The sequence below is a fragment of the Nelumbo nucifera genome, chromosome 1 (assembly GCF_055504915.1).
Source record: "Nelumbo nucifera cultivar China Antique chromosome 1, China Antique-T2T, whole genome shotgun sequence".
Lineage (NCBI taxonomy): Eukaryota > Viridiplantae > Streptophyta > Magnoliopsida > Proteales > Nelumbonaceae > Nelumbo > Nelumbo nucifera.
The window spans coordinates 61,206,890-61,351,068 of record NC_142649.1 but is presented as its reverse complement, the minus strand read 5'-3'; the positions used below and the strand labels follow the sequence as shown (position 1 = coordinate 61,351,068).

General features: G+C 37.9%; 5 protein-coding genes across 11 annotated transcripts in view; 2 read left to right on the top strand and 3 right to left on the bottom strand.

The window, feature by feature from the left end:
• Positions 1-1,215, bottom strand: part of LOC104594350 (Sec14p-like phosphatidylinositol transfer family protein) — a 9,543-nt gene extending 8,328 nt beyond the window's left edge. The window contains exons 1-2 of one of the 3 annotated variants that reach the window (XM_010254608.3): positions 853-1,215; positions 1-74 (exon numbers count right to left, since the gene is read on the bottom strand). The exon at positions 1-74 is cut by the window's left edge and continues 33 nt beyond it. The gene's annotated coding sequence lies outside the window, so the exon portion shown is untranslated. The remainder of the gene's footprint in view (positions 75-852) is intronic. The other 2 variants (XM_010254609.3, XM_010254610.3) reach the window with 2 other exon arrangements.
• Positions 1,216-35,715: 34,500 nt separating this feature from the next.
• On the bottom strand, positions 35,716-77,009 carry LOC104594351 (translation elongation factor Ts (EF-Ts)). 3 transcript variants are annotated; one of them, XM_010254613.3, is made up of 9 exons: positions 76,807-77,009; positions 75,730-76,079; positions 75,460-75,632; positions 74,944-75,033; positions 48,918-49,092; positions 48,593-48,777; positions 43,429-43,554; positions 42,440-42,528; positions 35,716-36,327 (listed from the first exon to the last, which is right to left on the bottom strand). In XM_010254613.3, the coding sequence occupies exons 2-9, from the start codon at positions 76,046-76,048 to the stop codon at positions 36,318-36,320; spliced, it is 1,167 nt and encodes a 388-aa protein (XP_010252915.1). In that variant the 5' UTR covers positions 76,049-76,079; positions 76,807-77,009; the 3' UTR covers positions 35,716-36,317. The 3 variants fall into 3 exon arrangements, with proteins under 3 accessions (XP_010252915.1, XP_010252913.1, XP_010252914.1); XM_010254611.3 differs by having other exon boundaries at positions 35,716-36,236; XM_010254612.3 differs by lacking the exon at positions 76,807-77,009 and adding an exon at positions 76,651-76,804 and having other exon boundaries at positions 35,716-36,236.
• Positions 77,010-90,315: 13,306 nt separating this feature from the next.
• On the top strand, positions 90,316-96,216 carry LOC104594352 (pentatricopeptide repeat-containing protein At2g27610-like). 3 transcript variants are annotated; one of them, XM_019197175.2, is made up of 5 exons: positions 90,316-93,158; positions 93,575-93,831; positions 95,045-95,107; positions 95,431-95,533; positions 96,004-96,216. In XM_019197175.2, the coding sequence occupies exon 1, from the start codon at positions 90,555-90,557 to the stop codon at positions 92,919-92,921; it is 2,367 nt and encodes a 788-aa protein (XP_019052720.1). In that variant the 5' UTR covers positions 90,316-90,554; the 3' UTR covers positions 92,922-93,158; positions 93,575-93,831; positions 95,045-95,107; positions 95,431-95,533; positions 96,004-96,216. The 3 variants fall into 3 exon arrangements, with proteins under 3 accessions (XP_019052720.1, XP_010252917.1, XP_010252916.1); XM_010254615.3 differs by lacking the exon at positions 95,431-95,533 and having other exon boundaries at positions 93,581-93,831; XM_010254614.3 differs by lacking the exon at positions 95,431-95,533.
• Positions 96,217-108,955: 12,739 nt separating this feature from the next.
• LOC104594354 (Endomembrane protein 70 protein family) lies at positions 108,956-112,234 on the top strand. Its single transcript, XM_010254617.3, has 2 exons — positions 108,956-109,146; positions 109,655-112,234. Exon 2 carries the CDS (start codon positions 109,989-109,991, stop codon positions 111,972-111,974), a length of 1,986 nt encoding a protein of 661 aa, XP_010252919.1. The 5' UTR covers positions 108,956-109,146; positions 109,655-109,988; the 3' UTR covers positions 111,975-112,234.
• A 4,765-nt stretch (positions 112,235-116,999) lies between these two features.
• On the bottom strand, positions 117,000-124,096 carry LOC104594355 (ubiquitin-conjugating enzyme E2 28-like). The gene is made up of 5 exons (XM_010254618.3): positions 123,957-124,096; positions 121,636-121,740; positions 118,809-118,936; positions 118,325-118,429; positions 117,000-117,429 (listed from the first exon to the last, which is right to left on the bottom strand). Exons 2-5 carry the CDS (start codon positions 121,703-121,705, stop codon positions 117,286-117,288), a joined length of 447 nt encoding a protein of 148 aa, XP_010252920.1. The 5' UTR covers positions 121,706-121,740; positions 123,957-124,096; the 3' UTR covers positions 117,000-117,285.
• Positions 124,097-144,179: the final 20,083 nt, after the last annotated feature.

Below are 144,179 nucleotides of genomic sequence, written 5' to 3'. Positions count from 1 at the left end.
AAATTGGACTTCAGCCTCAAGCTTTAAAGAACAACCTCTGATTGATGGCAAACCATTGGAAAGCCATGTTGATTCTACAGCAACAGAATGAAAAGAGATTACAAAGTAAGAATAAATCGCAGAATGCAAATGATATTGAAATACGATATTGAAATACGATAAAAGCAACTTATTTCGAGGGGGGGACATCTTCTCAAGTTCAACATTGACATGGAAAAAGAAGGCTACAAATTGAAGTCTGAAAAAAGAATCTAATTTCTTTTCATTTTCGTGATGGAAGGAAAACAAATCAGACGTTGCTAGATGTAAAACTGAAAATCCAACAAAATACGGGAAATATTTTCAAGCCTTTACAGAGAATGAGAAGCTACGAACATATATTATTGAAAAAAAAACAATTAGTATTGCTTTATGATGGAAGAAAAAAAAAAACTTAAAGCAGTTGCTAATAGAAAACAAACCACACTTATTCCTCATACTGGATTTCCAATTTTTTCTTTAAAAATAAAAGAACCTTCAGATATATCAAAAACAGGAACTCGTGTTCAGCTAAAGATTCAAGACAAAAATGGAATCCTGCTCAAAACAACCAACAATCCAGAATGCAAAGAAAAGAATAGAAAATCAACAAAGAAAAACCACCAAACCACTCAAAATCTTTGTACACCAAAGCGTAAGCTACAGAGTCATTCACGAAAGTAAAACCGTCCAAAATCGCGGTATATCCAACAATTACACAAATTCATTGAACAACAAATCTGGAGATACCAAAGCTTGATCAAATCCCAATAATGCCGGTAACCAACCATGGAAACTCAAACAAGAACCTTTAGAAAAACAAACCAAGCGTACCCTCCTCAAAACAAAATAATGGAAATCCAAGCGTACCCTCCTCAAAACCCTAAGTTGAGATTGAGACCTGAAAAATCTCAACTTAGTCGCAACTGATCTCTTTCTCCCAGTGAAATCCACGAGAGTCGGAGTGGTTTTCACTTTTCAGACCACTCAAATAACAGAGAAAAAACCCATAAAATTAGGGTTTCTCCTCTCTTTTTCTCTTTACAATGACAGGCTTGGAAAATGTGGGAAGAAGATGTTTTCTAAAATTTTCCCGGAAACAAAAAAGATGGAAGAAAGACACAAGAAAAATAGAAGGTCCGAGCGCTTCTTTCACTCAAGACTCAGCATCCTCTTTTTGAGCTCCCTGCATCTTCTAATTTTATATACGTGTCCTTATATTAATAATTTTTATTTTCGTTCGCGTGAATTATTAAAATAAAAAAAGGAAAAAGAAACAAAAACTTCACTTTCGGCAAATCGTACCGACGCTGACAAGGATCGCCGAGTTGCGCCAAAAGCTACGTTGGTTAAAACTGTAAATAACAGAGAATGAAATGTCTTGTTTGCACTCGTTCACACAGAGACCTCGTTAAAAGTTAAAAAGTAGTCAGAGAGAGAGAGAGTATAATAAATAAATTAGAAAATAATGTAAACGTAAAAAGGAAGATCAAAAATTGTATTTTGAGCCCTAAAAAAATCCATCTTTGTATTGTATTATGGAATTGAATTGATTAGCTTCCTAGATTCTTGTTCGAGGGTGCGGATTTCATCCAGATTGCAGTGTGTTGTCTCACGACTAGGCGTAGAGAAAAAAGGTAAAAGAAAAGACAATAGATTATCGAGGAAATCAGTGTTTTCAAAATCGAACCTGACCGTATGGTCGGACCAGAAAAACCAGTCCGTTTCACTCAAAATTGTCTTTAGGCCAAAAATCGTTGATTTGATCAGCATGACCTGAGCAGTAGAATCATTGAACCATCAATCCAGAGGATAGTTTTTGGCTATTTTTTCTTTTATTTTTTTATCACAGCGGGCCATCTGTTCGACCCGAGTGTCTGATTCGATTTTAAAAACCTTAGAAAAAATAACAAACCAAATTGGAGCTTGATTGGCCCATTTTGCTTTGGGGTGGGCCATGTCTTTTAGTTTTGATCCAAGTATTAAAATATCGATGATAAGTGGCGTATTATATTCGGGTATTAATGTAGCTTATTACACTTGAATACATTATTCATATACAAAATTTAATAGGTTCCGTCTGGGAAAAATGTAAATAGAGTCTAAATACAAACGTGGAATGCATTCTGGTACTTGTAAATGTAACGTTGGTTTACTTTGTATTTATAAATTTATTTTTTTGCCAAACACTTTTTTACTTGTAATAGTCATGAGACTAGAATATGCCTTTTTTAAGATTGATCAATTTTGAGTGCAAAAGTTTGTATCAATTATTGGATATAAACTTTGCTCTCATTTTGAATGCAAATATGTCTTAGAATCTACATTTTTTGTCATTGTCAATACACTAATGCATTCTTGCCAATTACTATGGTTCAGTTTGGAAAAAGTACAAATGTGAATATATAAAGCGTAAATACATACAAAATATAAGATTTTGCACTCTACATATTTGCATTTGTACTCCTTCCAAACTCGGCCTATAGCAAAAGTGAACCAGAGTACATATTTGCATTCAGCCAACGTTTGCATTTTTTCCAATGGAGCCTAAACATTTCAAACATTTTAGCCCTCTTCCCCAATTCCATGTTTAAGTATGGAGAATATTCATATTTTGATCCTTAATTGGCAATTTTTTGCACTGTACTTTAGGCTGTGCTTTGTTGCAATGCAAACAAATTTGTATTGATGCAAAACTATGGCAGTGCAAATGATTTGAATGTAAATTCTGAACTATTTTTTGTTTCAAATTTTAGCTTATTTTATTTGATTGCAATACAAATGCAGTAAATTAAGACACAAAGCAAAAATAGAGTAAAATCCAAAACAAAATTAAGCAAAATTAAGACACAATGCAAAACTTTTTTCATTTGCATTCTCATGTACAGTCAATTCAGATTCATTTGCTTGTTGGCCCCTAATTAGCTGAACTTGATTGCTGTATAACCAATAATAATGTGTCACATCTATGAAGTGAGAGATCGAGTGGTGGTGGATCACATACAACTTATGGCTAACGTGGAACATTGCTATTGGATACACAGCCCCTAATACAGCCATCATGCTAAGCTAAACTGAATTCTAGCTAAAATCTCTTAGAATCAGAATCGGAATAATTTATTCCCATAGTCGGTTTGGTTCAGACAGGAATTGGAATCAGCTAGAATGAAATTTCATTCCCAATAAATGAGAAGAAATAAAAATGAGATTCCAATCAAATAGTTGAAATCAAAATGGCCTATTTTGATTCTAATAATAGAGTCCTATTCAGACGAACCAAACGGGCCCTATATTCCTTACTTGCAATTATAAAGCCTATTTAGGAGGGTTTATGTATTGATTGAGCTGCGTTAACTGAATAGCTTCGGAGAAGCTACCAAAACTAGGTTCTAGGTTCAAGTTTGCAATTCAATGACGCTATTTTTCAGCTTTCCAGGATTTTCATCAAACACGACTTCCTTGCATTCTGTGCGGGACCTACCTACAACGCCGGAAGCCACTGCAGGAAAACCCTCTCAAACGGGCACATAGTGTCTTGTGGTTAGCATGTGGGCTGTGGCCCAGATCCGCCTTAATCGGGTACAAACCCAAATGAAATGGTCATTCAACAATAACTCTCAATTTTCAAATTTACAAATATATATAGAGTTACTCTCCTAATGGTAAGTAGAATGGCTGTGTCTACAAAACAGGAGATTTAGCCAATGGATGAATCCATTTCCAGGTGCTCAACTTCCCCTAATAATAAATAATAAAGTTTAATATTATGCAAAGACAGATAGTCTATGCATGTTCTGTCCAAAAGTAACCTGCTTCCAGTAAAGCAAAAGTTTAATGCAAATAAAGTACAAATTAAAGTTTTTCTTTGTCTATAAGCATAATTCATTAAAAGGGCAAACTGTAATTAAAGATCCAATTACAATTAGAATATGTAATAAAGCTGAATGTGATTTGCCAAAAAAGCAAGGCGTTTGAATTTATTTGATGGTGCTCAGATTTGAGAATAAAGGCCAAACCTTTAAGTTTGCTCCTTGTATAAGACTCTTATTCCTTATAAGATAAAATAAACTAACCATCTACTATTTTATTCCTATGAAGACTAAACCAGGAATCCTCTCCAACAAAGTGGTTTGCCGTTGGACCCACCAACCTGAATTGACTACAATCTTCTCTGTATGTGCATGTGTGTGTGATGAGAGTCTCTGCCTCTCCCTTCTTTTCCACTGAGTACCATTTGATAACTTTAATTACTTTATTAAATTCCCTTGCCTCAGAGCCCCCACAATGATGCCTAATCCCATGTGGCAATGGCAATGGTCATCCCTCAATCTTCATGGTTTTAACTTGTTGTAAGCATGTACATCTCTCACATATACCAAACATTGAATTTCAACTAATATAACTTGGAATGTTAGAGAATGCATACTTTAACTAACTAAGGGTCTATTTAGTTTGCATGAATAGAGTTTAGAATTGGAATTGGAATAGGGGTGCAAGTCGGATTGGTCCAAATTAACAATTTATACTATTTTGGGTTTGGGTTTTGATTTAGATTCATTAAAATTTGACAAAATCCCAACTCTAACCTGTAAAAGTTGCACCCCTAAATCAGAATGACTTATTCCGGTTTCAGCCATTTGATTGGGGAAATGAAATTTTAATTTTTATTATTGGTGGAAGGGAATTCCCTCATTTGAGGGCTCGCCATTTTGGCCTCTCCATTCAGGGCTTTGGATCTACTATCGACATCCTTACTCCTTACCAATGAGACATTATAGCTATGCATTGGGAATATATCCCCTGTCATTCGTAAGTAGGAGTGTCAACGGTATTTGAAAATTCGGTTTTAAATTCAATATTCAATATAATTAAATCAAATTCGAATAATTCGAATATCTAACCGGTCGAATTTGGATATCCTATTCATATCGAATAGTTAATTGAATTGGAGTTCGGATGTAACCTAATTTGATTTGATAAATATCCGAATTCGACTAATTATTTAATTCATATATATATATAATATGAAATACTTAAATGTTTTATATAATTTATATATATATATAATTTAATTAATTAAATAAATAACTTAATTATTATATATTTTATATAAATAAAATATTTATATACTTATTAATTACCTAAAATAATTAATTGGTCGAATTCAAACCAAATCGAATATTCAGATATTTAATCAAATTCAAATTCAAATATTAATTTTCAATATCCGTTGAATATCGAATCAAATTTGAATATCAAATTTTTTAATTGAATTTGAATTTGAATATTGCCTAATTTGATTCAAATTCAATCTATTTACACCCTTATTCGCAATGAGATGTTCCCGTATTCTGTGGGATACGTGAGAATAGTTTGTTGATAGTATATCTAGAATGCTCTTTTGGGAATGAGAATTTCATTCCAATTTCCAAATGGTTGAAATAAAAAAGCAAATGACTTAAAAAACCCTAAAAGTTCAAACTTTATTTCTCTTTACTTGGCACAAACCCCCGTTGGGAATTACATGTATTTTATAAAATCAGATTTGAATTCTCATTTGAGCCAAATAAGCAAGGGAATAGATTATTCTGATTTCAATTACAAAGGATTTTGATTCTGATTGCATGCCAAATAGATCCTAAATCACTAATTGCTTTGATAAGGTCAGTTACCTCACTAATTGTTATACCTTTTTAACTTTTTTATGGGTTGCCCTTGTTTTATGCGCCACTTTTATTCAAATCTCACCGCACATCCTCTACGCGCAATAATGCCCAATGCTTCAAGAATATGATACATGAAATTGACAAAGAACCTCATTAATGAAGTACAATCTACAGACACATGGCACATTTTTCACCTAAGAAGTGGAGTTGCATTTATGGAGATCATCGGATATTTCTTCCTTCCCTGCAACTATTAAATAGGCTCAAAGCATTTAGTACAGCCTACATAGTGTTGAAGGCTCAAAATTAATACCAATACTGTGACTCCTCGTTTGTAAGGTTCCTCTCTTTGTTGGAATTAATTGTAAGTTCATAGTGAACAAACTATGCTGACCGACAACAAAGATATGAACTGTTCATCCAAACCATGACTCAGCTTTACGGGTGTGATGGAGCCGTGTCCCGACCTGTTCTACATGCCACGTGGATGATGACGTGGCTCGGGAACTATGCCACGCTCATGTGTCAAAACCCATACTTGTGCTGTCGAACAAGAACCCTGGATGAAGTGGGGCACGTGATGAACGATGAGCCGATTACAGCCACTCACACATAGAGGTGTTCACGGTTGGTTAATCGATCCATGACACATTTTTATAAACCGAACCGGTGGTATTGGTTTTTTTAATTCTCTAAACCGAAACAGAACCGGTACCACCAATTAATCGGTCTGTCGGTTTCGGTTTTTGACCGATCTGGTTCTTTAATTTTTTGGTTTTTTATATTTATAATATATATTATACAAATATATGTATAATGTTATATAATATATTATAAATATTTGAAAAATATATAATATATTCATAAATAGACCATTATAAATATATATAATGAATATATATTTATATATAATACATAAAAAATATGTAACATATATAAAAATATATACCGATCGGTTCGGTTAACCACATTTTGCGGTTTGATTTTCTCGATTCGGTTCAGTTTTTTGGTTTTTTATGGACATCCATACTCACGCCAAGTGTGAGAATTACCTAAAAACCTTGACCATCAATTACCTAAGATCAAATCAGCCCCCACAAGATTGCCCCTCACAAACGTCCCATAGCACATCCGTGTTGTGTATTAGAAACATCTCCGATAATGATATCATCATTTCTGACATTATCATGTTTTTAATACACTGCAGGAATATGCTGTGGGACGTTGTAGGGGACAATCTTGTGAGTGCTGATTTGAACATGTATTTAAGGGTATGATTCATGAGGTATTTCTATCTCTATCTTCATCACTCTAGCCTTTTTCTTGCTCTCTTGCTTTTCAATTATATTTGATTAAGAGCAACTCGACCTAACCGATTTGTTTGCTTTATTGATTTGAGGGTCGGAGTATTAGAGAACTTAATTGGGGCTTCTAACATTGTTTTTTGAATGCTCTTCTGTTCCTCTTGCCCAGCCCGTCTAGCACACCACGTCCATCGCAACATCCAGCTTAATAGGATTTATTTGTTGTTTGTCTACTTCTGCGCGGACTCCATTAGGGCCGAGTCGAATAAAATTTTATAAAAAAAAAATCATACATATAAAAATTAAAATATTACTATATAATTAAGTCCAATAAAACTCGAATTGAGTTTTTCAAGCTGGAGTAACTTATGAAAAACTTTCCAACAACAGATTTTAATATGTAATTTTCAAGGTGTTTTCTTTTTTGTCATTGTAGTACGGATGCATTTGAGTATGATTTAGCATTGTACTTCTGTATCGGTGTGGAAAAGCAAAATTTTGGTGTATTTGGATATTTAGAGTATAAATATTTTTAAAAATTTTAATTAAAAATATTTAATGCAGTTAAAATATGACAACTCAAAAAAGTGAAATATTTCCTCAGTTTTCAATGTGCCATATCATAAGGGGAGGGTGGGTGCAGTCATCCCAAAACACTCAATTTAATAATGCTAAGGATCGGGTTTGGTATAAAACAGAACCGATTGTTTAAAATTCTAAATGACTCGCGTGACAATGGTCTGAATATTAATAATGATTCAAACGATTCAATAGGTCGGATCAATAATAAATAAAAATCAGTCAACAAATGGATTAATTGGGCCGGAATGAGCCGCCAGGGTCGATGTTTGGCCTGGGTTTACAACAGAAACGGGAAACCCATATTTCGGCCTCGAGAAACGAAGCGCGGGGATGGGATGGGATGGGATGAGACAGAGGGCGGAGGGCGGGAAGGCAACGTCGTCAGTAGAGAAGTCACTGTCGAGTGGATGGATGGGTCGTGCAACGTCGTATGGTTATCGGTGGTTGCTCAACGCCTCAAGCCCCCCGTTCCATCACTTTCGTGTGAAGGCGCAGCGGCTTGTGACTTGTCTTGACGAGTCTCGTCGGCAACTGCCATCGACATTCCGACGGCGAACAAAGCGACAAAGGACAAATCGGTTAGGCTTTAGGTCTGCGTCTGACATTTCCTCACTCCCCGTGATTCTCTTTTTACGACGGGCTCCGTTTCGGCTTTTACGCTACGCGGGACGCGTAAGCCTGCCTGGTGGCGTTAAAAGCGCTGAGCTGAGTTTAATTATGATAATAAATTAATAATACCAACAAACCATGGACAAATTGGAAATTCGAAATCATTCCCACACTCTTCTCCCTGGTCCCTCCCCTCTTTTGACGCTCGGTTTTCGGGAGGCATCAGGTGGGGGGGACGTCAAAAACAATTCCGAAATCATTCATCGAACTATCGGAGGTTCCGCTGACATGACAAATTGTGTCCTTGACAAATGTGACAATGGCAGCCATATCCCACCTCTACGCTCCAACGCTGCAACGTCATTCATATTCCTTTCATACGACAACACGTCTTTCGGTCTTCAGTTGTTCACTGTTGAGGGAGGGCGCCTTCGTTTTTCGGTAAAGGTAGATCCCGCAGTAAAAGTTTTTATCGGAAAAAAAAATGCTAGAAATAACTTTAAATTGTATATTATTTAAGTAAGTTACATAGAGAAAACCGCATTTACTTGGATAAATAATTTATGATAAAAATAACTTAATTTCGAAGCAAAAGATGGATGGATGGGGCCGTTCTGGAGCACTTGAGGTTCAGTCTTCAGCTTTGAGCCATTGATTGAGCTGAGCTGTATTGACTGAACAGAACAGTTTTGAAGAATCTATCAAAACTAGTTGCATGAAAGTTTGATTTTCTCCATTCATAAGTGTTTTCCAGGTTCTTCACTAGATATAGCTTCACATTGTGGGGCCTTATCTTTCAAGTTGCAATATCAGAAACTGCTGCGTGAAAGTCCTTCTGGAGGAGGCACTAGAGAGTAAAGTGTTGGCCAATTTAGGGGCAAAATGGTAATTTTGATATATAATATATATATATATATATATATATATTTAATATATAATATATGTTAAATATATATAATGAAGGTCAGGGGAAGCAGGGTAGCCAGACGGGAAGATTGCCGTTCCTATTTAGAGGATCCTTTTATCTAGCAGATAATTTTAATCTATCCACGTGGTAAAAACAAAAGTATGGCGTGTTATTATTGTCTAGTGGATATTTTGAATCTAAATAGCAATGGAGCCTAATTACCTTAATTCACTATCAATGAGATGATGAATGAGTTAGCAAGCCAGTCCGTAGTGAGTCCGGATCTTCTGCCCACACAAACTCTGCTCACATTTATCACAGTCATAGATGAAGAATATCTCATCTTCTACATAGTATTATGTAAGGGGAGATATTCTCAATTCACGGAGGATAATGTGTTGTGGGTAGATGTGGACAAAGTTCTCGTGGGCAGGAGATCCAAAGTCATCCGTAGCTTGATTAGCCTCTCAAAAGATGCAGTTAGGTAAGAAGTTAAGAAATATTTTGAATATCCGCTAAGAAATATATCTAAAAAACCTAAACCTAACATTTTAAAAGCAAAACACTTTTAAGCAGAACAAAGCCTAAGGACCTGTTTGCGAGGATTGATAATTTTGTTGATTTCCTTTGGTTGAGACTTGAGATGCTATGAGAAGCCATTAAAAGAAGCTTCATGGAAAAGGCTTTTTGTTTTATTTTCTCTCAGGAATGAAGCTGATTTAGGCATTCTATGTTTTTCACCAAACATTGCCTATATAGGTTGTCTTGGTAAAGCCTACTTCACAGTGTCAAAAGCTAATGCATGAAAGGACTCTGAATCTCTTGCCCACGTTTACCCACAACACACTATCCCTGTAAATCAGGAACATCTCTCCGTGCATAATATTATGTAGGAGGTGCTAAAATTGTGACTTTGTATGCCTTTGCACTTTAAAAGCACAAATTTTTAAATTTATGCTTGTGATTCATGACTTCGGCCTAAGGTAGCAAAAGTGAAATCTAAAACCATGGTAGCTATAGAAGATTCATGCATGAAAGGTTTAGATTTATTAACTAAGGTTCAGTTATGTATGGTACAAAATCCTATATTTTATATGTATTTGCAGTGTACATATTTATATTTGTATTTCTTCCAAATTGAGCCTAAACGATTCAACTAGCAACCCTATTCTTACTGCTGTTAATGTTGTCATCCATCATGAACTTCTCCAGCCACGTTGTGAGTTTAATTGCCTTGTGGGAATCTCTGTCATGGCTCAAGAGAATTTGCCACATGTACAAAGTAGTTTTATTTTTGTTGAAAGTCATTGAATCGAAGGAGAAAACTCTTAGAAATCATGGGTTATAACTTATAAGAGTGTTGTGGACTAGGGATGTGAATAATTTAGGGGGCATTCGCCAAACAACACTATTTCATCGCTGTGTATTGGAAATATCTTTTCATGAATGATAAAAGAGATGTTCTTAATGTAAAGCTTTGATGTCTGGAGTTGTGGGAACAACTTGTGGGCAGCAAATCTGAACCCCCCTAAATGCGAATACATCAGCTTTTGAAATAAGGATTTTTGGACTACAATCCCCCCAAAAATCTGAATTGCAGTCCCTTCTAATTTACTAGAAGCATTTATTGATTGCAAATGATGGCATATTCTTTTTAAGTGCAAATTTTGTGTTTAGGGGTGACAATGAAGAGAGCCTTGTCAATGGGTCAAAGGTCAACCAATACTATCTTTACAAACTTTGACCTCTCTAAAGTTGAAATTATAAGTAAAAAGAGAGTTGTCATGACCTCGTGCAAAGCTTTATTACCCATTTGGAGTAGCCACTGGATCGCCAATCATACTTCTACCTGGACCATTCTAAACCATTTTACATTAAACTAAGCTTAAACCTTGGATGACCCCAGGGTTAGGAATGGGGGGGGGGGGTCAAGATGGGTAGGGACCATATTCTCAATCTTTAAAAGTTCTTTTAAAAGCTCAAGACCTTAAAAGTAGGTAGATCTTTGAAGACTAAAGACCGTTTGATTGTAATTTGGTAAGCATATTTGTCACCGGTCCTTCCTACATACATGTGAAGTGTATGTATGGGACCCAATAACACATTCAAACCTGTCAAATATAGTTCCTGTGGGTCCCACTCGCACATTTACTTTCACAAAATATTAAAGTGAACCCCACTCATGCATTTCCTTATACAAAATATCTGTTAATCTCCGTTTACACATTGACATACAATTATCACTTATGCTTCATTCATACGTCCACTTATACAAAAAAAAAAATTCAATGTGGGCCCCACATGGTTCATCACATAACAAGTAACCTTCCATGGATAAAGACTATGCTACCAAGTAGATAATTCCTAGTAGGGGTGCTCACGGGTCGGGTTGGGTCGGTTTCTTGGGATTTTTCCAACCGACCTGACCTGGTCGGTTTGAGTCGGTTTGGGTCGGTTTCGATTTTGCTCCTGCACAAAACCAAATAAAATCTGAATTAGTTGATAATTTGATATTCAAGAGTCCAAGATAAATCTAAATTTAATTCAGGTAAAGAATAAAATCAATAAATTCTTCATGTAAAAACAAGTGTCAATAATGGGCCTTCTAGAGTAAAAAACTAGGTAAATCTAGGTAGGTAAATCAATAAAATAAAAATTTAGAAACCTTCTAAATTCTAATCTAGGTAAAAAACTAAAAAATGACACCTAATTGAATTCTAATTGTAATTGCCTAATAGGCCTTCTAGAGTTCTAGTTCTAGTAGAAGTCTAAAAATAGAAAACTATTAGGAATTAGGAAACAAATCAAACTAGGAAGTAAGAACTACCAAACTAGTAGAATACTAGTTCGGTTCGGATCGAGTTGGTTTCGGTTTTCACGCAAGAAAACTAAAACCGACCCGAGATTTCGGTTTATGTATGTGCCCAACCCGAAACCGACCGGTATGAATGAAAACCCGGCCGACTCGAGTTGGGTCGGTCCAGGTTGGTCGGTTTGGTCGAGTTGGGCATTCTTATAAACAGCCCTAATTCCTAGTGTGCTAACCCTCCGTATAAACGGGTGGTCGAACTTGTTCCTTTAATTGGTAAAGATGTTGCATGCAACGGTTAAATTAAAACAAGCTTTGATAAACAACCTATGTAATAACAAATAATATAATAGCATACCCACCATTTGAAATCAACAACCCAACTGGGGGCATATAGATCTCAGAATTAGTGGCACACAACAAGGCGATTGCACATGAAATCTATAGCCTGAATTGTAGAAAATAGTTATGGTTTAATTAGGGTTGTTGCACAAAATACACAGCTTAGGGTCCGTTTGGTTTGTAGTTGGAATTGGAATTGGAATTAGAATCAAAATCCTTCGGAATTGAAATTGGAATGATTCATTCTTATAGTCTGATTGATTTAGATAGAAATGAAAATGGAAATTAAAATCAACAAGAATGAGATTTCATTCCCAATGGAAGGGTAGGTGATGAGGGTGGATTTGGCCCTCCAGTGACATTGTGACACCTGACACCTCATGCCAACTAAGTGCAGCCTCTTGACAACTAGGCAGCTCGCCACAAGCAGCTAACCCTCATGTAGTCTGGCACCTCAGAACAACTAGGTGACACCCGGGACCACTTTGGCAACAACTTGCCTTTGCTAAGTTGATGGTGTTCCACTGGGCGTATCTTGGCACAGGCACGGCCTGGCACAGAAGCAGCTTGGCACAGGCGCGACCTAGCACAAGTGCGGCCTGGTAGCCTAGCCCTGGCACGAGCTGGCAGCCTGGCCTTGGCATGAGTTGGCAGCCTGACCCTAGCGCGACCTAGCCTTGGCACAAGCTGGCAGCCTAGCCTTGGCAGGAGCTAGCAGCCTGGCCCTGACACGAGCTGGAAGTCTGGCCTTGGCACGAGCTGGCAGCTTGGCCTTGGCACGAGCTGGCAACCTGGCCCTGACACGAGCTGGCAGCCTGGCCTTGGCACGAGTTGGCAGCTTGGCCTTGGCACGAGATGGCAGCCTGGCCCTGACACAAGCTGGCAGCCTGGCCTTGGCACGAGCTAGCAGCTTGGCCTTGGCACGAGCTGGCAGCCTGACCTTGGCGTGACCTGGCGGCCTGGCCTTGGCACGAGCTAGCAGCCTGGCCCTGGCGCGAGCTGGCGGCCTGGGCCACGTGCCAACCTGACAACCCCGAGGAGCTCACCACCGTACCCCACATTTTACGGAATTGTGACTTGTAACGGCTATGTTAGCTCACCCACTCCCCGACTTAGGCGGAAATGGGCAACCTTACCAGTTATTGGCTTTATCCCCACCTAACACAAAAACAGGTCACATCACAGCGGGAATCCAAGAACTGCTCCACCTAACCCACGAAGACTCCAGTATATAAAGACCTCACCCCCCTGGGGCAAAGGTAATGCGTGATCTCTGCTCTCTAGCTCTCATTCTCTTATATCATTTTCAGCTCGCTACTGTGCTGACTTAGCCATCGGAGTGACCTCACCGGGTAAACACCCCCGGGTTCTCTGATTCAGTTCTTGCAGGTCCCTCAGCTCCCGCTGCCTACAAAGATGAGCAGATCATCGCCAACAGGGAGTAACTAGTTCAGTTCCCGTCATTGCTGGCAGCCAGATCATCTCCTGCAGGGAGCAGCTGGATTGCGCTACGCTAGGGAGCTCCACTTCAGCTCCTAAGTCACAGGCCACTTGGGAGCAGACGAGCTGATGAGATACTTAGCCAAAAAATTGATATGTGACCAGAAACCGTTACATCAGTACGGAATGACCATTCCCTCAAATGGGAGAATGTCAGAATGAGAATGGGATTCTGATTCTGCCCAACCATACAGTTGGAATCGAAATAGCCCATTCCGATTCCGATTCCAGACCCCTATTCCTGCAAACCAAATGGGGCCTTAGATATACAATTGGATTAAACCGAACTGCTCTAATCTTAGCTCCTTGTCTGATCTGGTTTATTCAATATTGATTGCCAATATTGTAGGCAAAAGGAAAACAAACAAATAACATACTAATCTGATGTTGCTTATGTGTGGTGGTGCAATTAGAATATGGAACTATTTGCTATGAAAAACATTTTTCAAGTAGCCTTCAGATCAATGCCTCATGCAGGTTTCTGTAGCAACAAAGCCAAGAGATAACAAAGGGCTGAATCAACAGAAGATAACACAACGATAAACAAGGCTACAAGCACAAGAGTGAGGGTTGCAGTTTTCAGCTGCAAATAATAAAAAGAACCCAATTAGAATACAAGTTTTCATGTTTCATTTTGTTGCGCAATTTGAAACCACTTTCTACTCAAAACGTTACAGAAACAGTATAGTATTGTCAGTGATGCCCAATTATCACATAAGCTTTTATTGAACTCCGATCATATCTGAACATCTGAAACTTTACAAAAAAACATCTGAATATCTGGAAATCTGAAACCCACCAAAACACTATTTATATTGATTTTGAGGGGTTGAAATTGCACAGCCTTGTGAGTAAAAAGATTCAACCCACCAGACAAATTAATACTCATTACAGTACAGTTCTAGTGGAACCGTGCAGTAATGCAAAATCCAAATCAATATAAAATAGTAATAAAAATGAACGTAAATCAAAAAAAAAATCCCTTTCAAATTTTAAGCCTTCACATATCTTTCCTTTATCTAAATCATTTATGGTCTGAGAGACTGAGAGAGGGAGATCATGATTCTGTTACTTTAACGCTCAGTTTATGTTCACAAATTGTCCCGGGATCAGTAAAGAATTTGCCCACATCTTGCACTTCAACAATGAACAAGTATGGTAAGTACATATCTTCTAATTGCATTTCTTTTTCTGGTGTTTTTTATTATTTTTTGAAACTCATATTTCAACAATATCTCCTTAGTTTAATTTTCTGATGCATCTGAACAAAACTACAGTGTTTTTTCCCACTGAGGCTAGGGGAACCAAGGGGTTGTTTGTCTTGTTGGTGTCAATGATCCAAGTGTCTGGATAAAATGGATCAACCTACGATGCATAAATTCCTGATATTCTATATTTATATGTCATACAAAACAAGCATAATAAATAAGAAATATAAAAAAGAAGAAATATTTTTGTTGATGATAGAATACAAAATTTAAATCCACCAATACGCCACGTCTCTATTACTTAGTTCATGAAATTGATCAAGATATTATTTGATATTATCACGTGCAATACACGTACACTTTTACTAAAAAAACCCAAATATTACAATTAAACTGTTTGACTCAACTAGAAACCAGGGATGGAACTCAATTGACGTCATGGTTAGGTTCATTCAGACATCAAATGGGAAATTTTTTATGTTGTGGTAAAAGGAATATAGTTCAAAGCTTCAAACTATTTTCTCATCAAATTTTTACAAATAAATTTGCCAAACTAGATAGGGCTGTTAATAGGTTATAAAGAAGATGCAGTACAACTGAACCCAATTGACTCAATTACATAGGCCCTGGGCATGCATTATAGGACTGAACCCAATAGTAAATTCATAGGCTTACTGCAAAATTATGGGTTAAAAAATAGACCTATCAATTATAAGCACATCCCTCTATATTGGACTGTCAATTACGAGAATGGTTTTCTTCTTAGGTGGATCCAACAAATAGCACAGAAACCATGAGACAAATAATAAATATAGAGTGCATCAAAATAAGGAAAATATACAATTGAAAAATCTTGAGAATACAACTGCATTTTGTTCTTCTGTTGCATTTGTTAAAATGTAGCATGATTATGTAGAAACTAATAATCCAAAATATTTAGTAATACGAAACTCAATTTCACAATCACATCCCAAACCATTATTCCCAAATCAAAGCATCAAAACTAATCATAATCCCATCTAAACAATCAAATCTCAAATACCCTAGTCCAATTAGCAATGGCACCACATCAGCGCCGTTGGCATCGTTGCCGTTTTCAGGAGCAACGGTGCCACATTAGTGTCACATCGGAAAAAATAGTGCTCCAGGAGACGGGTATTAGTTTATAATCATTTTTCCATAAAAAAATGGTGCTCCAAAACATGCCTCAGAAATCGGGAAGCCATGGCTTCGAGCAATGTCAAATTTAGTGTTTCCTAGAGCTGTAGCTCGTTGCTGCCAACAGGGCAATGATGTGGCACTAGATAATGGGTATCAGTGTTGAAAACGTTTCCTGGAGCAATGATACCAAACAGAAAAAGTTGTTGTTCTAGGAAACGTCCTACCTAATAGCAACGATTCCAAACAAAAATAAAGGCACTGCTTTCTGAGAAAACAGTGTTTCCAACCACACATCAGCAAAGAAAACGGTGCTGCATCTGCAGCATCGATGCCAAACATATACTAAATAAACCAAAACAACAATAGACCCTAACGAGTGAAAACTTGAATCTATAAGTAAACCAATAAACATGAGCCTTGGAATGTAGATTGTACCTGAGAAATATAAGAATGAAAAAGATTTTAGATCCCTACAAAAAAATGACTGATTATTCATCTACAGAGAGAAGGTTGAAGAAGAAGAAGAAGAAGAAGAAGAAGAAGACACAAAGGAAGAAAAAGGAAAATAAAATGAAGATAGAAGAAGAAGAGAAATGGTAGAACACAAGGTTTTTAAAGTCAGACCAGAAAACAAACCGATTAGGGGTCTAATTTTTGGGTCAAACGGTCTGACCGTTTGAACCAAATGGATGGCGTTCTAACAAAAAAAATAAAAAATGGTCAAAACCGTTGGATGGTTCAAACAGTTTAACTGCCTGAATCAGTGGTTTTCTGACCAAATCAATAATTTTTTGGCAAAATAACAGTTTTGAAGTAAGACAGAACCGATCCGATCGTCTAGTTCGATCTGGTTTTGAAAACCATGGTGGTTAACGTATAACTGATGCGGATGGTTTTTCCCTTGTGAGGTTCTCTACTTTCATTCAGTGTGAGGTGAGAAATGGGGGTAATCTCTCAAACCCATCGAAATTTGGGTGTTTTTTGGTGCATGTATTTGGAAGCTTTGGGCGGTCTCAAAAACCATAAGCTTCGTTTGAAGCTTCCCGGTTTTGGCCTATTTTGGGATTCCATGATCTTTTCGAGGCCTATGTCTTTTGAGCTTCATATCTTTCATATTCCATATACGAAAAGCGCATGGATTGGCTTGCCAAACCGGCCTTAGTGTCCATCCTTGGTCCCCAATGGAGATGGATTCCCTATGAGGGAACCAAATCCACGAACTTTTTTTATTAAATATTTGCTTTTGGAAAAAAAAGATTTATGTAAGATAAAGGAAAATTAAAATATAAATAATATTTTAAATAAATTTTGATATTTAATATCACACACATATACATATACATATACATCCTATAAATCCCCATTTGTTCCCAAGATAACCAAGAGGGGGGGTTGAATTTAGGTACTTACAAGATTTTCCCCCAATTAATGCCTTTTAAAGTTGATAAATACAGAATTAATAGATTGGAAGGCTGTGTGTGTACGCGCATACACAGTATGCAAAGTGATGCAAGTAACAAAAATATATAAACAAGTAAACAATCGCAAGAAAGTAAAACATACAAAGGTTGAGGGATTGAAATTTTTTAAAAAACAATTGGAATTCTATGTGCCAATAAAACCTTACAACTAGTAAGACTTCCAAGTGTCTATAAGAACTAACTGGTTGAATTTTCGGGTGCCAACCAAACTTGATCAGAAACCATTACATTAATTGGCGCAGTACGTGGGAAATATTACAAAAAGCTAAGTTTTCATCATACAAAAAGCTAAGTCCTCTTCTCCTACAAAGTTAAGTCCTCACTTTTTAGAAACTGAAGCTCTCGCTTTATAGTTCCCATTTTTTATGAGCTCAAACACTATGTAGGGAGCTAACAGACTAAGTAGCTCTTAAGGCGCCCACTCGGTGGCCTAGCGCGACTTGACGCGGCTTGGCAGACTCGCACATGCGCCGACCTGGCGCAAACTGACGAACTGATAAAAGACTTCCTCATCACTTGAGACCTAGCCGCCTCTTCGGCATGAGTGAGCTAGCCCTAGTCGCCTCCTTGGCATGGCCACTTAAGATCCAGTCGCCTCTTCGGCATGGGTGAGCTAGTCCCAGTCACCTCTTCGGCATGGGCGCTTAAAATCCAGTCGCCTCTTTGACATGGGCAAGCTAAGTCCCAGTCGCCTCTTCAGCATGGGAACCTAAGTCCCAGTCGCCTCTTCGGCATGGGAACCTAAGTCCCAGTCGCCTCTTCGGCATGGGCACCTAAGTCCCAGTCACCTCTTCGGCATGGGCAAGCTAAGTCCCAGTCACCTCTTCAGCATGCGCACCTAAGTCCCAATCGCCTCTTCGGCATGGGTGAGCTAAGTCCCAGTCGCCTCTTTGGCATGGACACTTAAGACCCAATCGCCTCTTCGGCATGGGTGAGCTAGTCCCAGTTGCCTCCTTGGCATGGACACTTAAGACCCAGTCGCCTCTTCGGCATGGGCGAGCTAGTCCTAGTTGCCTCCTTGGCATGGGCACTTAAGACACAATCGCCTCTTCGGCATGGACAAAATCAACAAGAGTGGATTATAAGTCGCTCCCAGAGCCTAAGGGCTAAAGTATCGAACTGGCAGAGACCTCGGCACCACATAAGTCCCAGTCGCCTCTTCGGCATGGGCAAAATTCAGGAGTGGATTGCGAGTCGCTCCCAGAGCCTAAGGAACTGAATCAGCACTTACGAGCCCATCGAATTCCGAGCCAAAAAGAGAAATCTACTTCCTTCGCCAAGTTACTCTCAGCTCAAGAGTGGGGGGCAAATGATGAGGGCGGATTTGGCCCTCCAATGACATTGTGACACCTGGCACTTCCAGACAGCTCGCCACTTACAGGCAGCTCGCCACCATGCAGCACTCACAGGCAGTTCGCCACTAGGCAGCTTGCCACCATGCAGCACTTACAGGCAGCTCGCCACTCATAGGCAACTCGCCACCCAAACAGCTCGGCACTTCACAGGCAGCTCGCCACTCATAGGCAACTTGCCACCGTACCCTGCATTTTACGGGATTGTGACTTGTAACGGCTATATTAGCTCACCCACTCCCCGATTTAGGTGGAAATGGGCCACCTTACCAGTTGGTGGCTTTATCCCCACCTAACACGAAAATAGGTCCCATCACAGCGGGAATCCAAGAACTGCTCCACCAAACCCGCAAGGACTCCAGTATATAAAGGCCTCACCCCCCAGGGGCGGAAAAAGAGGAAAAATGATGGAAAATGAAGGGTGATCTCTACTCTCTAGCTCTCTCATTTCTCTAATATCATCTTCAAGCTCTCCACTATTAAGTGCTGACTTAGCCATCGGAGTGTCCCCATCGGGTAAGCCACCCCGAGTTCTCTAATTCAATTCTTGCAGGCAACCAGTTCCTGCCGTCTACAAAGATGAGCCAATCATCTCCTGCATGGAGCAACCGGATTGCACTACACTAGGGAGCTCCACTTCAACCTCTAAATCATCGGCCACCTGGGAACAGACGGGATGATGAGGTACTTAACCAAAAAAAAAATAATACGTGACCAGAAACCGTTACATCAAATATAATTGATATAACAACAACCGATTGTCATTGGAAATGGACCATAATTAACCCATATTTGCAATCTTCAGTTTATTAGCCCATCCTCCATAAATTTATATAAAATGTAATGTAATAACCAAACCTCTTTCTAGTAAATTGACGAGAATTATATTATATAAATTAATGGTATTCCTTCATATAAGTGTTGGTTGATAAAAAATTGAGAATGTCGCCACTTTGTCACCAAAACCCTCACGTAGAGGTAACGCATTAATGGACCAGATTTTGATTGAAAGTTGTTCCAATCAAAATCAATTTCAACAGATTTAACAGGCCAATAATGTATATTGAATTAGACCAGTCCACACTCAATGGTGGTGCAAAATATTTACTGGATTAGATTGGACCTAATCCATCTGTAATGGATTTATGTTGACTGTGTTGGCTTGAGCCAATATCCTGTTCATTAACATAAGATAAGAGTATGGGTGTCAATGAATCAGGTTTTAGTTGGACTCAATTTATTTTACAATCAATTTGAACAATTTTGACCAGTCCCAAATGGTACAGAATAAATTGGATTAAACCTAATCCATCTGTAATGGATCCATACGAGACCGGATTGGATTGGACCAATATCATGTCCATTGACATCCCTATCGTCATGTGCACCCTAAAAGTTCCAACGTGAACAGAACAAAAACCCATAATCAAGTCTAGTATCGGTAGTGGTAGGCACACTCTGAGTGAAAAGTGAAAACACAATTAGTGATGCCCTGCAATTATGCCTCACAGCCCACCCGTGCAATGACTGACTTAAGTACAACACTTGAGGAGGAGAGGTGTTTTGTTTACTCAATGTGCTCATCAGAGTAGAATGTGTGTACAAGATTCCAACTCTAAGATATCATAATGAAAGTCTTGACCACGTCACTCCTGCAGCAGTGCACCACCACCGTCCTCAATCAATCAACATTGGTCATTACTCCTTGTGCATTTGGACCACATTAGGTCGGTAGGTCCTTAACGCAGCACATTTCCTGCAACCAGCGTTGCAGGACAAACCCAAATTTTAAATACGACAACATTTTAATCAAATATAAGTTGGATGTGATATTTTGTCTTTCTCTTAAAATATCGGCGTGTCTGGGGTCTCAGGTTTGTCCTGCAACCACTGCCACATGAAACGTAATCTCGACCTTAACGGTTAGGTCATCTAATTAGAGGTGATTTTTTTCACTTCTCATTTTGCCATCATTAGCCTGTAAAGGGTCGAAAATACGAATCAGAATCCGAGATTCGGTATAATTGAATCAGTTCAAATCGCATATTCGATTGAATTTGAATTTGGATATGCATTCATCCAATTCGATAAATATTCGAACCGATTATATATATATATTATTATATTATTATATAATATAAAGATTAAAAAAAGAAAATAAAAAATAACTAATGACCGTAAAATCCCAAAACCTATTCTTCAAGCATAAAAAACTGCCCCAACAGGATGGGTACCCATCGAGTAGGGCAGAAATTGTCATCCCTAACGATGCACCCAACCTAGCCTATTCTTTTTGGGGTTGGACATGATTTTAGGTAGGGATGCTTACAGTTCGGTTAACCAAACCGTGGGCCTATTTTTGAAACTGAACCGGTATCACCGTTTTTTGGAAAATCGGTAACCAAAATCGAACCGAACCTGATCAGTTAACCGGTTGATCGGTTCGATTAATCATTGGTTCGATTCATTAGTTTTTCAATTTGTTTATATTTATAATATATATATATAATAAAAACTATAAATATATATATATATATATATAAAATACTATATTTTAAATAATATATTATATATTATAAATATATATTTATATATAATGCATATTTATTAATTTATAATACATAGAAAATAAAAATATATATAATATATAGAAATGAATGTATAAGTATACTGGTCAGTTCAATTAACTGACGGTTTTCTATGTTGGTTAATCGAAACCGAACTGATATGTTCGATTTTTTTAAAATATTGAACCAAAACCAAACTGACCGATTCGGTTAACTAGATTTTTGGTTCAATTTCAGTCGGTTTTTTGGTGTGGTTTGGTTTTTCAATTTTTCTTGCTCACCCCTAACTTTAGGCCTATGGGCTTGCGACCAAAACACTATCCCAATTTTCAAGCTGGGTTCAATCTTTCTTAGAAAATTCCAGCTTGATAATATTTTAAATAGTGAAAAATATATTATATAATTTTTCTTTATTCTTATTCTTTTATTTTCACAAAAAAGTGAGACCTTTCAGTATTTTTTGGGTTTTGAGGTCATTTAATATAAATAAATCAATTTAGTTATTGAGTAAAAAAATCTTCTTGCCTAATTTCTAGTCTAAGCATTGAGCTCAAGCCCAAGCTTAAGACTTTATATGAGGGCCAAGCTTAGGCTCAAGATCTAGGCCCGATGGTCGGGCTAGGCTAGAGCCTAAGAGTATTCTATTTGTAGAGGCAAAGCCCAACTCGGTTTGCCACAATTAGGGGTGAGCACTATTCGGTTAAAATTTAATTTCGATTTTGATTTTTTTCGTTCGGTCTTTTTGGTTTTTGGTTAAATCAATTTGATTAATTCGGTTTTTGACAAGTTCGATTAACCAAACTTTCTATTATTATATATAATATATTATATATTTATATATTAATATATAATATAATAAAATTTGATTTCATAATATATAATATATATTATATGTTATAATATATAATAAAGTATATATTATTAAAATTCAGTTTTAACCGAACTAACCGAAAACTGAACCAAAAATTTTGGTTTTGGTTATTTCGTTTTTTCTATAATTCGGTTTTAGATTTTTTAGTTTGGTTTTTAAAATTTTGGTTTATTCGGTTTGGTTTTTAACTGAATAAACCGAATGCTCACCCCTAGCCACAGTTACAAGTTTTTAACCGAATAAACTGAATTAGAGGTATATTCAAATCCAATTTGACAATACAAATCCTAGATCCGATTTGATTGGATCTCACAAATGGTGATCCAAACCTAAATCTGTTAAAGATGTCAAATATCTAAATCTGATTTAATTTCTAAAAAAAATAATAAATTATTTAAAAGTAACAAATTATATAAAGGAAAACATAAAATACAAGTATTTTTTCAACTATTCATATATATATATATATATATATACATGTATGTGTGTGTAGTCAGATTGGATTGGATAAGGAGTGATCTGCATCTGAACTGATTTCAATCAAATTCTATTTATTCAATATCTGACAGGGGGTTATCCAAGTCCAATAAAAATAATGTCAAATTCAAATTGGAACGGATCATGATCAGGTCCATTTACACCCCTACGCTTAGCCTTAAGGGAAGGGGTTTTTATGTTAATTTTATGCACCCAAATAGATAGGCATATAAACTTATTGACTTGGTATAAATATTTTTTTACCTCCTATGCCATATTAGTGATGGTAGGTGTGGGCATGGATGGGTTTGGTTTGGTCCAAAGGAAAAACTTGAGCCCATCCTATAGGGGAAATGGGATTAATTGAATGCAATAGTTGTTCAACAAGCCATGAAACCAATGATAACACCCAATACCACTCATAAAATATATGGGGCCACAACCATTCAACCTCTCACTGTGAACCTAGTATTTTATGACTAGTTTGGGGTGTCATCCTTGGTTCCACATCATCACAGTCAACTAATTTGAATTATTGTAGAGGTTGGTTCCAAAATTTTAGAATTAGAAGATGATTCTGGCCTTGAAGGTCCCAAAGTTGGTTCTAGGGTCTATGTTTTCCTTTTCAAAACTTTGGCCTTGGACTAAAATCTATCAACAAGGAGGCCAATTATTCGGATTGGTTCAAGTAGGGCAAACCTCTATAACCTAGAACCAACCTAGGCGGGGGTTAGTTTCAAGAATTTAAAACAAAATTCTAGTCTACAACGAATTGACTAGTTTGAGGTCAGTAGGGATCTGCTACCAACCCTATCCCAACCACACATAGTGGGTGCATTGGAGGCCGAACCATGACCATTGACATTTTAAGTCAATCCAATGGTCAAAACTTGATCAGATGTGATCAAAAGACACTCTGTGAACAGTCATAGAATTTGAATTTGTGATTGTACAAAGAGCCTCTTCAACAAATACACCTGCTTTCAAGATAACTCTCTAGAATCTAGAAAAGGATGTTAGTCAAAATGGTTGAGAATACAAGTCTTACAGAAGGTTTCTTTGAAGATTCTTTAACTTTGCCAGTTGCAATTTCTCACCCAAGACTATTGTATTTCGAAAATGAATATACCAGCAACCCAACAACAAACTTAGTCAATTGAGTGGGGTAAATAACATTCACATTGAAAATTGGTTTTAAAATTCCCACCAAAACTCTTGTTTTTCTACCTTTAAACCTTGTCCTACATTGGAAAATTACTAAACTTGACTTAATCTTTTAAATAGGAGTTTGTTTACACTCCTTAGAAGTACAGAGACTTGCTATTGTGCAATATGCACGCATGTGTGTATATTCGTGTGTGACACAATGAGGCACTTTAGAGTTACACACATGTGTGCGTGCATTGCGCAGTAGCAAGTCTATATTTCTAAGGGATGTAAACAAACTGTTATTTAAAAGCCCAAGTCAAGTTTGGTAATTTTCCACTATAGGACAAGGCTTAGAGAAAAGAAAATAAGATAAAAACAAGAATTTTGGTTGAAGTTTCAAAACCATTTTCAATGTGTATGTATAGATGTGCTCTATTATGCAATTAATCAGTCACGCCCATTGGATTTAATCTCTATTGAGATTAAAATCCAACATGTTTGAGGTTGGTAGGGATCTGCTACCAACCTTATCCCAACAAACCATTGTAGTCTCACCAAGAACATCTCCCTTGTCATTCATGAGGAGATGTCCCAAATTTACAGCTATAATGGTTGGTTGGGACGTTGTTGGCACCATGTATTGGTAGCTGATCCAAACTTGGTTTAAAGTAGAAATGACTGATTTGCTCGCCCCTAATGGTTGGTGTGGTATCAAATATAAGCTTTTCGGGATAATGGCCATGCAAGAAAGGTATAGGCCTCCCCTAAACCCTATCATCCCCAACCCAAGTGAAGGCGAGACTTTATCCTAGGTCTCTACTACAATAGGGGTGGATTCGAGCTGAGTCAAGCTGAATACATGGCTATTCAAGCTCGTCTTGCCAAAACAATGCCAAGCTCCATATAAAGAATACAAATTATGCATATAATTTTTTTTTTATTTTACATACAAAAAATTACCAAAATTATTTATTACTATACATAAAAAATAAAAATATTATATATCTATGTATGTAATAAAAATTATTTATTATATATATATATTAGGCTCAATTAGACTCACAAGCCTCACCAACCAAGGTTTACTGGATGCAAACTTGGCTTAAAACTCGATTTAAACCAACCAAAATTAAACTTTTCACGAACCAAACTCAAATAACTCATGAAAAGCTCGATTCATTTCCACCACTAATTACAATTAGCTACCTTCCAAATATAAACAAACTTCTGTTACCAAATAGCGCATCACACAGGGTCATGCAAGTGATGTAACGTAGGAATCTGAGTTTTCAGTTTTTAGTTGGAGAGGGAGAACAGATCAAGTATATCACGGACCACAAGCATCTCCTTTCCTTGCATGTTATCTCCCTTCAAACATGGAAAGGTCTAGTAGAGCTTTAAAGCATCGGACCTTTCAAGTTTCAACCATAGATATTGCTAATAAGAGCCTTTAATCCAACGGTATCAGCTTGCGGAGCTGAATGTAATGAGGAATACATGTGCACTCCACCCAAAGGGGCCCCACGGTATCAACAGTCTGTACAGATAAAGCATCACCAGACCCCTTTGTTTTTGCCACGTGTAAGTAGTGGGGACCATACTTGATACTAGATAGTAGATACTGCCCAAACCCAAAGGATGCAGAAAGAGAGCGTCAAGTGGAGTCTCTGTATCTCATCACTCATCAGATCAGACTGAAAAAGGGAAAGGGCAAGCCATCGTCTCTCCCTCTCTCCTGTATCTGTCGTCGCTCACCTCCTCCTCCGAGAGGCCCCAGCTCGTGCTTGTCCCCAAAATGTTTAACAAGAAGCAGAATCCCCAGGGTGGTATAAAAAAGGGGGAATTGGGCAGAAGAACCAACCCCAGTACCCACTACCGACAGCTTGCTTTGCCTAGTCCTATATAGTGCTTTTGACTGCTTTTTTCAATCTCCCCGGGCCCTATTCCTTACTTTTACCCATGTAAGTGTTTATCTGGTTTGAATGTGATGAAGCGGAAATCGCTTAAATATGGAAAAATAAACAGAAAGAGGGAGTCAAAGCAGAGAGTGAGTGGTACTTCGGTTGGGGGCCTCAGGAACAGAAACAGACGTCTCGTGAAGTAGTTCCTTCTGCCCCCAAGGCCCCAAGTCCCCGTTTCAAAGCTAAAATTATTATTTAAAAGAGCTCGCTTCGTTTCCTTCGCCGCTGCTGTGCAAAAAATAAAAAATAGACCCCACCTTCCTTCGTCCTTGTCCTCTCTGTCCCTGTCCGGTCCCTGTCCCGTCTTTGAGAGAAGAGAGAGAGAAGAGCAGTGCCAGTGGGTAAACAGAACAGGGCAGAGGAGAGAGAGAGATTTGATTGGGAGAAGTAGGAAAATTTTAATTTCATATGTGGGCCCATCACACACATTCTTGAGGATAAATCGGTTATTCCAGTTGTACTCTCACCATCACATAATGAGAGTGTTGGGTTCCATTTACGTTTATTCACACTTTTATCGACGGTGCTACATAGGCGCCACTTCAACATTTTCTCTATCTTACTCTTTTGCATGCTTAGAAAATGTAAAAAGTCAATTTTGATTTTTGTGCATATCAAGCGTTTGTAGAAGTTAATTTTTAAAGATTTTATAAATGGTTAGGCGTTTTTTCAACATCACACTGATGTGGAGCCTAGTGGCACCTATTTGTCATAAATAGTTATAATTATTGCATTTCTCGGTTTTACTAGCAAATAAAGCATAAACGTTTATTCAATGTTTGTTTGGAACTGTTGTTGTTGCTCCAGAAAACGGCACCACATCAGCACCATGTAGGAAAAAACGATGCTCTAGGAAACAACCTTCTGTTTGAAACCGTTTTTCTATAGAAAATGGTGCTCTAAGCCACACCTTAGAAATCGGGAAGGCATGGCTTGGAGCAATGCCAAATTTGGCGTTTCCTAGAGCTGCAGCTCATTACTACCAACAGGGCAGTGATGTGGCAGTAGATAATGGGTAACAGTGCATAAAACGTTTCCTAAAACATTGGTACCAAACAGAAAAAGTTGTTGCTCCAAGAAACGTCCTATCTGGCAGCAACGATTCCAAACAAAAAAAGGCACCATTTTCTCATCCAAGCCACACATCAGTAGTAAGAAACGGTGCTACAACTACAGCATCAATGCCAAACATATACTCAATAAACATAAACGGAATCAAATACATACGATGTGTGACCCAACACCTCACCATAATACGAGTCCGAATCTCATGCCCACGAAAACTCTGCCTACATTTATCGCAACCACATATGGAGAACATCTCATCCCCTACATAATATTATGCAGGGGGAGATATTCCCAATTCACGGGGGTAATCTATTGTGGATAGGCGTGGACAGAGTTCTCATAGACAGAAGATCTGAAATCCCATATTACAACAACCTACCATGGAGTTCGGATCACCTTCCAACAGAAGACATACATTCCAATACTCTCCCAATATGATCCGATACCACACATTTCACCATGAGACTTGGATCCACCATAATAAAAATGGGACCCACCATGTCCGCACTGTATGGATATAATTGTTGTTAGCAATCTAGGTTTTGGATACATGTCCCATGCATTACTATGGCTCACGGTATGGTCACTTCAATACATCAAGTGACATGATTCTCGATTTTAGCCCAAGGTTACTCCTGTTTGGTTTAAAGGAAAATGCAGGAAAAGGTAAGAAAACCTTTACATTTCCCTTCCTTTCCCTATCCTTCAAATCAAACATAGCCTAAGGGAATGGCTGATTTTTGAAGTACATTGTTAGTGGTTTGGCGTGGGCTTTGCTTGCACACAATCTTTAACACATGGCGAATTGGCCATGGCTGAGCTCGGATTAGCTCACCACAATACATTCACTCAAAGACACTACATTGGGGATATCTATGATATAAAGTACAAGGTTTGTGAGTGCTTGCTTGTCATACACAAATGCATCCATTCAGAGAGAAAAAGTGGATTTTCTGATAGCTTTGTGTCATGAAGAGAATGCATTTATGTATCCATTTATTAGACACAAAATTGTGCTCTTTGAAAATCGAAATAACCAGGCTTATTGATTGTCTCAATCAAGCAAGAGGAGAGACGCCATTCCTGGGCGTTTTGCCAACGATAATTTCTTGTCTTCATCTTTGATCACTATGTGGTCATCATTGTCCATCCTCTCTCTCAAGTCATATCGACACCACGTGTGACGGAAAAGCACGACTAAGGAGTGTCCAATATAGACAAGGAAGTAGACTCTGTCGGGGAAGAGGAAACCTCCCGAAGACCTCGGTGGACAACCTCATCCCAACAACCTTGGGAGCCCTATTCATTTGGAACATGGACACCCAACTATAAATAGGTATTCCCCGCTTGGGGTAAGGGACCTTTTGGTAGAATGTTCTTTGAATATCTATATGCACTATCTCTTTGGCCTAAACCAGCGTTATTTCAACCCATTTGGCCTAGCCACCTCTTTCTCTACCCAACTAACTTGAGCGTCGGATTACCTACCCAGGGAATAACTCCTTAGGCCTTTGACCTTTCTCATAGTTGCAAATCTCAGTGTGCGGCCTTGGCCTCGTCTAGTTGCCAAGATTATCTAATTGTGTCTTCGATTCGGAACACCTCAAATTGAACAACATCACAACCATTGATTTTTTTCGAATCATTTGCTTTTACAGATCTCATCCGCTCATTTAATATGGTGATACTCTTTTGCTTTTGCAGATATATCGCCTGTTTCGCTGTGCTCTCCGGCAGGGGCACAATCCATCTTCTTCTATAGATCGACCATTCACTACTCCCATATTCGACCTCCATCGAAGGTAACAACAAATCTATACACATTATTTAATTTTCCAACTTTTATTTTATTTTATTCCTCTAGAAGACATTGTAGATCTGTGTTTGCCGATACATATATATCTGCAAACCAAATGCATTCCTCCATACATCTATACATCCTCCCATTTCTCGACACAGAACCCAAAATGGCTGCATTGGCTGTCCATTTTTCTGTTTTTTTCTTCTGATTTGGACATTGTGCGTGAAGGTGCAGAATTGTGTTTCCACACTAGTTTTCCCTTGTTTTTCTTCATCTGGAACTCAAACATACGACGTCAACCTAAACCATCTGCAATCGTTCATGTATTTGGCATGTTTGACCAAAATTTGTATGCGTATTTACATCAATTGAAATAAACAGCAAGAGTACAAAATCAGTGAACCCAGATTGCATTCATGAACGGGAAAGAGTGCATTTATGCACTCTAAATGTTTGCATTTGCATTGCAAACAAACAAAGCCTTAGAATCAAACCGAAATGGTCATTCTTCTCTTCACTTGTTTGCTTCAAAATGGAATTGAAATCGAAATAAAAATAAAAATTGATTGGAATGAATTTTCATTCACAAGGGAGGAGAATGAGATGCCCATTTTGTCAAATGGGATAATCAATGTCATTCCACTAGGAATAAGAATGGAATTCCGAGACTGCTTAATCAATTAATTGGAATTGAAATCACCAATTCCAAATCCCCACGAACCAAACGGACCCCAAGATATGTTCCCAACATATGTACGACTGGATAAACGTAATCATCAATGTATTGTGACCAGGAGATCCGAACTCGCCGTGGCCACCGAGCGAGAAGCCGAAAAATGCTCGCACACTCAAAAGATTCGAACACTCCGAAATAATTTCCTCGGCGCGTAATTGGCGCGCTCTCTTTTACTTTTATTTTCATTCTTGTTTTTTATTTTTTTTTTGCTTCATTTATTTTCATTGTTGTTGTTGTCGTTGTTATTGACTTAATTGTTAATTTGTTGGTGTTACAATAAATATACTAATAATGGCCCAATTATATGTAATGTACGTCAGTTTTAAACCGGTTTTGACGGACGAGTTGACCCAGGTCGAGTTATGATGCCACCGACAAACAACTAAATAGATGCCTATGCGGCTCAAGATCAGATAGCCACGTGTCACATGGACCATGTTGTATTCTCAAATCAAATCGCATTTATTGAGGAGCATTTGTGATTTGGGAATTGGGAGCGACCGGGGCCCTCATCTCAATACTCACCATCCCTAGTCATGGCCCACTCTCTCTGTAATAAATTACACATACGGTGGGCCATGCCGCCATGATCAGAGTGATTAACGAGGTGTTGTGGTTCAGTGGTCATCCCACGGTTGTACTTTGTACACCGAATCAGTGATATTGCAAACACCCCCCTCGATTTGTTGTTTACTTTTGATACAATACAATGCTAGAGCTTACTAATGGTAACGCGGCGGGTTTGGAAAATTTTCAAATTTTTCCAATTTTAAAACAAACATCTAAAAATATATCTAATTAAGGGTATTTTATAAAATGGGTTCATGGGTTTTTAGGGTTTTAGGAATTTAGAGAAAATACAGAATATTTTAATTATTTACTGTTATATTTGGGGAATTTTATGTAAACCCCAATTTAAAGAATTTCTTTTTTTCTTTCCCTCGCCTCGCTCGTCTCTATTTAGGGTGGGGTGTCCAATTTTATTGGGAAAAATTGTCATTCCTAATAGGGATGGAGGCATATTGGGTTGAATCAGGTGAATATAAATTCGAATCTTATTCATTAGTTTTAGATTCAGGTATTGATCATTGAATATGTTTAATAGATTAAACAAAAAATAAATAAATTTGATATATCATAAAATAGAATGACCACAGGAAACATGAACCTATGACATTTTAGTACAACGACAAATGTAAATAAAATAAACAGAAAAGATCAGATTGAGGTGGATCGCCCTAATGAAATTGGATTTGGACAAATGGACACACATTTTCAGAGATTTTTTTTTCTTAAAAATTAATAACTAAGAGAATGAGCCACATCATTCTTCTCATACGACTGACCAGACAGAGCAGGAGAAAGTCATCTAAAGGACAACCCTATGTACATGTATACCAGTTAGGAAACATTTTCTCATTCTCACTCTCAATTGATCTGATAGAAGCTATTAATTTATAGAACAACTCTTTACTTTTCTCTTTCTTTTAATCCTACAATACAAACTACAGGAAACACAGAGAGATTCTAAATCATTAGAATGTCTACATGGGCTAATATACTATTGAATAACAGCAACGCTGGTTCTTGGCAAATTATGGAATCACATGCACAGGCCGCAGAATAATTGTGTATACACAATGGGTCCTACTTGACAGATTGGCCAATCCAGAAATCAACAGGGCGGATTCGGGGAGGGTTTTGTAAATTGTAGATTCTATTCATCTTCCTAAATCACCTAACCCTTACCCGGTCCAAAACCCACACATAAAAATGCAAAATCCTCCCGCATTCAAGGGTAGGATAGGTTGGGTTAGAATCCATCTCGAATTTAACACCTAATACATAAACTATCAATTATCCCTTACATAAAATTCAAAATATTATTAAATTTAACATCTAATACATAAAGTTCATATATTTTTCAACAAAATATTAATTGGGGAAGATCGGGTTTAACCTAATGTCATACCGGTATGCGTGGTAGAATCCCAAAACCTAACCCCTCCCTAAAATCTGTCCTACCCTGAGGAAAGAGGTACCCACCAGATAGGGTAAAAAATTGTCTTTCACTAATAATGATTTAGAAGTAGCAGAAGCTCCCATTGCCATTGGCTGGCTCTGCTTAATAGGGTTCATTGTTTAATGGTTTCCATTCTCAACCAAATACACAGATTACGCCTCCCGACTCTCCTGCTCACATGCTTCTTTCTCATGTCCTACCCATTTACATTTATTTATTGATTCATTCATCCTTTCACTGCTTGTCACACTTTACACCTATGCCCTTTTTAATTACTAGTAATTCATGCACGCCACTCCCTTGCTCCATGTGGCCACTTGCAAGGGAGTCCCAGTCATAGAGAAATGGAACCCTGGGTCTAACAATAGGACTCGGACATTATAAAGCTAATCCAACTCATCCCATCTTTCTTTTTTTTTTTTTATGGATATTTCCTCTCATGACTCATGAGAGAGAGATTAAAATGTGGCAAAGTGTATAATGTTGTGCAACTCTTTGAAACTTTATCCCATGTGGAAGTTGACATGGCAGCGAACAATCGCATGTTCGCTTTTCAGTAAACTATGGGTCTCACGGTATACTTTTGTTTTATCTTTGGTATAATTTATCTGGAATTATACCTATCTTCCGAGTGGATAATTAATTGGGAATATTGCGACAATTTAGTACCCGAACTTTTAAAACGTGTCAATCCAGTACCTGTCGTTAATCAGTGTTAATCTGCCGTTAAGTGACATTTGAAAAAGACACAAGTGCCCTTTGAGTGTCATCTAATTTTCTTGATCTACCATCCAAATGCTGACAAAAAATTAACAGTCCCTAATCCTTGCCTCTTCTATTCAAGAAAGTTGGGATTTGTTAATTTTTTGTCAACATTCTTGAATAGAAAAGGCAAGGATTTGGGACTGTTAATTTTTTTGTCAACATTTGGATGGTTGATAAAGAAAATTAGATGACACTTGAAGGGCATTTGTGTCTTTTTCAAATGTCACTTAACGGCAGATTAACACTGATTAACGACAGGTACTGGATTGACACGTTTTAAAAGTTCGGGTACTAAATTGTCGCACTTTAAAGTTCGGGAACCAAAATGGCAATAGGCCCTAAGCACAGGGTACTAATCAGGAATTTTTCCTAATTAATTTTCCCACCAAGGAGAGAAATTGCCAAAACATTATGAAACAAATTTGTCCATTTATAATGATATTTTATGGGTAGAGATAGCAAATGCTTAACTTACCTAGAAAACACTTTTGATCAAAAAAAAGCATAGATAAATACACTTACCTAAATAAATGGCTTCCTGAAAAATGAACTGGACTAGGACAGCCGGTTGTAAAATGCCATCGTCATCAAATGTTTTTATTTTGTTGTTATCGATTTTCTTTTTCAATTTTTTTTAAACCAAACAAGGTTGGAGAACATGAACATGATTGTTTTTGCAAAGTGATAAAATACTTTAGTCTAAACTATGCCAATGTAGGAAGGTTATGTGGCTGCAACAGAACAGGGCCCCCCAGCAATAGCATTTCAAAGTTGGGAAGCAAGCATTTCTCTACCACTTGCACCAAATATGAGACTTGTATTGAGCTTTAAGCAAAGTATATGTACAATTAGATAATTTCACCAAGCAAACATAATTTATATTAATCAAATGACCAGTGGAAGCGTGAAACAACAATGATGTGAAGAAGCAATGAGAGACAATGACTTAAACTTGAAGATGCGTTGGTCAAGGTCTCCAGCATATGGGATGTTGAAGAGAAACGATACATGTTTTCTCTGGGGTCGCCAAAGAGTAGGTTGCAATCATAATTTAATCACTATTCTATATTTCTTTTATTCTCTTCAGTCAAGCATCTAAAACCGTATGGGACAAGGGTGTTTGTTTCCATAGGTACATGTCAATCCATTAAGATTGAAGGCAAATGCCTGGGTTTGGGACAACAAAGACCCAAGAATCAGTTGGGCTCCGTAATCCTAAATGCAGAAGATCGAATCATCGAGCACATCCTGTGTTTTGTTTTTTGTGCTTTTTTACTGGTTTATGTGCAAAAAGTTCTGTTGCAGCTCTTAACAACTATCGAAGAGGACAATTAGATCAGATGGTTTAAAGCCATTAGATAATTCTGACGGCTTCTGTCGACATACTCCTTGGGCCACAGATTCATGGCATCCTGTTTGGATTGATAGAAGGCAAGAGAAAACCAGAAAGTTTAGGGGAAATTGCTTAAGGAATTTCATAAAAATCCTTGAGAACTTCAACTTTCTGCTTGTCTTACCTTCTATGAAACGATATACAGCCTAAATGTTGGGTCTTTTATAGTCAGGCTCATAGCTACAGGACGGACCCAACAAAGTTGCTAATGTAACACGTCCCTAATGTAACAAAGTTGCTAATGCTACAGAAGCATGATTTCAACTCTAGTTTTTGCTATAAACATGTGTACGATCAAGGTTTCAAAAACCAACCTTAAAATGAAATCACTTTTGCCACCAGTTTTTGGATAAGTGGTTCAACTGTCCAGGTCAAATAGGTCAAAACAGTTGAGGCTAATATTTACTTGTTTGTTGTATCTTGACTGTTGGATTAACATATCAGGTCAGGTATGAAGGATCATATAAATACCTTGGATTAGAGAAGAGAATGAAAAATGACATAAGAAACGGGAAAAACTTTAGCTGTTGGGGGGACCAACAGCCTATGCTGTTGAGAGAATTTCTGAAAATGCCAGGTTGCCATGAGAATGGGTAAATTAGTAATTACATCTTGTTTTTTTTTATTAAAAGCCAAAGCATGGGCATGAATAGGTGAACCACCCAAAACGTGCCCAACCTAGAAACTGTCTCAACAGCTTATGCTGTTGGGCCCCAACAGCCAAAGTTAACCCTAAGAAATGAGGGGGAGGTGGCGGCAGCAAAGTCCAGTTGTCCACCATGGTTGCAGTCATCATTTCCATTTGCCGGTTGCTGCAGCAGAGAGAATGAATGAGGAAGGAACCATTGACGTTCTCATTTCTTTGCGAATGAGATTTGGATACCATAGAGATTGATCTTCTGACAAAACATTCTTGTTATGTTGAGAAATGTATTCATATTCCTGCAGTATTAGCGGTTGATTGCTTGTAATCCATTTCTGTACTGAAAATATGCGATTACTGGTAACTGTTCTGGGGGGGACTCATCGTTGCCAGTTCCTGTTTGTTAAGGAAGAAGGCAATGAACAGTATCTTCTAACATTCTAATGTATTTTTTTATATTAAACATTTAAACCCACAAACTGCTACCCAGGTTGAACAGTTCAACCATTCGGGTAAGTGGGCTTTTTTGACTCTTCAACATTTTCAAAAAATAACGATTCAGGGCAAAAAATAGAACCGGTGACCTTTCTGGTTTCCAGGCATAACGGCTCAACCGTCCGTATCAACGATGGTTTTACAACCTTTTGTGATGGAAGGAAGGCGGGTGCAAAACTTCAAATGTAATTCTTAACAAGGTCCAAACCACACCGTCAAAGTCATCTCATCATCTCATCATTCTTTTTTTTTTTTCCAATTTTTACTTGGTAAAAAAATCCAAAAAGCCAAGAGGCCTGTGGTGCAAAACTTCAAATGTAATTCTTAACAAGGTCCAAACCACACCGTCAAAGTCATCTCATCATTCTTTTTTTTTTTTCCAAATTTTACTTGGTAAAAAAATCCAAAAAGCCAAGAGGCCTGTGGGCTGGGCCCGTGCCAGGCTCCCTTCTTGGATTCATGCCAGGCAGGGTCCGAAAAAGTGGGCCGTGCATCATTACAGCTCTGGCCACAAGACCCAATGGGAATTGGGAACATCTCTTCATACTTTATGTTGCAAGGGGAAGATGTTCACGATGTGCTTCTTTAGCTTTCTTATGCACAGGATGTGGCCAGCAGAGTAGATCTGAACTCTTATCTCATGTCACATATTCAATATGTGGCAACTGGCAGTGGCAAGTGGCAAGTCATGGAGCCCTGTGTAAACGAGCCGTGGGAGGCTAAGACTCCATCTTAGTCCTTTCAACTAAGAATCTATCAAAAACTTCTCAACCGGTTAGTAAACCAATAACCGTGACCAAATAGCATAAAGCTTGTGGACCAATAGGTAGAAACAAAACAAAAACAGTGTTTGAAATATACAAATATAAGGTATGATCCTATATTTCCTGTCGGAGATCTATAGATAATAAGGTCTGCTAACCCAGAAAAAGAGTGCAAAATTTATGCTCCTGGTAGAAAGGAGACTACTATCTGGTACAACGAAGCTCAACAGTATTCAAAAGGAAACAAGGAAGAAATAAAGAATAAATGATTGGAGGATATAAGTTTATAGTGAGCTCTTGCATGCCTGAAACCAAGATCAATCCCAACAACTTGATTTTTGCTAGACCTGCTTAATCGTTCATGACAAAAAATAAAGGGAAAAACTGGTAAAAAGTATCAAACAAGGTCTGAGCATAGCTAATGCCCTTCTTACCCTTGCAACAGAAAACGCCAAAATTATTGTTGGGCACTTGGGCTGTCAGCAACTTTCTCTGAGGGCAGGCATATGTCTTCTACACAAGGACATGAAATCACTTCAACTTAAGCAGTCTGAGCCACTTCACATGTACTGGGCATTTCTAGCCTGCAGAATATTACAATCTTCAGTTTCAAGTGAAGGATGGGGATGGGTGGAGTACATGCAGTGAGGCCAAAACGCTTGAGGCTATGCGCACCTTACCAGGAAAAAAGAAACAGGAAGAATGAAAGAATATCACATGACAAATAATCACATTCTCTGTATTCCTTGAAAAACATATATGGCAACACATTTGAACTCCAAACAGCATGTCAACATAGACAAACACATAACTAAACTTACATTTTTATAATGAATTTCATAGCAATGAATATGCTGTCACCCAGCTAGAGTAAATGCAACCAAGGTATTTTTATTCAATTTCTTTTGAACTGATTTCAGGAAAAAAAATGGTGCTTTATGAAACATGTGTTGCAGTCAAAAGGTTTTAGCAAGCCAGGTCAGAATCATTATGCCATTAACAAAACTAAGGAAAATAACTTGCTATGAATAGCTAAATGACTAAGCAAAAACAGTACTCAGTACATGGTGGCATATGTGCCTATGTGGCATCAAGATGGGAACGACAACTGCAGTTGAGGTCAAAGTAGGTGATACAAAAGCAAGATTGTAGATCATCAGTGTTCGGATCCAGTTCAAGTAAGGAAAAAATTCAAGAGCAAAGAAAATTCAGAGGCATTCTTTGCTTCAGGTGGTACTATATTACTACAAGCATTTTCTTTTGGATCAGTAACCAGATTCTTTATGTATGAAAAATACAGCGTACGCCAATTATATATATATAAAAAAAAAAAGTGAATGCCAAGCACCCTTCCCTACTGAATTATAGGCTAGCCCTAGCTACCTATACCCTTTTAACACCATTTGTCTTTAAATATGACCCTCATGGGGATGCTCCCCCACCACCCACCCAAATACAGAACTCTTCTATCTACCTTTTTGTCCAGATAGTGATCTTTGGGTCCATGTAAAGTGTGAACAGAATTCAGATCTAGAAGCAACCAGATCTAGGGGTGTCAAGAATAGTTGACCCCCACCCCAAAGAGCCTCCTTTATATTAAAGAGATAAAAAGTATGTACAGATACAAGAATGCCCTTACAGGGCTGAAAGATAAAAAGAACAAATAAAACAATAACTATGATACTGTACAACAAGGACTACTCTAATAATGGACATCAAAATATATCTTCACTCCCCCTCAAACTGATGTGTAGACATCAGCATCAGTTTGCACACAAGAATGAGATGTCGACTCTTAGTCATGGCTTCGGTGAAGATGTCGGCAACCTGCATGTGAGAAGCAACATGAGGAAGAGATATAGAGCCTGCAACAAGGAGGTTTCTAATAAAGTGACAATCCACCTCGATATGTTTAGTCCTCTCATGAAAGACTGGATTAGATGCGATCTTGATAGCACTGGTGTTGTCGGCATATAGAGGGATAGGAGTAGGAAGAGAAATCCCAAGATCAATGAAAAGTGACTTCAGCCAAACAATCTCGCTACATGTAGAAGACACAGCTCCATACTCAGCTTCAATGGAAGACTTAGAGACAATTTGATGTTTCTTGCACTTCCAGAAGATGAGAGAGTCACCCATAAAGACGCACCACTCAGTAGTGGATCAACGAGTGTCAGGGCAACCAGCCCAATCAACATCAGCATAAACCCTCAACTGTATGGATGATGAGGAAGAGAAAAACAGTCCCTGAGAGGTGTCTCAAACATAATGGATGATGCGGTGAACTGTAGTCATATGAGGTTGTCTCGGGGCAAAGACAATTTGACTGACAACCTGAAAAGCATGTGAAATATCAGGCCTGGTCATAGTAAGATAGATCAAAGAGCCAACAAGCTGACGGTACAGGGTGGCATCAGGAAAGATGAGACCTTCGGATTTGGATAGCATGACATTCAACTCCAAGGGGGTATCAACATGTTTCTTATCAGTGATTCCAGCTAGTTTGACGAGATCAGAGGCATACTTTTTTTGACAAATAAAATATCCTCAACTGCTACGATGAACCTCCAAACCCAAGAAGTTAGAGGACCTAGGTCCTTCATATGAAATGAGTTATGAAGAGGGAGTATGTCATCATGGTCATCATGGTCATCATGGTCATCCCCCGTTAGGAGCATGTCATCAACATATAATAGAAGAATAGTAATACCCAGGGGTCTTCTCTTAACAAAGAGGGAGTAGTCAGAGGAACTCTGATTATACCCAGTTGCAACAACAACATCCCGGAAGCACTCGAACCAAGCCCAAGCCCTGGGTGCTTGCTTCAGGCCATATAAAGCATTCTTCAGGCAACAGACACGTGAAGGATCACTGCAATATCCAGGCGAAGGTTTCATGTAGACTATCTCCTTTCGCCATGAAGGAATGCATTCTTCACATCTAATTGATAAATAGTCCAAGAATAAATAGCAGAAATGGCTATAAGAGTCCGAACTGTGGTGATCTTAGTGACCGGGGGAAATGTTTCTTCATAATCAATCCCATATTCCTGACTGTATCCTTAGGCAACTAACCAGGCCTTATATCAATCAAGAGAGCCATCTGATTTCAGTTTGATCATATAGACCCAACGGCTTCCAACAATAGAAGCATCTAGAGGAGCTAGCACAAGATCCCAAGTGTCATTCTCATGGAGGGCTTGAATTCCGGCATCAATAACTTCTTTCTACTGAGAACTTCTAATGGCTTGCTGATAAATTCTAGGGATATCTGTGGAAGAAAGTACAACAGAAAATGAACTATGGTTTGAAAGAAAACCATAGCGGTCAGGAGGTCTAGAGATACGGGTAGAACGACGAAGTGGAATAACTGAACTACTATCTAAAATAGGAGGATCTTGGGTCAAGGTATCACTTATAGAGGATATCTGAGATGAATGCTCTGGATCGGGTGGAAGGGGGGTTGTGGGCACAGGAGTCGAGACACGTAGCCGCTTGCAGGTGAAGACAAGAATATCTCTCTCGGTTGAGGAAGTAGTAGTTCATTTGAATCAAAGTCCTGCAAAGCAGAGATGCAAGGAGCAAACAATCTAACATCCCCAGCAAAGGAGGAGATATGTTCAAGAAACACAACATTCCGAGAAATCCGAATACGACGAATAGTAGGATCATATTACAAAAATCCTTTGTGGTCAGGACTATATCCCATAAAGGCACACATAATAGACTGAGCAGTTAATTTAGATCGTTCACGAATAGGAAGATGAACAAAACAAAGATCCAAAAACATGAAGGCTAGAGAAATCTAGGGGATAAACAAAAAGTTTTTGGAAGAGAGAGGTGTTGCCTAGAACAAAGGATGGAAGAAAATTGATAAAAAACACGGTTATACTGGCTGCTTCTACCAAAAACGAAGTTGGAGTATGAAACTCTTGTAGTAATGTCTGCACAACACCGAGAATGTGTTCGTTCTTCCGTTTAGCTACACCATTATGTTGTGGAGTTTCTGGGCAGCTGCGCTGAGACTGAATTCCATGACTCATCAAATATGCCAAGAAGTCTCCATCTCTATATTCTCCCCCTGAATCTGAGCGGAGGATAGTCACACTGCACTTGAATCAATTTTGCACCATAGTATGAAACAACTTAAATGCACCAAAGACTTCTGATTTGTGTCGCAAAAAATAAATCCAAGTATATCTGGTACAATCATCTATAAATAATACAAAATATATGTACCCCAATCGTGAAGTAATAGAAGCAGACCAAACATCACTATGTATTATCTCAAAAGATTTAGTGGCATGTTCAGATTTATGAAAAAATGGTAAAACATGACTTTTACTCAAAACAACACGTAGTGCAAGAAACATCAAAAGTATCAACAGGGGAAATTTTATTCTTAATCAATCCAGAGTCAAACAAAAACTTTAATTTTGGGGAATATGGATAACCCAATCGTTTATGCCATAAATCCCAAACATTATTTCTATAACTCAACATAGAATCAGAAAAAGAAGAACTAAGTAAAGCTAAAGATGCCCTTAGTTGAGACTTCTCGAACCCCAGTGCAGATAGATGGCCCAGCCTATACCCCTTCCCTTTTCACCTTCCCAGTGTATCGGTCCTGTATCAAGCTACCATCATGAGAAAAGGTGAAAACATTACCTTCATCAACAAGTTGACCAACAAAAATCAGATTAGTAGTAAGGTTGGGTATTAAGAGGATTTTGGAGAGAGGAAAGGATCTGGTTGGTGACAATTGACAGGACAGGTCATTACTACCAATGATGTCTAACTTTTCACCATTAGCAGTAATAATATGTTTATGGTGAGTTTTAGTGGAAGGGATTGGGTGGTTGAGGTAGGCTCCTGTCATATGGTTGGTGGCACCTGAATCTATAATCCAAGAATGTAAAGGGGAAGAACAATATGTAGAGAACTTACCAGACAAGCCAATAGCAGAGAAAGCAGAGGAAATAGCAGAAAATACCAATTGTCGAACCCTTTCTTCATCCATGACACCTGTTGATTCACCTTTCACTGAAGACTCGCCCTTCGTAGATACAGTGTTTGTTGCGGGTCCATCTGTTACTTAATAGGCCTGGGGCTGAGTCTTTTTCTAAGAGCCTTTAGCTGGTCGAACCGGACAGTCCGGAATGATGTGACCATGTTGCTTGCAATAGGTACACACATTCTTCTTACAGTGAGATGCAATATGTCCAAAACCCTTACACTCGTAGCACTAGGTTTTGGAGAGGTCCTTGGAGGTTGGCTTCTTACCCCCATGAGCAATAAAGGTTGTTTCAGCCCCAACTTCAGCCATCTTCTCATCGAACCCGGCTACAGTGAGAAGTCTAGTCTTTTCCCTCAGAAGTTCCCCTAAAACATAATCCATATCTGGAAGTGTTCCCTTATTCAGAATGTTGGACTTGATTATCTCATATTCAGGTCCAAGTCTCATCAAAAACTGAGTCACCTTTCTCTTCTCAAAGTGCTTCTGGAGATATTTCACACACTCCACTAGATCTGAGGGTTCAATGTGAACAATCTCATATTCAACCCATAAATCAAGAAAACTAGAATAATACTCCTGTATCCTCCTATCTCCTTGGTTGTAAGATAATATTTCTGATTCTATCTAATATTGCTTAGATACGTTGGACTGTTGATAAACTTTTTTTAGATACACGTACATCTCATATGCTGTTTTCATTCTCCTCATAAGTACAGATATATGATAGTCAATAGAACTCAGAATCCAAGAAACAAGTTTACCATTGTCCAACTTCCATTGCTGTAAAGCTTTGGCCTCGGCCTCAACTGGTTTGGTGACCGTTTCGTTTAGATACCCTTCTAAACCCTTTCCCTCAACATAAAAGTCGAAGTGGAACTTCCACATCCCATAGTTCTATCCATTCATCTTTACAGGGATGATATCACCTCTGTCTGAAGCCATTACAGCAAGACAATAGCACAAATAGGGTTCAACTGAAGTTTGAAGAAACTAATCTGAAGTAAAACTTGATCCAAAGACAAGTGAAATAGGTTGTAATCAATCCAAGAGAATCAAAAAACTGAGATAGAAACCCCTTACTTTCACCAGAGATTGTTCAAGATCCAAAACAAGGAAAAGCTAAATACACAGTCCAGAAAAGGAAAGTCTAGGCGCAGTAGCCAAGAAGAAGAGTCCAGATCTCTCTCAAAACTTCACGGATCTCCGTAAAAATTTCAGAATATGTTGAGAAGGGCTAGGCGACAATTCCTTTCAATTCTTGCTGCAAACGGAGGTCAAACAAGAGAGGTCCAATAAAATCTCTCTCTGGGTGCGCAGAAAACAGAAGAGTGCCTAGATATATCAAAACAGTCCAGGACCACTCGACAGAGCTGTAGGCTTTCAGTAGATCACGAAGACAAGATGGATCAGAGAGAAGGAAGATCAAAGAGCAACACGCTTTGATACCATGTGAACAAAACTCAGATCTAGAAGAAACCAGATCTAGAGGTGTCAAGAATAGTCGACCCCCACCCCAAAGAGCCTCCTTTATATTAAAGAGATAAAAAGTATGTACAGTTAAAAGAATGCCCTTACAGGGCTGAAAGATAAAAAGAACAAATAAAATAGTAAAAACTATGATACTGTACAACAAGGACTACTCTAATAATGTACATCAAGATATATCTTCACATAAAGTTGCCTGCAATTCCCTAGATTTCTTATATATACAAGTCATACATGCACACACACAGAAACAAGTAAAAACATGTCAGTAAGTACAAGAGATTACCTCTGAATTCCTTCTCCAACTTCCACTCTGACAAATTTACCTATCTTCACAGGTGAGCCCACTTCCTTTGATAGATCATTTAGTAGTGACTGGCAGAGTTGCACAAAAATAATCAGTATGCTTTTCTACCGAAAAAGCAAAAATAATCAGTATGCATACATAAAGATAGCCAGTAGAGATTCCATATGCAGAGCACAAGATAATAAATAAGAAAAAACGTTGTCAATGGCCACTCTAGAAAAGCCAATGGCTCATTGGCTAAAGTCATGTTGATTTCATGATCCTAAATGATGGCCCAGCTATCCAGAGTGTCTTAAGGAGATGCAGACCAGATACAGACCTAACATTTGGCTCCTTTCTTTCTTCTTCCCTTTTTTTCCTCGCAAAGTGGGCACATTCAAACTTGAACCACATTTTCAGATATGTCAGCCTGATCCTAAACCCATGACCTGCCCAGATTTCAAAGTTGTAGCTTTACCTTAGGATGTCATGGCCAGGCAATTTTTCTTGCATGATTCACAGTTCCAAATTGGCATATCAGTTTGTAGTTAAAAAGTTTTGTAAAATCTAATAACAGATTAATTTGCTAAATTTGTCTATTCTGCCCTTAATTCAATCAAAGGTTTGGATAAGTATACTTTGTACAGATGAGTCAGGCATCACTATCATGTGTTTCCACCACATAAAGACCCCTTGGAATATTTATGGACCTGTCACTTGAAACGACTAAGAAAAATAAAGTAGCATATGGTTCATGGTAACTGATCCAAGTTACAGGAGCAAAGAGTAACACATAATCCACTAGCACATAGCAATCAAAAAAGGTAGATCTAAGTGCACAAAATCACATTCATGATAGATTCATCGTGCAGGTGAAGAAACAAAATGAATTCTGATCATGTAGGAATTGTCCACACACCTTACATATATTGTGTCATAAAGAAACAAATATCAAATTATGAATCCTAATAACGAGCAAACAACAGTACCTTGACATTAATTGTGTCATTCACAACAAACTTCTGCTCCAAAAGAACTACTTCCTCAAAGTACTTCCGCAGACGACCTTCCACCATTTTTTCTATGGCCATCTGAGATTTTGCTGTTGCCTCTGCCTGATGTAGGAAACCAGATGAACATTAAAGAATTTCATGGCAGCAGTATGAACTCAAAGCTGCTTCTTGTGAAAAAACATGAGGACTATACAAGCATAAATTTAACCATATCTTGAACAATGTCAGAGACAATATAAACACATTAAAATTCAAAATAACGATTTTTATTTATTTGAAACAGGTAAGGTATTATATTTCTGTGGAACATACATGTATTGATAAATATTCTTATCAATATGTGTTGATTGGACAAAATTTTGAGTTATTCCATGCTTATTAGTTCAGGTTTTGAAGTCTGAGGGTTTAAGATAGCATACATCTTGATTGAACCCTAACAAATAAGAACAATAATAAAAAGAAACTAGTATTTTAACTCCAGCTGAATAATTTAGTTTAATAATGTATGTTTTATTTTATTATAATCTCAGAAAGTTAAGAATATAAAAGTATCCAACAGCACCATGTAAAAAATATCTTGGTGATTAAGAGAGACGACCCTCCTCCATGAGTGTCTCATCACCTAGGCGTCACTCTACCAGTGTTTTAAAAGCGCAAGGGCCAATTTGTGCCCGAGGCACAACACACAAGGCGAGGCATGCAGCTTTATGAAGCAAGGCACAGAAATACAAAAAAAAAAGCTAAAAAATAAAAAATGTCAGAAAATTCAAAAAATGCAAAAAAAAATTCAAAAAATGCAAAAATATTCAAAAATATTAAGCATAATATTAATAAGAAATATAAACTTAATTTTTAAGATTAATGTTTTAAAAAACCTATTATCTAAAATTAAATTACATAAACATAACATGTAAAGCATATTCAAATGAAAACTTAAAGATAATCAAACATATAAAACATTTTCAAGCATGTAAAGCCCACAATCTCTTTTTTTTCCTCAATTGCATTACTTCAAGTAGCTAATGTGATGTAAAACATATTACATTCCTGATTCTACGATTCGCCTTTGTGCCATGCCCCTCGAGGCAAGCCTAAACAAGTCCATGTTAGGGTCTTAAATTCTTGATTCTCACACAAAAAAAATAATGATTTTATAAATTTAATTGCCTTTTAAGAAGATATTTTATTAAAATGAATGAATGAACAACATTAGTAAATAGGGGGTTCTCGGAGCGTAAAATTTTTAAAAGGCGCACGCCTAGGCCAAAGGCGCATCAGGCGTGCGCCTTTTGAAAGTGTTGCGCCTAGGACCTGAGCAAGGTGCCTACCCTAAAATGCGCCTCGCCTGTGCGCCTAGGCATGCCTTTTAAATCATTGCACTCTACATGTTAAGCTATTTTGGTATTACATGATTATCATAATTAGATAGTATATCCTAGAGGAAGTCTCTATTTTATATGATAGTGGTTTTTGTTCTCCCTGCATTTCCTAGGCACACCAAATCTTTCTCCCATTTTCTTAAAAGCTTCCCTTCACATTCCTCCCCACTGATAAAAAAACAAGACCAAAGATTTGCTCACCTCCACCTTTGTATTTACCACTTTCTCCAGGTCAATTGTTCCTTCAACTTCATGTTTTTCATCAACAATAACCTCATCCTTCAAAGATTCACTCAACAAATTGCTTCAAAGCGTTGGGACCTCTTTCTTCCCTGACCACTCGGATTGGTTTGGAAATAGAAATTGTGATGACATTAAATAAAATCAAATGAAAATAAGGATGCAGGGAGACAGTACTGATACAAGATGGAACAAAGCTTTTCGCCAGCAAGGAGTTGGAGGAGTTTCATCAAGGTGGAAATGAAGGAGTTTCTGATGGAGGAGATGTATCATCAAAAGGAGACTACAGTCAAGGTTCGACAGGGCAGGAAAGACAGTTCTTCTAGTGAGGGAGGCGGTTTTCTGATTTCAAAGCTTTCTGGATGGTGCTGTGAATGTAAGTTGGAGAGTGGAATGGAAAGACACCTTCAGATACCTGATTAAGGAATACTGCACAGCAAAGAGGAACTCAAAAGGCTGGTCTGTGTCATTAGAAGAAAGATTCAAGAAAGGGAATAAGCAAATGTTCATAATCCCAGAAGGCAAAAACCTAGAAGGGGGATAATCAAAAGCTGTATGAGAAAGAAGAACAGCTCAGCGAAAGAAGCAGAAGCAGTAGAAGTCTTATCCCTTCGATTGAAAAGGATCCTACATTCAATCATTTCACAATGCCAATGAATGTGTTGAGGATTTTAAAAAGTCGGGAAGGGTAATGTGTGTAAATTGGACTTGGAGAAGGCTTTGAAATCATGGATAAATGGAGTTTTGGTGTACAGTGGTGTAAATAGATAAAAGGATGCTGGCAGACTTTCCATTTTTCAGTTTTGGTGAATGGAAGAGTGAAGGACTTCTTTGGTGCCCTAAGGGGAGTGAGGCAAGGGGACCCACTTTACCCTTTCCTGTTCACTCTCATCATTGAAGTATTCAGCAAATTGATTTTGAAAGTGGATGAGAGAGGTTTAATTAAGGGGTGGAGAATAGGATGACCCATCTACAATTGCAAATGACACCATAATCCTTTGTGAAGGTGGAGGAGAGCCAGATGCAAGAAATTTAAGGCTCTTAGAGAGTTTCTTTGAGAAAGTGGCAAATTTAAAGGTGAATCTTAGTAAAAGTATGGTTATTGGAGTCAATTTGAGTCAAACGATGATCGAAAATTGGAGAAGGGAGTTAGGGAGTACTCAAATGGCTGGCCATTGAAATATTTAGGGCTCCCTCTAGAACCCGATTGTGGAAATATTTGAAAGGAAATTGGCGGGATAGAAGAGAAATTATTTTTCTTTGGGAGGTAAGATAACACTCATTAAATCCACTTTAGCTAATCTTCCAATTTATTATCTTTCAGTGCTTTGCATGCCTCAGGCTACCAGGAAAAAAATTGAGAAAATTATGAGGGACTTTCTTTGGGAGCCGGGGAGGAGAAGAAATATCACTTAATTAGATGGGAGGTTGTGTGTAAAAGGAGTGTGGTGGACTAGGGTTGGGGAGATTGAACAAAAAGAATTGGACACTTTTAAGGAAATGTCTGGAAATTTCCTAGGGAAACGGACAAACTATGGCATAGAGTGGTAGTTAGCATTCATGAACTTTCAGAGAACATTTGGGATGGATGCAATATCTGACAGGGCTTGAAGTGCTTCTCCTTGGAATGCTATCCAGAAGATTCTTCCACTTTTTCTGACTCATACCAGGTTTGGTATCAATTTGGGAAATAAAATCAAATTTTGGGAGGACCTATGGCTAGGAGAAAAGAGAAAATTAAAAAATAACACATTAAAGAGGGCATAGGAGCAGCCCCAATTGATGGCTAGGAGGGTAAGTTCACTAAGATGGTTTGGTTTTTGCATTGGCAACCAATGCCTGCACCAGTGAGGAGTTACTTAGTAGAAGTAAGAAGATCTTAAAAGAAAAAGGAAAGACCAAAGAAAATATCAGATAAAGTGATAAGAAATGATCCAAGGACTTGGAATATGACAGAAACTATGGCTCCTGACAAAGCACAATAATGGGAAAGGATTCATGTAGGTAACTCAAAATAGATGGGATTAATGCTAACTTGAGTTCAATATATATAATTTTTTTATGTATTATGGGAGGTCAGCCTCCTACATTTCTGTTTATATGTTTGACTTTTTTCTTTTGATTGGAAATGGTAACCTTCATTAATGGATCAAATAAAAGAGTACAACTGTCAACCACCACACAGCAAGGGTGTTGACCCCACAATTTATCTAAAAATGTTAACAGCCCAAAACAAATTGTCCCCAAGGGTCCCTTGATTTGCCAAAGTATCAGCTAATCCATTTACTGATCTTCTAGCCCACTTGAACAATGCTCCAACCTCCCTTGCTATGCAATTTATTTCCCTCACAAGCTGTCTATGGTCCAGACCCCCATGATATTTGGCTGCAGCCAACCTATTAGTAGCTTAGACTTAGAGTCCCCTTCCACCTCAATTTGGTGAAAGCCCCATTGCTTAGCCAACCTCAAACCTTGAAGTACAGTCATAACCTCATCTCTAAATGAGCCACCCATTACTATTGGTCCAGAATACAAAGCAATCAGTCTGCCCTCCCCATCTCTGAGTACTCCCCCCAACTCCAGAGAGACGTACGTTGCCTATAGAACTTCCATCAAAATTCAACTAATGAATCTACAAACATTATTGATAAAGCATACAACACAACTAGTATGAAGCAACAAAAATGTAGCAGATGATAATGATGGGGAAAGTAATACTTGCTTTCTGATAAATTGCCTATTCAATTTCTACCAGGTATAAGGGATGATACCGCCAATTAAAACCATCCATCAGTTAAGGACCCTTTGCGATTATTGCCCATTAGTTCAATGATATCCCTTGACACCCTTCAGAAATACATTTTTTCTTATAAAGTAGGCCAACTAATAATAGTTAGGGAGGAAAGACATTTCATTATTCACAAGTGAAAAATTGTATTTTAGAGAAGAGAAACTTTTTCAGAAAGTTAACTTCTCATGCAGCCTCCCTTGTGCCTCTAGTAAGGCATTCTTCTTTAAATATAACAATGTTTTGTTAGAAGTGTTGAATTCTTTTGTCCTTGGGCCAATCCCTTCTCGCCTTGGCATCCCTAAGGGGAAACTTAAGTGGAGCCTGCCTGGACCCTGATACAGACATTAACCAGGCAAAGCAATCACCTAGACAAAAGTTTAATAAAACTGACTACGTAGCACATGAAGATCTAAAAAATATTCATATAAAAAGGTCTAAAACATTAGATTTATCAAGGCTGACTTATTTTTCTCAGAAAAATGGAGGTGGCATAACAATCACATTAAAACTAAGAACAAGCAAGAAAATAACTGACTTTGCAACCTTCCTGTAACCAGAACACATCACAATTTAATCTAATTGAATCCGCTAATAAAAATCTAAAACGGAATCAGATCATGAGGGCCTAATTAATAATTTCCATTTTCTTATTTGTGTCTAGCCATGATGACTCAGATTCATAGTTTACAGGTCCCAACCAGTAGTGCAAAACTGATGTGTCATAAATTACCTGAGACTTCAGTATTTCACGTTCACTCTCTATTGCTTCAGAAGAAACAGACTCCCTTGATAAGAATAATGGTTTTGCTGCCACTATATGCATTGCCAATTGTGAACCAATTCCCTGGAGAGCATCCAACCGAACACTATCATCCTCTACTTCCAGAGTCAGAATTCCCGCAATACGACCCAAACCTGCACCATATCAATACAAGGATGTAGTATCATATATTTTCTTGCAGTGATTATCATGTACCAATTCTTTTCCAGAATGAAAACCCACTAATCTTCCCAAAAAGCCACAAACATGAGAAAGCTGTTTGGAGTTACAGTACCTGGTTGGGGACAAGTATGGAGGTAGGAAGAGACAACACCATGTGCAGATGTAGACACTGATAACCCCCTTCTAAGTTTTACATTCTCCCCCACCATTGCAGCCACTTCTGTAATTGCACTTTGCACAGTTGTTTCTCCACTTAGTTTTGGATGATCCAGACTGATCTTCAAGTCCTATAGAGAGAAGACATGTTTTATCAAGTGAATCAGCAAACTTTGGTCCTATTAGAACAGGTGAAAGCATTCTTCTCACCAACAAATAAAAGTGGGAAAATCATGGGGATATGCTCCATAATGTAGAATCTAGCAAGAAAGGAGCAGCATGGTCTTTGGGGATGCAAAACACCTCTTTTCTATGGATTAGGATAAGCATTGGGGCAATGTTGTGTCTAGGGCACTACCTAGGGTAACTTCTGATCACTGGCCTATTACACTTTATAAAGAGGAGCTTCTTGGTGGAGGTCATGCCCCCCTTTAGGTTTGAAAACATGTGGCTATGTCATCCGGGGTTTGTTGAGAAAGTAAAGGAATGATGGGAAGGAAGCAGACCTAGAATTAATGGAAAGGAATGACGTTTCACAGGAAATTGCAAGAATTAAAAGATAAAATCAAAGTGTGGAATTTAGAGCATTTTGGGAGATTGGGAACAAAAAAGAGGAGCTGGTTCAACAAATTGAAGTGTTGGATGTTAAGGAATCTCAGGGTACTCTGGAAGAAAGGGATAAAGAATTAAGATGGTCATTGAAGAAGCAATTTGAGGACATTTTGTTTAAAGAGGAGATTAGTTGGAGGCAAAAATCTAGGTCAAAATGGATTCAAGAGGATGATAGAAACACTAAGTTCCTTCATGCAAATGGCTATTGGTAGAAGAACGAAGAATTTTGTTTCTAAATTGGAAATAGGAGAGAGGTTATCACTCAACATGGGGAGATTGCTAGGGCATTTGCAGAACATTTTAGATCAATCCATAGAAAACCTTTAAATGAAAGAATTTGAGTTGAAGGTCTGGATTGGCCTAGTTTATCTGAAGAGTCAAAAAAAACTGGCTGGGAAGAAGATTTGAGTTGGAAGAAATCAAGGATACTGTTTTTAACATAGATAGATCCAAAGCTCTAGGCCCAAATGGATTCTCTATGGCTTTCTATCAAGATTGTTGGGATATTTTGTAGAATGGTTTCGTAGCAGTGTTCAGTGAATTTTTTGAGAGGAGTGTGATTAACCCGGGGTTGAATGCCACATTCCTTGATTTGATCCCAAAAACAGAAAGAGGTGGTTTACCCTAAAGATTTTAGACCCATAAGTTTGGTGAACAGACTCTATAAAATAATAACCAAGATCTTGTTTGTAAGAATTAGTTAAGTCCTCCCCTCCATTATTTTGTCAAATCAAGGGGCTTTTGTGCAAAATAGACAAATTATTAGTCAAATTCTAATTGCAAATGAATGCTTTGAAGAAATGAAAAGGTCAGCAAAAAAAATGTGTGCTATGCAAATTGGACCTAGAGAAAACCTATAATTTGATGGATTGGACTTTTTTTATAGAAGTCTTATCTCACTATGGTTTTGGAGAGAGATGATGTAAAAGGATCTAGGGTTGTTTGAACTTTGAATACTTGCGGGAACTCGGTATTAATGAATGGCACAATGGTGGACTTTTTTTTTCCTGCTAGGCATGAAATTAGGCAGGGGTAAGGGTGTCAATCAACCGGTTTTGGATCAGATCCAATCCGATCCAAACCTTATCAAATCGGACTTGGACGGTCCATTATAATCATTGGATTGGGCCAATCCAAAATAAATTGGTCCTTATTCTTATTAGTTTGAATTGGACCTAAACCAAATTTCCAATAATCAGATCATGAGGCCAAAACCTTGTCCAATTTAAAACCAATCAAAACTGAAGCTGTCATAAAATCACTTTTATGAAAGTACTTTTACAAAAGCACTTTTATAAAAACACTTTTACAAAAGCACTTCTATAAAAATACTTTTACGAAAGCATTTTACAAAAGTACTTTTATGAAAACACCTTTACAGAAGCAGTTTTATAAAAGTACTTTTACAAAAGAACTTTTATAGAAATACCTACACGAAAGCACTTTTATGAAATCACTTTTACAGTACTTTTAACGGAAGTACTTATATAAAAGTACTTTTACAAAAAGCACTTTTATGGAAGTGCTTTTACAAAAGCACTTTTATGGAAGTACTTTTTATAGAAGCACTTTTATGAAAGCACTTTTATGAAAGAACTTTTACAAAAGCACTTTTAAGAAAGTACTTTTACAAAGCACTTCTATGGAAGTACTTTTGTAAAAGTACTTTTACGAAGTACTTTCATTAAAGTGCTTTTGTAAAAGCACTTTTATGAAAGTACTTTTATCAAAGCACTTTTATAGATGTGCTTTTACAAAGCCAAAAGGGTATATTTTGTAATTTTCAGAATTTCTTCATTTTAATATATTTTTGCACTTTTTTATATGTTCTTTTTTATATAAGTTTTGATATTTCATTCAGTTTGGATTGGATCCAATCCAGTCCATTTACATTTTAATGGATTGGATTGAATTGGATTTGGTTTGTATTGGATTTGGATTGGATTGGGTCCAGTCCATTTGTATTGTTTTATTTAAGTGGACTCACAATGGACTGGATTGGGTTGGACCAAATCCAGTCCAATTGACACCTCTAGGCAGGGGGTACCCTCTCTCCCTTTCTTGTCTACACTTGTAGTGGATGCCCTCAGTAGACTTATCTAAAGGGCTTACTTGAGACAATTGATGAAAGGTTAGATAATTGGGAAAGACAAGGTGCCATTCACTCATTTACAGTTTGCATATGACAATTCTTTTTTGTGAAGGAATTTTTTTATTTGAGAAAAGGTAAAGTATCATTATATTAGTATTTAGTATGAACAAATACAACAAGATGATGTACTCAGGAACCAAGAAAAGTTGTTCCCTATAACCTTGACCCCCACCCTGCTTTACAAAAAGATTATTGTTTCAAAACCTACACCCTTAAACAACCTGTGACCAGCCAACCAAGAGAACATCTTTCCCAAAATTTTCTGATAAATAGAATCAGCAGAACTTATCTTACTCTTGAAGACCCATGCATTTCTTTCTTGCCAAAGGCACCAGAAAATGACTACTACAGTTACATTCCAGATTAATTTCCCTCTCTTACTCAGCCCTTCCACCCTCCAACCCTTTACAAAGTCCTCTATTGATCCTGGGCAGCAACGTTGTACTTCAAACAAGTGTGAAATTCTGTTCCAAATCTGAAAGGAGAAGCTGCAGTGCAGTAAAAGGTGATCCACTGTTTCCAGCTGTCCTTCACATAGTACACAACTATGTGAAGGAACATTTTTACACCAGATGATATGAGCTGGGACTGGATATCCTTCTGCAATGTCAAAAGCCTTATAAAAGGATTTAATTGTGAATCTTCCGGTCTTCTCCCACTTCCAGACTCTTCTGTCAGACTTGGCAAACTCCACCTATGTACCATATAAAAGTTGCAGTAGCTCTATCCATTCATCCACTTCCTAACCATTTAGATTCCTCCTGAACTGTGGGATCCAGACCATGCTACCATCTTGAATTTGCATACAGTCAGTAATCTTGATTTCTTTGTTCACTGCCACTTCAAACAAAGCAGGGGAGCTCTCAGACAAGGACCTCTCCCCACACCAAACATCCTTCAAAAATTTGACCCACTCCCCACTTCCTACTTTGAACTTTACACCTGCTGCAAACGAAATATCGGGCTTTTCAATTCCTTTTCAAACCAAACACCCATAGGACTGATTTGAAGCTCCTGGGTCCCACCCAAAATTCCTATCTCCATATTTGGCCTGTACCACTCTTTTCCACAGCCCTCTTTGACTCTCCCCAAACCTCCAAAACCACTTCCCTAGCAAAGCAATATTGATATTCTTCACCCTTTTAACACCCAGCCCCACTTGAGATTTTGGCTTGCAAACTTTGTTCCAGTTTACTAGGTGGAACTTCTCTTTCCAGCCTCTCAAGAGGAAATCCCTCCTTTTCATTTTAATGATAGCTTCCATTCCTGCCAAGATTGGGTACATAGCCCCTTGAGATTTGGGCTTGCAAACTTTGTTCCAGTTTACTAGGTGGAACTTCTCTTTCCAGCCTCTCCAGAGGAAATCCCTCCTTTTCTTTTTAATGATAGCTTCCATTCCTGTCAAGATTGGGTACATAGTCCAGGAAGGAGTACCAACACTTCGCAAGTACATAGTCCAGGAAACCACTCTCCCCTTTCCTTTTCCAGCCTCTCATTCACCCTGCTAAGTACATAGTCCAGGAAACTCCATTTCCCATGATTATATGCCTTCTCCAAATCTACTTTGCAAAGCAAACCACCCCTTCCACTTCTCAACCTCGAGTCAATCAATTCATTTACTACTAGGACCCCGTCCACCATCAACCTTCGACAAAAGCCCCCTCGCACTCCAAGATGATGCATCCTGCCAATCAGACTAATGGGCCTATAATCTTTTATGTCTTCAGCCCCTTCTTTGGAATAAGGGTGATGAAAGTTGAGTTTAGACTCTTTTCCAATGCTGCCGTTACATGGAATTCCTCCAATGATGTTTAGAATATCCACCCAACAATGTTTATAAAAAGTCAAGGCAAAGCCATCCGGTCCCAGGGCATTTTTTTTTATTAGTAATAGTGAATTTTTATTAACTAAGAAACTGATTTAAAATTGTAATTTCATACAGCATCCCAGGAAGAGGCACAAGCTGCAGCCTCTCCCAATAGCTAACAAGTAAACTAGGAATAAATTACAGAAATCACAGCTGAGCCCAAAACAATTCTTCCCTATTTACCCCTTGCTTGGGTAGCACATCAGCCAAAGCATTTGCTGATTTCCCCACCCTGACTGTATAGAAACCAACATATTCCTTGTCAACCAATTTGAGTTTCTTAATTTCGTTCTTGTAGCACCATATAGTATCCTCGGGGTTTTTCAACCAGCCCACCACCAACTTGGAATCCCCTTCAATGATTAAATGTTCTACCCAAATTGGTTTGCAAATTGCAAATTGCTAATAGCTCTGCCCTAACACAATCTCTGAATCCTAAAGGACCCCATTCCAGATAACCCTGGATTACCCAAGCTACTTCCAACAAAATTCAGCTTCAATGAGCCTTCAGACGGAGGAAACCACCTTGTAACTATCTTATTCTTAATGGAAAAACACCTCACTACTGTTGACTAGTTTCCCCAAAAATCATTATATGAGAATTGATGAAAATTTTCCAAAGTCTTCAGCCAAAGTATTGCCCTATTCAACACGGCCCTTCAGTTCCTGGCTGCTCCTTTCCTTCTCTTGAAATATTCTAGCATTCCTTTCTTCCAATAAATTCCAAATCCGGTCCCGGGGCTTTGTCCCCTTCCATGTCCACAATTGCCTCTCTCACCTCCTCTTCTTGGAAATCCCTCCCATCTCCCTTGCTTGCTCATTCATGAACCCATCAAAATTTAGCCCATCAAATTTGGGCATGTATTTCCAATTCTCCTTGTATAAATTCTTATAAAAATCAACTATACAAGTTTTGATTCTCTCTTCCTCTTCCACTACTTCCCAATTCACCACCAGCCTTTTGATGGAGTTTTCCCTTCTCCTAGTTGTAGACATCTTATGAAAAAAAAAAAAAAAAAATTGTATTGGTGTCTCCTTTTAACCACAAGCACTTGGCTCTTTATCTCTACTTCACCTTTTCCTAATATGCTACCTTGTCAAACTCTGCCTTAGAATTTAATCTTCTTCTCTTATCTCCTTGAGAAATTTGGCCCTCCTCTTCAGCTCTGTCTACTTCTTGTATTACCTCCAGCTTCCAGGCTTTTTTTTTGTTTTTTTTGCTCCAACCCCTTAAACACCTTGTTACTCAAATCTTTATTTTCTCCTTTAAAGCCTTTAGCTTTTTGCTAAAAATGTGACTCTCTGCCCCAACCACCTGCTCTTCTTCCCACCAGCCCCTTAATTCCTCCACAAAACCTTCTTCTTGTAGCCAAAGGTTTTCAAACCTGAAGAGAGGGGTTCTATTTTGAACACCTTTACAGTCAAAACAAATTGGTGCATGATCTAATAAAGGTCTAGGTAAGGCCTCAAGACAGATTTGGGAACTTCTCTTTCCATTCTGTGGAGATCACAAAGCGATCCAATTTCACTAAGATTGCTTCATCTTGATCCAAGTATATTTAGCACCCAGAAAAGGCAAATCCACCAACTCCCATCTTTCCATTAGGGTAGCAAAACCTCTCACCTTTCTTCTCATAAGTAAAGCAGACTTTATTGAAGTCACCCCCTACCACACAAGGTATGTCCCATCTTTCTTTCACACCATCAAGTTCTACCCCGAAATCTTCCCTCAGCCTGTTGTCACTTGGACCATACACTGAGGTGAGTACAAATTCCTAATCATCTTCTAAAGAGTTACACCAAATAGAGATCGAAAATTGTCCCATTTCTGTACCATTTACTTCCACTGTGTTTATGTCCCAAATTACTACCAAACCTAGTAGAACCTTCAGCCAGCAACATGACTCAATCACAACTACAATCTCCCCAAATGCTTCTGATAACTTGAGCTTCCACCAAAACCATTTTAGTTTCATGCAAGAACAAAACATCTGCCTTCCAAGTCTTTACATAAAACCTGCCACCATTCTCCTAAGGCCAGAATTCAACCCCGAATATTCCACAAGGCTATCTTCATGGTTGGTTCCTCTAGTCAAAATCCCCTAGGACCCCTGCCCTTACGATGAGTTTCTTCCCCTCCTTCCATCCTTACCATCCTTTGCCACCAAGCCTGCATTTTCATTCAAGCCCCATGCTAGCCTAAAGACTTCCATCTAAGTCCTCCCCTTTTTCCCTTTCTCCTCAAAAGTTTTCTTATCCACCCCCATTCAACGTTTCCTCTTTCATTCCTTTCAATGATACTCCCAGGAAAGCACCAAATTCCAAGAACTTTGATAGCACCCACGTTGAAGGTTCTGTAATCGATCCCCCACATGTGAGTGTCACTTCCACCTTGTGACTTGTTCTTAGTACAGTTCACTGACGCCTCCCCAACTGCCGACCATCTATAGGGATCAAAGCAAGAGGGCTTACCTCCAACACTTCCAAGTTGAAACCCAAATCTTCCAAGCCTCCTCCTCCTACCACAACTGCCCTATCTTATTCACCTTGTTCTTCCCCTAGCGGCTTCTGCATTGTGTTCATCATCTCCATCTCTTGCAACTGATGATTGAACCTCTCTTCACCAAAGGAGGTGTTACTTCTCTCTGGTGGCACTGGGAAAGAAGACCATCACCCTAAAATCTGCTGTCGTTGCAATCCACAAGCTGTTCATGTGCCTCCCTTGACTGAAAGGCTCGACAAGGAAAAAAATGAGACTGAGAAGTCTCATTAGGAATAAAAGGGAGCGGGGGTTACGGTTTGGTTTGTCCCTGACTCAAACCAGTGTTTAGACTAGTTGGACTAACCATCACTTGAGACAGTTCAGAAAACCCATTTGAAATGTTGTGGTCCACCTCCATAATAGTAGGGCTTCATTCCATACTATTGCCCTCAACCAAACCTTCTTTGGCTTGTCCCTCTTCTCCTGAATAATCCAATTGTTTAACCGGTGTGATGGATCCCCTCTGATCAAACTCTCTATCCTCCGTAGGATTGTCCCTGATCCCCTGGCCTAGCCCCATTCCAACTAAGATCTCGATACATCGGGCTGCCACCCTTTCCACAAGGTGGCCGTCATTTGAAACTTGAGCACCACCAGACAAATACTGCTCATCCTGCAGCCCACGTGGCTCAGCATCAGCACTCTCTACATATATGTCAATCGCCCATAACCAGATTCTGTCACATCGGCTCTAGGCTCATTCAACCAAGTTCCTAAATCCCAAACACGCAGATTTCGATTTCTCTGTTGTACCTCCTCCCTCTTCTCCAACAGCGATCACCCGCCCTGCTTCCTCCTACACCCAGACCTCATTCCCCTTTAATCTTCCCGCCACTTCTGCAGAAATGTCCAACCCCACCAAAACTCTATAAACCCACTCTAGTTCAGCTAGCACCGATTAACTCCAAGTTGTCTGACTCTCAACATGATCAAGTAGGATCTCCAGCCAGACTCTTAACTCTATCAGTGAATCGTTGTCCTTTACTCTAATGGTAGTTGGAGGGTAACCTTGCCATTTTACTCTAATCCTAATCCACTCTACCATTTCTTTGGCTTGGATAGAATTATGCATCTCTAGTAAGCTCTGCACAAATCTCCAATTTCTCCACTAATTTGGTACTCCAAAGGTGGATTGGGAATCCAATAACTCTAACCCAGAAAGCTTTCCTCACCCCTGTGTTCCAAAATAACTTCCACATGTCCCAAGGAACGAGTTGTAGCAACTCCCCATCGATATTCCTGTCTCCCATGTACCACGTCTTCTTGGCTTCTTCCTCATTCACGAAGATGAAGAGCAGCTTGCAGTCCAACAGTTTTTGAATCCTCAATCCCCCCCACTTCAACTTCCATCTTTGGGCAGCCCAAAGCTCAATCTTCTCCACTGATCGTGTGGTGTTCACTACACCAACTAAGCAAGATTCCAGCTCATTCTCCAGACCCTCTGTTATAATGAACAAGTCATCTTTGTCCACCCTAATCTTTGCAGAACCTTCTTTTGTCCACAAAGAGATACTAACTGCTTTTGCATGTCTCAGCTTCTCCCCATTTGACCACTTTATTGGTTCTTGCCTCCCCTAAATCCCCCCATTTTTCTCTCCTACTTCCTTACCACCCACTTTTCTAGCCATCACCTACTTTTGTTGTCCTTTGGCTTCCACCGTCTCTGGCTGAAGGCTCCTACTAGTCTACCTCATCGTCCGTTCATTTCCTACCGCCTGAGAACTCATGGTTGGAGATAACTTGGAAACCGAAGTGCTTTACATTGGTTAGAAATTTGAAGTTAACAGTGCAAATCTTTGAAAGAATGTCAAACTTGAAGATTAATTTTGATAAGAGTTGTCTGGTAGGGATTAATTTGGATGATAGGGAACTTGAGGCTTGTACAACTATACTAGGTTGTGACATTTCATCTTGGCCCCCAGCGTACTTAGATCTACCCCTAGGAGCCAACTAGAAAGAAGCTAATTTCTAGAGTCTAGTAATAGAAAGAATTTGAATAAGCTTGATAGTTGGAAAAAAGGGTACTACTTGGGAGGTAGAATCACTCTAATCCAATCAATCTTAGCTAATCTGCCAATGTATTACCTATAAGCTTTTAAGGTCCCGGTGAGCATGTGCAGAAAGATTGAGAAATTGATGAGAGACTTTGTGGGAGCCAGGGGAAGAGAAAAGGGATCATAGAGTTAGTTGGGAAGTGGTACGTACGTAGGAGTAAGGAGGTAGGTGGTTTAGGTTTAGGTTGTTTACAAAGAAGAAACCTAGTTCTATCAAGGAAGTGGCTTTGGAGATTCCCTCAAGAAACTAGGGTGGTTTTGAATATACATGAGCTCTCATCCAAATGGATGAGTCGTTGGAGCATTGGATCAGGCAACCTGAGCTTCGCCATGGAAGGCCATCAATGGTATCTTACCTTCTTTCCTTCCTTTGGTCAAGTATAATCTTTGTAGTGGGGACCGAATTAAATTCTGGGCACATGGGCAGTTGGGTCCTTCCCCTTTAAAAGATCAATTTCCATCTCTTTCTTTGGAGATAAATAAAGAAAAAATTTATTGCCAAAAAGGAAAATAGTACAAACATAACTAGGTGACACGATGTCACCACCACCAGAAAAACAAAAGACTCATTACAACATCACTTCAAAACAAAAGGAACTATATCTCTATAGGGGGTAGAGTAACTTTATTGAGAGCCACCCTAGCAAACCTACCAGTCTATTTTTTATCCATCTTTAGGATTCCTAATAGAGGGGCTAAGAAGCTGGAGAGATTAATGAGAACTTTTCTTTGGGAGCCAGGGGAGGAAAAGAAAGATCATCTAATCAATTGGGAAATAGTTTGTAGGAGCAAAGAGGAAGGTGGACTGGGGTTAGGAAGGTTAACTCTCAAGAATAAAGCCCTATTAGCAAAATGGTTGTGGAGGTGGCCTAGAGAAAGGGAGAGGTTGTGGCATGAAGTGATAGCTAGTATACATGGCAGATTGGAAAATGGATGGGATGCGGGTGTATCACGTCGAGCAACGTCGGCATCTCCTTGGAAAGCAATCCAGAGTATCCTCCCTCAATTCCTCAACTTTGTCAGGTATGACGTCAATTCTGGTAATTCTGCTTTGTTTTGGGAAGACACTTGAGTGGGTATTGTTGCTCTTAAGGACCAATTCCCATCTCTTTATTCTATTTCCCTCTACAAGGAAAAAGCTCTCTCTCATTTCCTCCCATCTCCTATTTCACCCTCGTCCTTAAGTTGGGATTTTGGCTTTTGGAGAGGTTTGAGGGATGATGAACTTAGCAGTGTTTCAAATCCGTTGTCTCTTCTTGGCAATGTCTTTTTGGACCCCCTTAGTGTGGATGTGAGATTATGGTCCCCTCATCCAAAAGGTCAATTTTCTTGTGCTTCCTTCTTTAAGTCCCTTTGCTCTTCCCTGAGGCGGTGGGGTTTTCCAACCAAGGAGATTTGGTCTAAACCTATTCCACCTAAATTTGTTATTTTCTGCTAGGAGGTGTTTCATAGTAAGATTAATAACTTGAATTGCTTGCAGAAGAAAAGGCCTTTCATGTGTTTGTCCCCTAACTGGTGTGTACTTTGCAGGGCTAGTGGTGAGGATTGTTCCCACCTACTTGTATCTTGTTCCTTTTCTAGTGCTATTTGGAATTGGATTTTTTCTTTGTTTGGGTGCAGGTGGAATCTGTTCTGTCCACAGACTTAAGTCAGCTATTCGATCCTTCCTTTTTTTGTGTGGCCTACAAAAAAAGGAAAGTTGATGTGGAGATGTATTAGAGCAGCTGCATTGTGGACAATCTGGGAAGAAAGGAATTCAAGAATATTCAAGAAAAAGGAAAGAAGCATTCAGGCTGTTGAGGATTGTATATTGACTAGGACCATTCATTGGTTGAGAACTATGGACTTCTTTCATACCTATTCCTTTGATGATATATGGAGAAATTGGATAGTGGTGGCTAATAGCCATACAAGGAAGGACAAGGAATCTGCAGTGTGGATCCCCCCGCCCGAAGGATGGATAAAGCTGAACTTTGATGGCAGCAGCCAAGGAAACCCAGGCCCTTCAGGGATTGGAGGGGGTGCTAAGAGATACGGAGAGCAACATCTTAGCCTTGTTTTCAGGCCCCGTGGGAATAGGAGACTCTAATAGAGCTGAAATTTTAGCGGCGGTACAAGGTATACAGATTGCAGAACAATTATGAGTTCAGCACCTAGTAGTGGAAGGAGACTCTCAAATTGTTGTGGGATGGCTGACAGACCCAGCTTCAGCCATGTGGCAACACAGAGATTTATTGAGGAAAGTCAACTGGCTTACGAGAAACATGACTGTTACCTCTCTTTGGGTGGGAAGATCAGCAAACACCTTAGCGGATGGGTTAGCTAAGCATGGGACCACAAGGGAAAATTTATTTTGGGCTGCTCTGTAATTCTACTTCTGGCTATTTTTGTTTTAATTTGATGTAATAGTTTTTTGAAGAGGTAACAGCTCGTGCCTCTTCTTGGGTTTCCTGTACTGCCTTTATCTGAGCATCACTTCAAAACAAAACAACCAGTTCAAGACAAACAGAACATCAGCATTCTTTATGCATTCAAAGAAATCCAGAAATCAGCACCAAAATCTTCCTTCCTCAATGCTTGAAACTCTGGAAGCAGCAACACCCAACCAATAACTGTCGAGCTGATAACAGCCACCATCTCTTCCATACTTCTCTTTTTCTCCTCAAAAGAGTCTTCAGTTTCTTTCTCCTCAATTTTCATCTCTTTTTCCTTGAGTCGTTTAAAAAATGAGCCTATTTCCAAATTCCTTGTTCCTTCTAGTTCTACTAATGGCATCTGTTGGGATTTGGGTTTCCAAAGGGGTTTAAGGGATTCAGAAACACCTCACGTCTTTAACCTATTGCAACTATTAGAAGAGGTCTTCATTGATCCTTTCAAACCTGATGGCCAAATTTGGACATGTTCCACCTCTGGTTCCTTTACTTGTGCCTCCTTTTTCAAGGCTGTCTCAAATCAATAATAACTTTCTGCAACTTTTTCCAGTAAAGGAGGTTTGGTGTAAGCCTATTCCACCCAAGGTTTGTGCTTTTTGTTGGGAAGTTGCAAGGTTCAAAGTATTGGAATTCAAGGTGTATCGGAAAGGTAATTTTAAGAGATGTATCGAGATACGCTTTGGAAATGTATAGATACAGACGGAAAATCAAGATACGCAATGATTATAACAACAATAAAACTGAGTTTTATGTGATTATAACTAATTTATTTAAACATAAAAACCACACTTTAATGATTTATATATAGTATCGGGACATAATTAGTAACCATTGAAAAATAATAGAAGAACTAAAATGCATGTGTGTATATATACTAATATTTATTAGTTAATACTTTTTTAAGTCATTCATTAGTTAATATTTATTATATATAGATTTATATAATATTTATTATGTATATAAGTTAATATATACCTTAATTTTTAATAAATAAATATAACTTGTATTAATCTTATTATTATATAAATTTTAATAATCAATTTTTAGCATTTATTGAGAAACATCCACCAAGAAAGAAAAATTACTTTAAGAATAAAAATCCATGCTATTAAGATGAGCAATTTAAGTTGGCATAATGGTTAATTAGTTGTTGTCCTAAATAAATGACTAGGATTCGAAACTTCTTACTTTCAACTTATGATTTTAACAAGTTATTTGACTTAATTAGCATTTAATGACGTCTTGAATGCCTTAATTAAAGATTAACTCAAGTGAGCATTTAATTAAATAATATTACCATTTAATGACTTCTCAAATTTAAAGGCTTACTTAAAAGTGATATAAATGAGAGAGAAGGGATAAATTAAATTTGAATTTGAATTTAAAAAGTAGAAAGAGAGGGAAATTAAATTCGGCTGATACAGAATGTGTATCGGTCTATTTCGGGATTGTATCGGCTGATACATACCCAAAACGACCCGATACGAGACCTTTATGAAATTATTGAATTATGTATGTTCCGTGTATCGAATCTGTCACGAAACGATACATATGTACATGAAAAGATTGAAACATGTGATTTACTTCAATAGAAGAGTCCATAGTGATGTTTATCCCCTCATAGATGTTTATTGTATAAGGCCAATGGTTAGAACTACTATCACTTGCTAATTTCCTATCTTTTACTACTTGTATTTGGGAATGGTTTCTCTCTTTATTTGGGTGCAGGTGGACTCCTCTGGCTAACGCTCAAAGCCTATTTGGCTCAACATTCTTTGCATGGCCAAATAAATGGGGTAGGATTATGTGGAAATGCAGAAGGACAGCAATTTTATGGACACTATGGGAAAAAAGGAATTTAAGGTTATTCCAATACAAGAAAGATCTAAGGAGGTTATTATTGAAATTGTTTTGATAAGAGTGGCATATTGGTTAAAATCCATGGACACCTTCTTTCATGTCTCAATGGATGATTTACCCAGGAGCTGGAAGGCAGTGGCCGCATTGACTTCTAGTAGGTTAATAACTAATCCAATGGGTAAAGCGTTGTGCTAACTCTATGTAAGATAGCTTAGCCAAGCAAGGGGTGGAGAGGGAAACTTTGTTCTGGGCACAGTTGTAAAACAAGAAGCTTGTTGGGCAGAGAAAAGAGTTTTTGCCTCTCAATGACTTTGTGTGTATTTTATACCTTTTGTATCTATCTCTTCTTTTAACTTTAATTTAAATCCTGCAGTTATTGATCAAAAAAAAACACCATTAGAGTGTCTTGATGGAACAATGGAACTACATGAGGGACAAGTTTGGAGTGTTCAGCCCTTTGACATAGGAACTAGAATGCTATAGCATCCATGTCAGCTAAGACTAATAGTGATCTTCTGATTCAGCAATGGTACCCACCCCCTCCAATCAAATTGAACTTTGAATGATATTCGTTAGGTAATACGAACTCATTAGGTATAGTAGGTGCCTTCAAATATCATGCTGGAACCACAATTCAGCAAGATCTGGGTTGGTTGGCCCATAAGGCTCTGTTTGGTTTGTGGGAAGATTTGGGTGGGATGGGATGGGAAAGTGTAAAAATTTACCCTTCCATTGTTTGGTTTTATATATGGGAAAATAATAGGAAAAGAACTGTCACGAGCTGGTTCTTTGCCGGATTCATGTAAGATGAAGAAGAGAGCTCCATGACTGCAGCGGCGATCAGAGAGAGAGAGGGAATGAGAGAGAGATAGGAGTGCTGACAAAGCAGATCACCAGAAAGGGAGGAAGACGGGAAGAATAGGAAGAAGGTGAGGGAGAAGAGAGAAGAGGAAGATGGAGGGAGAGACAGAGAACTCCATGACTGAAGCTCCGAAGAGGTCCTCCGACACCGATAGTCCCCCCTCCTCTGTCGGTGCTTAATTGACCACCGCACAGTGGTCCCACCATTTTTATCACTCTAAATATGCTTCTTCGCACTTTCTCTGTAACAGAGGATGAACTTGGGATTTGAAGCAAAGCAAGTAGAGTTGAGAAAGCGGTGGCGATCAGAGAGAGAAGGAAAATGAGGGAATGAGAGAGATAGGAGTGCTGAGAAAGCAGATCGCCAGAAAGGGAGGAAGACGAGAAGAATAGGAAGAAGAAGGTGAGGGAGAAGAGAGATCGTTGAGAAAGGGAGGAAGACGGAAAGCAGATCGCCAGAAAGCAGATCGCCAGTATCTAATGAAGAAGAAGGCCAGTAACAGTGGTTCTTTGAAAGTTCGATGGTAACAGTAGTTCGATCATAACAGGGAAGGCACTGGTTCTCTCCCTCCTCTGTTTGTCATCGCTGGTTCGTTTTTCTGAGCCATCCCCCCTCTGTTCGTCGTCGATGGTAACAGTGGTTTCTCGAGTTCCACTTCCTTAAACACTTTTTCAATGATTTCCCACACTTTTTCACTCCTAAACCTTCCTTCCCTCACCTTCCCACTTTCCTTCATCCCCTTCTCCCCCTCCTCGGAGAGCCCGCCTTCTAGCACGGCTGCATATTCATGGGCTACAAGACATGGAACAGAAACGGAATCTGGAACCAAGGACACAAGAAACACATTAGTAGCACAAACCGAATTCACTGGGTTACCTGGGATTGGTGGACAGGCTAGAAAAGGATTGCTCCCGGCCTCCCTCTCATGTTCCAGAGGTTGGTAAACATCTGTCTCCCTTAGTTGGTTGGAAAGTATTTCTGTCCTTTGGCCAACCTGGTAATCTTTCCCCCCTACCCCTAGTTCACCCCTAGATGGTGTGTTCCTGCTCAGCTTCCTGTTCTCCCGGTTTACCCCTTCTGATACTCCTTGCACACTCTGTAGACTTGGAAATGAGTTGACCCGATTGCAACCTACACCCTGAAATAAGCTAGCAATATTCCACCCATCCACGTCACCACCAACACAACTACCTTCGTCGTTTACACTGCCCACACTAGTACCATCAGCAGAAAGGTCCTCCGCTTCTTCATCTCCTTCACTGCACTGCGCCCATCCTTTATCCTTCTCTTCCCTCTCCTCAGTTTTGTCCCTATCGAATCTTGGATTCGGCCTTTCTGAGGAGCGTCGCAGTTGGCTATGCTCCTCCAAACATCGTCGGGAAACCCACTGCAACACCGGTTTCTTCTCCATCTTCCGCCGCTGCACACAAGCCCCCCCCCCTTTCTCATGACTTGGGACGATGATAGACCATTAGCACTGCCTATCAGCGCCCCAAGAGAAGCCCCTTTGCCCCGACCCACGTGACGACTTAAGTTATCACGTGTGTCCTTCAACCGGATCCCCCTTTCAGTGTTACGCCCACCCGACCCGCCCACGTGACCTTTTAAGTTGTCATGTAGGCCCTTCCAATTCTGTCCCGGCTCAACCCTCACCCCGCCCGACCCACCCGCCACCTTCAACGGCTCAGACCAACCCTTTCGGCTCCCCAACCCACCCTGCCCTTTCGCCATGTCAGCAAAGAGAATCCTGCCATTAAGTTGCTTAATTCAAACCCATTTGAAAATTTTTCCTTAATGGGATTTCTTGTCATTTGGTTTTGCCCAACCGGCTCAGTAACCCCAAAAAAACCTTGCGTCTGCTCCACCTTTTTGACTCCCAACAAACGCCCTCCACGTGTCCACCACCCCGCCAGCTCATCATCTTCTACCTTAGGAACACCTCCCCCCCACGACCATTCAAATTCAGAGGCCACCCACACCTTGTACCAGGCATCATCCGAGCATATTTCAATGACCCTCGGCAAGTTCTTGTGCCTTACACCAGCAACCTGTAACTCCACAGCACCCAGAAATCGTTTATCAGCTTTCATCAAGAGGGGAGGGGCTAGTGGAGAGGAGGGAAAGGTTTGAGGGTAGAGATGGAGGGAAAGGAACAGGGAAGGAGGGAAGTAATAGGAGAGGGAGGTTGGATGGAGAGGAAAGAACAAAGGTGGGACCAGGGGAGAGGAAGAACGGGCAGATGGGCAGAGATGGAGGGGTTTCTGTAGGAAGGGTAGGGGTGGAGGACTCGGTGAGAGAAGACTTGCTAGCTGAATTTATAGAGAAGTTGGGTTGTAGGTTGGAAGATTTGAATGTATTGAAAGAAAGTTTACAGAAGAGGAAGAAGGAGATCATAACAAAGAAGAGGAGATTGAGTGAAGTTGAGAGATTGAAGAGAGATGTAGGAGACAACAATCTCGGGGTAAAAGGAGATAGGAGGAAAGGGGGAAGTAGTGGAAGGTGGCAAGGGGTTTAAATAAGAAGTGGAATGAAGATACTCAGTTGGAATGTGAGGGGAATTGGGAGTGCAAGGAAGAGAGCGACAATAAAAGAGGTAATAAAACGGTTTGACCCAAACATTGTGCTGTTGCAAGAATCTAAGAGAATGGAGTTTAATAGCAATTGGGCACAGAGTGTTTGGAAAGCCAGGGGGGTCAGTTGGGTGGCTGCTCCCTCTTGGGGTGCATCCGGGGAAATTGTAACAATGTGGAAGAGGGATGTGGTTGAAGGCCTGGAGGAGTTGATCGGAAAGTTCTCGGTTTCCGTGAAGTTTAAGTAGCTTGAGGGTGATTTTACGTGGGTTCTCACAAATGTTTACGGACCGAATGACTACAGAAAGAGAAAGGAGTTGTGGGAGGAATTGGCGGATGTTAGAGGGTTGTGGGATGGGCCCTGGTGCTTGGGTGGGGACTTTAATGTGATTAGATTCTCGGAGGAATCCAACAAGGTTAACCAGAGAGTGACAAAAAGCATGAGGAAGTTTAATAGCTTTGTGGAGGACTTTGAGCTTAAAGAGATCCCCTTAGCTCATAAGACATTTTCTTGGTCAAATCCCCAATCTAGACCTATTTGCTCTAAATTGGATAGATTCCTGTTCTCTCTGGATTGGGAAGTCCATTGGGGAATCTTGGCTTCTAGAGCTCTTCCAAGGGTGACCTCCGATCATTGGCCCATAGTGTTATGTAAGGAGGAAAGAAGGCGTGGAGGTCCTACCCCCTTTAGATTTGAAAATATGTGGTTACTTCACCCAGGGTTTAACAACAAAGTGAGGGAGTGGTGGTTTGAGTGTAACCCATTGGTGGAATGGGAGGGGATGAAATTCCATAAGAAACTTCAATTTTTGAAAGCAAAAATCAAGGAGTGGAATTTGGTGGAGTTTGGGAGGATAGAAAAAAGAAAAGGAGATCTGTTGGATAAGATTGAAAGCCTTTACTCTAAAGAAGAAAGGGGAGAAGTTGGAGAGGAAGACATTGAGCTCAGGAGAGATTTAAGAAGACAGTTAGAGGATTGCCTGCACAAGGAGGAAATTAGCTAGAGGCAAAAATCTCGGTGTAAATGGGTGCAAGAGGGGGACAGAAACACTAGGTTTTTCCACTCTCTACCAGAAGGCAGGAGAAGGAAGAACCTGATCTCCAAATTGGTAGTAGATGGAGTTGAGCTAGTGCATCAAGAGGAGATTGTCGGGGCTTGTGTGGAGCACTTCAAATCTATCCTAAGAAGGCCTGTGTAGAAGGGTGTGGGTAGAAGGTTTGGACTGGCCAGATGTAGGGGTGGAGAACAGGAGAAGGTTGGAGAGAAGCTTTAGTTTAGAAGAGATCAAGGAGGCTGTTTTTTCTATGGATAGAACAAAAGCCCCAGGGCCGGATGGGTTCACAATGGGTTTTTATCAGGACTGTTGGGACATTTTGAAAGATGATCTTTTGCAGGTATTTGAGGAGTTTTACAGGAGAGGAATTGTCAATCCGGGTGTGAATTCCACATTTATAGCCTTAATTCCAAAAAAGAAAGATGCTTCCCACCCGAAGGATTTTAAGCCAATTAGCTTGGTTAATAGCTTGTATAAGATCATTGGAAAAGTGTTGTCTTTGAGGCTGAAGAAGGTTTTGCCAGATATCATTGCACACTACCAAGGAGCTTTTGTGAATGGAAGACAAATCACTGATCAGATTTTAATTGCTAATGAGAGTGTGGGAAACTTTAAGAGGGATAAGAAGAAGGAAGTGGTTTGTAAGTTGGACTTGGAAAAGGCTTGTGACTTAGTAGACTGGGAATTTTTGAGGAAAGTTTTGACTAAATTTGGGTTCGGGGCTAGATGGTGTAAGTGGATCATGGGTTGTGTCCGGAATTGTCATTACTCAGTGCTAGTGAATGGGACAGTGGTAGACTTCTTTCCAGCCAGTAGGGGTATAAGACAAGGAGACCCCCTTTCTCCTTTCTTGTTCATTCTAATTGCGGAGGTTTTGGGGAAATTGATACACAGAGCAGATTCTAGGGGGCTCATTAGAGGCTGGAGAGTTGGGAGGGCGGAAACCCCTCTTACTCACTTGCAGTTTGCTGACGACACGATTCTTTTTTGTGAAGGCAGTAATGTGAGCTTTATTAGGAATTTGAAGTCGATGATACAACTGTTTTAGCAAATATCCAACTTGAAAGTTAACCTTGAGAAAAGTTGTGTTGTGGGGGTGAATTTGGAGGAGGGAGAGATCAGGGAGAGTGCTGAAGTATTGGGGTGTGAAGTCTCGGGCTGGCCTTTGAACTACTTAGGGTTGCCTTTAGGGGATAATCCCATGAGAGAGAGCTTTTGGAAACCGGTGATGTAAAGGTTCGAAAAAAGACTAGTGTCATGGAAAAAGAACTACCTCTCTCTTGGTGGGAGAATTACTCTTATTAAGGCCAAGCTTGCTAATTTACCTATCTTTTTCCTGTCGGTGTTTAAAATCCCAGTGAAGGTTGCTAATAGATTGGAGAAGTTAATGAGAGATTTCCTGTGGGAACCGGGAGAAGAAAAGAGGGATCATAGAGTGAGCTGGGAGATAGTTTGTAGGAGTAAGACTTGTGCTGGCTTGGGGCTTGGGAATATTAGGAGAAGGAATATGACTCTGTTGGGAAAGTGGTTGTGGAGATTCCCATTGGAGAAGGAGAAGCTTTGGGCTAGAATAGTAGCAAGTATTCATGGGCTGGAGCATAATGGATGGGACGTTGGAATCAGAGCTAGGACTACAAGCAATTCTCCTTGGAAAGCCATTCATGACCTACTACCAGTTTTCTCCCCTAATATCAGGTATGATTTGAATTCCGGTAACTCCATAAAATTTTGGGAACAAACCTGGGTGGGGAGTGCCCCTCTAAAGGAACAGTTTCCTTCTTTGTTTGCTCTTTCTAATTTGAAAAATGAGCCAATCTCGTCTTTTACCACCTCGTCCTCTTCCATTTCTGGGATTGGGTGGAACTTGGGTCTAAGAAGGGATTTGAGGGACTCAGACTTTGACATTATTTTGAGCCCTATTGCAATTCTTGATATCGTTGTCTTAGACCCCACTAGAGTGGACTCTAGAATTTGGACACCTTCTCCCAATGGCATTTTTACTTGTTCTTCTTTCTTCAAAGTCTTAATTCAGTCCACCAGTCCTACCTCCCCTCCTTTTCCTGTTGATGAGGTTTGGTGCAGAGCAATACCTCCTAAGGTTGGTAGTTTTTGTTGGGAAGCCTATCTGGAAAGAATCAACACTGGTGCTTTACTCTAAAAAAAGAGACCCAATACCTGTTTGTCACCTAGTGGTGTATTCTTTGTAAAGTGGATGGGGAGACTGGTTTTCACCTACTGGTGTCTTGTCATTTTGCGAGGTCAATTTGGGAATGGGCTTTGTCCCTATTTGGTTATTGTTGGAACCCCCCATCAAACTTGCAAGGCCTTTTTCCCCCTTCTTTTTTTAGGTGGCGGATAAAAAGGGGAAGGACAATGTGGAGAGGACTAAGGGCTACGGTATGTTGGACACTTTGGGAAGAAAAAAATTCCAGGATATTCATAGAAGCTCAGAGAGGAGCAGCAGATCTGAGGGCTATCATTCATATTAGGGCGGTACAGTGGCTGAAATCTTTGGAGCTTTTCACAAATTACACTGTGGATGACATGTTGAGGAAGTGGGGTGAAATTGCAAGTTTCACACAAACTAAGTCAGTAATGAGTGTGGCTTGGACCCCTCCACCTAGTGGATTCGTGAAATTAAACTTTGATGGGTGTAGCAGGGGAAATCCGGGACAATCGGGGATTGGGGGTGTTTTTAGGGATGAAAATGGGGTCATTTCTGCCATGCTCTCAGACCCAATTGGAGTGGGTGACTCCCTTAGAACTGAGATCTTTGCAGTTATGGAAGGAGTCCAAAAAGCTAAGGAGTTGAACATCAGGAAACTCTTAATTGAAGGGGATTCAGAGGTGGTGATAGGGTGGCTGCTTAAAGATCACAATGGCTTATGGAAGTACAATAATGAGAGGAGGAAATTCAAGTGGCTGGTGCGGGAGATGGAGGTTAAGATACGTTGGGTTAAAAGATCGGCTAATTCCCTAGCTGACGGTTTAGCTAAACAAGGGGCAGAAAAGGATTCACTTTTTTGGGCCAAGCTGTAACTTTAGTGTGTTTTATTTCTTTTCTCTTTCTTTTTTCCTTTTCTTGAGATTCTTTGTTGCTCTTGGAAGATAAGCGTGTTTGTCTTCCTTTTGTAAATCTTCTTTGATGAATTAATGAAAGTGTTATTGATCAAAAAAAAATTGTGGTTTCTCGAGTTTTTCCACCAGGGTCGCACTGTTTTGGTGCGACCCTGATTCCACGATTTTGGGATCTAGCATCCCACATTTTTCTCATCCCATCCCTCTATTTCCCTCAAAACAAATAAGAGAAAAAGGAATATTTTTGGAATATTCCCTTTTTCTCATCCCCATCCCACAAACCAAACGGAGCCTAAGGGTAGACTATTGTGCAGCCATCAATTTGTGATACTGACCTATTCATCAATTGAGAGTTGGAAAGAGATCCCAAGTTGTGATCAGATGGATAGGGAATGAAGACAACATTGATCTCTTTGGCATGCTATAAGAGAAGCTAGATTTTTTACAAGAACTAATAACTCATTCAAGTTCATTAATGAATTAGCTAATTTAGTTGTGGGTTCTCTAGCTAAGGAGACAATGGTGATGACAGACCCTTTTTTGTGGCATGAGGAACAAGAAAAGCAGGAAGCTCAGGAAAAGAAAAGAAAAATAAGTAATTTACATTTAATGGAAAGTTAGAGATCAACAGCCAATATAGTTGCTAGAGGAAAATGAGAACACTAACAATCTAACATATGTCATATATCCCTTGGGCACATGGATACAACATATGGGAGGCAAGGCAAGGGCATTGGGCCATTGGTGCTAGGATGACCATGTCCCAACTAAACCCCCTTCCCCTTAGCCTTTAATTTAACCTATGACTCACCATCCAACTTTAATCCCTCCTATGCTATGAACAAACTCACATCCCTCCCCTTACCAATGTATGCATATATGCATGTGTAGGAAGGATTAAAAGTTGGATATGTACATGCATATGAATTTTTTTGAAGGTAATATGCATACATATGAATAGATATATGTTGTATATGTATGTACATATACAAAATTATTGGTCATGTATATGTATACATAAGCATATATACAAATGCATGTATTTGTGTATATACGCTTACATATGCAGTAGGTTATGTCTTAAAACATCGTGCCAAAGATGAAAACACAGGGTAAATATCATTGCTGACTCTCATTTCTCATATTGAAGAGTTGGACAATGTTGAAATTGAGAGAAACCTCCATGTGGAAGAGAGAGAATTGAGATGGAAATCAAAGAATGAGTTAGAGGTCCTTAAGAGAGAGGAAATATCCTAGACACAAAAGTCAAGACATAAATAAATAGAAGAAGGGGATTGGAATACAAAATTCTTTCATGCGATGTAGTAGCTTCCTGAAACCAAGCAGCATTATCTCATTATCTCATAGGATGGGAATACAAAGCTCCAAGAACCCCTATTTGCTAATGTTGTTCATTCATTCATTGCAATAAAATATCTTCTTAAAAGGCAATAAAAGTTATAAAATCATAACTTTTTATGTGAGAAATAAGAACTTCAGACCCTAACATAGACTTGTTCGGGCTTGCCTCGAGGGCGTGGTACAAAGGCGACTCATAGAATCAAGAATGCAATATGTTTTACATCACATTAGCTACTTGAGCAATGCAATTAAGGAAAAAATGAGATCGTGGGTTTTACATGCTTCAAAATGTTTTATATGTTTGATTTTATTTTTAAATTTCCATTTGAATATGCTTTACATGTTATGTTTATGTATTTTAATTTTAGATAATAGGTTTTTTAAACCATTAATTTTAAAATTTAAGTTTATATTTCTTATTAATAGTTTTTTTTTGCATTTTTTTGAATTTTCTAACATTTTTTTTATTTTTTTTAGCAATTTTTTGTATTTTCGTGCCTTGCTTCAAAAAGGCGCACGCCTCGCCTTACACTTCTCGCCTCAAGCGCAAATTGGCCCTTGTGCCTTGCGCTTCTAAAACACTGGCATAACAGGGATTAACATGGAGGAGAATGTCCTAAATAGGGTAGTGGAATGCTTAGAATGTCATATCACCCCTTGGCCTTTGACCTACCTAGGGCATCCTCTAGGTGCAAACCCCAAGGAAAGCAGTTTTTGGAACCCAGTTATAGAAAGGTGTAAAAAGAGATTTTTTTTATCAATAACAGGAAGCATTTCATTAATAAAAGAGATTAAAATACAAAGGAGGGGAGATAAAATATCTTAGTTCCCCTAGGGATCAAAATAAGCAATTGAGAGAAAAACCAGTTACAAATGAGCCCAAAAAATAGAATCCCTATGCACCCCTTGCCTAACTAAACCATCAGCGAAGGAGTTGGCACTTCTCTTTACCCAAATACATTTTACATCAATGTCCTTAATCAACCACTTAAACTTCCTCTTCTCATTGTTGTAGTTCTAGAGCCCAATCTTGTCTTCCTTTAACCAGCCCGCTACTATCTTAGAATCACCTTCTATGACCAGCTTATTGATATTCAGGTCCCTTGCTCGTTTTACCCCTTCCATGACCGCCATTACCTCAGCCCTAAGGGAATCTCCCACTCCAATTGGACTAGAAAACATGGTTATTATATTCCCTTGTTCATTCCTTAGAACTCCCCCAATGCCAAAAGGCCCTGGGTTTCCCAAACAGCTACCGTCGAAATTCAATTTGATGAAGCCATGAGGGGGAGTATTCCATGATGGACTTGAAGTCATTTTAGATGGGACTAACTTCGCAATTTCCTTACAATTTCGTAGCAGATCATCCACTAAGAACTCTGTGAACAGCTCCAATGGTTTCAGCCAATGTATTGCCCTCATGTGGATCACTTCCATGACAAAAGAGATTGGCTGCTTGGAAGAGATGTTACATCTCTTTGGGAGGTAGGATTACTCTGATAAGATCAACTTTGGCTAACCTACCCATCTATTTCCTCTCTGTTTTTAGGATTCCACCAAGAGAAGAAAAGAAATTAGAAAAAATTATGAGGGATTTCCTTTGGCAGCTGGGAGAGACTAGAAAGGACCACTTAATAAACTAGGAGATTGTGTGTAAAAGAAAGGAAGAGTGCGGTTTAGGTCTAGGGAATGTAAGAAAGAAGAATACAGCTCTTTTAGGGAAATGATTATGGAGATGGCCTCTTGAGAGGGAAAATTTGTAGGTTGAGGTAGTGGCAAGCACACATGGTAGATTGGAGAACAGCTAGGATGCTGGTGTATCACATAGAGCTACCTTGGCAGCACCTTGGAAAGCAATTCATAGCCTCTTCCAGTTTCTCAGGTATATTAGGTATGATGTTTGCTCAGGGAATTTAATTTGATTGTGGGAAGACACTTGGTTTGGTGACAGGACTTTAAAGGGTTTGTTCCCTTCTTTGTATTCTATTTCTTCGCATAAAAATAAGGTCATTTCGAATTTTCTTGTTCTTCCTTCTTTGCCTTTTAGTCTTAATTGGGATCTTGGGTTTCGAAGGGGATTGAAGGATGAGAAATAACTTGTCTATCAGAGCTTCTCCTTCTTGATAGTGTCTACTTAGAGCTTTCTATTCCAAATAGAAGAGTTTGGTTCCCAAGCCCTAAAGATTCCTTTTCTTGTGCCTCCTTTTTTACCTCCTTTTTTAAAGCTCTTTGCCAGTCCCCTTCCTCTGTCCTTTCCTTTGAAAGAAGTTTGGTTTCAATTGATTCCCCCTAAAATTAAGGCCTTTTGTTGGGAAGTGGCTCTTGAGAAAACTAACACTCTGGATTACTTGCAAAAGAAGAGGCCTTTTCTGTGTATTTCCCCAAATTGGTGCACTCTATGCAAATCTGATGATGGATCTTGTTACAACTTACTAATTTCCTATTCATTTGCTACAGATATCTGGGATTGGTTTTTCTCTTTGTTTGGGTGCAGGTGGAATATGCCAATGGAGACAAAAATGTTGTTTGCTCCATCTACTTTTGCTTTACCGAAGAAGAGGAGAAGAGTAATGTGGAGGTATACTAGAGCAGCAATGATGTGAACCTTATGGGAAGAGAAATGCCAAAATCTTCCAAGATAAAGAAAGGAGCAAACAACAAATTATGGAATGTGTAATAACCAAGGTTATATGGCTACAAACTTTGGAGTTATTCAAAATTTTCACACTTGATGATATTTGGAAGAGTTGGCCTTTAGTGGCATCTAGCTCAGTGCAAAAGGTTAAAGCAAGGATGGCTTGGATACCTCCCATTGAAGGATTCCTGAAACTAAACTTCGATGGGAGTAGTCAAGGCAACCCAGGCCCAACTGGAAAAGGAGGAGTCATCAAAGACAAGGAAATTTAAGAGCCCTCTTTTCAGGACCGGTGGGGAATGGAGACACCTTAAAGGCAGAACTGTACGCAGCCATACAAGGCGCGCAGATTGCAAGAGAGTTAGGATCGGAGAATTTGGTGATAGAAGGGGACTCCAAAGTGGTGGTGGGTTGGCTAAAAGACCCAGATTCAGTGATTTGGTGTTACAGAAATGAAATGAAGAAATTAAAATGGATAACTCAGCAGATGAATGTAATTATGCAATGGTGGGAAGGGAGGAAAATGCTTTTGCTGATTCTCTAGCTAAGCAAGGAGTAACTAGGGATCAATTGTACTGGGCCCACTTGTAACTTTATGTTGTTTCCATATTAATGGGTGAGGTTGCACCTCACACCTCCCACTGGGATGCTTGTAACAGACTCTTTATCCTTTTCTTCTAATGAAATCTAATGAATTTTTATCTATCATTATATAATATATATATATCATTTTAGGCTGAAAACTCCTTGTGCACAAGGAGTATATATATATATATACACACATTTTAGGCTGAAAACTCCTTGTGCACAAGCTGCAATGAGTATTTCAGTCTGCAATCTTAAGAGCTCAAAATTCTTACTCATTTAAAAGTAGAAGGCTGTTTATGTAAAGATGTCTCACCCCCAAGTATTCAGGTCCAACAGGAAGTTCTGTACAGATTTGCTCACTAGAACTTTCAACCAACAAAGCTGTCTTTGCCAAAGATAAAGCCTACAATAACAATGTATGAAACATCACCAGGAGAAAATTGAAAACATAGCTAGAATAGTTTATCATATCAAAAGAGTCAACACATTACAGCTGTAAAACTTTATTTTAAACCTATTTTAAAATAAAACTCTCTTTTGCTGATCAAAAAAAAGAGTCAACGCATTACAATTATCAAGGCACAAAAAAAATACATAAACTAGATAACCAAGTCTAATGGTTACTATCATAAAGATAAAATGCTATACTGTAAGGACCAAGGCAAAACTAAGCATTTAAAGTAGTGAAGCCCAGCTTTCCACATTTGAACTTTCACTCGTAGTCTCTATGTCCATAAGAATAAGTTTCACAGAGAGGCAATATCCCTGACTTCCCATTAACTAGTTCAGTACAGAGTTGCCAAATCAAATGAAATGGAGTTATACTGACCAAGTATTGGAATATTTCATTCCTTGCAACAAAGTCAGTCTCGCAGTTAAGTTCAATAACAGCAGCCCTTTTCTCATTTTGTGCTAGTGCAAGTAAACCCTCTGTAGCAGTTCGGGATGACTTTTTTGACGCTAGAACTACGCCTCTTCTTCTCAAGTCCTTCTGTGCAGCGTCTGCATAAAGTATCTAGTACCATATAAGGACCAAAATCTTTAATACAACGTGTGCATGATTCCACCAAGAATGAAGTACAAAAAACATAGATTTTACCAAGGTCCCAATTGCAAGCAACAAGAGCAGACTTGACGTCCTTTATGGGAGCACTTGTTCTTTCCCTCAGCTGCTTGATAAGATTCATCTGGTCCAGAGCAGGAACCTCAACACTGAAGTTTCTCAAGAACAGCTTCTGTGCAGAAACACATTTAGAACCACCATAGTTGTAGGAGAATAAGCTTCTGACTTCACTAACTTCAGAAATGTGAGACCCTCTGCATGTCGAAGAAGAATAACAATGCCCAGAACATCTAGAAATACCAAACCAGCTGAAGAGAAATTCAATTGGACGTTTTGCACCTCGGGAGAAAGCCATCCCAATATATAATAAATAGTAACTTAAAAGTCTGCAAAACATGAAATTATCTTAATTAGACTAGTAAAACATTGAAGATAACAAGCTAAGGAATAGAATACTAAATGCGAAATAAATGAACATCCATTTCTCTACCCAGAAAGAAAGAAAAAAGAAGTATGACTTTACAAATTTAAATTGCTAACATATGGAAAAGATGAAACACATATCAAGGATACTTCCATTACTTGTTGGATTATGCAAGGTATCTCTTTCTCTTTTTTCCCCTTTTTTCTCTCCCAAAAAGATGGTAAATATGAGAAAGAAGAAGGAAATGGAAAGATAAGCACAAAGGGATCCTCTAAATAAAACAATGAACGCATTTGGTGCAAAATTAGCTCATCTAAGCAGATTTTCTTATCCTATGAGGCTATGACGGGGAGAGAGAGAGAGAGAGAAAGAGAGGCAAAATCACTGATACAGAAAAATGTTTGGGGATTAAGGAATGCTGACCGGTAGGAAGTCAAGAAAAACACAATAACGCTTCCCATATCTCTATATATGAAGAATCACATTATCATTCAACAAAATATGAATACAAAACAATCTAAGAAGTTGACTACCTATGAACAAACAATCTAAAAAGCCAAACTGAGCTCAGCAGTGTTTCAAGTGAAGTAAATGGAGCCCTAGAGAAGCTAAAGCATATGTTAATAAACGAAAGTGGAGAACAAGATCAAAATAACCCACACCAAAAAGAAAAACGATCAATAACTCACCTTTCTTTTCTTCGTTCGCTATATGACCGCGTGCCAGCAAGTGACTTCCCCCAATCAAAGACAACCTATTACTTCAAACCCTCGAGGGAGCGCCGAGGCAATAGATACCGTCTCCTATTCCTGACGTTGTTTTCTATTTTCTCCTGCTCAACGAGCAAAAACTCTGCACACACTCTGAAACCATAGTAATCCAGCCGCACATTACGAACATCTCCGATCACATACAGGTAGATATTACGAATGTACGACTAGATAATACGTGCGCAGTTTTTCTCCCAAACTTTATTTTAAAATTTAAAAATACCACATGTATCCCCGTCCCAACCATCTCGTGATTTGTAATTATAATGATGATAGTGAATAATATATTTTCAAAATTTTTTACAATTTTTATATTTTTATTCTATAAAAATTATTCTTATTTATCACACTTATTTTTGTTTAATATGATTAATATACGGTATCAGAGAGTTATCTCCATGATTCCTATAATTTTTTTATTATTTTTATATTTTGGTGTGTTTTTATCTTTTTTAATTTTCATTGTTATTTAATTATAACATCAAGGATTTATACATTTGACCCAAAATTTTGAATTGTAGATTCTCTACCAATAGGAAAACAACTCCATTTTTTGTGTTGGCTTTAAATTTGTATTTTAATTTTTTGGTAAATAATTTGTATTTTATTTATATCATCAATAAAAATAAGTATTCTTTGCCATACTTATTTTTTTAATATAATTAATTAATATGGAATTTAATAAAGGAATGAGAGTTAATACCCTAAATTTAAGAGATGATTAAATGAGGAAAAATGTAGTTGCTCATATTACATTTTATGACATTACAATTAGAGAGATACCCATTTCACAAATAAAGGTATTCTAGTCAATAATAGGATTCAATGAATGTGAATATGAGTTAATACCTCCAATATAAGACTTACTCAAAGGGATTTGAATGAAGAGAAAAGTGGTTGTTCAAATTATATTCTTGTCCCTACAATTATAGAGCAACTAAATAAAACATGGGTAAATTTCTTAAACTACCCTTATGGTTTAGCTAATTGACTAAGGTGGCGTTTGATAAATTTGAAAATTCAGATTTGAAAAATTAAAAATATATTAAAAGTGTCTAAAATATGAAAAGAAGCATAGATGCTTTTCTACTTTTTAGAGGATCTGAATTCATAAGTTTGTTTGTGTTGGATCAACCCTTTACCATCTGAAATTTATTGACTTTGTTATTTTACCCCTAAAACATACTATTTGGAAATGTTGAGTTCAATTTGCATTATCTCATAAAAAAATAATTTTCAACCTCAAAATAATATTGAAATAATGCAAATAATAAATAATAAATTAATAATTACTAATTAATAAATGAAACAATTAAAATTAAAAAAATAATGACTATAAAAATATTAAATTAATTAATAATTAATAATTTACACAAATAAAAATTAAAATAATTTTTAAAAATTAATGAAATCATTAAAAATCACTAGTTAGTAAAAATAATTATTAATTAATAAATAACACAAATAAATTTAACAAAAATAATTAATGTTTAATAAAAAATATTACAATAATTAAGAATTAATAAAGACAATTTATAGATAATAGTTAATAAATAACACAAATAAATTGAATAAAAACAATTAGTGTTTAATAAAAAATATTAAGATAATTAATCATAAATATTTTCTAATTAATGATTAATAAAAATAATATTATTATTATTCACCGAACCATCACTACTGCATGTTGTAACTACTATGGTGGTGGTGGGAAGACAGGGGAGGGAGAGAGAGCGAGATAGAGAAAAAAAAAAAAAAAAACATAAGATCTAAACCCCAATCGATCGATCTATGCCTTTGAAAAGATAGAGACACCTATCGTTTCCGGTGACAATTAGAGTAACAGAGATAAGGGGAATAGAATACAGATGAACATTGCGAAAGCCCTCTCAGCAAAAGCCATGCGAGCCCACTGACGAAGCCCTATCAATCTCACTGACGAAGCCATCTGTGTTCACAAAATCTGGATGAACACACATTGCTTCCGGTGATCTTGCCATAGGGATTGAGATCCCTCTCGAGGGATTGGTCATCAGTAACCTACCTCCAAGAGCACAATAAAACCCTCAATCCCCCGAGAGCGAGAAAGAGATAGAGAGAGGGAGAGAGGGAGAGAGGGAGAGAGAGAGAGAGAGAGAGAGAGAGAGAGAGAAACCAAATGAGTCATGCGCGAAAAGACAGGGGTAGCGTGTGTCATTTCCAAAATATTGTAATGGTATTTTGGACTATGCATCAGGTTTCAAATGCGCCTGAGCACGTTGCCGACCCAATCTCTATTATTTTCAAATTTGAAAATAAGATTCATACCAAGTTTAAGAGGTAAAACCAAATAAGGGGTGAAGTCTGAAAAAGCAACATTTTTAGATTCATACCTCTGAAAAGTGCAATCAAACGACCCCTAAGTGTGCCCTTACTGTTTGAAAATTGACTGATGTTACCCCTACTGTTTCTAACAATTGTATAAACATTACTAGGGTCGTTAAACATGGACGAAAAAATGTAAAATGATCGGTTTACCCTTAAATTCAATCAAATGGAGCCACCTTACAACGGAGATCTAAGAGGAAAAAAAAAAACAATCTCTTGTATTGTTTCTAATATGAACCCAGATCTCAGATAACCTCGATGAGAGCCATTGGAGAGATCGACGGTAGCAAAGATCTGAGAGCAAAAAAAAAAAACTAGTATGGAGAACTCTAGACAAATACTAGTCTGAGTGGGTATTTATAGGACAAAGGAAAATATCAGGTGGGATCTAAGATAACCCAAATCATCGTTGCTAAGAGTTGCAGCAGCATTGAGAGCCACCAGAAAGATCTCCAAACAAATACTAGCATGAGCGGGTATTTATAGGGCAAACGAAATGAAAAGGTGGGATCTGAGATAACCCAAATTGCCGCTGCTAAGAGTTGCAACAATGATGGTAGGGGAGGATAAATAGGGGAGGTGAGGTTGAAGAAGAAGGAGAGAGAGAGAGAGAGAGAGAGATGTGAGATCCCCGCCCATCGCCGAGAGACCAGTTATGGTCGGTTAGGTTCTATGAACAGCCACCACCACCTGCACAATTGCAATGACAGCATCTGCTACAGCTACCATGGCCACAACTACCAAAATGTGTGCTTGTTCTACTCCTTCTCAGCCTCAATGTAATAAGACCTCAACTAAGCAGCATCCGCTTAACTTATGTTATTCGGAATGTTAGACGAAATTTGACCCATTCTCCCTGAATCCCTCCTTGACTTGCCAAAACTCCATCTTTGTTATCTTTCCGATCGCTGGAGCTAGAATTCTCCCTATATTCCTTATCTTTCTTTAGTCTGAGTACAACAGCTTTGTCGTTGGCAACGACAACTCTACACCAACTGAAGCAACAGTTTATGGCTTGTACCAGTGCAGGGGTGACCTCAAGACATGTGACTGTTCTGGGTGGCTCCCAAATGATTTGGGTATGCTTCCAATGAGTTTGTTTGATTGGAGCATTAGTATTTGCAGTCTGCTAAGGTTTGTGAGAGAAGCCGGGATTTTCAGGTTAGGGTTCTTCAGCTTGAGTTCTATGAATTGAAGTAATGGGGGATTTTCAAAGATTTCTTGATTTTCTAGAGGAAATCTCCTCCAACCATAGGTAAGAGAAAAATAGAGAGAGGTAAGAGAGAAGAGACCGGAGGTTTGAGGAGGAAGGGGTTGCTGGTCAGAGGAAGGGGACGTGGGAGGGGGTAATATTGGGTTTTAAAAGAAGTTTAAACGTCACGTGATCTCATGTGTATGCAGGTTTTGACAAAATATTAATGGATGTTGATGGTAAGGGTAGAGTTAGTCAATTGTCAAAAACAATAGGGGTAACATCAGTCAATTTTCAAACAATAAGGGTACACTAAGTCAATTAGCTAAACACCTAAACCATAATGGTAGTTTAAGAAATTTACCCATAAAACATTGGTAGAGAGCAACTAAATAAAACATTGGGGTATTTACTCATACAAAAGTTCCACACTCTCATTCACACTTTTAATGGCAGTATGGTTTTACTATGACTTTTTGTATAAAAAAAAATAATACAACTTTTCAAAACTTTAGGGAAACCCATATCAATGAGTTTTATTGTCCAAAATTCACCTTTAACCTTTCGTTGGATCTATTGGTTTATCATTAGTGATTATTAACAAAAGTTGCCTACATAAGAATTTTAGTATTTTACATGACCAAACTATATATTAGGGATATTTTTGGCACACTAGTCACGTGTACAACAACATTTGCAAGAAGACAAAAGGTAGTTGACATAAATCTTCATAATTTAATAGTTTGTGACATTTATACTTCTCCAAACCTGGCACTATGTTCTTAGAGGTTTGGCTCGACTTTGAATCAAACCAAGCTCTGGGGTCAAATCCTATTTCAACCTATAGGCCCACCTTGACCTGAAGCCTTTGACCAAGAGGTCTAATTTAACTTGGTGACTTGGGCTCATATGCCCTAGACCTAGCTTGCATAGGCCCACACATCATAGACATATACATTCTTAACCTAGTTACCCAATAAGCCCTTGTCAGATGCTCTATTCGTGTTGGTTGGCCGACTTGATGAGATGCCATTAGAGTATTTATGGCACCTTAGAGGGTTGACATGACCAACGGGTGGTGTGGGGCCCATGATTGCATGGAATATGCATTGAAATGATTTATTGAGATCACATTTTATTTCATTTTCTAAAATATTACTCAATTTCATTTTCTCCCTACTCTATAAATGAGGGTGGATAGAGCACATTTGGGAGGGGAGAAAGAGTAGGAGGTTGGCCATGTCTCTCGTTACAAATCACTTTCTCATCTCTTCATTTCATTGAAGCTCTTTCATGGCCTAATGTCTCTTGTTCCTCTTCCCTTACAGCAACATTGTGAAGGCACCAAGGAAATCATTCCACGTCATGGCAACATCCTCAAATCCCAGGTGGTGTGGTAGAAAAAGGACCCAACACAATCTTATTAAATATTAGTTGGGAGTTGGGACTTGTGCTTAGACTTTGTTAAACTAAAACGAAACAATAAAAACACATAGTAGTATATATTTTTATTTTTTCCATCATAACATTATAAATTAATACCATCATATAAAATGATTATAATGTTTAAATTATATAATTTATAACCTATATAAAAAACCAATATAGCTAATATAACAAAATAATACAATTCAATAATGCATTCCCTGTATGAAAAAAAAACATTCTCAATGTATCTAATATAACAAACCAGTGTAGTCAGGATTATTTTTGTTATAAAACATTTAATAAGGTTGGGTGATCATTCTTAGTTCATCTATTCTTATCTTCTATCAAGCATTAGTGAGGAGGAAAGGAGATAGAATGTCGAAGAAGAAGAAGAGATTGAAGTTCATTTGCCACTTAGTATGCGTTAGAATAGAGAAGATGATGAGTATAATATCTTATCGGTATAAGTATAAGGCAAAGTTTGTATAGATTTCCCTACCTCTTCCTTTCCTTTTCATACCTTTTCTTTCAAGCCAAACACAACATTAAAGTTAGCTCCGATTTGAGCCCCAACATTAAAGGAGCTTTGACCAATCGCCCTAGGTGGATTTTGATAAATACCACCTGATTGCTTACATATTACCACTTTTATGATTAAAAAATAGGGGTAAAAATACTTACATTACACCTAAGTTTTATAAAATGGACTAATACCATCCCTAGTGTCTGTAACATCCCTTGAAGGTTTTATGACAATTGACATTGGCGTTAAATGTTGATGAGAAAGAATGAAATGTTAAATTTACCCTTTATCATTCTTCAAATCTTCAAAATAAAACCCAAAGAATTGAGTTTTTTAAAGAACACCTCTGCTTGCACATTGAGTGTCTCCAATAATTGATGTCCAGTGTGCTCCCACCACCATTGATAAACGAGATCTTAGAGACTAAGTTAGATAGCTAAGATAGATCCCAATGAAAAACATTCGTTGTTGGAATATTCTTCTTTGAATAAGAGGAATTTTGTAAAATCCAATGTTTTTTTTTGTGAACTCATTAACCATCTACAACACATAATGATGTTGGTCTAAAGCGCTTTCTAATGGCAAGTGGTGGAGTTCTCGATTGTGATTTTTGTAGATGTCAATTACAATAATTGTTGTCTAGTTGTCAATTTCAGTGTAAATATAAACAATGGCCATGGGTCACTTCGATTTGGTTAAATGGCAAAATGTGGAATCTACCCCGTAGGGATTAGTTCCAAGTTTTTGGAACCAGAACCTACCCTACAAAGGCTAGTTCCAGTGTTTGTTCTTGCCTTGGAGGTAAGGGTGTCAATGGACCGGTTTTGGATTGGATCCAATATAACCCAAACTTTATCAAATTGGATTTGGATAGTTTGTTATAATTATTGAATTAAGCCAGTCCAAAATAAATTGGTCCATATTCTTATCGGTCTGAATCGGACCTAAACCAAATTCCCAATATTCTAATCATGAGGCTAAACCTTTATCCAATTTGAAATTGACCAAAATTGGAGCCGACATAACACTTTTTATTAAAAGTACTTTTATGAAAGCACTTTCACGAAAACACTTTTTATGAAAGCACTTTTGCAAAAGCAATTTTACGACAACACTTTTATAAAAGTAATTTTATGAAAAGTACTTTTACGAAAGCACTTTTATAAAAGTATTTTTTGTAAAAGAACTTTTAAAAATACACATATAAAAACACTTTTACGGAAGTACTTTTATAAAAGTACTTTTATGGACGTACTTTTATGAAAGTAAATACTTTTACAAAAACACTTTTATCAAAGTACTTTTATTCATTCACTTTGGATTGGATTGGACCCAATATGATCCGTTTGTGTTTTAATTGGACTCAATTGGATTATAGCATGTATTGTAGTTTTTTATATATTTCCTAGATTTCTCATGTTATTTTGGTGTTTGATTCAATTTGGATTAGATTGGACTCAATCCGATTCATTTGCATTTTATTTGGGCTATATTGGACTTGGTTTGTATGGATTTGGTCCAGCCCATTTGTAAATGGACAAATATTGGATTGGATCGGATCGAACCAAATCCAGTCCAATTGACAACCCTACTTGGCGATTATGGGATTGGTTCCAAGGTTTACCCATTGAACCTATTTTTTCTTTACTCCTCCCCTTTAAAAAATCTAAAACATGTTCTTTAAAAACCTGATTTTCGAAAGATATAGTATATAGTTTAAAACTTATATTATCTTTATTATTAAATTGAGTAATATAATATATAGATTATTATAATGTATTAATATATGGTTCAAAACTTATCATTATAATTTAAATATTGTAAATATTACCTTCTACACATTCAAATATTAAAATGAAAACAAATGATCAAATTACTTAAGTAACTCCATGGTTAGTGATACCATTAGACTTTGTAACAATGAGTGCTTGGGTTCAAATCTTCACATCCTCAAAGTATTTTGGGGTTTATTTTGAGGAAAGTTTAGCTCCAAGGCCAATTCATCATATTGGTTCAGGTAGGGTAAACCCCTAGGCTTTGGAATTGGCTCGGGTGGAGATCGATTCCAATAATTTGGAACCAAACCGTACCTTGTAACAAATTGGATAGGATTGGTTCAAGACCAGTTCGAGGCCGATTCCAATTGGTTCTAGGTCGAACCTACCCATTTGCTCACCCCTAGGTTATATAGTTTTCTACCATTCAATCTTTTATTGGAAGGGTTAGAATCCAGAATATGGATGGCCAAACTAGGTTTAACAGTTGGCCAAATTTCAAAAATGTTCTAACCCAACTCGGGAACCAGTTTCTCGGAGATTTTGAATTCTGAGAATTATAGATCAATATTGCATTGAACCAGATAGGATTAGAAATTGAAATTAAAACTAATTGTACTTGATACAGAGTCCACAAATCACAGCTCCCAGAGTGGTAGTTCACACCCAAAATTGGTCCAAAAAATCGGCCTCCAACTGAAGATGGCAAAGTGAATGAGAAACCGATTCAATAACACAACTTTTTTTTGCAAAACTACAATCCAACTGCCTTGGATCAACTGAAATTTTTGGACCAATTTTGGGTGTGAACTACCACTCTGGGAGCTGTGATTTGTGAAGTGAATGAGAAACCGATTCAATAACATTGCTTTTTTTTTGCAAAACTACAATCCAACTGCCTTGGATCGACTGAAATTTTTAAGCCCGATTTCCCCAACATTTTTCTTGCAAAAACACAATAGGAAAACTAATAAAAATAAGTTCTTTCAATGGCTAGGCCGCGATGGGGTTTATGGGAAAGAAGAGAGCAAAAGAGTGAAGATAACAAGTTCTATTCGCCTTCTCCCTCTTAATCCCCCTTTTATGGAGCACTATCCTGATCTAATTAGGAGATTATCCAAATCTAATTTGTATATGGACTCTTTTAATATATAAGCATTATCCTCTTAAATCACATGACAACTTAACAACTCAACTTATCTCATCATTAATGGGCCTTTGGCCCATTTTCTTTAATGGCTCATGTCCATTGCATGGCTACTTTGGGCTTGATATTGTATGGCATGGATACCATTAAAGGTCTCACATAAAGTCCATGAGGGTCCAACCCCACCTCTAAAAGAGATTAGGTTGAATTCACTACTTGGGGTAGTGAACCCCTAAGCCAATCAACATGGGCTCAGTTTGGGCCCAACATTTACATCTAAATGATCACTGGATTTAGCCACCTTATGAAGACCCAAGGATAATGGATTTATGTGAGATAAAGCCCATCAGGTAATCAACCCTGTAATGGTCTCTTATACTTAACCTCTTGGTCCATAATCATCAGAACACTACCCGTAAGGAAGGACCTCACCCTTGACTACAAGATACAGTGTTACACTCTCTGCTTGGATGGATACTAGGATTGAAACATTTTTGCAATTTGTTTTTCATAAAATAGTAATATAATAATATATAAATTATTTTGCAAAACTAGATTTCAAACACAAGTGAAATTCACTACCGGCAGTTTAGGTTTCCATAAGAAAGAATGCAAAGTTTGATATTCACTTTTTACTGACAAAGGGATCGATCTTATCACTATGATCACACATTCAAATAATTTCCCAAATTGCCCCAACATGCCTAGATATTTTGACCCGTAATGGATGTTACTGGTTGGTACATCAAAGATACCTCGGTCCACTGCCTAGTGTAGTATCCTAATCAAGTCTAGGGTTATGTGTAACTTTCTAGTTTTTCTCATCTATCTCCAAGGTCCATAGCATAATTGAAAATTGGTCTAGGTTTAGTGTTTCTTCCAAACACCCACTACTTGTGCTTTGGGTTTAACCCTAATAGTTGAAACAAGCTACTCCAACTATTTGGTAGCACACCAGCGTTAGCCTTGTCAGAATAAATTCCCCAAGTCTATCAAATGGCTAAGAACATTATAAACTAACATGAGTCTCATTAGTGTCCAGTTTAAGGGATAATTCACAGAAAACATGTCATCATTAACATGAAACAATAATGTACTTTATTCATTTACAGATAAATGTTTATGTACATCAATCTAATTGGAGTTAAGGGCATACACTGTCTAACATCTTCCATTGAATAATTCTATTTTTTATTTTATATCGCACCACCATATCTATTTTAAAAGCTTCACCACTTTTATTTATTGTTTCCTCATAATATCTCTTGGTCCTTATTCTTGAGCTTAAAAAATAAGAGTGGCTTATAAGGCTTTCTCAAAATATTGGGAGCTCATTGAGAAGTTGAATAACAACAAAAAAGTAAGAAAATGGAAATACATCTCATGGCTCCCTCCGAATCTTGGTGAAATTAAAATTAATTTTGATGCATCTTGTTCAAGAAATGAAAGTTGTTTTCTAGCAGCCATAGCAAGGAATCATTTGGGTAAGGTTTTGAATTGCAAAGGATATACTCTAGGCACCTCATCTATAAATGTAGTCAAGGCTTGGGCAACATGGGAAGCTCACAATTTAGCGACCAACTTCATCTACTATTCAATCATAATAGAAGGAGACTTGAATGTTGTAATATATTGTCTCAAAGGTCTGATCTCCCCTTTTTGGAATTTAAGGAATATTATTTCAGACTATTTACAGATGAAGGAGAAGCAGAAAGGTGGTGTTAGAAACAAACATGTGTACAATCTTTGGCTTGCAAACCGAGCTCATTCTCTTCCTGATCGTTTTGTCTTCATCAATCTTTGTGATCTCCTTTAGGGACATTGATTTTATTTGTATGAGTGACTTTTGGGGGCATGCTACCCCAGTTCTTGTGTAGCACCATTTGATCATATTAAAATAAATAAATAAGAGTGGCTGATTAGAATTACATTTTCTATATTAGTAGTGAAATCAAACGTGGATGCATCCTTCGCTTGAACTTTTTGACCTTGCTTAACCCAAATAGCTTTATTCAAGACCCATACGTATCCCCTTAGGACCTTTAAATGGAGGGAGTGAATTCTACCAAAACAAAGGCATTTTCACTACCACTCCAATTCTCTCTTCATTCCAGGCCAAAATCCCTACAAATTAATAGTCCTCTTCATGTCTGGGTCTGAACCCTTTGATTTTTTGGTTTATATATAAATTTTGAAAGAATAACTTCTATGCTTATAAATGACCCAATCATTTTTTATCCGTCATTTCCTATGACATTGAAGGGATGGACATGGAGATAGCTAGAAAGCCTAGAATTAAGATGACATCCTCAAAATCTAGTTTTTGAATGGAAGACAAACCCAGTAAGGTGCCAACCATTTGGTTGGTAAGGTCTCTTGCTGGTCATACTTGGGATCGAATCCCGCCTTCACCTAGGTTGGGGGGAGGGGTTATGGGTTGGGGGATGGGCTACCCCGGTTGTGTAACCTTTTAAAAGATACAAAAAGAAAGAAAGAATGGGAGACAAATCCTCCAACGTTTTCAAACCGCCATTGACCCGGACAATCAGACCGTTCGGCTCGGGAACCGTCCAGGCAACTGGTTCCATTTTACCCCAAACCTAGAATCTGGTCAAAAACCATTGAAAAAGTCAATAAGCCGGTAACCCGGGCGGTTGAACCATCGACCCGTTTAATGGTTTTTTACCCTTTTAGTTATTTTTTAATTTTATTGTCAGAACGAACTGTTCATTCGAATTGGACGATCGGACTGTTGACCCAGAAACCGGTGCCTAGGATGGTTCCGTTTCCAGGTCATTTTTTAAAACGTTGCAAATCCTTCTGTTCACCTATTGGAAGGTCTTTGCAGTGAGATAAGCATTTTTTGCCACAAAGGGCAAAATTGGATTTTAAAAATGTTTTAATGGTCACGTGCTATCATGTGCAAACTGAATGTGATCACAAGTCACGACACAAATGGAAGGGGTAGAGTGTGAGTCATTTTACAAACAATAAGGGTAGAGTTCGTCCATTTCGTAAAATTTAGGGATATTTTAAATATTTTCCCCTAAAAATAGTTGTTTGGTTAAGTTTTTTTTCGGGATCACAGTCGATACAACTGTGCATGTTTTTACCATCACCATGTCGAATTCGGATTTCCTGCACTTGTTTGGTGTGTAACATGATGTTAAGGTCTAACACAGGCTTAGCCTTGCCTACGCTTGGCAGCTTACGTTAAGGGACACCACTGTCATTTTCGCCTGTAAGATTTTTGGGAGAATTGATGTCATTTTCAGGTAGACCACCAAAAGCTTAATGTACTCTTTGAGGAGGGGTGGTCAACCTCCTTGGGTGCCTAACCTTGGCACTCCTAGACCAACTTCCCTTGTGGGGCGGCCCTGGTTAATGACTAGCATGGCTACCAGGGTTTCTCATGGGTGCACACTTGCTCATGGGGACAATGCATGGACCGACACTGCACTACCGACACTCAATGGAGGCTTGGCATGCGGGCCTGGCTCAAGCATGACCCTTCACCATGCCAACCCCTTGCCCAAGCTGAGTGAGCTACCCCGTTGCCTCTAGCGCACGGGTGTGTTTCGGCCCAAGCGGTTGCCTATCAACACGACACACAGGTGCCCATCATCATCGGCATACAGGAGACCCTTCACATCGGTGCCAAGTCACCTCTTCGGCGCACAATCGCCTCACATTATGGTCGTCCCCCTTTAGCACGTAAGTAGCATCTTCCATGGACCGGCCAGAGCCAGCCAAGTGCCCTGGCCATGCAACTTGAGGTCATGATCCAATGCTACTGACCTTGGTGGAGCCATCTCATCGGGCAACTCCTAGCCTCCAAGCACACAAAGGCTTATCCTGGCCTACCTTGGCTTGGACGCTGCATGGATTTCTTCCGCTGTAGAACTACCCCCATGACAATGATGCATTCCCAATAAGATTGTAACACGTCACGTTTCAAATATATAAACCGATGGTTTGCTTCTTTAAAAGTAAAAAACAGAAAAAAGAAATCCCTTCCTTTCCTAACGCCCTCTCCCTATCTTCTTCTACTCTCCTTCTCCATCCTCAGTTCCTCCCTACATCGTCATCTCTGAACCAATGAACCAGAACAGCCATAGCAACAAAGCTACCGAAAGTCTGAAGCTGATCAGTTCATTAGCAAACTGAACTGTACACAGTCAAAATAACAAATACAGGTAGCCTAAAACACCTTGATTAACACCTCGATTGTTGGAAAAAAATTCAATCAATCGAAAAAGTAAAATCCCCCGGTTACCAAATTCAGGCGGGTTTTCTCTCAAGTTAAATAGAAACATATATGAAATACTTGTATAAATATTTTCCACATACAAATAACCCAAAAGATTATTTATGAATTAATAAGATAGAAATAAAGTCTTCAAACCTATTTTGGAAAGAACGGCCAAGAACAGATAAAAAAGTTTAAAACATTTATTAAAAACAAAGGAAGACATTATAGAGCAGATCGATCACCAATGACAAAATAGAAGGTAAACCACAAAAGAACCTCATATATGAAAAAATGGATAGAAAAAATAAGAAAAAGAAAAAGAAAAGGAAACCAAGAGTTGAGAAATGAAATAGTGCATCAAGAAGCGAAACTTTTCTAAAGAAATTAATAAGTTATTCATGAATCGTTTTGAAAAATAATGGATGGGGATCCGTCCTCTCATATTTGAGGCTATTTATGATCTCTGGTCCCTGCCTAATAGATGAGACTTGGTATGATCTCTGGTCCCAACGCTACTTAACAGTTTAAAATAAAATTCCTACCCCTTGTCAATGCTCGAAGATGAAAAGGGCGGTCTGAAATCATTAATGGCGTTTGCACAGCTATGAGGTTTGGTATGCAAGAGTTCCCTGTTCTCTCCTAATTCTCGAATTGGCTTTTTTTCTAATTTTTCTGTTTTATTAATTTATTATTATTATTATTATAAAAATATAATAGGCCATTTAAATCTCATTAAGAGAATCGTACAAAGCATGACGTGTTACAATCTCATTGGGAGTGCACCACGACACACACCAAACGAGTGCAGGAAATCCGACCTCTACCATGCCGTGCCTTACCTCCTCTTATCCATTGCAGTTAGTGCAGAAACAGGGAGCACACGAGGCGCCATGTTGGGACCTCAGCCACAGCGAACAGTGGTCGAGCGAAAACCTCTCTAGAGGAAGAGGTTAGCCACTTAGCCCCTTCCTCTCAGCTCTCTAATGGAGAATTCGTCATTTGGAATTCCAAAACCAACAGTTGATTTCCATCATTCTATCCAAAGCCTTCATCAACTTCCCTGCTCCCTTCTCACATGGAGAAAAATCATGAAATCTGTCTCCTCGATTTCCCTCCCACTTCTAACAGGGAAACCTATTGCAAAGCACAGAAGTTTCACCAAAATGGAGTTCAGTCCCACAAAAAACAATAACGGAATGAAATCCAGGGCAAGTTTATTGGACGGGTTCATGGATTCGCATTATGAATCCATTCCGATGTTCTTAGCTCAACAGAAGATTCTCTGGGAATTTATAGAGTCAAGGAGTCTAGATGAAGCGCGATACTTACATACGAAGATGAAAGAAGAGGGGTTGGAGCCAGGTATCGTTACGGAGTCTATCTTGATTGATTTGTTCATGAAGTCTGCTCGTGTCTCTGACGCTTTTAAGGTGTTCGAAGCAATGCTGGAGCGAAACGTTGTCACTTGGACCTCCATCATTTCTGGGTGTGTTCAGAATGGTTTTCCAGAAATTGGGATTTCTATGTTTGTGGAAATGCTTGAGTTAGGTGTTCTTCCTAATGACTTTACGTTAAATGTTGTACTTCAGGCTTGTGCAGACCTTGCAGCAGCAAATTTGGGAATGCAAGTGCATTCGCTTGTTATTAGAGCTGGGTTTGTTCATGGTTGCAGGACAGAGAATTTCCTGATCAATCTTTACTCAAAATGCTGCTTGATTGATATGGCCCACCGGGTTTTTGACAGAATGCTGAAGCCTGATTTGGTTTCTTTCACGTCCATGATAGGGGGTTATTCAAAGAACAAAATGTCTGAAGCTGCAATTAGATTGTTCGATAGGATGCTGAAATGTGGCCTAGTTCCAAATGATCACACTATCTCAAGCATTTTAGTTGCCTGCGGGTTCATTTTTGGTGAGCAGATTCATGCTTTCATGGTTAAAACTTTGCTAGATAAGAGCCTTCACTCTGGCAGTGCATTGATCGAATTTTACTCAAAGAATGACTCCTTTGAGAATGCAAAGTTGGTTTTTGAGAAATTGGAAGATAGGAATGTGGTGACATGGACTTCCATGATCTCATGTTGTATCCAACATGAACGTGGGGATGAGGCCTTGGATTTGTTCCACCAAATGGTAAATTTGGGAATTGAACCCAATGTGGTTACCTTTGCAACAGTCATCGCTGCTTGTGGGTTATGCTCGGAATTCACTGATATGGGGCAACAAATCCATTGTTCCATAATAAAGCTGAATTTGGGATCGGACAATCGCATTGTAAATGCTCTTATTACCATGTATGCTAGAAATAAGAAAATTGAGGAGCTAGAAAAGGTGTTTGAGAAAATAGAGAACCCAGATAGAGTTTCATGGAGTGCAGCTATATCTGGTTATTCTCAAAATGGCTTTAATGAAAAAGCCGCTTGCTTGCTTTGCCAAATGCATAAGAAGGGAGCTAGACCCAATGAATATGGAATCTCTAGTACACTTAGTTCTTGTGCTAATTTGGCTTTATTAGATCAAGGAAAGCAACTACATGGTTTTTGCTTGAAGTTAGGATATGATATTATCGATGTGTGTGTTGGAAATGCATTAGTTAGTATGTATGCTAAGTGTGGGAGTGTTGAGGATGCACAGTTAGCATTTGATGGCATGCCCTTTCGTGATGTCATGTCATGGAACACATTGATTCATGGTTATGCCTATCATGGACATGGGGGGAAAGCACTTCAAATTTTTGATGAGATGGTAGCATCAGAAACCATCAGGCCCAATCATGCCACCTTTGTTGGAATCTTGAGCGCATGTAGCCACGTGGGTTATGTTGAGGAAGCATTTGACTACTTCAAGATAATGGAAAGTCATCATGGCATTGTCCCATCAATGTCACACTATGCATGCCTGGTTGACCTGATTGGTCGAGCTGGAAGGCTTGAAGAAGCATATCAGATCATTGAGCAGATGCCATTTGAGCCAAACTCTTTGATATGGAAAACTCTTTTAGGGTCTTGTAGGGTGCACAAGAACCTGAAGTTAGGAAAGCTTGCTGCACAAAGGGCCATTGAGTTGTCCCCTTGCGATTCTGCAAACTACATCCTTCTTTCGAACTTGTACACTGTGTGTGGAGAACGGGTGGGCTCAGAAATGATGAGGAAGATGATGGAAGAAAAGGGTGTGAAGAAGGATGCTGGTTTTAGTTGGATTGAGCTGAAGAGTGAAGTACATGCATTTGTATCTGGGGATAAGTCTCACCCAAAAACACAAGTGATCTATAATGAATTGGACAAACTTGTTAGGAAAATGAAAGAGGAAGGCTATTCACCTGACCTGAGTTGTGCATTATATGACTCATGATGGGAATATTGTTGCTATCTGGGGTGGCAATCTCCAACCCAACCCATCCAAAGTTCCAAACCCAATTGTTTGACACGTGGGTCGAATTTGAGTCAAATGAAGAGGGTTAGGTTGGTTGGGTTGAGGTTATTCATAGGGTCATGGCTTAGGGTTTGAGCGTTGTCACTTTGGTTTCATTCTGTGAGTCTGCATCTTTGCTGTTTGCTTCGAATACAGGGAAATTCATCGTAGACTCAGGTATGTCTCCATGACCATAGCACTTGATGGTTACTACTGTTTCTGTGCTCTTAGCCACCATTCCTCCCCCCCCCCCTTCAACTAATAGCTCTGGTTTTAGTACCAGAGAATTTTCTGAGCAGTCTGCAGTCCAGAGCATCTAATCTTCCCTTTCTCACTTTTATTGATGACCTGTGATAATGTATGCTTCCTGTTTTCTGTTTTCAATTCTTGCATTATGTTTGCTATCATAGCTTATCATTGGGCATTCTAATGGCTGTAGTATAAAATTGAATTTTTTTTTTCCGCCTCAACATGATTAGCAGTTTTATTTTTGGCTTAGAATGGCTTTGCAAGTAAACTAGGTTTAATGGTTTGAGATTATGTTCTGCAATAAGAGTTTTCTAATAGATGGTTGCTACTGTCTCTTCACTTAGCTGCAGCCAGTACATGCTAAGTTTACAGGTTCAAAGTTGTACAGTCACCACTTAGACATCTCCCTCAATTTCCAAAAGAAAATAGATTGGAGAAAGGCTGAGAGTTGAAGTGCCTGAAGAAGTGAGGACACCTCTGCTATAACGTCATCACATCTCTTATATATTCTGAATATACCATTTGTACCTCGCAAGTGTGGTTTATATATATTCCACTAATCCCAGAGTGGCCAAGATTCCCATTACAACATCCACCAATGGTGAGTTTGATGTTTTGATTAGCAGTTTTATTTTTGGCTTAGCATGAATTTGCAAGCTACTTAGATTTAAAATTTTAATGGTAATTTAGTTGAGCTGAAGTAATTATTTAATTTTACATCTATGAGCACTCATAAAAAAAAATTACATCTATGAGCCCTTTACTATCTATTGGAAAGCTCTTAGTATTCAACTCTAGATGTTGAAACTAGCACAAACAAGTAAAAGATTCGAAACAGGAGCTCCATCATAAGGCCAATGTGATAAATTTCATGATACTTTCTGTATCCAGAATGCAGGATTAGATTTGGTTGATATTAGATTTAGTCTTCAAAATATTGCACCAGATGTCTATAACCCAATTTAACTCATCTTTGTCCTGTTGTATGGGTTTCAGTCAGCTTTATGCTGTCCTGCTGTCCTGTCATGATTGACAATGTAAAACTTATGTCTTCTTCTCTTTTAAGAGTCCCTTGTACAGCAGGGGATTTTTACTCTCCATCTCATCTATTGAATGTGCTTCTTTACTAGAGGTGTAAGATCTTGTATTTTTTTAGTAGTGTGAATCTGTTTCAGTGCCTTAGTTTTGTAATGAATCTATTATTGGTACTAGAATATTGAACTGATATTGCTGATAAAAAATGAGTATTTTACTGGTATGTACCATAATACCATGATTACCATCTAATAATGCAATCCATAATTGGTACTAGAATATTAACTGTTATGAGATTTGTAACGGTAAGTCACTCTACAATCATTTAATGCAAAATGACAGAATTGAAACAAATCCCTAGCTATTTTCAGAGCTAAAGGCCAAATGGTGTGAATAGCATGCTTCCATAAGCTTACAAGAATGTAAGCAGAAAAAACAATGTGGTTTGTTACAAGAATTGGAAGTTGGAATCAATCATTTCTTATTCTTTCATGAGGATAGCAATGCTTGGTAACTTGGACACAGTAAACGTGCACTGTTGAGATCATGGTCAAGAGACCCTCCAAAACAGCATGCCTCTTGTATCTTCATTAGTTCTAAGGCTTGTACTTCAACTTATAATGACAGGCAACAGATAACTGAATAGGTTTAAGAACTATAGTATCATTATGGAAAGTTGTTTAGCTTAATATATCGGTGTATCTTAAAGGCTATACATTTCTCCGTTCTTACCTGAAGCATGGAGATAAATTGACATCTTGAATTATTTATGATGCTAGATAACTTTGGAGCTGCTATGGCACTTGTCAAGGCATATATCGGCATTTGGCAATAATATTTCAGTAAGATAACTTTGACTTAAATATATATTTTTGATTATCTATCAATTTGTTGCTTTTCTGCAATTTCTGCTTTTTTTGTCTCAAATATATTTTATTGAATTCTATCAATTTCTTTGTTTTTCCGGATGGATGATTTTATTTTATTTTATTAATTTCTTTGTTTTTCTGTAATTCTGCTTTTCTTGCTAAAAGAAGGTTCTGCAATTTCTTTGTTTTACCCGTTTCTGTTTTTCTGCAATATATATATATATATATATATATATATATTTCTTTATTTATTTATATATTGTTTTTTCTGCAATTTTTTGCCTTTTAAATTTCAGGTATACAGGTTGACCCTCATGTGGCTTCTCTCCTTTATCTCTATTTTCTTTCTTTCTTTCCAATGAGGTTCAACAACTTTTATGCCTGGGTTGAACCAATAGGGTAAGAATACATGGTCGTATAAGAGAAATATAAAGCTTGTTTCCCTTACTAAAGGTGGTTTACATAATATAACATATTAACATTCAAATGGTTCAACATGGTCGGGTTAGGTTGAGTTGTAATGCCCATAGAAATTATAAATGTGGGTAGTTGGTGGATGGGTTGGCCTTCAACCCGCAACCAACCCAACCCAATCCATACATTAGCTACCTCTAGCTGCTGTAAATGCCTTACATGTGATCTAAATGGAGAGGGGTTAGATTAACATTAGGCAAGTCCCTCAGATCTCTCTCTTTTTTTATTGCTCATTGGTACCATGGCATTAAACGTTTTCGTTGACATTTCCAAGCTTCCAAAAGATGGTTCCTTGAAATCCTGTGCTCTCTCTCTCTCTCTCTCTCTCTCCCCTTTTTTTCTTGCTTATTTTACACTTCACATTTTACTAATTAGATTGCTGAATTGAAATGCAGGACATTTGCAGCAAAGAGTTGAATATGAAGTTCTGAGCACCTATGGTGGAGACTGGAGAGGTCTGTCTCCTAGTGGTGAAATGACTGAAACTCGATTGTTAATAGTATTTGGTTAGATACGGAAACGTGTTCTGTAATATAATATGCCCTCTGATTTTTCTAATGGGTATGACTATATTCTTGATTGAGAACTAGTAAAAGAGGTTTTGTACATTTTAGGGCATCCTCTACTCGGGGTTAAGGTCGAGGCATGTGAAGATGGTATTTGATTAATATTAAAAAAAAAAAAAGTCTAGGGAGAGTGGAACTGCAGTAACATGCACATTCTTCTTTCCTGGGGAATTAAGAAGTTAGAGAAGTTAAGAAATGGGATTTTTATAATGAAACTCGAATTGATGAATTACAATGGAATGCTGTATCATGCATGCAGCAATTAAATATTACACTATATTATGACTGGTTATTAAGTGGTTTTTCACGAAGGGAAGAACAATTCCTTTCATGAAAAAATTAGAGTTTTATGTTTTTGTGATGCTTGGTAGAGGGTTACCCCGATTTGTGTAGCCCATCTTTTCCAATTTACCCAAGAAGAAGAAGAAGAAGAAGAAGAAATTAGAGTTGTAGATGTGCAGTCAATAAAAAAGGAACTGGAGGATTACCAAAAATAGAAGAAAATGGAGAATTAGGAAAAAAGTCAGGTTAGGATCAAATAGAGTAAATAATATACATCAGTCATGTTCAACTTGGACATTAGTTGTATCCAACTTGACTTTCACAGTCCATTTGGTTGAAGAATTAGATGATTTAGACACTACGTGTCCTGAGAGTGAACTCAATGGAACTGTGGTGGTCTTACGCCTAGCCCAAATTAATACTTCAGATTTTAGATATAGCTTGGGGCTTGGGCCAGTCTAAGGTGAAATTTGGTAGTTTTATTTAAAAAATAAGTGTTTATTCTAATTAGTGTTCAAAATAACCTAGCATGCCAAGATAGGCCAGAAAGGAAATAAGCATTTAAAAATAAATCTAAAATTTGAGCTTCTCAAATAAGTGCTTAATCTTAGGAATAAGTACTTACTCGAGCTTATTTCCTAAATGCAAATAAGTGTTTATTAATGTGATTTCTATTCAAAATAAATTACTATTCGAATAAATACTTATTTTTAAGCACTTCCAAACTCACCTTAAATGCCAAAGAATCGATAAATATTCATTTTTTTTATGAGACTAATATTTTTGAATGTTACTATAAATACTACCTTATATACATATTCACTCTGGCCTTGATGTTCGGTAGGCCTGAACTATTGCCGGCAGTGGCTCCCGCCGGCTAGGCCAACAACTATCACCCTCTCAAGTCTCACCCTGAATATGTTATTCATTCGTCGCCTATGTGAGTGTTTAAAACCTAAAGAAAGCAGTATTCCAACACCTACAGAAAAGTGAATCAAGCTGTAGAAAGAAAATCCTAAAGCAGGCTCTTTGGTATGAATCATTGGACCTTCATGTCCTTGTTGAGATTTTTATTTTAGAAAATAGACCACCCCTGAATTACGGATTCACGATATGTCAGCTTAGCCCTTGGCCATTGTGAATATTCAAAATCAAGGGAAAATTCCTGAACAGTACCTTGAAATTTGGGGGTTGTGTCAAATCAGTCCTCAAACTTAAAAATGTGTCTCTGCAGTATTCTAAACTTTCAAATTGTGTTTAATAGGTTTCTATCGTTAGTTGACCGTTAGTCAACCTTGTCATGTGACATTAGGTGTGCATTAAATAATTTTAAAATGACAAAATTACCCTTTATGATATTTTTTGACCATTTTACCCATTCGTTGGTGTGCATTAAGGGTTATGAAATCGGACAGGTGATCGTTGAACAGGGGAGCAGGAGCTTCAAAAGTTGATCCGTGTCTAATTTCATAATCCTTTTCCCCATTTCTTCTTCTAACACTAAGACGAAATGGGTAAAATGGTCAGAAAAAAAATCATAAAGGGAAAATTTTCCATTTTGAAATTATTTAATACACACCTGATGTCCTGTGATGGTGTTCACTAACTGTAGGGACTTATTAAACACAATTTGAAAGTTCAGGGTACTATAGAGACACGTTTTAAAGTTTGGGGATTGACTTGACACAACCCCAAATTTCAGGGTACTGTTCAGGAATTTTCCTATATGAGAAAACATAGTTGTCGCATAAATTAAAGCGAAGTTTGACTCTGTCATTTTGCTCATTTGCCATCTGTCTCCATGCCCATCATTTTGTTCCTTTTACCATGTCATGTGATGGGAGTGAATTCAGAATTCCTTTTATAGATAGTGTCCACAAGCATTTTGGGAATTTGTCAAATGGTCCCAATCCCTGTAGCTTTTGCGAAAGGTGTCGATAACTCAATGTTTCATGATGATCCACAATAATGTCTTATTTGATGGCTTGATCTATTCGAACAAAAATGGTTTTAGACTAGGGTTGTGTTTGATGCCATTGTTGTTTATTTATGAAACGTTTGAGGTTGGTTGATTAATGGAAATTGGGTTGATCAATAAAGATTGTTGTTGTTACTTGAAACGTTTGTTGCTGTTTCTTTTTAGGAAGATTTTCCAAAAGCTCAAGACCTCAAAGATTGACAAGCTTTCACAGGTAGATTTTCAAAGACTAAAGACCGTTTGGTTGCAATTTTTTTAAAGATCTTTCAAAAGCTAAAAAGACCGAAAGATCGTTTGGCAACCATATTTATCTGTTCCTCTTACATACATGTCAAATGTTACGTACGAGACCTAGTAGCACATTCAAACATGCAAATATTACTTGTGGGTCTTACTCACACATTTACCTACACAAAATATTAAAATGGGCCCTATTCATGCATTTCCCTATACAAGATAACAATATAATCCCTATTTACACATTGGCATATGTGGCTATCATCTGCAGGCTCCACTTATGTATTTACCTATATAAAAAAAATAATGTGGGCCCTACATAGATCACTACATGACAAGTAATACTTCAATACTTGTAATTAATTTAACATGAATATTTCTTTATTACAAATAGTTCAACACTAACAATCCAATATATTCATCAAATAAAAACACAACATATTTGAGAAAAAAACTAATCATGTTGCTCACCTTCTCCTAATGTTCTTTGGTTGAGGGCGAGTTACTCTCAAATTGTAATGCTCTACCATTTGGAGCATGATTTCATCTTGTATTAGTTCCATTTATCTATATGCTTGGGACCTAACACTAATTGTTGCTTGAGAAATATTGTGGAACATTCCCCCTTCACCTTTAATTGGTGTTTTTGCCTATAAGAATCCATTCCAATATACATCTTGTGTACATGACAATCTAATAAAGTTGTGCAACACACAATATGCAAAAATAATTCGTACTTGCTTATGCATGGGATACAATGGCATTAACTTCAAGATTAGAAATCTTGCTTTTAGGATGCCAAAGTAATGTTCTATGACATTTCTTAATGAAGAATGTACATAGTTGAAATGTTCTTTAACAGTTTTAGGATGACCACCTCTTCCCATGAAATATTTTAAGTGATATCTTTCAGAGCAATAAGGGGACAAGAACCCAAACATGTTTGCATATCCTGAATCAACCACATAATATTTTCCTATATTGAACAAAAAAATTAATGTTATTTCATTAAATACCTTAAATTATAATTATACATATTAATAGTTGCAAATTGCAACTTACAAACCTGTAAGGGGTAAGGGAAACAAGTTTGTAGGGTCTTAAATTGTTTCTAAGAATACTCTCAAGTCATGAGGGAATAATCCTATCACAATCATCAAGGTTCAACATCAATAAAATCTCATGAGGGTTGTCATATTCCAAGGTGTTTCCTAAAAGCACCAGTCGATCTTTCTCAAGAATCGATTAGCTAAACCTATGTTCAATTAAATGGAATTACAATCAATGAATTCTCATTCTTTTAATCAAAATCCCCTTTGAATAAACACAAGCTGTCAATACACCTATACGGAAATCCTACCAACAATTAATATCTCTACCTAATTATTGGCCAAATAAGTGTTATTAGTTCCACCTCAATTATCACCTTTCGATGCATAATCTTGATCAAGGAACGATTAATTGGTGATCATCCAATGACACGTAATCAACACAAATAACACAATATAACAAGAACCTCACCGGTTTTATTAATGAATGAAATTCAATGCATGATCAAGCATTAGTCCCTAACAATAAAAGCCTAGCCCCTCATGATATAATTAAGAACAAGCAAACTACCCTAATTACTTTCGGATCAAACCACTCTTAATGATAAGAAGAGTCACTGTATACAAGAATTGACAGAATCGGTTCAACCATCAAATATTTAAGCTATCTGACTGAGGTGAAGTTAGTCTTGGGTTGGCGAAACCCTAATCTATGAGCATCCTCTCTCAAGCGTAGCCCACCCTATCTCTAAATGACAAATCCTATATCTCTATCAGAATTTACTCACCAAATATGCATTAAGAACAAGAATTTGCAGGCCATCAAATCAGGTATGAATGATTGCCAACCAAACCATTCAATTTATCTATAAAATGCATTCAGTCCATTTCTTGATTAGATGATCTAATTACCTAATTCTTTCTCAAGAAATTAATCACAGATGCAAGAACAATTCGGCCAAGATTGTTCTATAAATCGAAACCCTAATCAAGAATCCCAAGAACAAAACATACTCAATTGGATCTGCCTAAGTTTAATTACAAAACAGGATTAAAGCTCATCATAGTTCGCATAAAAAGGAAGAAACAAGAAAGATTCAATAGAGAAACCTCAAGAACCTAATCGAATCTAGGTTACCAAATTGCAGAACCCTTTTGTATTCGATCTCCTTGCTGTGATTCTCCTTCAGTCCGCATTCAACAGCCTCCTCCTCTCCCTAGTAGCCTTCTTCTTCAATTTTTCTTTCAGGGGTCCAAACCCTAATATCTTCTTTTTCTCTCCCTTTTGTATTATTCTCTTAACCTCAAGAACCTAATCGAATCTAGGTTACCAAATTGCAGAACCCTTTTGTATTCGATCTCCTTGCTATGATTCTCCTTCAGTCCGCATTCAGCAGCCTCCTCCTCTCCCTAGCAGCCTTCTTCTTCAATTTTTCTTTTAGGGGTCCAAACCCTAATCTCTTCTTTTTCTCTCCCTTTTGTATTATTCTCTTTAGCCTCCAAGAGAAGCTTACAAAATCTCCTAAAATTTCTTAGCACGTCAGCAATGCAATTGTAGATAATTCGGACACGATTTTGACCTCGATACAGTTCGTATCTATCAGATCTCAAAACATGAAAGTTGTAGACCTTTTCCTTATCTTTCCAACGCATCTTGAATCATCTCAAGGAGTCCGGATGAGAGAGTTATGCCCAAATTATGACATGGTTCCGAAACTGTCCATAATTACCCGATTAGCTTTGTTTTTCACTCAACGCCTCATTTCGTGTCCTAAATCAAAATATAAGAATAATGAATCCATTTAGACACTAAATAAGTATAAAAGACTAAATATTAAGGGATACAAATATGATCATTTTCATTCTCATCAAGCCACTCCCTCCCATCATGCCTGACAAATGTAAAAAGCATGCATACATTACATTTTGAGTTGTCATTGACTTTTTCCTCGAAATGGAACTTGGTGAGCAATTGACACACATGCATGGATATGTGTACCATCTATCGCACCAACACAATTTTACAAAAAAAATATATATATAAGCATTTAAATAAAATTTACTAAAAAATAAATTATTATTAAATAAGGAGAGTCTATGGATTGTTACCTCAAACCATGGGTAATATTTAGAATTGTTTAGAATCTCAAGCGAAACAACATTAGGGTCTCTTGGTAAGACAATCTCTTTTCCATAAGCTAATAAAACTCAAATTTACTATTCTATCACTCATGCTCCAACTTAAAAAAAAAAGAAAAGAATTACAAATAAAAAACATCTTATAAAAAAACTGAACTACCACCTCTCTCATTGTTCTCAATGGAAAATCTATGGCTCTAGTATTGTTGGAGAGCCAACAACTCTCTAACACATAATCATTGTTCCCTACTGTGTTTTCTTCAATGTTTGTCTTGAAGTGGTTCAACATTTAATTCTTCCTCTCCTTGAGAAATATCAACTTTTCTAGGAAATAAATATATTATGAAGGATTGGATTTCTGACAATGAAGTAAAGCCTAATGAAGTAGATGGGACTTGGGAGAAATAGTTGCAAATTACATACATAACTCTACTATATCATGGACATGGACATGTGAATTGAAACAAATGGTATATGAAAAACTAGACTCCCTTATAGATGCCAAATATTCTTTTGGAAACTAATACATGAAGGAGTGCTCACAAGAAACAAGTGGTATCATTCTTTTTACTCTGCAGGTTACATGTGCCAATTCTGTCTAGCACACAAGGAGACCTCTACTTAAAACCTTGTTGATCAACAAGGGAGTCAAAAGATGGTTTAATTTAAGTGGAAACTTTTAAGAGGAATACTCTAGCTAGAACCAATCAGATGTGTCACACTCCCCTCCATACGTAGATGACCTCTAAGAGGTCCCATCACTCAGTAAATCATGTAAGAAGCTTCACTAATTTATCAAATTGGAAGAGCATAACCATTGGATATAAAGATTATTTTATATGCCATTGGTTAAAGTAAGTTCTTTTTTTATGTGTTCAAATTTCAAGATTAGATGGGTAGTAGCAATTATGACCAGATTGCATTCATGTTCTTACCTAGGCAATACAAACACTCAAGAGGAGGGGGGAGAAACAGTTATGAAGATGATGTACACTGTTGTAGTTTTAGAATAAATAGAATTTATAACTTAGATCAAAGTGAATAGTGACGAATAAAAAGAAATTGAAACATGTACCCTTGAAGTCTTTGTTGTGGAAACTGATCTAACCAAGGAACTGCTTCTTGGAGCCAGTAAGGTTGGAGCAAGGTTCAAAGTATCAGAAGTATCAAAAAGGTAATTTTAAGAGATGTATCAAAATATGCCTTGGATACGCATGTGTATCGGAGAAAAATTAAGATACACATAGATATGCTTGGAAACACTATAAATACTTTAATAAATCATAAAATACATTAATAACACTAAATATAAGACCTCAATGAGGTGTATATACATTAAATTAATATATTTTATTGGTTTTATGAATAAATATATTGTAGTTAATTATAATTTCATTAAAAATCTTATGTTTAACTATAATTTTATGGGATGGGAAAAACCCAACTCTCCTATCCAACCATGAAACATGCATTGACACAACTTCTAAGTGAAAATATAATTAATAATTATTTATTATTTATTTCCAAAAATTATAAAAAATAAATAAACATTATATAATGTATTCAAAAAATAGTTATTAAAGAATAAATTTCAATTGCTTTGTGGATATGATTAATTAATTATTTTTTAATTCTAAAAATAAAAAAAATAATTATTAAACAAGAAATTTCAATTGGTCTATGGATATGATAAATCATCCATTGAATTATAATATATTCAATTGTTGTGATCAAATGATAAAACATAATTAATTATTATTTATTTTTTAATTCTAAAAATATAAAAAATATTGAAGAAGAAATTTCAATTACTCTATGGATATGATAGATAAATCCATAGATCTAAAACATATTTAGTCTTTATAGGCAGAGAAAAAAATTACATTTTCAATTTTTTTGTTAACTTATATTTTCCCCAAATATCTTCATGAAATTTCCATAAATCTATTGATAACACAAAAAAAATTGTGATTTTGAATGTAAAAAATGTAGATCGGTATAAATTTAAACATTCAAGAAAAAAATCACAAGATATTATAAAAAATTGAAAAAAAATTACCTATTTTTGCCATATTTTTTCAAAATTTGAAAAATCTTTAAAAAAAATTAACGATTCACACTTGTTTCTTGCAAATTTTTGCAAATCTAGCACTCTAGGAATGAGGTTTGGAGTTTTAGAGTCATTTAGGGGTGAAAGAAGCATTGTTTTAGGGAAAAGAAGGTTGCTTTCCCCTTTTATTTTTTTTTTCAAAATTTGGCCATATCTTTTTTGTCGATACGCTACCTATATGCCCTGATACACTCTCGATACGGGTTTGATACGCATGTAAAAAGATGAGACACTCAATTTCTATGCATATCCCATATCTACTTTTCAAAGATACGATATGATATGCTCCGTATCGAACATATCGTATCGAAATTTTAAACCTTGGGTTTGAAGGGGGCTCATGCACTAGTATGAAGAGAAAAGAGGTGTCTCAGGAAGGGCGAAATGCTGATTCATGGAAATTAAAGGAAACAAACATTAGCCATCAAATGCTAGTTTGAGTTCAATTTTCTAATTATAAATCATCTATCTAAGAATATACTTACGACTATTTGTTAAGGGAAAGGAAAACATATACACAACCATACTTGTCGGTGGTAAGATTATATCATCAACCTCAAAGAATTTGAAACAAAATAAGTTTATTTCATTTCCACACTATGTCATTGTGAAAAAAGAAGATTCTTTCACAGAAATGTGATTCCGCAACTAGATGACTTTTTGGTTGAGAATTGACTTAGGTTAATCGGGCTAGGAGCAATAACTTGATAAAATTGAAAAGTTGGTGAATATAAACTTTTAACATTGCAAATTTAACCACTGTAGCAGTGCAAATTTGGCAAGTCAATCATTTGTCATGTCACATAATCAGGGACATTTTGGGTTGATCAATAAAGATTGCTGGTGTTACTTGAAACATTAAATTTTATGTTTCAACTCTAAACAACAATGATCAGTACCCACATGCATTTTTTTAGTACCCACATGCATTTTTTCAGTACCCACATGTAATGTCATAAATCATCTTTCTCATTATTTTCTATTGATGAACCCCATTACTTTTCATATGTTTTGGAGTAATTAAGTGCAAGAGGGTTAAAAAAAAGATGTTATTAAGTGCAAAACAATATATTACAATACCTACTAATACATGTATTTTGGGGTGATGCATTCCGAACTTGAGTTCAATCTGATGGATATAAGGTTAGATTCAAATCCGATTATTAATGAATAAAATCTGGTTCTTGAAGTATTTACAGTCTCATTGACATTGCATAGATCTTGATAATATAAATACCTTTTTATTAATGGATTGGACTATGATAGTGGAAAGAGATGATATCAGAAAAACTTACAGTCAATCAACCAATATCATACAAGGGGTGACCAATCAGGTGGTATTCATCAAAATTCAGGGGTTCTTTGATTGATCAAAGTTCTTCCTGTACTATGCATTTCCGATATCATGTATTTTTCCTTTACTAACACACATAAGGAACCTGTTCTGATAAAGGTTTTGACTACAGTCTACAGCACCTTGGCTGGTTGAAATTGATTCAATTTTCATTAACCATATAAATTGTGAGGTTCATAAATTGAATCATAAGATCCAAATAATAATTATAGGATTTTTATAGGAAAGAAAAAGATTCAGCTGGTTCAAATAGTAATCATAGGTTCACAATAATACCATCTTTCATCTGCAATACTTTTGTGGGTAAGAAAGAGAGTGATTTCTCCAAATATTGATCATATGCAATTCATTTGCTATATTTGTGTTTTGAGTAGGATTTTGGTTTTGTCTATCAATCTGGCTCCCATATGTATAGAACATTGACATGTTTATGCATGATTGGTAGAGGTGTATTGGTACTTTTTTTAGTTTTTTTTTTTTTTTCAAATCTGATTCAGAGGGGTCAGTTTAAAGGTCCATCCACCCCTTGAACCGGTCAAAACTCCAATACACCCTCTATAGGAACGTATCGAGAAGCTCTCAATATGAATCAGCTGATATGTATCGATACTTTGAACTGCGTTATGTACCAATTCAGATCTCCTACCCACATGACACTACATCTGTACATTGGGAACATCTCCCCATAAATGGTAACATGCAAATACAGGAAATGTTCTCAATGTACAAATATAACAAAGCATGGGTAGGTGTGGGTAAGGTTATTGTAGGTAGGAGATCTGAACTCGTTATGTACATCAAACCCAACTCTAATTTGTTTAAATTGTTCGAAGCATGGATACCCTTCTACCGACACTGTATTTCTTGCATACGGTTTGGTATATATACCAGGATACACTTCCAATCATCTTATTACGCTCATATACAAATGGAATTAGGGTTTACTTGTGCGACATTCGATAAACAACATATTTTAACCCCATTATTTCATTTGTTGATATTTTAACTCAAAATTATAAAATTAAAGTGAATTAGATCCAGATTTAGGAGTAAACATTGGGGATTTACAAAAACAAAGACTCCCAAATCTCAGAGAAAGCATCCAAATCCTTTGCTTGGAACATATGCTTCTCTAATATATTTTCCAACATCAAATAACATTCCAGTATGAGTCCTCTGACTTCTTCACCACTAGATTATGGGGAATTGAGGAATCAACAACTGAAGCCATCGAACATGAGCTTATTTAATTTGGAGAAGTATGGATTTGCCCAATGTAGATTTCTGATTTTCACTGTAGAGCTATAAACATTTAAAAGCTCAACAATCCATACTCTATGCACCAACGTTCACCCATGAATTGACATCAATTCCGAGCTGGCACTTACCCTGACAGTACTTTGAGCCTACAAATTCTGACCCTGGGCTGATCAGTCATTCTCCCTATTTAATTTAAGGTTATGAAATCTACTGTCAACCACAATGGACCTGGTTTGGAACCTACCAGATCATCTAACATTGAGAAGAAAAACTTAATAATTGGGACGTCTTTCATGGGCTTCAATGACTGATGGCAAATGAATAGTGGCAAAGAAGGAGTAGATGTCGAGCTCCTAGTTCATGGGAGAGCTAGTGCGCAAGGCATGGCAGATTGGTTTGGTCTTCTGACAAGGAGGAGGTGAAGAAGGAGAGAGAGATGAGAGGTCACGAGAAAGAGAGAGAGAGAGAGTCCTGCTTCATTGGAGAAGAACAAAGGAGAGGGAATAAGAAATTAAGGAAACATTTTCCTTTTTTTCACTTTTTAAAATTATATATATATATATATATATATATATGAAAATATAATGGAGAAAACACACCATCTAGTTTTGTCGCACAAGTAAGCCAAGAGAATTCACATCTGCATCCCACATGCACTCTACATGCACATCTGAGCATGCGTTTGTACTTGGGAGATGATCCCAATGCATGGTTTGGATGTTTTGTGAGGCACCAATGTGATCTCAAGCTAGGGTATCCATGTGATGTGTTTCAATCTCATTGGAAGTGCAGCCTAACACATACCAAACCAAGTGCAGGAAATCTGGTCTCCCTTCTATGTATCAACTTCTTAATCAGTTCTTTCACTACATCAAAGAGGTGGCCAGTCGATGGGGGTTTGATTGGTTAAATTCTTGGGAGAATGACCGTTCATCCCAGGGTCAGAATTAATAGGCACAAAGTACAGTTGGGGTAGGTGTTAGTTCGAAATTGATGCTAATTCACATGTGGCGGGCATTGGTGAATAGGGTGGCGGTAATTGACCTTTTAAAATATTATAAATATGGGTATGTCTGTACTTCTCCGTAAATTCTTCAGGTATCGTACCCCTTCTATCATCATAGATGTTGCCTTACAAACAATACCAGTATTTTTCTATCTTAGCATCTCTCTCTCTCTAATTGTTTCTTGTCAATCATTTCTCCAAGGTGTTTATGCAAATACACAATGGTAGTACCATTTAGGTGTTTTGCTCTTTCCCTCATTTTTTTTTCTTACTTGGTTGAGTCCTTTTAAGCCATTTCAAGCAGCAATAGATGTCTTGGATTCTATAAGAGTCACTTTTTAAGACAGTTCTTACAATAAAAATAATGTTTTCTCCTTTTGACTGAAATGATACCTAATTGGCACTTGACATCAAATAACCATATAAAATAGCACAAAACCTAAAATTACTTTATTGAATTCTCACACATAAATGTTCGAGAAAACAACAATGATACCAAACACTACCTTTATGGGTGTTTGTTATTGGTAAGGGTGTCAATGGACTGGTTTTGAATTAGACCCCATCCAATCCAAAATCAATTTAGACGGATTGGAGGACTAACAAGACATTTTAGATTGGACCATCCGGTCCAAAATATTTATTAGATTGGATTGGACTTGGTCCGTCCATAACAAATTTATACTGAATTGGGTTGGATTAAGCCAATATCTGATCCATTGATATAAGATAAGAATATATGTATCAATGGCCGGGTTTGAGTTGAAACCAATCTAAATCAAAATGAATTTGAACAGATTGGATGGTCCAAACATTAAATTAAAATAATCTAAATTGCTTCAAAACATTGATTGGATTGGATTGGGACGTGGCCCATTTATAATAAACTCACATTGGACTGAATGGGATTTGACCAAATTCAGTCTAATTGACACCCCTAGTTATTGGTGCAACATATTTGACATTTCGGTAGGATAAGGACCTCCTACCAACAAAACACTCCAACACTATCTCAACACGCCACGACACTCACACATTGGGAATATCTCATTGTCATTTGTGAACGATGCTCCCGATGTACAATTGTAAATTTGTATGGCTAGTTTGGAACAGTGTTGTGAGCGTTTGTTGGAAGTAGATCAGATAAAGTTATACAACACCACTATTTTGAAACCTAATCAACGGTCAACGGTGGGTTCCCAATTCCCATGATACAGTTATACAACACGCGGCAATTGATGCCAATCATGGATCCTGTGGGTACAGACCAGAGATGGCCCCTGATAAACAGACAGGTGACGATCATGGACGGTGGATGATGGGTTAACTCAAGCATAAAGGGATTTTAACCGGAGTTAAAGATTTCGGGTTGACAAGTCATCACATCACACAATGGTACTCCACCACCATCGTTCACGATCCAGATCCACGAGCCCTAATAAAACGTCCACTGCCTCTTCTCTCTCCTTTCGGTTGCGGAGAACGATATCTTCCCGTGTTCTTCACGCCCTCGAAGCATCTCTCGAAGGAACACAAATCCAAATCCCATCGTCTCTGGTACGTCCTCCATCCCTGATGCTTAAATCTAAGATTTACTACAAGGCTCGTTCTTGGATTTACTCATTTCACGTCAAGTTCTGCACTTTTTGCTTTTTTTTTTTCTTTCTTTGATGAGATTTGATCTTGATTTAGGGTTTCTTAGGGATTGAATCGCAATGGTTTTGTTCCTAATTTGTTATATAAACTCTGAAACTTGAATCTGAGTTTGATACGTTTGCATGGTTTGATCTTGTGTTTTAGGTTGAAATTTTAGAATGTGTATGATTTTTTTTGGTCGGTGGTATTCGATCTAATGAATCTTCATATATACATAGATTCATCTCTTGAATTAGGGGTTTTTAGTTTTTTTTCGTGGATCTTAATGGAATTTGCCTCTAATTTGCTCAATGAACTGTCACAGTTGAATCTCAGATAGATATATTCCCGTGCTTGGGTTTTGTTTTCCCTCAACTATCGTCATTTCATTTCTTCGATCTCTTATGGACGTTTTCTTTGTTTGATATAGGATTTTAACGGGTTGTTTCATTTGGGTCGTCCCTTATTTGTTGTCTGAACTCTGAAGAACTTAGTGTTTTGAGGGGTTATTCATTCATAGATCTGTAGCTGGAGGAGAGTTAAGGGGCATCGAGCTTGGTATTTGTAGAGTTGCATTGGAGATCCGTTGAACGAGTTTCAGGGACTCCGCAAACATTTTCATTTCCGGAAATCAACTTATGGGGGATCGATAATAGAACTTTCTTATTGGTCAAGACCCAGATCTGGAATTACGCGTGTAATCGCAAATTAATTGTCAGATCCAGAAGGATTTCATAACAAAAGATTGATTGCTCTTGTATTCAATGACTTCCAAAATGATTTCAAAGATGAAGTCTTCAATCTATTCAGCTCTGGTGTACGTGATTCTCTTCACGGGCATCTGCAATGGATTTTATCTTCCGGGAAGTTACATGCATACATATTCAACAGGGGAAAAAATATTTGCCAAAGTGAATTCATTGACATCAATTGAAACTGAACTTCCTTTCAGCTATTATAGCCTCCCTTACTGCAAACCTCCTGGGGGAATAAAGAAAAGTGCGGAAAATCTAGGAGAGCTCCTTATGGGAGATCAGATCGACAATTCCCCTTACCGTTTCCGGATGAATATAAATGAGTCCATTTATCTCTGCACCACAAGTCCATTAAATGAACAGGAGGTTAAACTATTGAAACAGAGAACTCGAGATCTATATCAGGTGAATATGATCCTGGATAATTTACCAGCAATGAGGTTTGCCATGCAAAATGGGGTGAAAATTCAATGGACAGGCTTTCCTGTTGGTTATACACCACCTCAGGGCGGGGCAGATTACATCATTAATCATTTAAAATTCCGGGTCTTGGTTCATGAGTATGAAGGGAGTGGTGTGGAGATTATTGGTACTGGAGAAGAAGGCATGGGCGTGATTTCTGAAGCTGAAAAGAAGACAGCATCTGGTTTTGAGATTGTTGGATTTGAAGTTGTTCCTTGCAGTGTTAAACATGATCCTACAGCCTATTCAAAACTCAAGATGTATGATACCATTTCCACCATAAATTGCCCAGGTGATCTTGAAAAGTCTCAGATAATCAGGGAGCAGGAGAGAGTCTCATTTACTTATGAGGTTGAATTTGTCAAGAGTGATATTAGATGGCCTTCTCGATGGGATGCTTATTTGAAGATGGAAGGTGCTCGTGTTCACTGGTTTTCGATCCTAAACTCACTGATGGTTATTTTCTTCTTAGCTGGTATTGTTTTTGTTATATTCTTAAGGACAGTGAGGAGGGATTTGACAAGGTATGAAGAATTGGACAAGGAAGCCCAAGCACAAATGAATGAGGAGCTCTCTGGGTGGAAGCTTGTTGTTGGTGATGTCTTTAGGGAGCCAAATTGTTCAAAGCTCCTCTGTGTGATGGTTGGGGATGGGGTCCAGATCACAGGGATGGCTATCGTAACAATTGTTTTTGCAGCTCTTGGATTCATGTCACCTGCTTCTCGTGGGATGCTTTTGACTGGGATGATCTTGCTATATCTTTTCCTTGGTATTGCAGCTGGATATGTTGCTGTTCGCTTATGGAGAACTATTAAAGGAACTTCAGAAGGTTGGAGGTCACTTTCCTGGTCTGCAGCATGCTTTTTCCCTGGCATTGTCTTTGTTATTCTTACTACATTGAACTTCATACTTTGGGGCAGTAGGAGTACAGGTGCTATCCCAATCTCATTGTATTTTGAGCTTTTGGCCCTCTGGTTCTGTATCTCAGTGCCACTCACCCTCTTGGGAGGTTTCTTGGGAACAAGGGCAGAGACTATTCAATACCCTGTGCGAACCAACCAGATCCCCAGAGAAATCCCTGCACGAAAATACCCATCATGGCTGCTTGTCCTTGGTGCAGGAACTCTCCCCTTTGGAACCCTTTTCATTGAACTTTTCTTCATCCTTTCTAGCATCTGGCTTGGGAGGTTCTACTATGTCTTTGGTTTCTTGCTCGTTGTCCTCCTATTGCTTGTTATCGTCTGTGCTGAGGTATCCGTGGTCTTGACATACATGCACCTTTGTGTGGAGGATTGGCGGTGGTGGTGGAAAGCTTTCTTTGCATCCGGTTCGGTTGCGCTCTACGTGTTCCTCTATTCTATTAATTACCTGGTATTTGATCTGCGAAGCTTGAGCGGACCTGTCTCGGCTGTTCTCTACCTGGGTTATTCATCTCTCATGGCAATCGCTATCATGTTGTCTACTGGCACCATTGGCTTTCTTATGTCATTCTACTTCGTCCATTACCTTTTCTCATCCGTCAAGATTGACTAGAGGTACTGAACTTGGTCAGCTTTTTGATTGTCTTTAGAAGCCAGTTGAATACACCAAGCTTGTAGAAGAGGAAATCACTGGCTTAAACTTTTCTTCATCTGTAACCTTTTGTTAATTTTTCTTTTATGTTTAGCCATCTGGCAACGCTATTTGTAGTTTTAAAAAGCGCTGAGCTGATTGGTCATGGTGAATCTGGTAGCTAGCTTAGTATGGGGGCAGCATTTCCAAATTAATCAAGGTTTAAAGTTGATTTTAGTGAAGATTTACGTTTGCTTGTTGGCATATTTAGTGCTCTACAGACTCCTGATTTACCTTGTAAACAATTTATCGGGGCAATCGTACCACCTCTTCCACATTTTGGGGCCTCATTTGGATTAAATTTTGGCATTTTGAATGAAACTTCTAATCACTTGTCTTTATTTTTTATGAAGGGTATGAAACCGTACAACAGTAAACTTTCTGGGGTTTTCAGTAAATCACTTCACAGAGGTACACTGTAATGGCGGAAATAAAACAGAAGTACTTGGTAAAAAAACAAAATTGTTTAGTAAAAATAAAGAAAGCTAAACAAAAATAAAATAGATAATGACAGACAATTTTTTTCATTGTCTATTTTACTTCTAATTTTAATTTCTGTAATTTCAAATTGAAAATTTTGGTTATTTCTTTTCTGTTATTTTAATGACATGTTTTATTTTTCAGTAAGTCATTTATTTGGTTAAATTCCTTTGTCCAAGGGGCAACTTTGCCCGGTAATGTTTTGATATCTTTCCCCCACGTTTAGAAAGTTATTTACCCATTTCGGATATGGGTATGACACTATCACTTGTTCACATAGGTGATTTTCATGAAAAAAAAAAAATTGATTTACCAGAATTCACATTTACCGTGAACGTACGTAAGTTGATTAAGGTACCACCATGCCACTTACCAAGAAAAACATGCCCTCAAAGAGATTGTAAATCTGAGGGTGTCTTGATTGGATTAGCGCCCCACCGCACCTCCTCGCTTGTATTGGGATCATATCCCCATGACAGATACAGAAGATGTTGCCAATGTACAATGAGATGTGCATCCGGGTAGGGGTGTCAATAGACCGGTTTTGGATTGGACTCCATTCAAATTAAAATCACTTTGGATAGATTGGATGGACCAATAAGACATTGAATTTGGATGGATTGAATGAACTAATAAGACATATTGGATGGACATGGTCCGTCCATAATGAATTTAAATTGGATTGAGTCAATATCTGGTCCATTGATAGAAGATAAGAACACAGGTGTTAATGGACCAGGTTTGAATTGAAACCAATCTAAATTAATATGAATTTGAACAGATTAGACGGTTCAGACATTGAACTGGATCGGTCCAAAATGGTCTTAAAATATTCACTGGACTGGATTGGACCAGGTCCAATTGTAATGGACTCGCATTGGTTTGTATCAGATTGGACCAAATCCAGTCATAGTGACACCCCTACATGTGGGGGCGCCAAACTATGGGATAGGTGTTAATAATTAGGTGAAATTATAAGGGTTTGTTAGTACATGACCTCTGAAGAAAAGGTTCTACCAAAAAACAGGGTTAACTTCGAGTCTGCCACCTATACTTTTGGGGTAGTGGTACTTACCCCCCAAAACTTTATTTGTGACAAAGATTCACCCTGAATTTTCAACTTCCAGCACCTTGCCCTGGTCTTGTGGCTTGATGATAAAGGTAAAATTATCAAAATGTGAACTTCAATGGACTAAGAGAAAATATCAAATAGCGAAAACAAGCATGCTAAATTATGGTATCTCTTGTATTTTTAGTTTTTTCAACAAATTTTAATGTTTTGTATCTTCATTTTCTTCTGTAGTTTCTTTTTTTTCTTTGTTATAGTTTTTTCAATTTTATGTTTTTCATATTTTGTTGTACTTTACAATCTTCTTTTTTGGGGGGTAAAAGACTTTAAACATATTACTGGACTTAAACATACACTCCTATTACACGTGAGCTCATTTAATTTTTTAAATCTTATTTTGCCCTTTAATAAATGAGAGATTGTTTGTAATTTACCCAAAAAAACGTGAAAAGGTTTTGAAGAGGCTTCTGGGTTTATGAAATAACAATGCTATGAAGGGAAACATCATTTAGGCCATGAACCGGCCATGTATGGGATATGACTTGTAATTGATTCACCAGGGTTGTATTTGCTTTGCAAGAAAATGGCACCAAGCAAAAGAAGGTAATTAAGATGATCGATCATCTTCACCTTGACTGACCAAGGATATATATATATAGTCTGACCCGGTAAAGATGATCAAGTCTGCATCCGACCTACCAGTGCCTATGTAAAGACACTTTAGGTCCATTTGGTTCAAAGTTGGAAACTTGGAATGGGAATCAGAATGATCTATTCCTATAGTCTTTGGTTTAGACAGGAATTGGAATAAGCTGAAATGGGATTTCATTCCCGAGGGGGAGGGAATGGCTTCCCTCAAATGGGAGAATGCCATTCTACCAAGAATGAAAATGGGATTCCAATTCTACCAAACCAAACAGTTGGAATCAGAATTCCGATTGCGTTTCCTGATCCCTAGACTTGCAAACCAAACAGACCCTTCATTCTATTTATTCATATAACCCACCAAACCAAACATATGGTGGAGATATTGTTTGGATGATTGGATCATGGATGATCTCCGGCCTACCCAACCTACGTAAAGACACTTCATTCTATCCATTCAATGCTTACTAATACCCAAATCCTTTTTAATTTATACCTAACCTTTCTATCCCTTCAACTTATAATAAATCACTTTAACTAGAGTTGTTGATGGTCTTTTTATGATTATTGTTGAGAATTTTAAATTACCAACTGTGCACACCTGGGAAGAAGGGGATGGGACAAAGCAATATGCGATGGTAAAAATAAAACCATAGATTAACAAGCACGAGAACATTGAAGCCCAGAAAAAGCTTGAATACCAGAAATAACTTCATGCAAAAAATCGATGCTACCGAGACTAGCATTGGAAAAAGGCCTTGGTAAAGAGGCTACGGCCTATGAGAAGTCATAGGCAACCATGGTGTAGTCATACACTTGTTCTTCCATAATTCATTCGTTAGATGCACAATATGATTTATTCTTCTAGTCATGCTAGGTCTACATCACCAAACGTGATACACACTGGGATTATTAGAATTTTCCAACCTAATTTTACAGGAATCAATCTTTCCGATATCATAGTCGCACCCTTTTTCCTTTAGGCCACGTTTGGTTTATGGGATGGGAAGGGAATATCCCCCCTTCCCGTGTTTGGTTTGTGGGATGTCATGAGATGAGATGGGAAAAAGTGGGATTATATAAATCCCAATTCTTGGGATGTGAAGTTCCATCATTTTGGTGGGAAAATAAGTGGGAATGTAGGGGGTAAAACTTATCTAACCTAAAAAAACACCTTCCGAGTAGTATTTCTAAGAGTAAATACTATACCCATGACCAATAAATAAATTATTAATTATTTAATAACATGTTAATAAAATAATTTAATTAAAGCGATTAACAAATAACTTAAAATAAAATAAAATATTAATCAAGAAAAATTTAATCATTAATTACCTTGCTAATTAATTAATAATTAAATAATTATTTTATAATTAATAATTTAATTAAACTAAAAATAATAATTTCAATGAAAAATAATTTAATAATTAAAAAAATAATATTAAAATACTAAATTTAATAATTGGGAATTAACAAAATATTTAACAATTAATTAATAAATAATTATTTTATAATTAATATTTTAATTGAAATAAATTAAAAGACATAATTTATTAAAGAAAATAAATTAATATTTATGAATAATTAATATTTAAATATTAAAATCATTAAGTCATGAGTATTAATAAAACATTATATTAATAATAAATTATAAACTAATAAACTATAATATCATAGTTGTCAAGGCGACAAGGCACCCTTTGAGGCTTGCCTCGCCTAATCGCCTAACAGTTTTCTACTTCCTACTATAAAATATTATTTTATTCATTATTTTTTTAGATTCTTATTATTATAAAGTAGACGACATTAAAATAAAATAATCATTTTGTGTGTTTATATACTAATTTCTTTTTATTATTTTCTTGTTTATTAGGGTTTAATCAATACAAACATTGCTAAATGCTAAATTGAACCCTAAGACTTAAAAACTTGAACTAACAAGGAAGAACTTAAAATTTTATCTAGTCAGCACATTTTCCTCTTCCATATTCTTCTTCTACTACCAATTCTTTTTTTTTTACTTCTTTTCTTGTAATAAAAATAAGGATTCAACCCTTATATTTTTTTAATTTTATTTTCCTTCTTCCTTTTCCTCTCATGAATATGTTGATTTTTTATATTTTAATATGAAATTTATACTTTTCTTAAGAAAATCATGAATAATTATTAAAGAAATATGGTCATGGTACCTAGGAAACTACCCTAGGATCTATGTTTTTAATAATTAATGATAAAATATCAAATAATAAGAAATTACTATTAACTAATTAATAATTACAAAAAAATAGTTAATAATTAATTAAGTAATTAATGAACAAATAAATAATGATATTATTATTAATCTAATTAATGATTCAATGAAAATAATTAAAAAAATTCATAATAAAATAAAATTTTTAATCAATTCATAGTAAATATTAATAAAATAAGTTTTAAAATATTAATTCTTATTTAGTAATTAATAAAATAGTTATCAATATTAAATAATTATAAAATCATTTCATTAAAATATCAATAATAGTAAAATATTATTAATTAATTAATTAATTAATAACTATTACTAGGGTTGATTTTCTCACTATTTTCACTTTTGCAATCAAACAATGGAACATGAAAAATTTCCACCCATTTTCCCTTTATCATCCCACCAAAACCTTCACACAAATCAAACACAGCCTTGGAGTCAAGACTACTCGGACGGTCAGACCTCGCAAAGCTGCAACAAACCCAACAGTTTCTCCATTGAAGGTGGGTGGGTATAATAGCAGTATGCTACTTATTTTGATAGAATGTAAGTAACCTTAAAGCTGCAACAAGCTATACTATGACATGTAAAGCTTTGTGGATCTTTACCCACATAAAGAAAAGCAGAGTAAGTAAAACCTACTTAGGATCCAGTAACATAGAATGATTACCAGATTCCAAGAACACAAGTTGATTCACATATGCTCTAACCTTTATAGACTATCGTTTTCGTTTACTTATTTAATAGTGGGATAGACCACCATATTATATATATATATGCAGAATCCAAAGCTCCTATCCCATGGCATATTTCTGGGTCCAGGAACGGGCAGTTGCCTCATACTTTGCTCTATCAGTCTTGTACATGTGTGCGATCTCAGGAACGAGAGGATCGTCTGGGTTTGGATCTGTTAGCAGAGAGCAAATTGACAGCAGCACCTACAAGTCTCACCCCATCGTTAGAATTATGCCCAACTATACTACCATCCTTGTGGGATGAAAATACCACAGGACGGAAAATAGATGGAAGCTATATCTCAGCCATCAACAGATAAGGGAGTGATCTCGAAGCAACAACGAAAAATAAGGGGAGAGATTGAGAGATAAAACCTGATCTCAAATACTGAGTGAGAAAACAGTCACCCTTTTTTGCATTTCTCTTAAGCTCACCATGATTTTCAAAACCTCCAGAAATCACCCTTAGTGATCATTAATAGAAGTTGTCCAAATAAGCATTTGAGCATTTTACATGACCAAACTACCCCTGAATGGCCAATCAAGCTATTTTTCATGGCAAAATTACCCCTGAACGAAAAAGTCATGGTGAGGAGAAATCTTAACGGAAGGTGAATTTTGGACAATAAAGCTGATTGACAGGGGGCTCTTTTGGAGGTTTTGAAAATTCATGGTGAGGAGAAATGCAAAAAAAGTCATGGTGAGTTCTACATTATATTCCTTATTTTATAAGGGAAGATATTTATTTCATCAAAATTTGGCAAAGCTTGTGAAGTTTGCCGAACTGGAAAACCTTGGCTATTTTTGGGAGTTTACTGCACACGACACGTGGGTGCAGGGTAAAAGAACTAGAAGGTTTTTATCAAGCTGGGTCCTGAGATGCCTAGCTTAAATTCAGGCCGACTTTTAAAACGAAAATCCTGATTAAACCTACCGGAAACCTGAGGGTAAAATTTGAGTTTCTCAAGTATGACTGAAGAGACTCTGTAGGGAACATTGTTTGGTAATTTTTAAAAATTTTAATATGCAATGGTAAACATTAATTTGGTGGTGACCACACAGAAGTCAAGAAACAGTAATACTGATTACAGAAACTCACTTTGGATATTGTAAGGGCAGGGCTCCATTGCTCTTTCAGAATGTCAAGGCAGATACTCCCATTACTGTTGATGTTGGGATGGAAAACTTTGGTGCGGAAAGAAACCTGGCCAACAAAATTTAATTTCTAAGAGTAAATACTCAATAGCAACTACCAGCTAAATATGGAATAACGATACCTTTTCCACTTAAAATAGAAAGACCATTAGCCAATGCCATTTGTGAATCTTGGGAGGGGTCGACTAGATACAGATTTAACCACAACACATCAAACCCAAAACCAGATTCTCATGTTTGTTCACTCCCAGTCACCCCCAAAAAGTGAAAAATAAAAGCATCAAGGAACACAAGGAGAGACTTCATGACTAGCACTGTATGACATCTCTTTTCTTTGGATAAGTGATGATATATGTATTACTGTAAAAAGGGTAAACCCCTGATCACCATATGACATCTCTTAAATAGATGAAAGAAGTTAAAACTACCTTTGGCGGCTTGAACGGGTAATCTGGTGGAAAATGAATGGTTACTAGAAAAACACCACCAGCAAAAGGACTGTCTGATGGACCCATGATTGTTGCCTGCCAGTGGAACATGTTTTCTGCCACAGGACCTACAGAAACACACAATATTCAGATTGGAATACATAACATAAAGCTGTAATTCATGAAACCTAAACCTAATTAAGCTTACACAAACAATTCCAATGAGTGATTCTCTCATTCAGTGGCATTCATTGTTGGTTGGAACTTGGAAAATCTTTTTCTGATAAATAATAATTCATTAATATCCCGAAGAAATGAGAAAATCATCTCAATTAAATGGAAGATCTAAGATACCTATGGGGCAGAAAAACCTAAAACACTTCTGTATAGATACTACAAAAGGAAATTATTGTTCTAATGGGTGAACCTACAGCATTAGTGCTCTAGGAACTTGAACAGAAATGTGTGTTCGTGTGCACACATGCATAGATTATCCAAACATCACATAAGAAACCAAGATGACAAAATAAGCACCTCCAATTTACTTTTCACTTCATTTATACAGTAGAATATATGATCAGGCATCAATTCATAAGTAAACAAAGACATGCCATGCATTTTCTTCTTATGATTTCTATCCATAAACTTGTAGTCAAGCCTAGCAAATGAAACAATTAAGAGAACCCAATAAGGAGAATAACACCACCATGAAACATATACCAATCTACATAAAAATTGAGGCTGAATCCAACTACATTGCAATATTCAAACCTAATTGAGCAATGAAGAGTCAAAAAATCCGAGGAGCTCACGTAAATGTACATAGGACTTGTACACAAGAGTTGGATACCAGGCCAAAAGCTTAAGCTATTGGGTTGTGGGTAGACCTGTTCATGGGCCGGGTGGCCCAACGGGCCGGCCCGGCCCCCGGACAGGCTTGAACATGTTTATAGGTCCGCGGGCTTAAACTCGGGCCAAAAAACCCGGCACGCAATAAATTCGAGCCGGGCTCGGGTTTTGTCAAATAGCCCGGCCCGGCCCAACCTAAAATTAGACTTAAAATGGGTTATGTGATTATGTCAATTTGAATAAATTTTTTGATTTAAGAATGTAAAACTGTGTTTTAAAACATAAAAGGAAAAAAAACCATCTTGTAGGCCCATTATTCATTTAAATAGGAAAAAAAACATCTGAATTTTTAATTCTAATTTGAATAGGGAAAATTGTAATTTTTTTTATTAGGTCGGGCTTCGGGCTCGGGCTCGGGCCTAGCCAACCTCTCTCTTCTCTTTTCTACACAAACTTTTCCTTTTCTTCTTTTTATCACAAATTTCAAATCAGATCAGATTTATTGTACTTTCAACATTAGGTACTCCATACCAATGTTGTCAAAATCTTACGATTTACGATATGATTCACGACTTGAATCATGAATCCCAAGGGTTTCGATTCAAATCTTATGCTTGAATCATTTTTTGCAAAAATCTTATGATTTTTGTTTGAATCCTATGATTTGATTCATAAATCTTACTATTTCTACGATTCAAACAAATTGAATTAAGAATTAGTTCTCTACTTTGTTATGTTTTTGCGTATATCTAGTTTTGTCAAGGGTTTTTTTAAGCCCTTACTAGAAAATGATTTATTCACGTTATTTAAGACTAGAAATTGAGTTTATTTTCCACCATTGTAGGTTAAAGAGCCATTATATGTGGATTAGTTTGATTTTCAAGCCAAACTTGATTATATCATCTCAGGTTTCTATTGTATAAGTGGTAAATTCTATTATTTTAGGTACATATATGGTATATATAGATTAAAAATAAGGGAAATCCACTTTCCTATATTATATTTGACCTTTTAATATATCTATAGTTAATTTTTTGACAAGTTTATAAAAAATATAAATAATCTTGCGATTTAGGATATGATTCACGATTCAACTCGATTCGACTTTCTCTATGATTTACGATACAATTTTTCAAAACATTGCTCCATACTCCCTCTCAAATGGAAGTCACTATCATATCACCAGGCTTGACACACACCAAGCAAGAGTTCTTTGCTCATAATTATAAGAAACAAACAATGAGAGTACATTACCATGGGTGAAGTCATCATGAAAGATCAACTGCTCATGCCAACTACTCAACCATGGGATACCAACAAAGCCATAGGAGTCACCATGTGCATCCATCATAAATTGCACTCAGCCAAACCTTCAACTCTAGTGCTTGTTGTGCAATGAGGAGAGTCACCAAAATTGGGGAGTTCACATACAGTCCACACATAGGAGTTACAAGAATTGGACACCACACTTAACTCAAAAGCTTAAGCCATTAGGTTGAGTCAATCCTCGTATATAAGTCCTTTACATCTCTTATCTCCTTCCAACGGGCACTCATACACTCAGATGTGCATCCCAACAAAATATATGCTCTCTAAACCAAAAGAGTAACCACTAAGCAAGAATCAAGAAACATGGGAAGTTCTTCCAAACTCCATTCCATCTGATCTATTAAACAAAAAGTCTAATATAATTCATCACAAGTAGCTAACTTTTACACTTCTGTAAAGAGTATCGTAAATGTTGTAAACTTGTAATCTACAAAATATAAGTATTGGCAAAGCATCTCTACTAAAAAGTTTCCTAGTGCACTTTATTTTCCTATTCACCTCATATATTTACATAAATTCCTATGATCATCTAAAACCAGCTTGACAATAACAAGTTTACCACATTGCTCAACCCGGCTTCAAGAGCTTGAAATCTTGCATCAAATAGGGCATTTGACAAACAAGAAATAAGAGAGACAATAAAATGTACCAGCACTGCAAGAGGTGGGAGGATCTTTTTGCAGATCCTTCAGCTCCTTTTGAATCCGTTTTGAAGCCATCGATGATATAAGAAGCTCAAAGAAAGAAATTGACACTGCAAGAAGAACAAACCTTCAGGTTATGGACAAACAACCAGCAATATAGATTTAACCAATCTTGAAAACACATGGAGAAAAAAAAAAGATTTTCCTTCTCACTCAAGTAAAGACTCCATAAATTAAAAAAAAAATCAAATTAACAAGAAAAAGCAGAAGCAACCACTACACATCTGCCTGTACACCAAATTGTCTATACTCTAAATACTATAACCAAAAAGTGGGATGAGACAATTAGTTCTTCCTGATTTCTTGAGCACAATTTTGCTCATCCTGTCTATTGGTAGCATAATTGATTGTCCACTAAGGTTTCATATGACAATCATCCTTAACACATAACGTAATGTCCTGATTCCTTAAGAAAACTTCAGCCAGTATGCCCCACTCAATGGTGCTGAAGTTGAAGTGTTGAACATATCCATGAATTTCACATTACAATCTTAGCCTATTCAACTTCTAAAATAAGTTCTATGTAACATCCTTTCCTTCTTTCTTCTGTATCACTATTTTGCTTTTTATGTGAGTCATTTATAATCTTTTATCCATCCCAGTCCCTTCAAGTTTTGGTTCTCGACCCGGCAATGTTTCACTTCCTATATAGGATATTTCCAATTCAGTGAACAAGTTTTCCAGGAAATGAAACCAGTAGGCAGTAGGTACTAGGTAGCATATGGTTTCATTATGTGAAGAGATCATTAACTGGCCTACTGGGGCAGTGAAAGGAATGATATGATAAAAGCTGAGGACATTGGTTGAATTGCAAAATGGATTTGTTTAGACATGGAATTACTTAAAAAACAATATATTTTCTTTATGTTGTATTGTCTAATATGTGCATTTATCTTTATTTCTAGATTACAAAACATAGTGTTTTAACCTATGTGACATAAGCAAGATTCAACTTTGATGGCCATTACTTCTTTCTTACCTCTTCTGCAAGTATTTTTTTAATGGGGTAAATGTTAACATTTTGACTGCAATTCTGACCTTGGTAAAGTCAACTTTTTTATCAGAAACCTTGGTAAACTCAACTTAACCCAAGTCCTTAAATGAATTGCATTCAATCACCACTGCATATAAATGTTGATCTAATTTAATTGAGGTTTGTGTGAATCATAGTAGAGTACGACCAATGGATATGGAAATGAATAAAGTGGAATAGCAGAACAAGTTCATGTAGCAGATGCAGCAACCCCATATAGTTGGGACTTGGGACAAGGCTTAGTTGAATTGAGTTGAGTTGTATATGGGATAATGGGAATGGTTTCATCAAAGGTATACTTTGTTTTGTATTAAAGTCTCTAGGATTAAAAATTTCTGCACCAACTTAGTTTTTTTTTATATAGGTATTTTAGAATTTATCTCTTTAACTTTTGTGTTTTTTGACATGTCCTTGTTGGGCTTAGTTTTTATATCTGATCGTTGAACTTTTATGGTCATTTGATTTCTGGAGCTTTTGGTGCCCAAATTCTTTCAGAGGGAAGCACAATTCTCATGTAGAAAGGGATATGTCCTAGTATTAAATCCTTACTGACATAAACCCTTAATATAATTTATGAAGCTTTTGTAGGATTTGAATCACAAATACAACGTGATGTCCATCAAGGTGTGATTGATTCATGAAAAAAATAACTAGGTGAGGAGGGGTGATATTATGCCGAATTGCCGATAAGGGGCAAAATCATATTCAATGAAAGCATTAACAGATTATTGTGCCTCGACTAATTGTCAAATCAATAAGTAGCATTATCATTTTTACAGTTTTCTCTTTTGGTATTGTTATCTCTCTTGCTAGCGTTTGTCGCCTAACTGTAAGTTTTAACTATTTGCTAGGGTATATCATTGTCTCAGCGGTTACATTAGATTATCCGCTAAAAATAACTATCATAGTAAGAAAAGAAATAAACATAGAAAAGAATCTTCTTTAGTCAGTTTAAATTAACACAAAGAAAGCAACAACATGATATGGTCGATGATGGAAACAACTAACGATGTCAAAAACATCAAATTGTGGAAAAGAATCCAACGTCTTCATCCATCAAAACCCTAGAAATCAGACGCTAACCGCAAGAACGAAAACGCAAAGATTGAAGCAGAACACATGTGGAGCCCTAGAATTTGGGGAAGGCATGCAGAAGCACAAAAAAAATGAATGAAGAACGAATCCTACAACAGAATGACAGGGAGCACGAAAAAGGGCCTCTAAGATCCTTACCTAAGTGGAGAGAATTATAGCGCACGCTAGGGTTCTATCCTTTTTTCTGTTACTCGGTGCTTTGTTCTGAACTCTGCTGTCTGCTGTATCCGTTCTCCTGCTTTTATAGGCTGCAACTTCGGCGGGTTGGGTCGGGTTTAAGGCCAACCCTAACACTAAGACCTGGAACTTGGGCCTGGTCTTGGTCCCGGCCAAACCCAATACCAGCGTCCTAACGGTCCAAGCTGTACCACCCAAACGAGATGGAGTTCACATCTCATCGGGAGATGTCCCCAATACAAGGTGGGGATGTGCACGAGTTCACATCTGTCTCATCGGGAGATGTTCCCAATACAGGGTGGGGATGTGCCCTGGGGCATTGTGAGGCACCTTCTTGTGACTTGCAGATGTGAATTCCACTCAAACCTAATTAAAGGAGTAAGGTTTAGCTCATCAGCGGGATGTGGAACCAACGATAAGGTTCCACGCTAGTATTTAAATACATTGGGACCGCCATCTTTACAATGAGGCCCATGAATTTATTATTGGCGTGAAACCTCATTATTGGTTTCACAACTGGCTAAACAATTAAAGCATTCAACCAAGTTAAAAATTTCGCAACGTATCGGTCAATCGTATCATTCCGGTATAAATCCGATACACAGAACTCACAGAACCAAGTTAAAATGTATATATCAATATACATTTTAGTCTTTTTTGTTTTTCACGTTTTAGTTATTCCATCATTTGTGAATAGTTACTAAGTGTATCCCGATATATTGAATTTTATATAGACCATTAAATTACAATTTTTTTTACTTTTAAATAACTTATTTACAATCATATAAAACTTGTAACTATCGTTATTAATATATTTTTAGGATTTATTTGAGTTTTTTAGCATATTTATGCGTATCTTGATTTTTCGTTTGTATTTATACGTATCCAAAGCGTATTACAATACGTCTCTTAAAATTATCTTTCCGATGCACCTTACGTTTCTGATACTTTAAACCTTGCGTTTAGCTAATCCTAAACCTTACATATAATTAGGGTTAGATGTTATTCGTGTGCTTAAAAAACAAGCACTTATTTTATATTGGGTGTTTGATAGGCTTTTTCTCTAATAAGCAATTGTAATTATTCTTGTCCTTCATTTTCTTTCAAACTAGCGGGGAGCCATGCGATGCATGGGATTTGTTAAGTTAAAGATAAACAATATTGATGTAGGTGCACATGGCCTTGCCCAATAGCAGGCATGTGCATGTTATACGGCAGCGCTCAGGGCGGGCCCAATCAGGGCACACGCGGAACAAAGCTCGGCGGGCATTCCGAAACCAATGGTGCGGAGTCACCTAGCAACCTCGGATGACCACACCCCTCGCGAACGAACTGCATCCAAACCGTCCAAGCCCACCTACCGCTAGGCGGCCTCAAGTATAAATAGGAGACAACCCCCTCAAGGTAAATGACTGGAACTTAGGATCAAGAACTTGGACCTGATAACTCTTAGTCTCCTTTGTGGCCTTGTTTGAGTGTTCACCCCTCTTGTACTAACTTGACCATCGGAGTCTCCACCTCGCGTACCAACCCGGGGCCTCTAACGTTCTACTTTCTTCATTCCTCGCAATACAGGCCTACCAGCCCTCGACCACTTCGAGCCTCGGACTACTCGACCACACCTCGGCTTAGGAGCGAATTGATAGTGTTGTTCTCAACCCATTTTGACCAGCAACAATTGTCGTCATCTATGGGAACGCTACTAAGACTTCCCTCAATTAAATCCATCCTCACTCAAACTTAAAAGAATTAATTCCTAAGCCTAAGCTTCAGCTGACATGGCAAGAAACACTAGGAACACTCAGAACCTGGTCATAATGGACCAATTTCAAGCAATCCTCAACCAGCTTGACAACTTTGCGCAAAGGCTAGACGAGGTGGGGCGCTCGGAAGGAGGCCACCCTTAGGGTAGCCACCCCACTGGAAGCTTGGGGCACCATGGAGAGTGTGCCTCCCCGAACCCCTTAATCATTGGCCCGGTTGGATCCAACAGGGCCGACCCCTCAAAGTCAGATAGTAGCCGATGCGCAAATCAGTCACCGAAGACCTCACGACCCCCTAGCCAAAGAGGGAAGAATCGACACAATCTCGCGATCACCGCCGAGACCAAGAACATCATCACTGTCGCCAAAGAGAGAACTCTTGGGACGAAGGCGGGCGATCAGGCCATCAAAACCCCCTCTCGAGGGCCGACACCGCGCCTCTCCCTCTCGCGTCTCGGACCTTTAAGACCTCCTAAATGACAAGCGGGCCAGAAGGAATAGACACGGGCCCACATCAGAGTATTCGGGAAAATTGGGGCGACCACTACTGAGTCCGAGAGGACTGGGACGGGGCCTCCCCCCTCTACCGAAAAATCGTTGACCTACAAGAACAACTTGAAGCTGTCAAGGATGAGCTCCGTCAAGTTAGAGAAAGCCGAGCTAAGGCCTTGGCCAGCCAGAATCATCCATCCGGGAGGATGGATGCCTTCACCTCAGACGTCATCTTCGAGCCTCTTCCCCCGCACTTTAAAGCACCTACGCTCAAAATGTACAATGGGATGACCGAGCCAAACAAACACGTGGAAAGTTTCAAGGCGCTAATGCTCCTATATGGATACTCCGACGCCCTAACGTACCGACTTTACAAGCGACCTTCAAAGGAGCAGCCCGCCAATTGTTTTCCAGGCTCCCTACTCGCTCCACCAGTTCGTGGGAGCAATTCGCCAGCCACTTCCTCGCCCACTTCATCAGTAGCAAGTGGTGCTAGAAGAGCATCGTCTCCCTCATGGCTATCTGACAAAAGTGCAGTGAGAGCTTGCGGTCCTACATTGACCACTTCAAGAAGAAAGAGCTCGAGGTTCAAAACCTTGACTCCATGGTTTCCGTGCACACTGCCATCAACCGTCTCCTCCCTAGTTCGGCCCTCAAGTGCTCGGTAGCCAAGACCCCACCGAAGTCCAAGGCAGAATTTCTGAAGAAGGCCCAGAAGTACATCACCACCTCGGCCGGCGATCGCTAGAAAGGAGGGGTCAACCACCACCATGGAGGTCCAGAGAAGAAGAGAAGGAATGGAGATGGTCGCAACGACAATGGCAACAACAACAACAAGCCATCGGCCTTGGCCTTGGCTTATAACCAATATACGCCACTCAACTCCACCTGGATGTAGATCCTCATGCAGGTTGGGAAGGAGGAGTACGTGAAGTGGCCCGAGAAGATGAAGAGGAACCACAAGAGGGGAAACCTGAAAAAGCATTGCAAGTACCACCGTGGCCGGCTGGTGCGTCGTCCTTACAGCAACAAGAACAACAATTAGCAAACGTCATAGACGTCATCGTTGGGGGCTCGGCCTCGGCCCATAAGGCATAGTGTCTGCCATTGTCGCAAATTTTTTAGTGAAGAAGATTATGGTGGACAACGGCTCATCGGCCAACATTCCCTTCTATGATGCGTTTGAAAGAATGAAGCTGGTGCCTGAGCGCCTTCAGCCCTCCGACGTACCACTCGTTGTCTTTTCCGAAAATGTGGTAAGGCCGGAAGGAAGAATCACCCTACCCGTCAAGATAAGGACGGAACCTCAGCAGGTGACGAGTAGACCTGTTCATGGGCCGGGTAGCTCGACGGCCTGGCCCGGCCCGGCCCGCCCGGCCGGGCTTGGTCATATAATTAGGCCCACGGGCCTGACCTCGGGCTTAACACAGTAAGCCCGACTGTGTTTCGGGTCGGGCTCGGGATTTGTCAAAAAAGCCCGGCCCGGCTCGGCCCAACTCAGTATTATATATTTTATAAAATATATAATATGTATTTTATATATTATATAAAATATATAAATAATATAATAATTATTAAAATATATATTTATAATTTAATATATATATATATATTATTCTTTTCTTTATAATTTCAATCTATCTCTCTCTTTATTCAGCTGCTTCAACATTAATAATAATAATAATATAGGCTAAATTTCGGGCCCGGGCCCAGGCTCGGGCTTCGGGCTTTTTATGAGGGCCGGGCTCGGGCCCAAATTGTAGGCCCGATGGTCGGGCCGGGCTCGGGCTCGGGCCTTAAAAAAATTTGTTAATACACAGTAAAAGTCCGACCCGAGCCCGGCCCGGCCCGGCCCATGAACAGGTCTAGTGATGAGGATGAATGAGTTCCTAGTCATGAGGATCAGCTCCCCCTACAAAGCCATCATCAGAAGGCCAACCCTCCATGCACTCAAGGCAGCCATCTCCTCCTACCACCTCGCCCTCAAATTCCCCATCGAGCACAACATCGAAATCATTCGGGGGGATCAACAAGTCACCCGCTAGTGTTATGTGACAACACTAAAGGGTAAAAACAAGGAAGCCCTGCCACTTGAGGGCCTCAACTTCAGGGAGGAACCGATTAGTTGAGGCTAACTGGCTGAGGACCTCGTCTCGGTCCCCCTAGACAAGGTCGAGCCCGAGAAAACAATCTGTGTCAGGTCCAACCTTCCTCCAAAAAGCATATCCGAACTAGTAAGTTTCCTCATAATTAATGCCAACGTCTTTGCTTAATCTACCACTAACATGCCCAGAGTTAACCTTTCGGTCATTACTCACAGGCTGAGCATGGACCTGAGCTCTAGGCCATTTCGGCAAAGAAATAGAAACTTTGCACTAGAGCGATTAAAGGCTATAGGAGAGGAAGTTGACAAACTACTCGACGTCGGCTTCATCCGAGAGGTACATTACCCTAACTGGTTGTCAAATGTGCTATGGTAAAGAATGCTAACAGGAAATGATAGATCTATATTGACTTCACAGACCTCAACTGAGCCTACCCCAAATATAGTTTTCCTTTGCCGAGGATAGACCACGTCATCGATGCCACCGTAGGGTACGAGCTATTCAGATTCATGGATGCCTTCTCCAGATATAACCAGATCAAGATGCACCCCGAGAACGAAGAGAAGACCTCGTTCATCACCGAGTATGGCATGTACTACTAGAAGGTCATGCCCTTCGGCCTCAAGAACGTCGAGGCTACCTACCAGCACCTCGTCAACAAAGTCTTCAAGCACCAGATGGAGAGAGACGTCGAAGCCTACGTGGATGACACGGTGGTGAAAAGATTGAAAACCGACCAACACACCTCAGACCTAACCAAGACCTTTGACACCTTGTGGAGATACAACATGAAGCCCAACCCCAACAAGTATGCTTTCGGTGTCACATCAGGCAAGTTCCTAGGTTCGTCCTCACACAATGAGGTATAGAGGCCAACCTAGAGAAGATCCGAGCCATCTAGGATATGGACCCACCTCGGTCGGTCAACGAAACCCAAAGACTTACCAGCCGAGTGGCTGCCCCTAGCTGCTTCATGTCAAAGTCAGCCGACCGTTGTTTGCTGTTGTGTAATTTATGCATAGTTTATTCAGACAAGTGTACCTTAGTCAAATGTGCGTATAATGATGAGAAAAGTGTCGATCCCACAGATATTATATCACAGTACCAAATCAATTTTAAACTAACCTAAGTTGAACTCGAGAATTAATTGAATGAATAAAAACTAAAAGAATTAATGCAAATCCAAGAACTTATAAAAACTGAATTGATGGATGAGTGCAGCTAGGGTTTAGATTTCATTAAATCAAGGTTATATAATTACCTATTTAATCCAACTCAAGACTGAAATTATCCTAAGGTATATTAAAGTTATTTGCATGTGATGGTGGATTTCCCTAAATTAATTAATAAGCTTTCTCAAGTCATATTAATCCTTTATTAATCCAATTCTACCATCAAATTTCTAAGTGGTTGTCAAAAGGAAAAATAAGCATTAATTTCTTTGGAAACCTCTAATCGTAGAAGGGGATTTGACTCACTAATCTTCCTTGATTCTCACACATGAGCTAATTATCTTTCGATATCATAGTCTATTATGCAATTTTTATTGCCTAGGGATCTAATTCACAACAATACTTTGGTCAGTCATGCATGAACCATCAAATCATTAAAAGATTGGCCAATTCTTTTAAAGCATTAAGCATAGCAATAAAAATCCTCATGCAAATAATAAAGGTCTCGAATTGAATTAAACAAATAACTATATAATCTTAAGATCAAAATCCATCTAAACCATATCTAAGAGAATTTAGCTAGACATCATTAAATTCAACATACTCAAGAAAATTAAAGGGGAAACACAACAAGAACACATAAAAGAATGAATAGAATAACAAGAAAACTTTAGCTTTTAAAGGTAGAAGACCAGTGCAGCAGCTAAGCCTTTCTCCCTCTTGAATTCAGATTCTTCCTTTTCTTCTCTGGTGTGTTGAAATTGCTTCCTCTTCTCTTCTAATGTGCTGAGACTGCTTCCTCTTCTCTTCTGTACTGAATTCTCACTAAGGATGTGCCATTTTGTCTTGAGTCTATGGTCCTTTTTATAGTGCAGCCTCCCCTCCATTGCTTCTTAGTGCAGACTCCTAATTCAACACAAATTAGGTCTCTTAGTCTTTATCTCAGTTGAATTCCTATCTCTTCTACACTGCCAACTGCGAGACCCCAAACTTGTATCTCGAATTGCACTTGGTTTGAGGTGGAATTGGGTTGAGTGATAAACACAAGATTTGTAGCCCTATCTCTTAGCTTTAATTAGCCATTTGAATCACCTCAAAACTTGTATCTCGCATGGTCCTTCCTCTATGATTATCTTGATCAATTAAATCAAACTCCTCCTTAAAATTGCACAATTAAGCTCCAAATCATATTGCAAGACAATTTCATCATAATTAGTGCAATACCATGCTAATTCCAAAAACATTATTACCAAAATCATCAAGTTAGAGGTATGAAAATATGTACAAATATAGGCTTATCATTTGCCCTTCTTCTGAGCCATTAAGAAACTGAAGAACTTTCAATGGACAGAAAAGTGCTAGCACACTTTTGAAGAATTGAAGTCCTACCTCGCCTCGCCTCCCCTCCTCACTCGACTACTCTCGGGAAACATGTTGTACCTATACCTCTCAGCCCGGGATGAGGCCATCAGCTCGGTATTGATCAGAGAAGATGGAGTAAAGAGACCAATCTACTATGTCAGCAAGGTTCTCTACGATGCCGAGACCCGATATCTCGAGGTGGAGAAATTGGCCATCACCTTAGTGGTATCGTCCAAGAAGCTCAGGCCGTATTTTCAAGCTCACACTATCACGGTCCTTGCTAATCAATCACTCAAAGCCATCCCTACCGAGCTTGAGTCTTTGGAACGACTAATCAAGTGGGCAGTCTAGCTATCTGGGTTTGACCTCCAGTACCAGTCGAGACCTGCAATCAAAGCACAAGCTTTGGTTGACTTTGTGGCAGAGTGCAAGTTCAGTTGAGCCCTTCACCATGCCCTAAAAGAAGAAGAAGAGAAAGAAAGGCCTTGGCCGGCTGAAGGAGCTCGACCTACCTAGAAGTTATTTGTTGATGGATCATCCAACTCCAAGGGAAATGGAACTGGCCTCATACTCCTTACCCTGGACAACACCAAAATATAGTACGCATTGAGGTTTGACTTCTCGGCATCCAACAATGAGGCCAAATACGAAGCCTTCCTCGTCGGATTACAGTTCGCATAAGACCTCGGCTCCCAACACATTGAGGTCTTCAGCAACTCCTAGTTGGTGGTGAACCAACTCAATAGTGAGTACAAGGCCAGGGAACAAAGCATGGATAAATACCTAGCCAAGCTACAAGAGCTCGCCCAACATTTCTAGCACTTCTCCTTGTAACAGATCCCACGATCCGAGAACATGATAGCTGATGCCCTATCAAAATTAGCAAGCACCTCCTGCCCAGCCCTTGGCCGGATTGTTCGCGTGGAAAAGTTATCTCGCCCCTCCATTGAAGAAGTTCAAGTTCTCCCAGTACAAGCCGAGTTGTCTTGGATGAATCCCATCATTGCCTTCCTTTTGACCGAGCAGTTTCCCGATGATAGAAACCAAGCCAGACGAATCCGAAGGTAGGCCTCCCACTACACCTTGCTTGAAGGGAATTTGTACCGATGATCTTTTACCATGCCCTACCTCCAATGCCTCCACCAGGAGGAGGGCAAGTACGTGCTCCAAGAGATTCATGAAAGCATCTGTGACAACCACTTTGGAGGCAAAGCCTTGGCCCCAAAAGCACTAAGGCAAGGGTATTTATGGTTGACAGTACAGAAGGATGCAGCCGAGTTGGTGCGAAAATGCGATCGATGCCAAACACTCCTACATCTCCCACCGACTAGCCATAACCTTGTTGGACCTCAACAGCCCTTGGCCCTTTACCAAGTGGGGCATGGACCTCCTTGGCCCCTTCCTTCAATCCACCGGAAATACAAAGTACCTCATTGTCGCCATCGACTACTTCATCAAATGTTTCAAAGGCGAGCCCATGGCTACCATCCGGTCATGATGATACAAAGTTTATTCTGGAAGAACATCATCTGCCACTTCGGCCTCCCCCACATGCTAGTCATTGACAACGGGAAGCAGTTTGATGATGCGAGGTTTTGAGAATGGTGTGCCTCCCTTGGCATCAAGCAGGGCTAGCCTCAAACTATCGGCCTAGCCGAGGTCACCAACCGAAATATCCTAGATGGACTGAATACCAAAACTGATAAAGATAAAGGCCTCTAGGCTGATAAACTAAATAGTGTCCTATGGGCCTACCGGAAGACACATCAGATAGCTATAGGAGAGACCCCATTCAACCTAACTTATGGCACCGAGGTCGTCATCCTAGTAGAGATCAACCAACTGACGCTTTGAACCGAGGTGCATAGTGAAGCCGAGAACAACGAAGAACTCAGAACCAACCTAGACCTACTGGAAGAAGTTCGAGAATAAGCACAAGTCGAAGTAGCAGCCTACCAGCAAAGAGTGGTTCGCTACTATAACTCAAGGGTGAAAGAGAGACACAACAGAGAAGGATACCTCGTCCTCAAAAAAGTCATGGTGTCTGAGCCCGGTGTAGGCAAGCTCGGCCCTAACTAGGAAGGTCCCTACAGAGTCAAGCAAGTTGTCGACTTTGGCACATTTCGGCTCAAGACTTAGAAGGAAGATCAGTCCCTCGGGCATGGAACTCACAAAATCTATGGATGTATTACTAGTGAATGTGCTCCCTAGTAGCAGAACAGTGAATGCAAGTGCAAAGTTCCTCCCCCTCAACCTAGTGTTTTAGTGTACAAATTCTTATTTTTAATAAGTGGCTAGGACCCCTCGTCTACACAACTGGCCAATGCGTACAACCTCCTCCGAGGCCCCACGCTCGGACTGGATTGTGGTCGGGACACACGATTCTTCACAAACCATATGTTTGCCCCGCCTTCGTGCTAAGGCAAGGAATAGCAGGGGCCTTGGCTACAAGCATCGGCCAATAACCTCGGCTTATAACGAACAAACACAGTAAAAGTAAACTAAGTACCTTGCCAAGTAGGAAAAATATGGTGACCTCAGTCAAGCGCGCCTCAATAACCTAGGCCATCCAAAAGACCACCCATAGGGCACTTATAAAAAAGGTAGGCCAGATCAGCCAAGGTATACCCCCTCACCCCGACCCTCGGCGGCAACAGGCCACCTCGACTTCACACACTTAGCACGGAAAAGGTCAGGTGGGGCACACCTCGACCTCGTCCAACCAATTCCTAAGGAGACAAAGAGCAGGCCAGAAGAGCTGACGACAACTCCCTTTCCTCTCTGCCAAGGGAAGGGGCCCCGAGCACTTCGGGCACACAACTCGACCTCGTCCAAACCCCTTTAACTTTCAAGGCGAAGTGACAAAGTAACAGACCACCTTGGACTTCAACTTTTTACTACTTGTGACCTCTCTAAAGGGGGCAAAGACCCCCAAGCAAAAAAAAAAAAAAGAAAGAAAAGAAAGAAGAGAAACAAGCACAAGCAGCGAAGGCACAAGATATTTAAAAAGAATATTTCATCAAGTATTTATGTTTGACACTTACAAAAGATGAGGCCTCAGATAGGGAGACCGAGCCCTTTACAAAAAAGATAAACAAAAATACAAGGAAGAAAGCAACAATTAAGCAGGAAGACAGGTCGAGGACGGTGAAGTTGAAGCCAGGCAACACCGTCATCATCTTGTAGGGGCGTTATGCTGAAAGGTAGAGGTCATTATCATCTTGTAGGGGTGATACATCGGAAGGAAGGCCGCTTACACATCACCTTCGGTAGGAGGGGCAATAGAGTCCTTGGCGGCAGCAGGAGCAGTGGGGGCCTGAACAGGAAGAGTTTTGACATCCGGAGGGACCTTCAGCTCGTCCACTGGGAAATCCGGAGCCAACCTCATCACCTCAAGCTTTGTATCCTCGATTCCTTCCAAGTAGGACTTGGTCTCGTAGTCGGCGAGGGCACATCGGTACTCCTCTATCATCTTCAAAACGAGGACGACATCCTTGGCATTCGCCTTGGCCTCCGTTGCTCACGCCTGGGCCTCCCCCACGGCCTCGTCGAGCCGAACGTGCTCGAGCCCGAACTTGTTCAAAGACTCCTGAAGCTTGGTAGTCTGAACCTTCTCTGCCTTCAGGTCATCCTCTAGCATCTTCTAGAGCTTCTTCTCCTCTTCAAGAGCCGAGCAGCGGCGTCTCGACTGCTCTCAGCCTCGATGACCCATACCGCGAACCATTTATTCTTCTCCTCGAGCTTCTTTAAGCATTGAGTTGGAGCCCGACTCAGTCTCCCAAACCGACGTAGTACTGGTAGACCTGCAACAAAAGCGTCCCCAACAACAAATTTAACCAAAAAAGAAGAAAAAGATAACCAACGAAGCAAAGGAAAGAAAAGCATACCTCAACCAGGTGGTCCAAACCATGGTCCTAGAGGGTGAGGGGATTCCCGTTCATCAGGGCGAGACGATCCCCCTGAAGGATCATCCCCTTAACCAAAGCCTTGCCAACCTCCTCGACGTCTATGGAATCCCCCTCCCAGATGTTCCACCAGGGGTAGAACACTCGTTAAGTGTCGAGCCCCCCCTCCTCCCGGGGCTTTGCTGAAGATGGAGGAGCGGACGAAGGCTCGATCAAGGGACCCTTTGCTGAAGGCCCCCTTAGTGCAACAACGGCCTCCCTTCCTCACTCACCACCCTCGATTGGGCGGTCCTTTTGCGCCAACCTCTTCCCCGAAGGAGGATGAGGTGCCTCAGTTGGCCTCCCACTGCCGACTCCCCTTGCCCGACTACTTACCTCGGTCAGCCCCTCTGCCAGCTGTAGCTTGGGGCCGAGGTGTCCTCTTGGCGGGTATAGGGCAGAGGTGTCCTCTGTCTCCCCGATGTGCCCTCAGCTGGGGCACTCTTCTTGGCCAGGCCCCTCTCCAATAAAAACCTCTTCGCATCGTCAAGCATCTTTGCAAGAAGACGGAATGAGAGTTAGTACCTCCAAGTAAAATGAAAGACTGACGTGTCAAAAGTCAACAATAAGACTTCTCCTACCGAGGCAGGCAGGCTCAGAGTGAAGATCCTCCTCCACTAGGGGCTTGACTTCATTTACAGAACTTCTCTTGCGCGTGTTAGATGATAACGTTCACGGTGGGCCCAATCAGGGTGCACATAGAATAGAGCTCAGCGGGAATTCCGGAACCAATGGCGTGGAGTCACCTGGCAACCTTAGATGACTGTGCCCCTTGTGTACAAGCCGCATCCAGACCGTCCGAGCCCACCTACCTCCAGGCGGCCTCAAGTATAAATAGGAGACAACCCCCTTAAGGTAAAGGACTGGAACTTAGGATCAAGAACTTAGACCTGAGAACTCTTAGTCTCCTTTGTGGCCTCGTCCACCTTGCACCCCTCTTGTACTAACTTGACCATCGAAGTCTCCGCCATGGGTACCAACCTGGGGCCTCTGACGTTCTACTTTCTTCACTCCTCGCAAGACAAGCCTACCAGCCCTTGGCCACTTTGGGCCTCAGACTACTCGACCACACCTCGGCTTAGGAGCGAGCGAATTGATAATGTTGCTCTCAACCCATTTTGACCGGCAACAAATATAAACATGTAAAAGTTTATAATTATTTTATATAATAATTAATAACCATTTATATTTCATATATTACTTTTAATATTTTTTTACAATACAAAAATAACAATAATTAATTTTATATTGGATTATTTATCAAACTTAGGGATGGTAATTTCCCCGTTTCTCCAATCCCTGTGGGGATTTGCCCCAAATGAGGCGAAGATGGGAAAATTTTCATCCCTATTGGCGGGGATGGTGCGGGGACGGGGAGAGCACTCCCTACCCCATTGTGGACCCTAATCCTTGCTAATATATATGTATATATACACATATGTTTATATATGTATATACGTAGACACTTGTCTATATGTTAATATTTTTAAAAATATGGTTGAATATGTTTGAGTCTTTTCTAACAGGAATGTAAATTTTAATTGTTTTATTTTACTCTTTAAATATAATTAAAAAAAAAACATAATGGTTGGCATTATAAAGAATCATGGGGATTGGGGATTCTCATGGAGACGGGGATGGGGATAACTTTGTCCTCGTTAGCGGGAATGGAGACATGGACGTGGAAGGGGATTTTCAGGGGGATGGGGATGGGGAGAGCCTCCTCGTCCCCGACCTGCCCCATTGCCATTCCAAATCAAACTAATGAAATTGACCAACCCGATTTCTACTATTTTCAGTCGACTTTGGTTCAATAATTTCCCAACCCAACTAGGTTAGATCAGTTTTTCTTTGGCCATTTGTAAACTAACTAAAATCAAACGACCCAACCATATATATATATATATTATTTTAAATAATTTATAATATGGAAGAGTGGGAAAATTCCAATATTTCATAGGCTAAAATAGTTTATATCATAAATTTAATATTTAATAATGCCATTGTATTTTTTTATTTAAACTTAATTTTAAAAATTAAATTTTCAGTTTAAATCTTTTTAACCGACCAACCAAACCGAAAATTGAAACAAACCGATATAACTTGAGTGACCAACTCCCCAACCTCACTAGGTCGATTTGGTTGGCTAAACAACCTACAGCTGAACCGAACCAACCCATGAACAATAGTTTAATCTCCAATAATTACTAAAAATTTATAGCAAAAAATACATAATAAATTAAATTTAAAAATCTAAATAATATTAGTTTAAACTCCAATAATGAATGAAAATATATTTATCACCAATACAATACATAATTACTGAAATACAATAAATTTTAATTTTAGTATAGATAAATATATAATAAATAAAGATTAAAATGTTAAATTATTATTAATAAACAATAATTTTTTTGAAAGTTATTTTATAGAATTATTAATTGGTATAAATGAAATTAGTTATTTACAATATTATTTATTTATTGAAATAATATCAGTATTTAAATTTTAAAATATTAATTACTTGTTGAATTTAATAAACCATAAAATTATAGTACTATTAATACATTATTTTGTTATTTTAACTATTTATAACCTAGTTATGTTAAATATTTCATTGTTTAAAATATTTAGTTATTTAACTAAATATTTAAAATCATAATCTATTTATTATAATTGAAAATTATTTAGTAACTTTTTAAAATATTATTAATTTTAATACTTTGTTATTTAAGATATTTTGTTATTGAAATATTTAAATAATATTTCATTTTAATGTTAGTTATTTATTATTTGAATAACATTTAGATTGAATTGTCCAGAAAATCATAATTTATATTGTTTGTACATAATTTCGTGATGAATTTTGTAAAAAATATATAATTATTAATGATATAAATATTATTAAATCGATTATAATTATTTTTGTTTTTTAATAAATACTTTAAAGTTATTATATAATTTTGCTAGAATATTTAAATAATTCTTAATTTTTTTTAATTCAAACTTTCTAAGATAAATAAGAATTAGATATATTTTAGGAGAAATACTCTCCACTAAATTAGAGATAACTTAGGAGAAAGTTGGGGATAGTGGGGGAGGTTGTTTAGGAGAAATTTTAGGATAATATATTATTTAGATTATTGGAACGAGAGAGAGAGAGAGAGAGAGAGAGTTTCTAAGAGTACTTTTAGGAAAGCATTTTTACGAAAGTACTTTTTATGAAATCACTTGTATAAAAGTATTTTTTCTTTTATTGAAGCACTTTCATAGAAGTACTTTTCTAAAAGTTCTTTTTTTATGAAAGCACTTAAATAACAATACTTTTACAAAAGTACTTTTATACAAGCACTTTTATAGATGTGCTTTTATAAAAGTACTTCATTGAAAGTACTTTTATAAAATTCAACTTGGGATAGTTTTATAAATGGTATTTTAAAATTCTACTAGGGATAATTTTGGAAGAAAAAAAAATGAATAAGTGCTTATTGTATAAGCACTTAGAAAAAAACTAGAAATTTGGGCTTAAAAATAAGCCTTATTTTAAAATAAGCTGTTTTCTCGGGCTTATTTCCCAAACACAAAAAGTGCTTAATGGTGTGGTCCGGGCCCAAATAAGCACCTATTTTTAAGCACTCCCAAACATGGCCTTTGAATTAAGTGGACTTAATCAGATTTAAGGGTCTGTTTGGTTTGCAGGAAGGATCAGAATCGAAATCACCTATTTCTAATGCTTGTTTGGTTCAATTGGGAATCAGAATCGGATTTCAATTGTTGTTGTTTGGTTCATTTGGAGTTAGAATTGGAATCATTTGAGAATCTTCAATATGGTACTAATCTATTTATTATTTTATTAGAACTTTATTAATATTGTATGAATATATAATTATTATTTTATTAGTACTTTGTTATTATTATTTAATAATTAATATCTTAGAATTTATCATTAATTTATGAATATTTTATTAATATATTATTATCTTATTATATTTTATTATTTAATTATTAATATTTTTATTATTTCATGAATTATTTCTTAATATTGCCTATTATTGTATTTAATAATTAATATCTTTGTTTATTATTATTAATTTATTAATATTTTATTATAGTACTACTATTTTATTACTACTTAACAATATTTTTGTTAATAGTTTATTAATATTTTATTATTATTAATTTAATAGTATTTTATTATCTTATTAATATTACGATTTTGGGGGTTCGTTATTAGTTTTTTACTTCTTGACTATATTGGGAATCCTAGTCCCTAGGGAGGCTTGGAATGGTCATTCCCCCAAGAATAGGATTCGGAATCCCATTCTTGCCAAATAAACAGTTGGAATTCAAGTGGCCCAATTCTAGTCAAGTATTACAGATAAGGATGGCCACAATCATATAACAAAGGAAAAAACCTGAAAACCAATCCATCTATCACAAAAATAAAGAACAAAAATAACCAGTCCACCATTAAATGATTAACTTGTATGGTTGTATCAACAAAACCTCAAGATAACCTATGCATGAGTACATCTAAGTTTGATGTAAACGCCTATTCACCTGTGAATCAATCTCTTCTTGAAGTGGCAAAAAATAATCAAAGTTCATAAAAAATAACATGTACATGATACATCTATCATAAATAAAATCAATCAACCTCATCCATTCTCTCAAAATGACCTATATATATCCACCAATCTATCAAAAAAAAATTGTACATCGTACATCCATTAGGATAAATTGTACATTGTACATCTATATAAAAGGATCCAATCAACCATTCATTCTACATCCATTAGGGTAAATTTCTTAAACTATCCTTATGGTTTAGCTAATTGACTAAGTACACCTTTACTGTTTGACTATTGTTTGACGTTACCCTTACTGTTTTTGACAATTGACAAACTCTACCCTTACCATTAATATTCCGTTAAAACTTGTATAGATGTGATGTATAATTTTTTTAATCCCAATATTACCCTTACCATCTTCTTCCTTTCAGAAACTCAACTTCTTCCTTTCAGAGAGGCCCCCTCCACCTTCGGCCCCCTCATTTCATTTGAAAGTTTTTGGAATCTTAGACCGCTTCTCCCGATTTTATCTCCAGACCCACCAAATCTCTGTTTCTTCCCTACCTCTCCTACCAATGGCGAGGAAGGGCATCACTAGTGGTTGTAAAACTCTTGCGAATAGCAACAGATCTCAGGTGTGATTCTTTCCTTTTCATTTTTTTCCCCGAATCACTCTCTTTAAAGCTAAAAGCCCTTGTTCACACCGTTTGCTTTCCAATCGACAACCAACCATTGGCATCACCAACAACTACTTCTAAAACCACTGGTTGTCTTTTGTTGGATTTGGTTCGAATTCCATGGTTAGCTTTGAACAAGTTCAAAGAGGAAAGACACCAGATAAGAGCTCGAAATTGAGGCCCCCTCGTCAGGCGGTGGCGGCTCTCCCTCCTCAAGCAACTTCTTTGCTTCTTTTGGGGGTGAAGCCCCCTCATCAGGCGGCGGTGGTGGCACTCCCTCCTCAGGCAACTTCTTTGCTTCCGTTGGGGGCGGAGCACCCTCATTAGGCAACGACACTCCTCTTTCTGCTCCTTAACATAGGGCTTCTACTTTTGCTCCTCAACAGTAGGGCTTTGCTAGGGATTGTCTTGAGGATGGAAACAACTGAGGGGATGGAGGAGACTCTGTCGATCGGTACTATTGCAAAATCTCCATCTCTGGTTACTGTGTCGCTTATATTTCTCATACTCTGCTTCTGCTCAACAATTCTTGCTCGTATTTCTCCTCAACAGTAGGGCTTCTGCTTTTTTCCTCAACAATAGGGCTTCTACTGGAGGTTACCTTGCCGATGGAAACAAGTGAGGAGATGGCAGAGCCACATGGAATTTCTTTTGCTGCTCATACTAAACAACAAGTATGATTGTCATCAGTTACATCGTTAGATCAAAACCAGATCTCAGTTTGGGATGGAGCGTTTGAAACGTTCATCGGTGGTGTTTACTTCAATTTATATGTCATTCTAGTCTGTGATCCATAGGACAGTCCGTTACCTCCACAAAGGTACCATCTCCAAGGCGGTGACAATCAACCGAAGAGAGAGAGAGAGAGAGAGAGAGAGAGAGAGAGACTGGAGGATGAGGGGGCTATCATCGTCTCTAGTTAATGTCCAAGCCAGTTTGGTTTGCCAACGATAAGGGTAAAATTGGGTTTTAAAAAAATTATATATGAGTTTTGACGGAATATTGACGATAAGAGTAGAAGTTGTCAATTGTTTAAAACAATAGGGGTAGTATTAGACAATATTCAAATAGTAAGGATATACTTAGTCAATTAGCTAAATCATAAGGATAGTTTAAGAAATTTACCCCATCCATTATTTTCTCTAAAAAAAAAAAAACTTGTATATCCATTAACCTCATATTCTATACATGATATATCTATCATAAGAAAAAGCAGTCTACCATTCATTATACTTCCATTCTCCTCTCAAAAAAACATTTACATGATACATTTATCATAAAAAAATCAATCAACCTTCAACACGCACATTCATTTTCTTCTCTAAAAATACATATACATCCATTAACATGTAAACAATACATCCACCATTAAAAAAATCAATCAACCATTTACGATGTACATTCATTAACCAATATGCCTATTATCTATATCATAAGAGAAGCAACACCCATTGGTGAACATGAACGTCCAGCTTGAAGGACTCCACTAATAAACCTGCATATTCATTAATCAATCCACTTGTACATCTAACAATATACCTGTATCCATAACATAAAAGTTAACCAAGAAAGTTGGTGGTAAGTGGTAACCATTCAACCTATCTCTATGTATCATAAAGTATTAAACTACTAACAAAAAAACATAAAACATTTAACAAGATATATCTACAAAGAAATGTTTTTTAACTCTTATCCATTCAACAATGTCTATAACTATAAAATTTAAGTTCAACATTCAACAAAGTTCACAACCATAAATATTCAACAAGGTCCACAAAGAAGATGTATCTTTCAATAGTTGAGCCATTTTAGTTTCTTAACACTAACACTCAATCATCAATAGTAATAGGAGGATGTTCCTCGCTAATACATGATATCTATACAAAAAAAGAAAACAAATGCAAATTAAAATCAATATAACAAAATAAAAACGAACAAGAAAAATAAAATAGAAAACAAAAACTTTACTTAATTCCATACTCTCAAGTTCATCTAAACTCTCCTCTAAATGAAAGTAGCCATGTGATATTCGTAATCAATCTTATCCACAAATGATAGCTTCCACCATTAGTGAAGTTAGAGAACTACATAATGAATCAAACACATGCTCTCTAGTGTTAAAAGTAGACTTAGATGCAACTGTAGATACAAGCATAACTAACAAATCTCGAGCCGTCATAGAAAGCACTTGATATCTAGTGGAACTAATTTCCTACTAAGCCAATATATCAAATGATTTACTTTTTGAATATTCACATTCATTCCCTAAATATCTATCCAATTCTATTTTGGTATCTACATCTTCTTAGTATGATTTTTTTTTGCTTTTTATACACTATTTTTTGTAAAATCAACAACATCTTCCATATTATCAACTTCCATTTCATTTGTGTATTGAATTTGAATATTTGATTGAACATTATAATGTGACTTAATTGAACTATAAACTCAAACATGGAGACCAAAACTTACTTCACTCACTCTCAAAATTTGAGCATTGTCAAATATCAACATCATATGATTCATTAATAACTCGATCCATGTACTCTAATTTACATCGAGTGTTAAGAACCACTACAATGAACAACATGATATTAATATTTTTGGCATTTGCCTAATACTTTTCAAATTTCTTTTTCATATTGGAAGCCATCAATCTAACAATGAAATCATCAGTAATACACCTCATCAACATAACAAGCCCAATACCATAAATTTCTTTAATGTATTCATTTCCAATTACATAAAGGGACCCAAACAATTTCAATGTAGCTTAAAAAAAAATTGTAAGAAAATGAAGCAAACTACAAGAATATTCCCAATCATTATCACTAGACAAACCCTTATTTTCTAAACTAGTAAGCTCCTCTACATACTTACTATCAACGCTCTCTAATAAATCGAATGTCTTATGAAATTTTAAAGAAAATTTCAATATCAAGTAAGTAGAGTTTTACCTAATATCAACATCTAGGCAAATAAAACATCTATTCACTATCTTTTCTTTCTCTACACAATCCTTAAACCTTTGCAATCGTAATGGAGAAGACCTTGCATATTTCACTACAGAACTGATCCTAAAAATAGAATCACCAAACTATGACAAACCCGCTTTGACAATTAAATTCAAAATATGTGCACCACATCTCATGTGTAAGGATCCATTCTTTAAAATACTTCCCTTCAACTATTGAGTATCTTTTTCAATTTATGAATTCCCATATCATTTGAATTTGCATTGTCTATTGTTACCGTGAAAACTCTTTTCATGCCCCAATCAAGCAAGCATCTCTCAACTACCTCACCTATTACTTATCCTAAATGACCAGAAATCAAACAAAAATTAAAATTTTTTACTTCATATCCATTCTTCATGTATGAAGTGAGTAGTGAGACACATATAGCTAAGATTTTGACAAGATGTCCATGTGCCTGTAATGAGGCAGATCCTCAATGGCAATTTGTGAAAATATTTTTTCAACTTCCTCTTCTCCCCCATAAATAGATCATAACAATCCATAGTTACTATTTGGCATGAATGAACTATAAATCGTGGTTGCATGATGCCATAGAAGTAACTAAACACCTTCCAATCTACATGGGTAAAGGCAATGGTCATTCTAGCAAGTGCCTTTCTACAATCTTTTTGCTCAAACATGCAAGTCACAAATATTAGTGTGATGCCCACTCTTTTGCATTTCTATATGAAGACTCCAAGGTTTTTTGTTTATTGTTCACATTAAAATGATACTTTTTTACATATAGACAAGTGATTTATCAGACAATTTGTACCACTTGCACTAGGACAAGCTAAGTCCTTACACAATAGTTACATGATTTCTTATCACTTTTAGCTTGACAATCTATTTTAGTGAAGTGATCTCACACCCAAGAATTTTTTTTCTAGAAGTAGAAACAACACTAACCTTTGAATCAACCTCCGCAATAGGTGGATTTGATGCATTTCCATCATTACTTGGAGGTATAGGAAGGGATTTTTTTATTGTGCTTATAGGTGGAGGATTGATACTTTTATTCGTTGTCATTGTATTATTTTCACATGTACTTAACATCTAATAAACAAAAAGTTGTATGCTT

Coding starts and splice junctions, on each gene's coding strand:
- LOC104594352 (XM_010254615.3), top strand. CDS start 90,555: ATGGAGAATTCGTCATTTGGAATTCCAAAACCAACAGTTGATTTCCAT.
- LOC104594351 (XM_010254611.3), bottom strand. CDS start 76,048: ATGGCTTTCTCCCGAGGTGCAAAACGTCCAATTGAATTTCTCTTCAGC. Junction 49,093..74,943: donor TTGGACCTGAATACTTGGGG/GTGAGACATCTT, acceptor TTCTCTCTATAG/GACTTGAAGATCAGTCTGGA. Junction 43,555..48,592: donor GTGAAATACTGAAGTCTCAG/GTAATTTATGAC, acceptor TTCCTACATCAG/GCAGAGGCAACAGCAAAATC.
- LOC104594354 (XM_010254617.3), top strand. CDS start 109,989: ATGACTTCCAAAATGATTTCAAAGATGAAGTCTTCAATCTATTCAGCT.
- LOC104594355 (XM_010254618.3), bottom strand. CDS start 121,705: ATGGCTTCAAAACGGATTCAAAAGGAGCTGAAGGATCTGCAAAAAGAT. Junction 118,937..121,635: donor TCCCACCTCTTGCAGTGCTG/GTACATTTTATT, acceptor GTGTTTCTGTAG/GTCCTGTGGCAGAAAACATG. Junction 118,430..118,808: donor ACCCGTTCAAGCCGCCAAAG/GTAGTTTTAACT, acceptor TTTGTTGGCCAG/GTTTCTTTCCGCACCAAAGT.